This window comes from Panthera tigris, chromosome F3, assembly GCF_018350195.1.
Source record: "Panthera tigris isolate Pti1 chromosome F3, P.tigris_Pti1_mat1.1, whole genome shotgun sequence".
Classification (NCBI taxonomy): domain Eukaryota; kingdom Metazoa; phylum Chordata; class Mammalia; order Carnivora; family Felidae; genus Panthera; species Panthera tigris.
In genome coordinates, this window is record NC_056678.1 from 10,276,068 (window position 1) to 10,420,246 (window position 144,179).

General features: G+C 47.2%; 2 protein-coding genes across 4 annotated transcripts; one reads left to right on the forward strand and one right to left on the reverse strand.

Moving 5' to 3' along the window:
- Nucleotides 1–31,871: 31,871 nt before the first annotated feature.
- Nucleotides 31,872–69,899, reverse strand: GPA33 (glycoprotein A33). The gene is made up of 7 exons (XM_007076999.3): nt 69,261–69,899; nt 54,836–54,990; nt 48,894–49,110; nt 39,947–40,099; nt 34,543–34,662; nt 33,713–33,836; nt 31,872–33,277 (listed from the first exon to the last, which is right to left on the reverse strand). The coding sequence occupies exons 1-7, from the start codon at nt 69,301–69,303 to the stop codon at nt 33,145–33,147; spliced, it is 945 nt and encodes a 314-aa protein (XP_007077061.2). The 5' UTR covers nt 69,304–69,899; the 3' UTR covers nt 31,872–33,144.
- On the forward strand, nt 63,123–104,247 carry STYXL2 (serine/threonine/tyrosine interacting like 2). 3 transcript variants are annotated; one of them, XM_042976456.1, is made up of 6 exons: nt 63,123–63,332; nt 74,281–74,406; nt 88,296–88,390; nt 91,689–91,920; nt 94,725–94,942; nt 100,910–104,247. In XM_042976456.1, the coding sequence occupies exons 1-6, from the start codon at nt 63,319–63,321 to the stop codon at nt 103,726–103,728; spliced, it is 3,504 nt and encodes a 1,167-aa protein (XP_042832390.1). In that variant the 5' UTR covers nt 63,123–63,318; the 3' UTR covers nt 103,729–104,247. The 3 variants fall into 3 exon arrangements, with proteins under 3 accessions (XP_042832390.1, XP_042832392.1, XP_042832391.1); XM_042976458.1 differs by lacking the exon at nt 63,123–63,332 and adding an exon at nt 73,521–73,598; XM_042976457.1 differs by lacking the exon at nt 63,123–63,332 and adding an exon at nt 74,030–74,128.
- The last annotated feature ends 39,932 nt before the right edge of the window (nt 104,248–144,179 follow it).

Sequence of the window (144,179 nt, forward strand, 5' to 3'; positions counted from 1 at the left end):
GCTGCACTTTTATTTTTCAAGGTTACTTTGGCTATTTGGGGTCTTGTGGTTCCAAAATGTATAAATAACTTAAAACTCAACACCCAAAAAAGCAATCCAGTTAAAAAATGGGCCGAAGACATGAACAGATATTTTCCAAAGACCAACAGATGGCCAACAGGCACATGAAGAGATGCTCAGCATCACTCATCATCAGGAAAATACAAATCAAAACCACAATGAGATATCACCTCATACCTGTCAGAATGGCTAAAATTGACACAAGAAACCACAGGTTTGTGACCATGTGAAGAAAGGGGAACCCTCTTACACAGTTGGTGGGAATGCAAACTGATGCAGCCACTCTGGAGAACAATATGGAAGTTCCTCAAAAAAGCTAAAAATAGAACTACCCTATAATCCAGCAATTGCACTGCTAGGTATTTACCCAAAGGATACAAAAAGATAGATTGAAAGGGATACATGCATCCCGATGTTTACAGATAGCATTGTCAACAATAGCCAAATTCTCAAAAGAGCCCAAATGTTCATCAACTGATGATTGGATAAAGATGTGTGTGTGTGTGTACATACATACAATGGAATATTACTCAGCCATAAAAAGAATGAAATCTTGCCATTTGCAATGACGTGGATGGAGCTAGAGAGTATTATGCTAAGTGAAATAAGAGAATGACAGATCCCATATGATTTTACTCGTGTGGAATTTAAGAAACAAGCGATCGTGGGAAAGAGACAGAGAAACAACTATATAAAGAACAAAGTAATGGTGACCGGAGGGGCGGGGCAGGGGGAGATGGATTAAATAGATGATGGGGATTAAGGAGCTCACCTGTTGTGATGAGCACCAGGTGGTGTATGTAAATGTTGTGTCAGTAAATTGTATACCTGAAGTTCAAAAAAAAAAAATTACCATTGCAGATAGTGGAGAAGGAATGCCAGAATTCCAAATCCACATCAAACAGTAAAGTTCTCCATGAGGAAAGGAGCCCATCTTTCTTGTGGAATCCATTCCCATTCCTTTCCTCAAAAGTAAATGATTAATTTCATTTATGAGGGTCTGCTGAATGCTGGGTAGAAAATACCAAGGTGAATAAGTTGTTTCCCCTGTCTTCAAGGAATGTCATTTCATGGGTGTAATGAAGGATTACTGTATTACTAAAAGTGCTTAGCGTCACGTGGGTGACTCAGTCGTTTAAGCGTCCAACTTTGGGTCAGGTCATGATCTCACGGTTCGTGGGTTTGAGCCCCGAGTCGGGCTCTGTGCTGACAGCTCAGGGCCTGGAGCCTGCTTCGGATTCTGTGTCTCCCTCTCTCTCTCTGCCCTTCCCCCGCTCACACTCTGTCTCTCTCCTTCAAAAATAAATAAACCTTAAAAAAAAGTGCTTACGTACATAGATCAACTAATAGAATTGAGAATCCAGAAATAAACTATGGTCATTTGGTTTGACATTTGTGCCAAGACCATTCAATGAGGGAAATAATAATAGTCTTTCTACAAACGGTGCTGGGACAACTGGATACCCACATTCAAAAGAATGAATTTGGGCTCTACCATTTACAAAAATTAGCTCAAAATGGATGAAAAACTTAAATATAAGAGCTAAAATTGTACAACTCTTAGAAGAAAACATAAGAGTAAATCCTGACCTTAGATGAGACATTGGTTAATAGGACAGCAAATGTAAAAGCAACAAAAGAAAAAATAAATTGGACTTCATCAACATTAAGTCCAGTAAAAGTGTTCTTGTGCATCAAAAGACACTGTCAAAGTCAATAAAAACAACCGCAGAATGGATGAAAATATTTGGAGATCATTTTATCTGATAAAGGTCTAGTATCCAGAATTTATAAATAACTCTTAAAACAGCAATACAAGACAACCTAATTAAAAACCGGGTGTGTTTGGGCAGCTGGGTGGCTCAGTTGGTTGAGCGTCTGACTTCGGCTCAGGTCATGATCCCACAGCTCTGTGAGTTCAAGCCCCACATTGGGCTCTGTGCTGACAGCTCAGAGCCTAGAGCCTGCTTTGGATTCTGTGTCTCCCTCTCTCTGCCCCTAACCCACTGGCATTCTGTCTCTGTCTCTCTCAAAAATAAATAAACATTAAAAAATAAAAATAAAAACCGGGTGTGGTATCCTTTAAGTTCTTTTGCCCATTGAAAAAAAATTTTTTTAACATTTATTTTTGAGAGACAGAGCGTGAGCAGCGGCGGGTCAGAGAGAGAGGGAGACACAGAATCCAAAGCAGGCTCTAGGCTCCGAGCTGTCAGCACTGAGCCTGAAACGGGGCTCAAACTCGCTAACCGTGAGATCATGACCTGAGCTGAAGTCGGACGCTCAACCGACTGAGCCACCCTGGTGCCCCTCTTTTGCCCATTTTTTAATTGGGTGGTTCATTTTCTTATTAAGTTTTAAGAGTTTTTTATACAACTTGGATAACTGTATTACATGTATCTTTTGCAAATAGTTTTTCCTCTGTGGTTTTTCATTTTCTTTGTATTGTTTTTTGCAGAACAGAATTTTTCATTTGAATGAAGCCCAGTTTATCATTGATTTCTTTCATGGATTGTGCCTATAATGTTATATCTGAAAAGTCATTTCCATATTCAAGGTCATCTTAGATTTTCTTCTTTGTTATCTTCTAGGAGTTTTATATTTTTGTGTTTTCTTTCTTTTTTTTTTAACGTTTACTTATTTTTGAGACAGAGAGAGAGCATGAACGGGGGAGGGTCAGAGAGGGAGACACAGAATCCGAAACAGGCTCCAGGCTCTGAGCTGTCAGCACAGAGCCTGACGCGGGGCTCGAACTCACAGACCGGGAGATCATGACGTGAGCCGAAGTCGGACGCTCAACCGACTGAGACACCCAGGCACCCCAGTTCTAAAAATATAATTTAAAAAACTCCATACATTTGGAAGTCATAGTGGAATCCAAAAACTTCTTTGTAGCTAAATGATAGTAATGATAGTAAAATAAATGATAGTAACTAATGTTATGATTCTGGATAGAATTAAACAATAATATAAATTCTACATATTACATTAGGATACTGAGTGAGAGAAAATATGGCTTTAAATACACTAAGAAAAGAAGGGCTGAAAATTAAGCAACTAAATACCCAACTTAAGAAATTAGAAAATGAACAATAAACCCATGAAAAGTAGGAGAAAATGACTCAACCTCAATGAAATAGAAAGCAAAGATACAGTAGTAAGGTTCAACATAGTCCTACGTGGCTCTTTGAAAAGACTATTGAAATAGATAAAAAACTGATGAGATGAACCATTCCAAAAAGAAAGAAGGCACAAACAATGTTAGGAATGTAAAAAAGGACATGAATCCAGGCCAGCAGAGGCCAAAGAGAAGGACTAATACTATGAACATTTCAAACCAATAAATTTGAAAACTCAGGTGAACTGGAAACAAATTCCTAGAAAAATATAATTCCCTAGAAGTGCCTTAAGGCAGAGAAAGCCTACACCGTATACATATGTCTGTGTCCAAGCTGGGTTTATTCAGGAGAACAAAAGTGATTTAGCATTAGAAAATCCATAAATGTCATTTATTACATTAATAGATTCAAGGGAGAAAAGCATGTTATTATTAGAATAGATGGAGAAAGAAGCATTTGACAAAATTCAACACCTATTCATGGTAAAAATTCCAAACTAGAAATAGGATTGGAGCTTCCTTAGCCTGATGAAAAGCAACTACAAAAATTCTACAGCAAATATTCTTAGTGGGGAAGCTTTAAAAGCATCTCCTTTCAAACCAGGATTAAGACAAAATGCCCTTTGTTACTGCCTGTGTTCAACATTGTACTGGAGTTTCTAGCAAGTACAGTATAAAAAGGAAAATAAAATTTGGAAAGGAGTAAATTGTCATGCACAGATATGGTTGTCTACATAAAAGTTCAAAAGATCTGTAGATAATGGGCAGAAATAGTAAGTTTGGCTGGCTAATGATCAGTATAAAAAGTCAAATACATTTCTACACATCAGCAACCGATAGTTTGGAAAAAAAGTTTTAAAAAGAAAAGACAGCACTTATAATAGCAAATACACACACACACACACACACACACACGACTACACATTAGTGAAAAACATTAATAAAGACCTACACAGAAATTTATTTAATATCGAGTCTTTCTATAGATAGGTTTTCTCTTTACAGATGGTTTTCTAACTATAGAAAGAATATCATAAAGATTTCAATTCTCCCTGGACTCATCTGTAGATTGAACGCAATTTTAGTTAAAATCCTTACCTTGTTTTTATGGGACTTAGTAAGTGAATTCTGGAAAGAATAGAGGCAAAGAAAAAGCCAGGACACCCCTGTAGAGGAATAACGTGAATCTTCAGATCCACGGTTTCTTCAGTTTATTTCAAAGATTATTGTAATTATAATTAAGATTGTGAATTCTGCAGTATGAGATATTGCGGTAAGGATAGACAAATTAACAAATGCAACAGAGTCAAAGACCGTGCCTTCATGGAACTGATATAGGACAGAAGTGACATTTCAGACCAATGGGACTATTTAGAAAATAGACTATTTAAAAAATTGTCCACTTAGAAATTGTCTATTTAGAGAAATTGATAAATGCAAAAATAAAAAACAAAAACAAAAACAAAAAAACCCCTGAAATTAGACCCCTTCCCTACCTTATTCAAAAAAGTCCTTTTACTTGGCCTAAGGATTTAAATATGAAAAGAAATTGAAAATTTTAGAAGATGTATAAGGTCCTAAGGATTGAGGTCATAAGGATTTTTGGAACACATAATACAGAAAGAGTTCACTATAAAAACCATTGATACGTGTGGGCTACTTTAATGAACTTGTGCTCGTTAAAACAAAAACAAAACTACAGAGATTATGCGAAGACAAGCCACAGGCGGGAAATTAGAAACACAGAGTCAGGATAGTGGCTGCCTCTGGGGAATGAAAGTGAAAAAGGCAGAGGAATATATGTGTCAAATATTACACTGAAAGGGATAATACAGAGCAAATTTTAATAGAAGTTTTTGGTGACTCGGGCAATAAACAGTGAAATAAAGAGCTTCCTTCTCTCGAGTAACAATATCTTAATCTTTAAGACGGTTTCTGCTAGTTGAGATGGAAAGGGCTAGAGTTAATGAGTCACCTGGAACTTTAGAAAATAAAGGCAGGGGCGCCTGGGTGGCTCAGTCAGTCAGCGCCCGACTTCGGCTCAGGTCATGATCTCACGGTTGGTGAGTTCGAGCCCCGCGTCGGGCTCTGTGCTGACAGCTCAGAGCCTGGAGCCTGCTTCGGATTCTGTGTCTCCCTCTCTCTCTGCCCCTCCCCAACTTGTGTTCTGTCTCTCTATGTCTCTCAAAAAATAAATATATGTAAAAAAAAAACAACTTTTTTTTTTTTTTTTTTAAGAAAATACAGGCAGAGGTGCTCTGAGTGGTACATCTGTAAATTAGGTGTCTGCATCAGCTGCTGAGCTGAGACTTTGTGTCTTTCCTTGGCTTTAAGAAGAAAAACTGAAACTTTTTGCCAGCCCCAGTTGGAGGCCACCTTGGGAATTGATTCACCCACCACATCACAGTTGGAGGAATCTAAAAAGTCCATTTCTCCATTTGAGATGACAGGCAAGGATGGCAATTTAAATAAATTTGGCTTCCCAGGAGCTGAGAGGCAAATCTGCCAGCAGAGTCCAAAGAGCATCTACCCTTTTCACTAGAATTTGCTAAAAATAACATACATTTTCTGTCTCCCACTGGCACACAATGGTGTTAAGTACAATTACTTTACCACCAGGACAGGTGAGAAAGGAGCTTGGTGAGTGTTTAAAAAGCCTTTAACTAGTGACATCAGACCCTTAACTTAAAAAAAAAATTTTTTTTTAATGTTTATTTTTGAGAGAGAGGGAGAGACAGAGTATGAGCAGGGGAGGGGCAGGGAGAGAGGGAGACACAGAATCCAAAGCAGGCTCCAGGCTCTGAGCTGTCAGCATAGAGCCCGATGCGGGGCTCGAACCCACGAGCTGTGAGATCATGACCTGAGCTGAAGGGGCAGCTCAACCGACTGAGCCACCCCAGGCGCCCCTCTCAGACCCTTGACTTTTACCACATGCTATCCGTGCCCTTGTGGAATTCTTCAACTTTTCAGGCACCTGCTTTCGACTGGAAAAAAAAAAAATTGTTGGGGGCTAAAGTGCTGCTGAACATGACCTGAACTTAGACATCAAGTATACTCATTCCAGGGCATTTGGGTATATTTAAATAAAATATAAGCACACTCCCGCTAAATTTCCACCAGCCCTGTCTTTCTAGCCAGGCCAGAACATGATTTCATCTCTGCCTCTCTCAGGACACCTAACATTTTTCATCTTGTAGTAAAGCAGGGTCTCTCCAACTTGAGGACAAAAAGACATTCTTTTTATATTACTACAATTATTCGGAATAGGTACCTTACACACAAATTCAAAAGACACAAAGGGTAAGCATGAGTGTCTATGTGTGACATGTATAAGACCACTCACTGTGTCCCCCATATTGCCGGTTTCCTGGCTATCCTTCAACATCCTTCAACATGTGCTATTCTATCGAACCACACCAAACACGTATACATTCATAGGTTCTTTTTCCTCTCTCTCGGGAAAACAAAAAAAAAATAGAAATGGTAGCATCCTGTTCTGCCCCCTGTTTTGTTTTTCTACTCGATGAATCTTGGAGCCCATTCCACATCCTTCTATAGAATTTCCTTCCGCTTTTTAGCAGGTGCTTGTACTTACCTGTATGTGTAGCAACACACCCCTGCATGGGTATCGTATATGCCTCATATCCTTAATGGATTCTTATCTTTTGCTGTTACAACAGCTGCCTCGAATATCCTTGTTCGTGTGTAATTTTGCACGTGCGTGAGTCCACAAGGGTGCCCGTTTCCCCACACTCTCACCACAGAGTATGTTATCAAAACTTGGAGTTTTGGGGCGCCTGAGTGGCGCAGTCAGTTAAGCGTCCGACTTCAGCCAGGTCACGATCTCGCGGTCCGTGAGTTCGAGCCCCGCGTCGGGCTCTGGGCTGATGGCTCGGAGCCTGGAGCCCGTTTCCGATTCTGTGTCTCCCTCTCTCTCTGCCCCTCCCCCGTTCATGCTCTGTCTCTCTCTGTCCCAAAAATAAATAAAAAACGTTGAAAAAAATATTAAAAAAAAAAAAACAAAAACTTGGATTTTTGCCGGCGTGATAGCAACGTGGTAATGCCATATCATCTGAATCCCATTCCTCTTCTTATGAGTGAGGCTGAGGATATTTACGTGCTTGATAGCAATTTATATTTCCGTTCTTTTTAACTACGCATTCCTGTTCTTTGTCCACTATGTTATTGAATTGTTTTGAACCTTGATTTTTAGAAGCCCTTTATGACAGGAGTTGCAAATATTTTAGCCCATCTTGTTGCGTATCTATTATCTTGATTAATTGTGGCTTTTGCCAGGCTGAAATTTTTATTTTTATGTTGATCAGATTTAACAACCTTTTACGTTTTGGGGCTTTTTATTACATTTATCAATGCCTTCCACACATTGAGATAAAAAATGCATGTAGTGTGTACATCCTTGTCCCTCAGACTTCTAGAATTTCATTGTTTTATATTTTAATTTTTGATCCATCTATATTGTATCCTGGTGACAATGTGAAATGGATCCAGATTGCATTTTTTTCTAGATGCAATCTGGACATACATTTTTCTCTAGATGCAATCTAGATATACATTTTCCCCGGGATAAACCGTTTCCCTGGATCCCTTATTAAATCCATGTTTCCACAATGATTTCAAAATGCTGATTTTTCATTTAATAAATTCCTTTGCATATTTAGGTCTAATGCCTGACTTCTGTTCTATTCATGTGTTCATGCCCTGTTTTCCTTATCGCTTTACAACGAGTACCTGGTTGTTTATCTGTAAGATCCGGTATGGCAAAGGGACAATTTCATTCATTTAAAACCCAACCTCCAGGGGCGCCTGGGTGGCTCAGTCGGTTAAGCGTCCGACTTCGGCTCAGGTCATGATTTCATGGTCCATGAGTTCGAGCCCCACGTTGGTCTCTGTGCTGACAGCTCAGAGCCTGGAGCCTGTTTCAGATTCTGTGTCTCCCTCTCTCTCTGACCCTCCCCCATTCATGCTGTCTCTCTCTCTGTCTCAAAAATAAATAAACATTTAAAAAATTTTAAAAAAATAAAATAAAAAAAAATAAAACCCAACCTCTAGCCTTCTGCAAGGTCAAATTTGTTTATTTCGTTCATCTAGTTACTCATTCAATTCCTACACCCATTTATTTACTATTCAAACATTTATTAAGCACCTTCTAACTACCTGACATTATGCCAGTGCAGGGGAGAAAAAGATGAACAGCAGTCTGTACTCTTAGAAAGCTCACAGAGATCACGTGCCTTAGAAAGGGCACGTAGATATTACCCTGCCGACGTTCAACGAATGTCAAATATTGGTAGAGTTAGTGATCAAGAACATGGCCCCTGAGGCAGACAGTGTCCATTTAAATCTGGGCTTCACCACTCACTGGCTGTATGGCCTTGGGCAAATTATTTAACCTCTCTGTGCTTCTCATCTAACAGTGGGGATAATAACGCCTGCTCTGTTGGGTGGTTACGAGGATTAAGAGATTTAACGCACTCAGAATATTCGTGGCGCCAAGCAAATTCTAGGTAAGACAACCCGGCCCTGACCCCTACCTCCACAAGCCTCCAGGGATCTCTCAATGTCCTCTCCCCTGCCTCCTCATCTCTGGTTGACAGGAACGTTACCATAGCCCAAGACCCTACCGCTCCCTCACACCCAGCATGCAGTGGCTTCACCACCTTCTGTCTTGAGACTACTGAGACCAATCTCTTTGGGCCATTTTTTCTGTTTTTATCATCCATCCCGCCCCCTGCTCCCACACATCAGACTCAGGTCATCCTCTTTCCCCACACGGGAAACCCTCTGCAGCTCTGTACATTTCTTTTCTGGCCCAATCTCCCAGCCCTCCCCATTCATAACACTTCTACTGGGCCCTCCGGAGCTCAAGAGAGTTGTGGGCATACTCCAGCTCTTGTCAGACCATTCCCCTCCCCTTCTTGCGCCTCAGTCCTCTCCACTTCTGGCTGGTTCTCTCCCGCCTTCCTCATACCCTTGGGCCTAGAGGTGAGACGGATGCCCCGCCCCCAGCTCCTCCTTTTCCATCACCTCTCCCTAAGAACTTCCAGGTTGGAGCGTCCTTTGGATAGATTGTCACCTACGGCTCCTTGCCGTTGTCCTCTACTCTGCCAGCACGCTTGCCCTCATTCTTCGACAACTTCAGCTCTGGGCTCACTGTCACACTCTCCAGGGCTACTTCTGCCATGGTTCTTGGACATCCCAGTCTCCGTGGAGACGATCTTTTCAATCCTCATGCCTCAGTTCTTTGACATCCTCTCAGTGCACTTGTCCTGCATCCCACCTCAATTACCCACCCCCTCCTCGTATCCTGGCCCTGCTAATTACCAGTAACACCACCCCAGAATCCGTCCCACTTCAAATTCTCCGCTCTACTCGCCACCTCAGTTTTTTAGCTCCTATCTCCCGATACCCAAGTTCAATAGTTCTTGTGTTGCACACGGGACCTACAACCTGTTGATTCAATCACCATTTCCCCCTTGTACCACACCGTCTTCACTTTGCTTTTTCCCATGTTAAAAGTCCACATCAAGTGTTATCATCCCTCCCTTGCATACATTCTCACCGCCTTTGCTTATCTTCTTTCTTCGCTTGGCATAATGCAGCCCCTTGCTAAACCCAGCTCTCTGCCTACTCTGTGTCAACACCTGCACATCTGACAGGAGCTGGCGAAAGGCACGCTGCCAGGCTGCTCCGTCTCGCTAAGTGTTTGAGCACCACCTCAAGGACACCCTTAATGCTGCTATGTTGCCCTAGTCGCTCACTCTCCCACTCTTCTGGATAGCTCTCTCGTACCTACCCTTCTTTCCTCAAAACTCCAACACCTCCTACCCCTTCCTCACTCCTAGCTTCACACTTTACTAAGAAAGAAGCAGCATTCAGAAGAGAACTTGTACGAGCTCCCACCATGACATATACCCAGCTGCTGGCGTCTGTCCTATGTCTGTGTCCTCTCCACCCCAGCCTGTAGAAGGGATGATCTGGTCACACTCAGGACAACACCACTCCTTCAATCTAAATCTCATCCCTTTCATCCAGCGCATTTCACGTGCAATTCTTTTTCCTCTGGCACCCTTCATGTTTCCTTCCCTATTTGATCATTCCCATTACTCTATGAACTCAATATTGTGTCTCCCATTAAAAATAAAAACAAGCTTGGGGCGCCTGGGTGGTTCAGTCGGTTGAGTGTCTGCCTTCAGCTCAGGTCATGATTTCGTGGTTCGTGAGTTCGAGCCCCGCATCGGGCTCCGTGCTGACAGCTCAGAGCCTGGATCCTGTTCAGATTTTGTGTCTCTTCTCTCTCTGCCCCTCCCCGCTCGCTGGTGTGCTCTCTCTCTCTCTGTAAAAAAATAAAAAATAAATTAAAAATTAAAAAAAAAAAAACAAGCTATCCTTGTACTTCTCTATATTGCTCCATTATTGGCTCTCTTAAAGCAAAACTTCTCAAAAAGAATGGTCTTTTCTTCTTTTTCTCTGCTCCTATTGTCTCCCGAACCCAATAAGGTATCTGTCCCTGTCATTTAGCTGTAATTGTTTCTGCCAAGGTCACCAGTGCCTTTCGTATTATTCAGTTGAATGGTCAGTCTCAGTCCTCCTCTTAATGAACCTATCAGCAACATTTCTTAGACACAGCTGAAACAGGTTCTTCACTTGGTTTCCAGGACACCACATTCTCTTGGTTCCCTCCTGTCTGATTGTTCATCAGTCTTAGCTATGCTTTCTCCCTTCATCTAAATTTTACAGTTCCTCGGGGCTCAGCCTCCAGAAAGAATAAACCCCACTGACACTCTGATTTTGGACTTGTAGACTCCAGAATGTTGAGAGAATAAATTTCTGTTGGTTTAAGCTATCCAATTTGTAGTAATTTGTATGGCGGTCCTAAGAAATTAATACATACTTCAATGAACTAAAAAAAACACCAATCGGGGACACCTGGCTGACTCAGTCAGTAGAGCATGCAGCTCTTAATCTCAGGGTAGTGAGTTCAAGCCCCACATTGGGTGTGCATGGAGCCTACTTTTATTTATTTATTTATTTATTTATTTATTTTAATCTTTATTTATTTTTGAGAGAGTGAGAGACAGAGTGAGAGCAGGGGAGGAACACAGAGACAGGGAGACACAGAATCCGAAGCAGGTTCCAGGCTCTGAACTGTCAACACAGAGCCCAATGCGGGGCTCGAACCCATGAACTGTGAGATCATGACCTGGGCGGAAGTCGGACACTTAACCGACTGAGCCACCCAGGCACCCCGGAGCCTACTTTTAAATCAATCAATCAATCAATAAATCAATACAGACGAATCAACCTCTGAAATGGCTTTCCATTTCAATTCATGTCACAGAGTCCTGTCTGTAGCTACCAAGACCCTGCACTACGTCTTCGACTTGGCTTCCTACCCTCGCCTTTGCTCACTCTCCTGCAGCCACACTAGTCTCCTTGCTGTTCTATTAACACTCTCAGTGCCCTCTTGCCTCAGTGCCTGTGTGCTAGGTCCATCTGCCTGGAATGCTCTTCCCACAGATACCTATGCACCTCTCCCCTTACCTTCTTTACATGTTTTCTCAAATGGATAAATTCCTAGATAAACCACCAAAGCCTGAAACAGGAGGAAATAGAAAATTTGAAGAGACCAATAACCAGGAAAGAAATTATATCAGGAAACAAACAAACAAGCAAAACCTCCCAAGAGACAAAAGTCCAGGACCAGATGGCTCCACAGGCTAATCCTTCCAAACATTTAAAGACGAGGTAACACCTATTCTTCCCAAATCATCCCAAAAAATAGAAAAGGAAGGAAAACTTCCAAATTCATCCTATGAGGCCAGAATTATCCTGATACCAAAACCAGATGAAGACACCACTAAATAAGAAAACTACAGGCCAATATCCCCGATGAATATAGATCTTCATAGATTGAGGGAAAGTCCCCAATAAAATACTAGCAAACCAAATCCAACGATACATTTAAAAAATCATTTACCACAATCAAGCGAGATTTATTCCCACGTTGCTAGAGTGGTTCAATATTCACAAATCAATCAATGTGATACATCACATCAATAAGAAAGGTTAAGGACTATATGATCATTTCAACTGACACAGAAAAAGCATTTGACAAAGTACAACATCCATTCACAAAAAACCCCTCAACAAAGTAGGTTTAGAGGGAGCATATAAACATAATAGAGGCCGTGTATGAAAAACCCACAGCTAACATCATCTTTAATGGGAAAAACAGAGAGCTTTTTCCCCCAAGGTCAGGAACAAGACAAGGATGTCCACTCTCACCACTTTTATTCAACATAGTATTGGAAGTCCTAGCCATAGCAATCAGACAACAAAAATAAATAAAAGGCATCATATCAGTAAGGAAAAAGTAAAACTTTCACTATCTGCAGATGACATGATACTATTAAAAGATTCCACCAAAAAAAACCCTGCTAGGACTGATAAATGAATTAAGTAAAGTCACAGGATACAGAATTAAGGTCCAGAAATCTGTCGCATTTCTATACACCAATAATGAAGCGGCAGAAAGATAAATGATTACAATAATCCCATTTACAATTGCACCAAAAATAACTTAATAAAATAATCCCATTTACAATTGCACCAGGAAAAAAATCTGACCAAAGAGGTGAAAGACCTGCAGCCTGAGAACTATAAAACACTGAAGATGACACAAAGAAATAGAAAGACGTTCCATGTTCATGGATTGGGAGAACAAATATTTTAAAATTTCTATACTACCCAAAGCCATCTACACATTTAATGCATCCCTATCAGAATACCAACAGCATTTTTCACAGAACTAGAATTAACAATCCTAGAATTTGTGTGGAACCAGAAAACATCCCAAATAGTCAAAGCAACCTTGAGAAAGGAAGGCAAAGCTGGACACCTCACAATTCCAAACTTAAAGTTATATTACAAAGCTGTAGTGATCAATACAGTATGGCACTGGCACAAAAATAGACACCTAGATCAATGGAACAGAATAGGAAACCCAGAAATGAATCCACAACTATATGATCAATTAACTTTCAACAAAGCAGGAAAGAACATCCAATGGGAAAAGGACAGTCTCTTCAACAGATGGTGTAGGGAAAATAGCAACATGCAAAAGAAAGAAATTGGACCACTTTCTTACACCATACACAAAAATACACTCAAAATGGATTAAAGACATAAATGTAAGACCTGAAATCATGAAAATCCTAGAAGAGAACACGGGCAGTAACCCCTTTGTCATCAGCCTTCGCAACTTTTTTCTAGATGTGTCTCCTGAAGCAAGGGAAACAAAGGAAAAATAAACTATTGGGACTACATCAAAATGAAAGCAAAAATAAACTATTGGGATTACATCAAAAGAAAGAGCTTCTACATTAAAATAAATAGCAAAAGAAACATTCAACAAAACTAAAAGGCAACCTACTGAATGGGAGAAGACATTTGCAAACGACATTTCTGGTAGAGGCTTAGTATCCCAAATATATAAAGAATTGACTCAACATCCAAAATCCAAATAATCCAACTAAAAATGGACAGAAGACATGAACAGACATTTCTCCAGAGAAGACATCCAGATAGCCAACAGACACACGAAAAGACGTTCAACATCACTCATCATCAGGGAAATGCGTGTCAAAACCACGATGAGATATCACCTCATACCTGTCAGAATGGCTAAAATCAACAAACAAGAAACGACAGGTGTTGGCAGGGATGTGGGGGAAAAGGAACATTCATGCACTGTTGGTGGGAATACAAGCAGGTACAGCCACTATGGCAGACAGTATGGAGGTTCCTCAAGAAGTTAAAAATAGAACTACCTATGATCCAGGAATTGCACTACTTATACTGGGTATTCACCCAAACAATACAAAAGCACTCATTCAAAGAGATACATGCACCTTAATGTTTATAATAGCATTACTTATAACAGCCAAGATATGGAAGCAGCCCAAGTGTCCATCGATTGATGAGTGGATTGATGAATGGATGTATATATGGAATGTTATTAATCCATAAAGAAGAACGAAATTTTGCCATTTGCAATGACATGGATGGAACTAGAGGGTATAATGCTAAGTGAAATAAGTCAGACAGAGGAAGGCAACTACCATATGATTTCATTCATGTGAAACTTAAGAAACAAAATAAATGAGCAAAAGGAAAAAAGAGAGAGAGAGACAAATCAAGAAACAGACTCTTTTTTTAAAAAATTTTTTTAAATGTTTTATTTATTTTTGAGACAGGGAGAGACAGAGCATGAACAGGGGAGGGCCAGAGAGAGGGAGACACAGAATCTGAAACAGGCTCCAGGCTCTGAGCTGTCAGCACAGAGCCCAACACAGGGCTTGAACTCATGGACCGTGAGATCATGACCTGAGCCGAAGTCAGCTGCTTAACCAACTGAGCCACCCAGGTGCCCCAACAGACTCTTAATTATAGAGAACAGACAGTTACCAGAGGGGAGGTGGCGGGGGGGATGGGTTAAATAGGTGATGGGGATTACGGAGTGTGGCTGTCGCGATGAGCACTGGGTGATGCATAAAATTGTTGAATCACTATATGTTACACCTGAAACTATATAACACTGTAGTTAACTGGAATTAAAATAAAAACTTAAAAGAAAGAAATAAATGTCATCGTCTTGTGGACAGCTTCTTCAACATAACCGTTCCCCCCAATTCTCTAGCCCCTTAGGCTAATTGACAATCCACCATGACAGAATCATCTGGCATACTTTGTTTCACTCACTCATTTCATTTACAGTGGCCTTTTCCCATCACTAGAATGTAAGCTCCATGCAGACAAGGAATTTTTCTTTCTCTTCCCTTCACTGTTGTCTGGCACAGAATGGATGATCAATAATTTGTTGAATGAATGAATGAATGAATGAGATTGCCTATTCCTTTTTTCAGTCAAAATAATGGGATCGCCTTACTATTTGCTACAGGACTTTTGTTTTTGTTGTCTTTTGTTATTTTTATTTTTTATTACAGAAATTTTCAAACATGTAAAAGTCGAATATATGCTGGAGCTCTCACCCCAATTGAACAATTATCAATACAAGTATGACCCATTTCGTTTCATCTATATTCCCATCCATTCCCTGTACCTCCCAAAAGATTACTTTGAAGCAAATCCCAAACATCGTATTTTTTTCATTTGTAAGGATTCTATTGTGTATCTTTGAAAGATAAGGAATCCTTTAGAAAGACACAATTTCATCACACCTAAAATCAATTAATTTCTTAATATCATCACATAATGCGTGCTCACCTTTTCCCAGCTGTGTTTTTAGTTTTGCTTTGTTCTTCACTTTGATAGTTTGAATTAGGATACAAATAAGTATTATATATTCCAATTTGATGTTGTGCCTCTTTTATTCTATTTTATTCTTCCTTTATTTTCTGCAAACTTTTGGTAGAAAAAACCAGCTCCATAGCACTAATCCCCCATAAATGTACTGTATTCCCCATAGTCTGGACTCTGCTGACTGCATCGCTGCCTTCCCAAGGGACATTTCACATGTCCCCTTGTCTCCTGTTGCCTATAAATTGGTCAGTAGATTTAGGTGCTTGGTCACATTTTGGTTCCTCTGTTTTTCTCAAACCTCTTTATTCATGGTATTTGTACTTCTAATAGGAGGAACAGTCTCTTGTTTCCTCTCTTTTTTAAGGGGTGATGATCATTGCCCAAATCCAATAGTTCAGTAGTGTTTGAAAAAGAGTGGTATTCTATCATTCCTTCCACCTCTTTTTAGTTGAAATACTTCCACAAAGAGAAGCCCTTGCACATTCACCCCACATCAATGATCTGGTTTCCCTGATCATTTAGGAAAGAAAGGGCAAATGCTTCATTGACGTCTTTTCAAACTAATGATGTGTGTTGCTCTTAGCATCTTCCAAAGGTGACTAATGTTGTGGTTATTTTAATACCATTATGAATAACAGATACAAGTATTTTTTTAAACTTTTTTAATGTTTATTTTTGAGAGAGAGAGAGAGAGAGAGAGAGTGTGAGTGGGGGACAGGCAGAGAGAGAGAGAGGGAGACACGGAATCCGAAGCAGGCTCCAGGTTCTGAGCTGTCAGCACAGAGCCCGATGCAGGGCTCGAACCCATGAACCGTGAGATCATGACCTGAGCTAAAGTCAGAGGCTTAACTGACTGAGCCACCCAGGCGCCCCTAGATATAAATATTTTTTATGTGTTTTAATCTACTGTAGTAATTATCTCTGTCGATGCTCGAATTGTTCTTTTTGGCCAGGGAACGATTGATTCCTGACTCCTACTGACACAATCCCAATGGTCTTTGATATCTGACTCCGGTATGACAATATGTTCTGGGCTTGCCTTGTACATTATTTCCTGCCCTAGGCCCGAATTCAGCCATTTATCCAAAGAGCCCTATTATCTTTTGTGAGCAGTAGTATTTAAAAACCACGATCGGAGTACTAGGGGGGGCCTCACTGGTACTAGGTCAGTATCCTGACGTCAAGACTAGACTAAGATTCTGTGGTTACCACACATCACTGCTGGGAAAATTAAGTACTGTCTGCATGACTCCACTGAGAAGAGACCCACTGGAAGCTTATTCCTGGCCTCTCCTGGTCTCCGCCCTGTGTGCCTTTTTCCATCGCTGATTTCAACGTGTACCCTTTCATTGAATAAACTGTAACGGTGAGTATAACAGCTTTGCTGAGTTCTATAAAGATTTTTAGAGAGTCAGTGAGCCTGAGGTTGGTCTCGGGGACCCCTGAATATAGTCAGGAACTGTGTCTGCATCTCCTCAGTAGGTACAAGTAGAGAATATGCATTTTTAAGATTGAACACATCCTGACTTCCTGCTACGTTACAAAGTACAGGTCCTCAGGCTTTTACTTAACTCACTAATCCTGTGTCTGTATCTCCTTCCAACTGTGCCAGAAATATCTGGTTCTTAACGATAACAAGTAATCACTTTTCTTCACTCTTCCAGTAAAACAATCTCAGAATAGCAGCCCCCCATCTACCAGCAACGCTATGATTACAGAGAACAGTTTAAGGCTTTGTTCTGGTTTTTGCTGTGATTTTGTGCTTACGGTTGATCTCGGTGGGAACATACGGTCAAATTACTATCGTAAAGTCACCTGAAAAAGCTCATCTCTGTGTCATTACGCTATTAACTGGATATGCAGATATAATCACATGTATTTTATTTTTGTTTTGGGGGGGGTCTTATTTAATTTTGTTTTCTAATTTTGTGAAATATTTATGCCTCTAAAGACAAATCTTTATACTATTTGAAGAAGTTCCTCCATCTTGCCCTCTATATAACCATTTTTAATTTTGCACTATTCTTTAGTTTGGTTTTTATTGGTTTTTATTACAGGTGAAGACGCATAAATGTATATCCCCGTGTCTATCTAATATCTATATCAACGTACAGATAAATGCAAATCATCCCTTTCTAATATAAATGGTAGCATACTATACACGTTCTTCTCTGCTATGCCTTTTCTCCTTAACGATACTCCCTGGAGATCCCTGCATTGTCGGGTGTAGACATAACGCCTCATTCCTTTTTACACCGTGCAGCTCAAGCACTTTTCATTTAACTGTTTTCCTCGTGACTCAGGTTATTGCCAGTCTTATTATTACAGATGGTGCACATCATCTGGGCATACATCATCTCATATTTTTGTTCGTGGGTTTTCAGGATAGTGAAATCTAGATGCCTACAATATCAATTTCTGGTGGGATTACTGGACCACACGATACACGTACGTATAACGTGGCCAAATATTGCCAATTTCCCCTCCCTCGGGACTGTGGGGCCATTGTGTGCCTCCCAGCAATGCATACAGATCCCGTTTCACCGCAGCCTCACCCACAGAGTGTATGGGCCAAATTTTGGATTCTTACAGGTCTTACAGGTGGGAAGTTGAGCTCAGTGTGGTTTTAATTTACATTTATCTTTTCTTTTTTTTTCAAAAAACATTTTAAAAAACTTCTAAAAAATATTTATGTTTGAGAGAGAGCGCACGCACTCATGAGCAGGGGGAGGGTCATAGAAAGAGGGGGACACAGAATCCGAAGCAGGCTCCAGGCTCCAAGCTGTCAGCACAGAGTCCGACGCGGGGTTCCAACCCATGAGCTATGAGATCATGACCTGAGCCGAAGTCAGTCGCTGAGCTGACTGAGCCACCCAGGCACCCCTAATTTACATTTATCTTATTGTGAGTGATGTTGAACATCTTTTCACATGGTAAGGGTAATTTTCACTCTTCTTTTGTGCATTGTCCATTCATATCTCTGATAATGGATTCTTCAGGCTTTTCCTTATGTTTCAAGTTATTATCTTTGTGCTAACGCAGTCTCAAATTTTAGCAAGAATAGGATACATCAAAGAAACCTTTCAGTTTGAAGTCGAAGGGTGATATGTACAAATATTTTCAAATATTGATCAGGGTTTTTTGAATTACGAGATTGAAAACCTTCGATTTCTTGGGTGTTTACGTTAATTTCATTTACTCATTAATGTAACTGATATCTACTGGGCACATGCTATATCCAAACACTGTTTTAGGTACTGGACATCCAGCAACAAGCTCGTTCTCCGACCTCAGGAAGCTGATGGAGAAGGAAATGACATTGTTCTTCTGATTCAGGCTGAAAGATTTTCCCTAAAAAAATATACTCTTAGTTCATATGACTTTCCCCATGGTTCCACCTGTGAAACCCAGAAATTTGGGGTCAATCCTACTAGTGGGTCAAAGCAGCGGTAAACTGTTGCCATAGAAATGGCTATTGGTGCTGGAAGAAGACATTTGGACCTCATTTTGTCTCATTGCCTTCTTTTATCAATGAAGGAAAAAAAATTCAGAGATCTTATTACTAAGTCACACCGCCAAGCCCCTGGTTTTCAGGTCTTCCTGAGTTATTTCCACAGCATCAACACTGTAGTTAAGGGAGCAAAATTAACACAAGTGGAACCCCATCTGTTGGTCCCTGTCTGGTCTAGAGAATAACTCCAATTAATGGGGCCTTGGGCAATTTTTGGTGGTGGCATTGTTTCTGCCTGCCTGTTTCCTGGCTCTCCCCTACATGCCAAGCCACAGAGCTCCCCGGAGTCATGGAATGGATTCGAAGGGACTGCAAGGTGTTTTTAATTTCATGAGGGAGATAATAAAAACCAGTTCGAGAAAAGTGGGTGCAGGAAGATAAAAGCAACGTGCTGGAAAAGGAGGAAGGCTGCTCTGAGCTGATAAACCATATAGATTATTCCTGAAGGAAAGGAAGAAGGCTCATGGCATGTAGAGTCATACATAAGCAGCTAACCTATTTGTTTGAGGGTTCTGGCTCTCTCTCTCTGAGTAAAAGTCCTATAATAAAGCCCAGGACTTACGTAGTGAGACCTGAGTTTGGTCTCCTGCTCTATCACTAACCAGCTGCCTGAATCCTTGACAGGTCACTTCAATTCTTCTGAGCCTCGGTTTCTTCTGAGATAGTGTGGCTATCTGGCTGATAGTGTGACTGGAAAGATCAAAATAGGTCATGTCTTTGAATACGCTTTATAAAGTTCAATACTTCTCCCAATCTTGAACTAGCCATTCCTGAACTTCTGATACACGGCTCCCACCCCAACAACCTCAAGCATGCGTATACATACCCCACAATATTTAGAGAGACTAGTTGCCATTCGCTGAGGCTGATTTTTCCAGAAAGTTGCTCAGTTAATGTTTCAGCAGGTTCTTTGAAGCCGCCTGCTGGATGCCGGGTGAGATGAGGCTCTTTAAATCCACCTCTCAAAGCCCCTGCTCCACGGCAGCTGCAGTCTGTACTCTTTCTGGAGCGACATGAAATAATTACCCATTGGCACAGTGAGCCCATCTTCTCTCCTGGCAGCACAAAAGAAAGCTCAAAAGCATCTCCGGTTTTGATTGCCAAGTGGGGGAGGAAGTGACAGTTGCCTAAATTATGAGTCCAGGTGTCTCTGCAGAAATCCACTTCCGCCCCTCTGCGATGCTGACGTCACTTTTCCACCACCGGTGCTTCCCGAGCCCCGCACTTCTGCCCCCGGGAGGTCCGCCTGGAGTCTGGGCAGGCGCTCAGCCTCAAGGTACTGGAAGGCTTCTTAACCTGGCGGGAGATCAGGCTGACAGGTGTCCATCAAGGCCTCCGGGAATGTTGGGGTGGAAACAGAAAGGCTCGTCTCGCCGTGGGTAAAATAAAAAATAAAAATAAATAAAAAATCATAGAAGATTGCTGTGCTGAATAAGCTAGGCTCAATCAACACTTTAAACAGTGAAATACTTCGTGTTGATTTTATGAGGCAAAGGTGAGATAGAGACACAATGGGTTTGTTTAAGATTTCTTTTCTTTCTTTTTTTCTTTCTTTCTTTCTTTTCTTCTTTGTTTTAGAGAGAGAGGGCGCGCGCGCACACGCGCAGAGGGGAGAAGGGCAGAGAAAGAGAGAGAATCTCAAGCGGGGTCCACGCTGAGCAAGGCTCCAGGCCACGCCCCCTGGGATCACGACCTGAGCTGAAATCAAGGGTGGGTTGCCCAACCGATTCGGCCACCCAGGCGCCTCAGTTTAAGATATTTTAAAAGAGGAGAATCTCCATTCTCCTGCTGTTCTCTTGGGCTTTCCTCCAACCTTGCTGCAGGCTTCACTTCCATCTCCTTTGCTGAGTTCTCTTCCTCCATGCGTCGTTAGAGATGTCCCCGGGACTTCTTCTTGGCTTCTCTCTCACCACCCCCTCACCCAGGGCATCTCCTCCATTCCCATGACTTCACCACCTCCTGGATGCTGGTGACCCTTGAAGTGTTGAACCAGCTAAAACTCTCTCCGGAGCTCTGGGCACTCAGACCTCACACCCCATCGCTGTTTCCATTATCCTTATTGCCAATCAAGCCCAACTTATCTTCAAAAGAATTTTAAAGTGGATTCCAAAGACACATAAAAGATGAAAACTCAAGACGATAAATAAAGTCAAGATCAATGTGAAGATAAAAATGAGGGCAAAGGAAAAAAAAGTCAGGTAGTGGAAAACGTTAGTTCACAAATCTATTTAGAAAAGTTCTATATGGTTGTTTGACCTGCATCATGGGTCTGACTTTGAGCTTGCTAGTAACCTTCGCAAAGAGGGAGGGAAACACACGTTCACAATTCATACGTTAAATTAAAACAGTATGGCTGTCGCAAATTCATCGTTCACAAGTCGCAAAAACCTTTCTAGGAAGCAGAAATGAGCGAAAATTCTTTGGTGGCTTCTCGTCAACAAGACATTTGCAGTGTAATGACCAGTGTCCTCGACAGCATCCTAAATACAAAAATGAGAGACCCAACACTGTTTCTAAAAACCTTCTACCATAGTGTCCAACGGAATAACATAGCTGTGTAAAAGAACACGTATAACACAGCTAATGTGAAAGAATTCCAGAAGAAATTAAAATGGTGCAAACCAAGTACGCAAAACGGATGGTGTGGTTTCAGTCAAGGGTAAAGAATATTATATACTCTGTGGAATTTTCTGTGAGTTTCATTTTTTTTTCAACAGACATTTTGAAATTTCTTGACTGACAGTGAGTCTTAAGTTACAGTTGCTTGATGTTTCTGGTGTGCAAATAGTCTCTCTTGGCAGTTAAGCGAGGACACACTTGCTTTAAAAGCCAGCCATCGGGAGTCGGGGTAAAAGTGACATCCTTTTATGAATGTTGCAATGCATAATCTAGACGCTTACCTAGCAGAAGCCATTCCACCTGTCTCTTCAAGGAGACGGACTGAGAGGCTACCAAGGGACAGAAAACAATTCCACGTTCAGTCCACACCAGGGATGTGTCCACGAATGAGGCCCAGATCTCTGTGCCATGGAAGAATGCCAAAATAGCAAGGAGAATGGAGAGGAGGACGACGACACAAGGGAGAAAAGCTAAAGAAAAGGGGGGAATCTTCAGAACTGACCACAGGTTGATTTGAAGAGAAAGAGTGGTCTAGCAGGACCCTCATGTGGGGGAAAGACTTTCACTTGTGCTCTTTTCTCTTCGCCATGTTGCCCTGGGCAAATCACTGCTGATACACGGAAGAGAGGTGCCTACAATGCAACACTGCAGGAATCAGTTGCAAACATCAAGGCACATGCCAGAGCAAATAACAAGAGAAGGACCCTGGCTGGACCCTCCTTCCCTCCACATTTTTGAGGCTGAAGAGGGGCAATGCCTGAGGCTGAAGTATGGGAACAAATAACGTTGGGAAAACTGGATAGCAACATGCAAAAGAATGAAACTGGACCATTTTCTTACAGCATCCGCAACAATACACTCGAAATGGATTAAGGATCTAAATGTGAGACCAGAAACCATAAAAATCTTAGATGAGAACACAGGCAGTAACCTCTTTGACATCAGCCTTAGCAACTTTTTTCAGATACATCTCTAGATGTATTCTAGGGAAACAAAAGCAAAAATAAACTATTGGGACTACATCAAAACAAAGAGCTTCTGCACAGCAAAGGAAACCAACCAACAAAACTAAAAACAGCCTACTGAATGGGAGAAGTTATTTGCAAATGACATATCTGATAAAGTGTTAGTATCCAAAATATATAAAGAACTCATACAATTCAACATCCAAAAAACAAATAATCCAATTAAAATAGGGGCAGGAGAGGGGCGTCTGGGTGGCCCAGTCGGTTAAGCGTCTGACTCTTGGTTCCAGCTTAGGTCATGATCTCACAGTTCATGAGTTCGAGCCCTGCATCGGGCTCCACACTGATGGCACAGAGCCTGCTTGGGATTCTCTCTCTCCCTCGCTCTCTCTCTCTCAAAATAAATAAATAAATAAAAACTTAAAACATATATATAGGCAGAAGACATGAACAGACGTTTCTCCAAATAAGACATGCAGAAGGCCAATAGACACATGAAAAGATGCTCAACATCACTCATCATCAGGGAAATGTAAATCAAAACCACAATGAGATATCACCTCATCCCCGTCAGAATGACTGAAATAAATAACTCAAAAGACAACAAGTGTTGGCGAGGATATGGAGAAAAGGAACCCTCGTGCACTGTTGGTGGAAATGCAAACTGATACAGCCACTCTGGAAAACAGCATGGAGGTTCCTCCAAATACTAAAAGTAGAACTACCCTATGATTCAGGATTCGCACTACTGAGTGTTTACCCAAAACATACAAAAACACTAATTCAAAGGGATATTTGCACCCCTGTGTTTATTGCCACATTGTTTGCAACAGCCAAACTATGGAAGCGGCCCAAGTGTCCACGGACTGATGAATGGATGAAGAGTAACGGAATATTATTCGACCATGAAAAAGAATGAAATCTTGCCGTTTACAACGACATGGATGGACCTAGAGGGTATTATGCTAAGTGAAATAAGCCGGCCAGAGAAAGACAAATACCATATGATTTCACGTGTATGTAATTTAAGAAACAAAATAAACAAACCAAAGGGGAAAAAAAGAGACAAACCCAAACAACAACAACAAAACCTGGACACTCAACTGTAGAGAAGAAACTATATGGTTACCGGAGGGGAGATGGGTGGGAGCAACCTTGAAGACTCTCCACCCTGGCAACTAGGGTTGGGCAGACACTTGTGGTCCCTCACCTCATTCTCTTTGTCACCTGAGTTCAGTGGAGCTACGAGACAGACAGGTCCGTGCATGATGCTTCTGCACCCACTTGGATGCATGCTACAATCTCTTTCCCTTTTTTTTTTGCCTCAGGAGGACATCACATGACCTATGCAGGGGCAGCTAGGAAGGGTGGGAAAGTCAACACCTACAGAAACAACTCTTGACTAGCAGAATCTATAGGGGATGGGAGTTAGTAGATAAATGCCCCCGTAGGTCATCCCTTCAGTGGGAAAATTCCGAGGCATGTTGCAGTTTCTCGGAAGGTGCGCAGTGTGTTTGAGCCCTAGTTGCCCACAGCAGGAACCAGCTCAATCACACAGATTTTACTGACTTTTTCCCTATGTCACTCTCCTTACTGCCTCACGGCTGCTTCCTGATATCACCTTGGAAGACAAGCACCTTGTTCCCAGGCTCTGCTTTCAGGGGAAGCTGTAGGAAGCCAGCCCCAATCCCAGAATTAGAGCTAGAAGACTGGATTAAGGAACACTCCCAGAAGGTATCAGGAAGAAATGAATGATGGAAAATCTAAAAAGGGTTAGATCTGGATGCTAGAAGTGGACGTGTTGTTACTCAAATAATAGGAGTTCCAGGGAGAGACAAGCAGGTTATTGCAGTAGGTGAAGTTAGATGGTCTCTGTGTAACTTTATTGGGTGTATCTATCACCTTCCACAAACCCTTATCTTCAATTTCTCTGCCTTCCAACAAAGGAAATGGAGAGGAAACAAGCTTACCAGGTCATACATCTCGCTCTTGGCCCATTTCCCTTAGCATCTGGTGATCAAAGCCATGCAGACCTCAATGCCAGTTGGTCATGTCTCTGTTCTACAGCTAAGACACCATTGCTTCTGGCTTTCAGTTACCTCAGCCCATCAGCCTCTTTGCCAAGACATTTGTGTAAGACCTGTGCTTGTACCTTACTCTACAGCAGCTTCTGGTTGAAGTGGGGAAGGCCCTTCAGAGAGAATAAGGGTAACCATCTGGATGGGTACTCCCTTCATGAGGGCAAGAGGAACAGATACGGAGCTGCTCCCCCTGCCGTGTGGCCCCTGGCAAGCTCAGAAGACAGTCTTTCCGTCTAGGATTAGAAGGAGCTTCAGGCCATGCATACTGCTCAGAGTCAGAACCACCAAAATATGTCTAGAAATTATGCATTCACTTTGGTGGCTCCTTAGTGCACCCCTCCTCGCCTTCTCTTTTTCTTCTTCTCACTGACCTTATCGTTCCTCTGAAGGTCTGGGTGAATCCCCCACACCATAACAATGACAAGTGGCGTTGGGACCACTACTGAAAACCAAGTGGAGTGTTTTCTCACCATTTTTCTTTTCATGCCTTCTTAAAATTTAACTTAACTGTTATTTTTTTTGGCTAATAGAGGGTTGCTGGTAAGAGGAGATCAGGGACACGCTACTTCCCTTGAGTGGGTTATAGGGAATTGTCTCCAAACTTCTCTCCTATCTGGAAGGAGAAAGATCGCTGATGGTTCCCACTGCTGGAGGAGGAGGAAGCTACAAATACAGAAGAGGAGGAAACTCAAGCCCCCTGGGGTGTTGGCCTGGAACTGGAGGCACTGGTGTGAACTTATGATCTTCAATATAGAGAGATTATTAATATAGAAACAAATATAGAGGTAAAGTAAAGGATAATGTGTATATAGAAAAATTATATAATAATTATATTAAAATTATATATTATATATAACTTCTTATGTCTGAGAGATATAGAATTCACTCACTAGACCTTTACACTGCTGAGAGGGCCTTGAAAACAATAACTATGAGCTCACCTAATTCTCAGATCTTCATTTCTGCACACCATTTTTCACTGAAATGGACAAGTGCTCTCTGGGGAAACAACCGATTTCAGCGCTGAGAAAGAGAAAGTACAAAATGAACCTGAGATACCTTATGTCAGAAAATGGTGAAGTGTACAAAGAAGGATTGTCAAAGGTCACAGAAGCCAAACCTGGGACTATTTGAGCATCAAAATAAATAATGATAGGGGCGCCTGGGTGGCTCAGTCGGTTAAGCGTCTGACTTCAGCCTAGGTCATGATCTCACAGTTCATGGGTTCGAGCCCTGTGTCGGGCTCTGTGCTGACAGCTCAGAGCCTGGAGCCTGCTTCGGATTCTGGGTCTCCCTTTCTCTCTGCCTCTCCCCTGCTCACGCTCTGTCTCTCTCTCTTTCAAAAATAAACGTTAAAAAAAATTTTTTTAAAATAATGATAGCAATGGATTACAACCCAGAAGATAAAATAGAAACACAAGAGCCCGCAGAGATTTAATAAATAGACGGGTAAGTTAAAATTTTGATGAGAAATGGGATGTTTGCATAGTGTCTAAGAAGTTCTCAAAAAAAAGTTGTTGCAGTGGGAAAACAAGTAACATTAGAGTGGAAACAACTTGTAGACACCGCTTTAATTTAGTGATCAAAGTTAACATTATCAGCAATAGGAATACTAAACTCCTGTGCCACCAGATAGGATACAATGAGGACACAGTTTCGTTTCTGTAATACTCTTCTTAAAAACACACGAGTTTAATCATGAAGAAATACCAGACAAACCCAAATCGAGAGACTTCCTCAAAATACCTAGCTTACCATCGTCAGAAGTGTCGGAGTCATGAAAATCAAGGGAAGACTGAGGAATTGCTTCAGTCTCAACATATATGAGATGATAGATAGATGATAGATAGATAGATAGATAGATACAACAGATAGGTAGAGATATAAACATATAACTAGATGCAATGAGTAATTCTGAGCTAGACTCTTTTACTCTAATGGATATTACTGGGAAGATTGGGAAAACAGGGGGGTCTGAGGATATTGATGCTGATTTCCTGATATTGATGGCTGTATTGTGGTTACACAGGAGACTATCCTTACAGGGAGGAAATGCACATGAAATGTTATACATAAATAATACACATGTAGGGGGAGGGAGCATTGTGTTGGCATCCTCAGATGGTTCGGGGAAGAGGTCTTTCATGTTGTACGTTTTCTGTAAGTTTGAGGTTGTTTCAAGAAAAATAGTGTAAGAAGAAAATAATCCAGTGGAGAGATAGTATAGCACCTTCCTGTATATGTTTGGCATCCCTTCTGCACCTCTCCTACAGCCTCTCCCAGTCACCTGTGATGCCGTTGCAGGACCAGCCATCTGAAGAATCAATCCCCCATTTTCTGGTACTAGGAAGACACTGGAAGACATTTGTTCTTTGGGCCCCCAAAATAGGATATAAGTGTTTCTAAATTCCTTTTTTTGGAACTTAGACTGAGTCATCTCTGAATGAGCTTTTACTCTTTTAGAAGGTAGAACGGGGGCGCCTGGGTGGCTCACTCGATGAAGCGTCTGACTCTTGGTTTCAGCTCAGGTCATGATCTCATGGTTTGTGAGTTTAAGTTCATGTTGGGCTCTGTGCTGAGTGCAGAGGCTGCTTGGAATTCTCTCTCTCCCTCTCTTTCTCTGCCCCTCCCCTGCTCGTGCTCTCTCTCTCTTTCTCTCCCTCTCTCTCAAAATAAATTAAAAAAAGAAAAAACGATGGAAGGTAGAATGAATCCCTCTTCACCCCTTAAGAAGGTGCAGGGGGTGCCGAAGAGTGGGAATGAAGAGATTTAGTGCCCGCTCAAAATAGAATATGCACCATTGGTTGTAGGGGAAGGCAGGTGTGTTGGTTACTCTTCATTTGCACCTCCCCCGCACCTTCATTCTCTTGCCCTTTCTTCCTCCATTTTTACTCCAAGAGGCTGATCCCCACAGTATGAGTGACCTAATGTCTTGTCACCTGGCTTCTGCTTGGGTTCTGCCAGGGGAGGCGGGCAGGGTGGGAGAGTGGTGGTTCCTCCCCTGCCCACTCCCTGCGTTGGTGCTGCCATTTTGGCTTTGGAGTCTCTCCATGACTCCACTTCCTGTTAGAAACCCCTTCTCCTGTGTCTCTAGCTCCCACGGGGTTCTGGAAGGGTTCACCCCCTTCTCTCCCCTTGTCTTTTGGGCCTTGGCGAGGTGATGGCTTTCCCAGACATGACAAAGCCTACGCAATACATGGCGGCCTTAATAAAAAAAAAAAAAAAGCTAAATGCAACTGCGCAAGTGCCTTCCTTTCATTCAGGAAGTGGCTTCAGGGTAAGTGATTTCAAGAATCGATTCACTTTGCTTTGGGTTAAACCGTACGGGGAAGTCGTGAGCGCCCAGGAGGAGACAGTGAAGGTGGAGTAGATGGTGTGATCGTTGAGTTCACCGCTGAACGGTATTCACCGCTTCTCCCTGAGAGGGATGGTGGGCCCGTGTCCCGGAGCCACGTGATTCGCTCCGTGCGACGAAATCGGAGCCGGGGGGAGTGGCGGCCCCTGCCGAGCAGAAGTCGTATGAGTCTTCTCAGTGTCGGTCATTTTCTTCTCCCTCTGCCTTTGAGACCAGCAAGGTCCCGAGAGCTGGGTTGGTCTTCAGCCTGCATCCCGTGATCAGGAAGGGCGGCATCCCTGAGCTAACCTGGGATCCCACACAATGTGAGCAAGAAATAACCCTTTGTAGTTGTGAGCCGCTGAGATCGTAGGTGGTTACCATCCCATAACTTGCCTCAAGCTGATTAATACAAAAGACACTTACCTTGTGCTATTTAAAAAAAAAAAAAAAAAAAAAAAGGAAGGATTGGTTTTATAAAAGATGAGCTAATGGTAAGCCACCTTGCAATATATCCTGACCCCTTCCCACAACTGGCAAAGGCAGGATATACCCATATGCCAACAGGAGGACTCAAGTACAAAGATAGGCACATAGCCAGAAATCAACACGCAGGATAAAAGCCAAAAAATTTTAAAGGGAGACTCCCCTTCCCCAATTCTACAGCCAGATGAATTGCCTGGGTCATTTAAAAAAAATTTTTTTTTAATGTTTATTTTATTTTTGAGAGAGAGACAGCCTGAGTAGGGAAGGGACACAGAGAGAGACAGAGACACAGAATCCGAAGCAGGCTCCAGGCTCTGCGCTGTCAGCACAGAGCCTGACGCGAGGCTCGAACCCATGAACTGTAAGATCATGACCTGAGCTGAAGTCTGACGCTTAACTGACAGAGCCACCCAGGCGCCCCGCCTGGGTCATTTTTAAAATTTTGATAAGTTGGTTGCTATAGAAATGAACATCAAAAGGGTTTGAGGGTGGAGGTTTGATGAGCTACTTGCTGTTAACAGCATAAATTCAGCCCCACTGTATTTTTTTCTGGGATTGTTGTCTTAAAAGTGATTCAGTTACGAAATTCCACTGGTTTTCTGTGGCCTGCCTCTTACCCTAATTTTCTTATAAGCCCTATTATTTTTAGTGTGCGATTTGGCAGAATGCAAAGGTCTTCAGAAATGCACATATCGTGTTATATCTGAAATGTCTGTATAATAGTAGATAACAATTCCCATATACAAATTTAAAACAAGCAAAAAGCCCATAACTCTTTCTTCATCCCTGCTTTTTTCCCCATTCAGTCATCCTGTACACATGCATGGGGTCAGGAGGAAATGTAGTCAAGGAGAAAGGACATGGTCTTCAGAATCAGACAGAACTGAGTCTAATCCTACTACCTATGTTAGCTCAGATGAGCTTATCTCCCTGAGCCTCGGTCTCCTCATATGTGACAGAAAGGGTAGAAAGACCTTTCCGGAAATTGGCCAGAAGAAAGCCAGTCTCCACGAACAAACTCAAGAGCCAATAGCTGAGTGTCTCCGAGGAGGTCCTTCCCACAGGACAGCACTTTCCAGTAGGGACTAGGCACCACCCCTGCCTACTCTCAGGGTCCCGAGCCAGAACCCCAGGGATGGGGAAAGGCCAGCGAATCTGTCACCATCCCACCAGATAACACGATGCCTGGTGACGCACGTGGCTCTTTGAACGTAACTTGCTTCCCTCGTTCTGAGTCCATGTTCAATAAGCAACCGAGAGCATGGGACTCATGGGGTGAGAATGCCTGGGGTAGGTAGACAGAAAGTCTGGTGTGCCTAACACTGCAAATAGCACAGTGACATTCTGTGTTTATTCAAATTGCTAAAACTCACTGTGCTTCAGCTTCCTCGACTGTAACATGGGGATAATAATAGCACCTAGCTCTCCAAGTTGCCGTGAGGATTATGAGAGCTATATAGAAAGTGTTTGGAACAGTGGCTGGCCCAGAGCAAGTGCTACCTGAGTGTTTGCTATTAATATTGTCCATCAAGCTCTGTGCGGTTGGTTAGTGTCACTCTGCCTTTGCAAGCCAGTGCTACGTGGGTGTGCACAAAAGCAACTTAAGAACAAGACCCCGAAGAGTGGCCGATTTACCGAGGTTCATGCTACTTTGAAGGGACGTCTCTGGGCAGCCAGAGTCCTTCCTTAGGTGATAATACGCATGCCTCATCTTGCCACGTGCCTTCGTGTTTGAAGCCGTGAATAAGGATTGTACGAAAAACTGTCTCAAATGTGTTGTTGAGACACCAGGTCACTGGTGGCCTTTGTCTCTCTTCTCAAGCACCACAAGTCTTTGAACTGTCGGCCAGAAACCACAAATTGGGAAGGGAGTGCCTGACAGCCTGAGGAGACCTGTATCAGCTGGTTCTGACCATAAGAGAACCTGCAACGATCTAATTCCCGTTGAGTTTCTGGATTGAAATAAATTCAGCAGGAGGCGGTAGCCTTGCCAGCTGGTAATGTGATTGGAGACTCAAGTAATAGAGCCCCACACTGGAGTATGGACGTGTCAGCACCACCCCTCTCCCCCTTACAAAACCACTCATCTTCCTTCAAGATGCAACCCAAACGTCACCTCCTCTTTGGAGCTTTCTTGAACTCCCTGAGGGTCCCCACTGTGTTCCTATGGCATCTTCTCCGTCTCATGTACGTGTGTTCCTGTCTGTCACTCCTCCTAAGTAAGAGTGTCTTAGTGACCTTAACATACCCTTCATCCAGCAGAGTGCGTGGTCCATAGTACGTGCTCACAAAAGGCTTGTTATGGAATTCATACATTAGGTCCTGATTTAAGGTCATTGAATTAATGCAGTGGGCCCTGATTTCCCCTATTTTCTTACTCAAGCCTGGGGCTAAGGCACATGAACCTTCAGAGCCTTTCCAGAGGCAGAGAGACAAGCCAGCCCAAATCAGAGGAGGTGGACACCTGCCCTTCCACAGCTGCCTCAAGAACATGCTGGTAGAGCCTTGCATCGTGAGGACTGGAAGACACCTCCAAGTATCTAGAAGACCAGGAGATGACCTTGGGCAAGACACATTGATACCAAACATCATTTATTCTGCAAACACTGACCAAGTGTCAACATGTGCCAGGCCATGAATGAGATTCGGTTCCTGTCCTCATAAATCGTAAGGCCTAGGTAGAAACAGACCATATGGTAACAGATGCTGGGACAGGAGGGAGCACAGGTCGCCATGGGAAGGGACACGGAAGAGAGAACTTTGAACACGTAGCAGAAGAGACCATGTCAGAGGCGAGAAGCAACCGTGGATCATGCTGCTTTGAGGAGGGAGAGCCACCTGTTCTCTCTGACGGCTAGAACAGGAGAACCGTTTTCTCCTCTCTCCCGGGAGGGGCGCCATTTTGGGTATAACCATTTCCACCATCTTCCCTGAAGCCTGGAAACTGACTGACGAGGCCCGCCATGGCCTGTCCAACACTTTACCTGGAGTGTCTCTCGGCTGCCAGGTATGATGCTGTCCTGTCCCTAGCAACCACTAGAGACAGCCTGACCCTCCCATGGCCATGGGCAATGGGACCCACAGGATCTGACCCTCTAGTCTCAGGCATCACGTCGCCTTCCTCTCCTCGGAAGCAGATGACGTATACGGTAAGTAGACACAAACCCATGAGACACAAGATTTACCTTGGTGGGAACAAGCCCCACGTTAAAAAAGAAATAAGAATTTCCACTAACAAGTTTATTATTACTGATAGCACTTTGAATGAAGCAACGAATTTAACAACAACTATATATATATATATATATATATATATATAAATTTTTTTAATCACAAATAGATGACAGATTTACAGAATTGGTTTTCTGATCACCCAGAAAAGACAGGGATGTTTACTTAGTAGGAAACTGCATTTGGGTGAGACTAGCCAGGGGCCCGCGAGCTCTAAGCCGGGACATGTCTCGTGAGCTCCCAGCCAGCAGAGGAGTTGTGGCACGATGACCACCCACCAGCAGAGCGGAGCCAGGGCCAGGCAGGGCCAGGGTTAGGTGTCAGGAAGCAGGGGTGGCCATGCCTGTTATTCCGGCCTTGAGAGGAGTGATCGTGATGTGAGAATGTGGGACCTACTGCGAACAAGCTGCCCCGTGTGCATAATATGCGTTCACTTAAAGCAGTGCGTACTTCCTTCCCTAAACTAGCAAAGGGGGTTTGGGTGGGAGTTGTGAGTCTACAAACATATCGCAGAGACCACAGAGGGGGAGACTCAACCTACCAAAGCAGGGACCCGACTTCAGCTGGGGTAAGCACCTGCCAGGAGGATCATGCGGCTGGGGTAGCTCAGACGTCAGCGTAGGGAGGGACTAATGCCCAGGTAACGGCCGTGTGGCCCATGATGAGTGTGGGACAGGGTGACAAGATTGTTCCCATGTGTGGGACGATCCGGAGTCCCTGGGATTTGAGATGGGCCTGCTGGGACGGGCGGAGAGGGAGAGAAACTGCATGGGCATCCCAGGCAGAGAGAGAAAGCCAGGAATCCCTGAGGAAGCATGCAGTGGGTTGGAGGTTGCAGTTTCTGGAGTGCATGGGAAATCTGGGGCGGGGGGGCGGGGGAGCGGGGAGGAGGAACTGGAAAGGGAGCCGGAGGCCAAAGTGGGTCCCGAAGCAGGAGTTTTCACTTAGGGTGGATAAATCACAGGGAGTCCTTCCCGGACTCATTCTCTCTTTTATTCAACAAATACGCACACAGGCAGGCGCTCCCGAGGCGCCCCCCTGGGTTGGCAGCCACTGCCCTCCTGAGGCCAATCGAGGGAGCGCCCGGCTCCATGCTGTGCCTTGGGAGCCCCCCACTCCCGGCTCCAGAGGAAGGGGGGGCTGTGGCCTGGTCCAGGGTGAGGTCCAGGGCCCTGAGCTAGGCGGGCGGCAGGGAGAGGTCACTTCCTGGGTGAGGGCACTTGGCAGGGTCAGTCACGAGCGAGATCCCCTTAGCCAGGTCCTCCAGCTGATGATATGGGGAAGAGGCATCCCATCCATGACGGGGACGGAGGGCCAGAAAAATGGGTGAGGAGACGGGAGGCAGGAGCAGAGGCATGAACCGCAATCTTCCCCCGACCCCAGCCTGCAGTGTGCTCCAGTCACCGGTCAGCGTGGCCCGGGGACTCCCGCCCGTAGCTCCTCTCGTCTTCTTGCCTGTAGTCGTCCTCCTCTTCCCTCCCCGTCTGAAGCTCTCTCAGCTGCTCTGGAGGCTTCTGGTAGGCCACCCGATTCCTGCGGGCACGAGGACAGAGGGGAAGGGTTTGCCCTCGTTCTGGCGTCGGGGAGGTGGGCCTAGTGCCCTGCGTGGGAAGAGAGCCACGGGACCTGCCATCCCTACTCCTCCAGATGCAAAGGGACACTGGGCTGCAGGACGGGCAGGGGGCACAGATTTGCTCTGCTCATGAGCTCAGGGTGTCACGGGAACAGGCCGGCTCCACTAGACAAGGAGGGGCCAGACGGTGGCAGGGGCTCAACCCCAAGCTTGTCCCTGCACAGGCCACAGGAAGCCTGGGGAACCAGGGGCCTTGGAGTCAGGTACCAGGCCTGTAACGCCACCTGGGGGCAGCTGTGCCCAGTGCTGGCATGACTAGAAGGGGCCATGAGGAGCTGTGACACTTCCTCCCACACTGCTCAGACCCTCGCCAACGGGTGTCCCCAGACACTCACTGCCTTGTGTCCTTGGCCTCGTCCTTCCCCCGGCAACAGCAGCAGTAGACGACAATGCCGATGACAATGATGGCTGCAGCCAGGCCCCCCGCAATGCCCGCATACAAGGCCACGTTCATGGAGGCTGCAAGACACAGAGCAGGGCAGGTGCACCTCCCAGGCCAGAAGCCCAGGCTCTGGGGGCGTGAGCGGAGCTGACGACGACGAACCGTGCTGAGGGATTCCTCTGGAAAGGCCCAGTCCCCCTCCCAGCCCAGGGGCCAGTGCAGCCAGCTTCTAGTAACACTCCATGAGGCATGGCCTTGTAGAAGGTGACCGGGTGGGGCTGGGGAACACTCTTCAGGATGGACGTGTATACAAAGATACACAAGCCAATCGACTTGGGTCCCAACACTCCCTGGGCTACCCAGGCTCCTGAAACGTCCTCAGTTGTCAGCTCTGCCAGGTCCTCTCTAGCTTGTCCTTGAGCTGGTCAGGGTGACCAGGTAAGGTCCAGACTCTGTGGCAGCTGACTCTGGGCACCTCCCCATAGCCACCGAGCAGCCCTAAGGGCGGGCGGGACTGAGCAGGTCTCCAGAAGTCAGTCTGAGGCTCTTCTTCCAAAGAACCAAGGGAACAGGACTGGCCTCTAGACAAGGGAGCCTGGGACAGGAGCGTCTGGCTGAGGTCACCCCAGCTACCCTGCCAGCCGGTGACCCTAAAGAGGCTGCCCCAACTCACCTCCACAGGGTCTCTCTCAGCTGCCTCTTTGCACCCCAAGCCAGTGATCTCCTGGGCTTTCTCCACCCCCCTTACCCTTCTCCCTCCCCCCACGCCCAAACTGCTCTTACGAGGTCTGACAGCCACAGTGATGTTACAGGACTTCTCCCCCACCTCATTTCTGGAGGTGCAGATGTAATAACCCGACATGTCTGTGGAGATGTTCTTCAGAGACAAAGTCTGGCCTGTGACTGGGAAGGAAGGACAGTCAGGGTGAGGAGACCGGTCAACGCAGTTCAGTGGAAACAGCTGGGAATTCAGAAGCCTGAATTCCTAGGTGGATACAAGCACTGCCACTGAACTTGTCTGAGCCTCGTCCGTAAGGTGGACAAAATGTCCACCTCCGGGCCTTCTAGAACAAACGCAGGCAGGAAGCGCAACTCTGAAGTGCTTAGAATTCAAACCCCCTGGGTTCGCAGCCTGGTTCCGCCACTGATTAATTTTGTGGCTTTGGCCCAGGAATTTAGGTGCACTGAACCTTAGCTTCTTTATTTACAAATGGAAATAGTCATAATCCGCGGCGCACACGGTAATTGTGAACGTAAAATGAGGTACTAATCGATACAAGCCCACAGCAGAATGCCTGGTGTATCGCAAGTGCTCAGGAAACATAAAATACGTTAGGCATGACATGAAAATGCTTTATAAGTAGAAAATGTGGCTGTAACCACTTTTATGATCTTCCGAAACCGAATCCCTTAGCTTGGACTCATGGGAGACGTCTCTAAGAAATCAAGAATGGGGGCGCCTGGGTGGCTCAGTCGGTTAAGCGTCCGGCTTCGGCTCAGGTCACGATCTCATGGTTCGTGGGTTCAAGCCCCGCATCGGGCTCTGTGCTGACAGCTCAGAGTCTGGAGCCTGTTTCGGATTCTGTGTCTCCCTCTCTCTATGCCCCTCCTCACTCGCACTCTGTCTCCCTCTGTCTCAAAAATAAATAAACATTAAAAAAAAAAATTTGTTTTAAAAAAGAAATCAAGAATGGTCCAGTTGTCCTCATGAGACACCGTCCTGCTGAATCTGTGATCCTGTGGGTTTCTTCACCTGGAAAGGGAGAGCTTTATGCTTACACGTACTTCCTGTCCTCAAAGACGCTTCATCATAACTGCTGTTTGGAGCGGAGAGTGAGAGACCTTTCCGTCTAATTTGCTGCAGAGTCAACCTCATAAGATTCTGCTGCCACCAGGTGGTTCCGTTTCATCCAGAGGAGACATCTGACACGGCAAGCAGGATCTAGTCACGGCACTGCTCAGAGGTGGCCTACCAGCTCCAGTAACAGGTCCTGGCTTTCTCTGACTTATTTCACTTGGCATTACACTCTGTAGGTCCATCCATTGCAAATGGCAAGATGTCATTCATTTTATGGCCGAATTTTATATATATATATATATATATATATATATATATATATTCCAATATATATAATCCATTATCCATTATATATATATATATATATATATATATATGTGTGTGTGTGTGTGTATACATATATATATATATTTATGTATCACTTCTTCTTATCCATTCAACAATCAATGGACACTTGGGCTGCTTCAATATCTTGGCTATTGTCAACAATGCTGTTATAAACGTAGGGGTGCGCGTATCCCTTTGAATTCGTGTTTTTGTATTCTTTGGGTAAATACTTTAACTTTCTGACGAAACGCCATCCTGTTTTCCACATACTTGAAATTTAAGAAACAAAATGAATGAGGGGCGCCTGGGTGGCTCAGTCGGTTAAGCGCCCGACTTCGGCTCAGGTCACGATCTCGTGGTCCGTGAGCTCGAGCCCCGCATCGGGCTCTGGGCTGACAGCTCAGAGCCTGGAGCCTGCTTTGGATTCTGTGTCTTCCTCTCTGTCTCTGCCCTCCCCTCACTCACACTCTGTATGTCTCTCTTTCTCTCTATCAAAAATAAAGAAACACTAACAAAAAGAAACAAAATAAATGAGCGAAAAGAGAGAGCGAGAAATCAAGAAACAGGCTATTATTAATAGAGAACAAATTGATGGTCAACAGAAGGGAAGAGGGTGTGGGGTGGGTTAAAGAGGTGATGGGGATTAAGAAGTGTACTTGTGGTGATGCGCATTGGATGTTGTACAGAATTGTTGAATCACTATAGTTTATACTTGAAACTAATATAACATTGTATGTTAACTAACTGGAATTGAAATTAAAACTTAAAAGAAAAATTGCAAGTCCGGGCTTCCTAATATGATCACAGGGTCACAGATCTGGTCCTGCATTCACACCAGCTTTTATCTCTTGCCAATTCTCCTGGTGTCCAGACCAGCCCCTGCCCCACCTCCACGCTCTGGCAAGATAGTCGCTTGGTGTGGATTTTCCGGGTCTGGATGTGCTACCCGCTAGATTTCCTCAAGGACGACTTCCTACGATTTTTTTTAACAATCGTGTCTGGACGGCAGACCAAATATTTCCATCTCCAATGTCACAGAGGTAACTGGAGGCTCAGAGACGCTAAGGAACTTGCCCAAGGTAGCAAAATTAAGAAATGACCGAGCGTCACCAAAGTCCTGTTTTAGGTCTAGAACTCCCTGGAGCAACTGACAGTTGTCTTCAAAAATACATATACATTCTAGAAACAACGTATGTTCGTTATAAGACTTTGTACATGACATTAAGCTATTATTTCAATTCAGTCCAGTCCAGAAAATCTTCAGAGGCTGCTCGCATCAGCTCGAAACAAGATGAGGAGGGTCTGTGTCCTCCTGGTAGGAAAATGGTAGATATGAAACCAGGGTGACCACAGGGTGATTAGAGTTCAAAGCGGAAATGCTATTTGGGTTTACAGTAAGGGAGTTTAAACTCATCCGAAGGGGCAGGGAAAGCCGGTATAAAGAGCAGAGAATAAAATAAAATCATCTATAATCTTACCAGCTAGAAATAACAGCTGGTGATTTGGGTTATTTTCTTCCAATCTTTCCCCATGCACTTTCTTTAGATTCTTCCCTTGAAACCCACAGCAGTATTTCTGGATGCTCACTCTCTATAAAATGCTACCTCTTCTCTCCTATAGTCTCATATACCTCTGAGTGTTTTCTGGAAGATTGCTTACATGTGACATTAACATACGGTGCTAAGAAAGGGGTCCATGACCTACCAATTTTAGACATCATCAAGAGAGGGTTAAATCAGTTTTTGAAGAACACAACTCTTAGAGCTTCTAATATGCTAATGAGCACCGCGTATCCATAAAATGGGCGTTACGCCCATAAAAAGGGATACGGGAGTGCTGATGCGTAGGGGCACTTGGACCCCAATGTTTATAGCAGCACTTTCAACAATAGCCAATTTATAGAAAGAGCCTAAATGTCCATCAGCTGACAAATGGATAAAGAAGTTATGGCTTCTATATACAATGGAATGCTCCTTGGCAATGAGAAAGAATGAAATCCGGCCATTTGCAGCAACGTGGATGGAACTGGAGGGTATTATGCTGAGTGAAATAAGTCAGTCAGAGAAGGACAGATATCATATGTTTTCACTCATATGTGGATCTTGAGAAACTTAAAAGAAGACCATGGGGGAAAGGAAGGGGAAAAAATAGTCACAGAGAGGGAGGGAGGCAAACCCTAAGAGACTCTTAAATACAGAGAACAAACTGAGGGTGGATGGGAGGTGGGGGAGAGGGGAAAGTGGGTGATGGGCAGGGAGGAGGGCACCTGTTGGGATGAGTACTGGGTATTGTATGGAAGCCAATTTGACAATAAATTACATTTACAAAATAAAAAATAAAAAATAATGGGGGTTATAGTATTAATGGTCTTATTTTGTAAACTAACCCGATTTTTTTTTTTTTTTTTAAGAGACATCTAGAAGGAACACACTTTGGGAAATGCTCTATGACCCCGGGAATACTTAGGGGGTCTATAGCCCTTATCAGAATCCCACGCTTCAGAGTGAGAGTTGCGGTCTACGTGTAAGGTATACACAGCACGTTGCAGACAGATCAGGACAGAAGACTTCAGAGTGTCTCCTAGGACCTTGCCGTTATCAGAGGCCAGCTTTGGGCTCCGGGCCTTGTTCCTCAAAGGGAACGGTGGACATTAGAAACTGCCCTGGGATTAACCAGTGCATATCCAGTGCCACAAGACCTGTTCTTATCCTGACTTGGGGCTCCCAAGCCCCTTTTCCTCTTGGAAAGGACCTAGCACAGTTTTCTGAAAGTCCGCTAAAGCTAACGTTTCCGCTGCAGTGGCGGCACCTTGTGGTCAACAAGGGGGACGCAATGGGAAGTCAGCCTCCCACTTCCCAGGGCTCCTGCTGGAGAGAGATTTCCCCACCGAGGAACCCTGGTCTCCCAGGGGCACTGACGTCGAATTGGCAAGATTTAGCTTTCCCGTTCCCGGCCGCTCTCCACTCGTCCCCCCCAACCCCGATCCTATGGCTTCTCCGCAAGCTCGGGCCGCCACCTCTCACCCAGGACCCTCAAGATCCTCCCTGGCTGCAGGGCCTGTGCCCACCCCTCAACCTTCCAAGAACCTCCTCCCCTAAAGTGCTCTAGCCCCCAGAATTACCCTTCCCTCCTTCACTGATACCCCAATGCCTACTCCATCAGTTCTTGACGCTCAGCGGACTGGGGTGGGGTTTACCAAGGATGTTCAGAACTATCACACATGGGATCTCCTCTTCTCCTCCTTACAGCCCTCAGGGAAGGTGGTATAATGATCATCCTGGTTTTCCAGATGAGGACAAGTGTCAGAGGGGCTGTAAGTGACTTACAGCTACAAAGTGTCGAGGTCAGGACTGAAGTTCCTGTTTGGAACGGGCTGCATGTTGAGCCCAGGGACGGGGGACTTTTTTTTTTTTTTTTTTTTTTTTCAGTTTGTGTCCTGACCAAAGGTCAAATACCAAGCTTCCCAGTACAAAGCTGGTCTCCAGGCAACCACAGCTGAACCTACCGTCTCCTTTTCTGAGAATGTGGGACCCTTACAGCGGACCTGGTCTTGTGGGTGGGCACGCCCATAAACGGGGGCCAGGTCTGGGAAGCTGGGGTTCAGTGGAATCTAGGACGGACCAGCCTGGATCTGGAATGGGTATGAGAAATTCCCACCCTTGAGCGGAGCCATAGAGTTAGACCGGGGGCCTCAAATGTATACTTCAGGACATGACCGTAGTCAAGATTAAAATCCTCCTCTCCTCGGTGCTTTTGCACAGAGTGGTTATCCAGACACGCTCATTCAAGAGAATTGAGTTGCGGGGAATGAAGATAACAAATGGACATTTACTATGTGCTTCCACTGAGTGCTTTACACGAGTCACTTTTATTTCCCACAACAACTTATAAGATGGGTATTATCACGAGTTAACTTAGAGATGCTGCAAGATATCAAAGGCTGACTGCAGGGTGGGGGAAAGGGACGGCCTTCAGGGGGGCCTGATTGGTCAGCCTCAGCCAATCACCTGCATTTTGGGGTGGGCGGGGGCACCTGTCTTCCCCCGCTGTCTTCCCTGTTACCTGGTGGGGCTGGCCGCTCCTGGTTCAGGATGTCGTAGGTCCTCCAGCTGTACTGAGGGGCAGGAGAGCCCTCCTTTGATTGGCAGGTCAGCTGGATGTTGTTCCCAATGATGGTCTCTCCCTCGATGCCGCACTCTGGTTTGGAGGGTGTGACTGTGTAGGCGAAGGACCAAAGAGAAGGCATGAATCAGGCGGGACTTGGGGACAGCCACCTCCTGCCCCAGAAATACACACATACTGCTTTGTTCTCAGGTGGAGAAGTTCATAGCCTGGTGGTGACAAATACTGCTGGAAGGTCAGTGCAGCCCGAAATATCTCCTCCGTGGCCTGTCACCATCACAGAGAGGCAGTACCACCGGAAGCATCCTGAGTGCAAGATTAGAGTCACCACTGTTATAAAGGTGGGTGACACTGAGGCCCAGAGAGAAGACTAGGCAAGAGCCTGGTGGGACCAGAACCCAGGTCATCTGACTTCCACTTCCAGTGCTCTCTCCACCAGCCCATTCAAGTTCCCCCCAATGTTGGCTCATCTGTGCCATTTTAGGGAAATCTTGCAATCCCTCAGTGTTCCCATCTGTAAGACAAGGGGACAATAGACTTTTTCTGTAAAGGGTCAAAGGTAATATTTTGGACTCTGTGAGCCACATTGCGCTCCGTCACTGCTTCGACTTTTTAAATAAAGCTTTATACACACAAAAACCATTCTTAGCTTGCAGGCCATGTATGAACAGGCCCAGGCTGGATTTGGCCACGCCTGCCCACCCCTGGATTAGGGGAAAACCCTTCTCTCTGGAGCCCTTCAATTCAAACTTCTTAGGAATATTCCCTTTGTGTTAAGCATGACCCTTGTCCCGTGTTTTGCTGATAAAACGCAACTACTCGGAGTAACTCGGTGATTGGAAAAACCCCAGGGGGCAGCAGAGTTGCATTCTGGGTGGAAAATGAGGACAGAAGCAGGGGGGCTGGACAGAGAGGCAGAGACAGAGAAAGGGAAGCCTACAGAAAGGAGGCTCCAAAAACCAACAGCCCCCCTGAACTCAATCCTAACCTGATCTCCCATAATTCCTGAAGACCTTAAGCCGGTGTTTTTCACTTGGCACTAACTACCACTGTGTAGGGTGGTTCATTCTACAAACTATATTGGGCACCTATTATGTCTGATACCGCTGGGCACTGGGATGACATAGTGAGCGACTTCCTGTGTTCAAGGAATCCAGTGGAGACAAGAGACAAGTAATTGGACAATGACCAGGCAGGAGGCAAGGCTGCTAGGGTAGGGAAGGGACTCTGGCCCCATCGCACCCTGGGCTGGGACCTGAAGGAAGAATGAGACTAAACAAGGCCACTAATGGAGGTGGTGGTGGTCAGAGAGGTGAGGGCACGCCACACAGAGGGAACAGCATGTGCAAAGGCTCTGAGGCGGGAAGAAGCATCAAGTATGCGTGAGGTTTCAGGTAGTGTCCTTGGGGCAGGGAAGGGGAGGACACGCAGTGCAGAGGGCTATTACTGAACTGCTGTGTGGCAGCCCTGTCCCCTCCACCTCTTTCTTTAGACCCTTGCCCAGGAAATAGTGCTGCCCTGAGTGGTCACGGAGCGTGGAGACTGCCTTCCGGTCTTGCGTAGCCCCACCAGGAGTTGCTGGGGGAAGCTACCCAGAATGCACCTCTCCCTGCCAACCAGAACCAGTTTTTCTCTGAAACAGGCAGGGGGTTTGTAGGTGTGATCCACATCTCCTGCTGCTTTAGGGAGGGCCAGCCAGGTGTGGGACAAGCATGGAACACATTACAGGTGCTCCCCTATGCCAGCCCGGTTGGACAGCCCCTAAACCTAAGAGGCCCGAAGTTCAAGAACAGGCTTCTTACATCCTGGTCCAGGCGCCAGGAATGAAGCAGCCTGGGAAGGAAGAGGCTGCTGTCTTCACCGCCCTGACAAGGAGCCCTCCTCTCTGCTGGCCCAGCAAGCAGGTACCCGGGGGGGGGGGGAGGGCGGGGGGGACACGGCTTCCCAAGAGACTGGCTCTAGGTCAGGGCTATGGAGCCAAGCTTTGCCTCTGCACTCTCCAGGGGTACAGGAACATCCCTCTCCACTCATCAAAAGCATCGCCCTGTTGCCCAGTATGCCTTTACCAGGGGACTAAAACTTTATTTCACAGAGAGCTGGCCGAAAATACAGTATCCCCTGAGAAGTGTCACAACAACCAGCGTCATACGAAGTGCGCATAAATGTAGCCAGGCCCCTCTGTGTCCAGGTTTCTCTCTGGGATCCAAGACAAAAAGGGGAGACAAGGGTCCGAGGCAAAGGAGCATAGAAAAGCAATCTGAACAAACCGGAGGCTAGCTTTGCTAGGGGAAATTATCAAGGCAAATCCTTAAGTCACTTGGGAGGCAGAAGAGATGACAAGAGACCAACCAGCGCCTAGGAGGCCAGCCTTCCGGAGGAATGTGTCAGTATTTGTCACCCAGGGGCCACCAACCTCAGCCCCCAAGCTGCCCTCCCGCCTCAACCCAGCCTAGGATCACCCGCCCTCACTCTGTCCAGACCCTTCTCTAAGGGTTCCCTCCCCAGCCCCCAGCCCATCCGAACTAGCTAGGGCCCGGAGTCTGCTCTAGTTCAAATAGTCCCTCCGCCCGCTGCGCGGCTGTGAGGCCTGCGGGGCTCCCGGAGATCTCGGGTTCTGGGTGGGCTCGTCCTTCCCCCTCCCCCCCCCCAATTTGTAGCTGGAAGGATTTCAGGAGCTGGAGCGCTGGGGGGGCCGGCCCGGGGCGCTAGGGCACCGCGTCGCTCCACAGCCTGCACCTCCCGCTGATGACGCCAGGGGGCGCCAGAGGCCGGGGAGACGGGCTGTCCCGCCCCCGGGCCAGGTGGCTTCCCCCGCTCGGTGACCAGCTCCGTGGGCTCCGCCTCCGTCCGGAAGCTCTCGGCTCGGTGTTTACGGTGAGGTCACCCGGCCCGAGGGGGCGGCCCCGTATAATTAAAGCCCTTCTGCCTAAAAATAACCCAGTGGCAAAGGCATTTGGAAACTTTTTTTTTTTTTTTAAGATTTTTATTGGATTCCTTAACATTTGGTACAAAACGATTTCTCGCTGTCTTTCGCGCTCTCTTCCTCTGTTTGAAAGCAAAACGTTGGTTTCGCCGAGTTCCACCTTCCCAGATTAAACTGTATCTTTTGCCCTTCCAGCTAGCCAGTCCCCGTCTTACAATGAAGCTGGCCCTGAGAGGGGACGGAGGAGGCGGACGTTCACACTAAGGTGACGTCCGGATGCCCAGCCCCGAACCAGCGCGTGCTGGCCGCTGAACACGGGAGCTCCTTAAGGGAAGCCGGAAGGAGACAGAATTAGCCAGAAAAGGACCAGGGGAAGCGAGGGATTCAGCCGGGGGCTAACAGGCAATAAGCAGTGCAGAATAGAAACCAGCGAAAAATGCGCGTTTTCTTGGCTCGGGGCTCTCTCTCTCCCGGGAGCCGATGCAGATAAAAAATGAAGAGCTACGCGCACGGAACGGTTTCTTGCAACATTATTTATAAAGCCTTAATTGGAACGGGCTGCATGTTCCGTCCAGGGACGGGGGACTCTGCACCCACTTGCTGGAACCGCGGGGGGCTTCGAGGGCGCTCAGGGCTAGGGCAGCAATACCTGTTAGGCTACAAATTCGGTCAGTCGGGGACCGAGCTGGAAGTAAACGCGCACAAGCCTAAAACCTAGGGACGCCACTGAATTTCTTTTTTAGTTTCTCTCCCTCTTTTTTTTTCTTATTAGTATTTTCAAGAGGGGAGGGATCACCAGACGCCCTCATATGTGTTTGGATCAAGGTCGCTACACTGGGAGAGAGCGGGCGAGCAGAGCTCCATTTTAACGACTTGCAACCTTCTGTGTACTTGAGTCTCTTACGCGAGGAGCCCTCCAGACAGCAGGCCCCCTGCTCGAACGGAGCCAGCTAGCACGACACATCGGGGCACCCCACCTAGATTGGGACCAGCTAAAACACAGCTGTCAAAATGCTATAGAGGATAGAGTGTGATGATGACAGCCTGGCCCCTGAGATGAGAGGGGGTGGGGATGTTTCCAAGGGACTAAGACCCTCTAGAGCTCCCACTGAAGACGCAGAAACCACGGCTCGTGCGCTCACGGGGCCGTCTCCCAGACCCTAAGCAAAGACCTTGCCGGAGAAGAGCAGTTACAGACTCTCGCTTATCAATGAGCGTTGTGTCCAAGATGTGGGTGTTCTATGGGCAAACGAGGGCGAGGGGCACATCCAGGGCTGACACGGCTTTGCCCCCTCCAACCTTCTTTTGTTGGCCCCGGGGCAGAGCACAAGTTACTGCCTGGGGCGAGATCAAACATCAGCCTCAAGCTTACGTCTGCTATCCACTCAAAGAGACGGTACTTTGAAAAGGAAAATAAATCTAGAAGGATTCGGGAATCATCCTGAACTGCACCCATTGCTGGCTGGGAGTGGCAGGCTTACGAGGTGGAGCAGTGAAGGGCTTTGCATTTGGGCTGTCCTGTTTCCATGGAAGCTTGGAGAATTTTCTACAGGACATTCAACCTCTCGAGCCTCAGTGTTCTCTTCATCAAGCATGAGTGTTAATGTCCGCTTCCACCGATAGATTGCAAAGATTAGAAGCCCTAATATCTGTAAAGCTCTCAGATGCCTGGTGCATACCTGGTCCTCAGTAAATGGGAGCCGTTAGCATGAATTTCTGGCAACTTTCACACAGACAAAGGTCATTGCAAGTTGATGGTAGTTTTCTCTCTATTTAAGATAAATCCCCTCTGTTTGCAGAGCAGGAGGACACAAAGAATTTGGCTTTGGGGATGGGTGCAGGGTTGTGAAAGGGTTCCTTGCCTGTCTCCTGCACACAAAGAAAGGCTCCGCATCTGTCCGCAGGAGGCCTGGAATATTCTACAGAGATGCCTTGTTATTGAAGGTCATTGGATCTGATATACATCTTCCTAGATGAGAGGACTCAATATTTTTAACATGTCATTCCTTTGCAAATTAGGGTGTAAATTGACCATACTTCCAGTAAACTTTTATTTTTTTAATTTATTTTTTAATGTTTATTTATTTGAGAGAGAGAGAGAATAAGCAGGGGGTGGGCAGAGAGAGAGGGAGGCACAGAATCCAAAGCAGGCTCCAGCCTCTGAGCTGTCAGCACAGAGCCTGACACAGGACTGAAACCCACAAATTGTGAGATCATGACCAGAGCTGAAGTCAGCCGCTTAACCGACTGAGCCACCCAGGCGCCCCCAATCAACTTTTATTTTAAACTAAGCAACATGTGAAAAGTTAACATGGAAGAGTAAATGTGTAAAACCTGACAAAATTGGGAAAAGTTTAGCAAGAAAAGATATTACACGGCACCAGATATTAAAAGCCCGATCGCTCCAACTAAAATATACATACCAATACTGGTTATAAACATGCTGTAATCAAAACCATGTCATATCAGCAGAGGAATAATCAAAAGGAAAATGAACAAAATGAAGAGTAAAAAAACAGCCACGTCTGTGTAAGAACTTAATATGTGACAAAGCTGGAAGTCCAGTGAAATAATAAGTGTTTCTTTGTTGCAGCAAATGATGCCGATGTCATTGACTGTCCATTTGGAAGAAAACAAAGTTAAACTCCCAGCATCCTATTTACACAAGTAGATTCCAGATATAATAAAGGTCTAAGTGTAAAAAATAAGACTTAAAGACATAAGGAAAGAATATTAACTTCATTTTTATAGTCCCAAAGGCAGTGGAGAGAGACGTTCATGACAAGGGGCCCCAAATGCATGACAGAAATCATCAACAAGACAAAGATCGGGACTTCTGTGTCTCAGAATTTCCACCACAACTTCCAGGCCGGCAAGTGTCCTCAGAATTAAGGAGAAGCATGAGAAAGGTCCCAGCGGCCTCTCCAGGAGCAAACCCTTGGGTTATCCGTCACACTCCTCCCACCCACGGAAGAGAAGCCTGGAGGTTCATTAAGGAGGAGATAGATTCCTTTGAGGAGGTGCTCAGGAATAGAGATCCAGAAGCATTTCCCCTCCTTTTTTTTTTTTTTTTTTTAAGTTTTTATTTTGTTTCTTTTGAGAGAGAGACACAGAGAGAGAGAGTGGTGGGGGGGGAGGGCAGAGAGAGAGAGAGAGAGAGAGAATCCCAAGCAGGCTCCACACTGTCAGTACAGAGCCCAGGAGGGGGCTCGAACTCACGGACCATGAGATCATGACCTGAGCGGAAATCAAGAGTCAGACGCTTAACTGACTGAGTGACCCAGGCACCCCTCCTCCCCACCTCCTTCTTTTAGAAGTGAAGGAGCCATGTCCCCCATCTCAAGTCAGGGAGGCACCCAGAGAATCCCACGTGGAGACTGGGGTGCTCTGCCATTAGAGCGGGCATCTCTCATTCCCTGGCTGAAGCTCCCTGAGTGACAGAAACCTGTAAGCTCCTGGGTGCTGATCCTGCAACCCGATGATGGAAGGACTTTATAGTCACTCCTGCGTTTCTGGGGACCCATCTGAAGACTGTGGGGCCTGCCTGTTGCCGAGAGAAGCTGGCTGGAGCAGGCTGCGAAGGCAGGGTAAGGGCGGGGGCCGATTCGTGTCAAAAGGAAGGACTCTGCTTGCTGGGCTGCAGGGAGCCCAGAGTGGGTGCGCAGAGAGCAGGAGTGAGTGCCACAAGCAGGGGCTGGGTAGAGAAAAGGAGGGGGGCACACACACTACCTGTGTCAGGTGGTGGAACCCACCATGGCACCCCTAAAAAGGCTGTGGTGGGGAGGTCCGCTATGACTGGAATTGTATGAGAGCCAGGACGGAGATATACCTGGTCCAGCCAGGTGAGCAGGCCTTTGCCTTTTCCCCTTTATCCCTGCCTCCCTTGGCCATGGCCTCAGAGGAGCCACATGGCCTCGCGGGGTGGAAGGAGTTGGACTAAGGAGGGGAAGGAGACAGACCCAAGCCCTCACTCCCCGCCGCTGGTCCCTAAGCTTTAGGGGGTTGGGCCCGATTGGGGGATGGTGAGGCCTATTAGTGGCTAGATTAAGATTTTGATTTAGGCTCAACTGATTTTTTTTTTTTTCACCTAACAAATGAACAATATTTACGAAAATTTAAAAGATAGGTAACATTCGGTGCTGGTAAGGATATGGGGACACAGTTATGCTCAGATAATGCTCCCAGCAATGTAAGTTGCTCTGGGGAAAACACTTTGCCGGGACGGATTGCCATTTAACGAGAGCATAGTCTTTGACCCAGAAATCCTACTTTTAAGAATCTACCCAGGGGCGCCTGGGTGGCTCAGTCGGTTAAGCGGCCGACTTCGGCCCAGGTCATGATCTCACGGTCCGTGAGTTCGAGCCCCGCGTCGGGCTCTCTGCTGACAGCTCAGAGCCTGGAGCCTGTTTCAGATTCTGTGTCTCCCTCTCTTTCTCTGACCCTCCCCTGTTCATGCTTTGTCTCTCTCTGTCTCAAAAATAAATAAACGTTAATAAAAAAAATTAAAAAAAAAAAAGAATCTATCCAATAAAAATAAAAACAACGGAGTGGAAGAATATCTATGTATCTATTGATATCAGTATTGTGCATACAAAAAACAATGGGAACAGCCTGAGAATATCCATCAGTATGGAACACTGGAACAAACCGTAGTACATCCATGCGACCGAACGTATGCTAATAGGTAGATCTATCAATATTGACCTGGAGAAATATGCACGTAACATTACCCAAGATAAGTTGCAGGGTGATCTTTGTAATATGATCTCTTTTTTTTCCCAAAGGAAAGGAAAGAAAGTGTGTGTGTGTGTGTGTGTGTGGGTGTGTGTGTGTGTGTGTACATGCACACACACGTGCGCATGTGCGTGTTTTGAAAGCACATGGTGAAAAGTATGGAAGAATACACATCAGTACCACCAATAGCTACCGTGCTGGTGGCAGACCGGAAGGAAGAGACAGTTAATTATTCTTTATTCAGGGCTATACTGTTTGGCATTATATCAACAACTGCTTCCAGGCAGCCACTTTATTCAATTAAAAAGAAAATCCCACCAAGTAGTGTAAAGGGAGACTACAAAGGAAAATGATCCATCGTTTGGGTTTAAAGGGTTAGCTCGGAGCCCGGAGGCTGCTTCAGATTCTGTGCCTCCTTTTCTCTCTGCCCCTTCCCCACTCATGCTGTCTGTGTCTCAAAAATGAATCAATGTTAGGGCCGTCTGGGTGGCTCAGTCGGTTGAGCGTCCGACTTCGGCTCAGGTCATGATCTCACGGTTCGTGAGTTCGAGCCCCGCGTCGGGCTCTGTGCTGACAGCTCGGAGCCTGGAGCCCGCTTCGGATTCTGGGTCTCCTCTCTCTGCCCCTCCCCTGCTCATGCTCTGTCTCTCTCTGTCTCTCAATAATAAATAAACATTAAAAATATTTTTTTAAATGAATAAATGTTAAAAAAAATAATAAAAAATAAAGCGCTGCTCACCTCCCAGGGTAGAGGCCATTCCTCATATTGGACATAGAATAGACATTGACTAAAATGTTCCCAGTAACAGTTGGACTCTGAGTCAGGTGCCTACTTTCTCTGGGCCTCGTCTACAAAATGCAGATACTAAAGTAGATGTCTGGCCCTCAGCACACAGAAAGGCACAGTGAGAGCCCTCATCTAGGATCTGCGATTTCTCTTTGCTTCTCCCTAATAAGCTCGCCTTGAAAAGGAAGAGAGCTTGGGGCATGGGGAAGGGCACTGGACAGAGCAGGGACAGAATTTCCCAGGCTGACCCCGGGGCCACTCCAAACAGGCCTTCTCCTCTGCCCGGGGAACTGTCCTTGGTGGACACAGCTCAGAATAAAAAGGGAAGCCCTGGGGGAATCTGGCTTTACCTGACCACCAGGGAGCTCCTCCTCCCTGCACCCCTCCCTGCACCACGGCCCTGCTGGCCCAGGAAAGACCAGGAAAGAGATGGAGACACTCACCGAGGACTAAGAGCTGGACACGTGACTTTGGGGTGCCTCCCAGGTCTTCCATCAGTGACACTGAGCACTCGTAGGTGCCATTGTCTTCCATAGTCAGCCGACCGATAGTGATGGAGGCGTCTGAGATCTCAGCGTTGCCGGATACATTGACTCGGTCCTTGTAAAGTTCACCGCTGATGAGGGTTTTGGTCAGAAACTTCCAGATGAGCACCATTTCCTGGGAGGAAGAAGAAACGGCACTCGGTCTTACCCCAAGTCTCAGCACGGAGCTTGCAGCCCGTGCTGACCACCCTCACCCATCGTTCCCAAGCCCGAAGTGCTGACACACCAACCCATCAGAACAAACAGCTCTAATACGTGGTGCCCGTTTGCGGATCCTTTTATTGTGCATGTATATTTTTAACGAAAATTTTGGAAGACCTGGGCAGGTAGGCCATTCATACCGCAGGAGCACATGTGGATAAATGGGGCCTTCTCAGACCCCCACACTGTCGCCTTTCGTACAAGTGGCAGTTCTGGCCTCTCTCTTACCCATTCAATTGCAGTCCATTGTCTGTCCTCATTCATTCAGCCAACCCATATTTATTGAGCACCTATTATGTGCCATACATGGTGTTAGGCAGCCCCCCTCGGCTTCCGAGCCCACTTTATTTACTTGACTCGTGCCTTTGGAATATGTTCATTCGTTGATATACTCGTTGTTTACCAAAACGAACGTGACACTGGCTCAGATCACTACTTTCTAGCCAGACTGCCTCTATTCAAATTCCAGGTCCTCCACTTACCAGTTGTATGACCTTGAGCAAAATGCTGACCTCCCTGTTTCCTCCTCTACGAAATGGAGATCAAAATAATAATGCCTATTTTATATGATTTTTGTGAGGAGGACAGTAGGTAATATAAGCAAAGCAGTTAGGGCTTTGCCCGACATGCTAGGTTTGCTGTGAGCGCTAGACATAATTGTTCCTGAGGACCTACTAGGTGTGCCTGACATTCAAAAACGGATCACTCATGATTTCTGCCCTTAAAGAATAACAAGAGCGATAGGCAACCCAATGTTAACAACGCCCGATAATTAGCTATGGGACCTCAGAAGAGAGGTATTGCTTCTAAACTGGGAAATCAGGGAAGCCTTCCCGGAAGAGTTCCCGGAAGACAGTGCCTTGGACCCCGAAGGACAAAGGAGAACCAGCCAGGCAAAGGGCTGGGGAGTTGGGGCGGTGCCTGTTGGAGGAAGACAGACGTATCTGGCATTTTAGGCAAACGGAGAACAACGGGGAAGGTCCTCGGAGTGGGAAGCTCTGGGTCAACCCCAAGTGGTTCATAGGAAAGGAGGTGAGTGTGTAGTGAAGGGTGGGTGGGAGGTGAGCCACGGGCAGGTAGCAGTGAAGATCAGACTGCTGTCTACTGAGCACGTGTTGCATGCTGGGTACTCTTCTAAGCACTTTGTATGTATTATCTCACTTAATCCTCACAATACCCCCATGATGGAGGTATTGTGATTACACCCATTTCACACATGCGGAAACCAAGGCACCGAGAGGTTAAGGACTTCTCCCAAGTTTACATGGTTAACTGAATGGCAGGGCAGGGATTTGAACCAGACGTTCTGGCTTCAGAGCCTGAACATTGATTCTATGTTACCAGATTGCAGGCTCCGGGTATATGGGACTGAATAGTTTGCATTTTACCCCCAAAGCATGGAGAGCCTGCGTGCTTCAACACAGGGTGGGAAATGAATTAGAAGGAGAAGGAAGGGCGGTTAGGAAATCCGCAGTTAGCAATTCAGATGACAAGTGATGGGTCTTGAGGTAAGGCTGTGCCCATGCAGATGGGAAGAATGAGTGAATTTGAGGAGCGTGAAGGGGGCAGACAATGGGGCTTGGGGCGCATTAAAGGTATAGGGTTGGGGAGTGGCAGACGTCAAGGGTGAGAGTCTTTGGCCCGGATATTTGGGTGTGTGGTGATGTCACTTCCAAGAGAGGAAACACCTAGAGAGAGAATGGGTTTTTTAATGTTTATTTATTTTGAGGGGAGGGGCATAGAGAGAGAGAGAGGGAGAGAATCTGGAGCAGGCTCCGTGCTCAGTGCAGAGTCTGATGTGGGGCCCCTTCCCACCAACCGAGAACACAGAGATCATGACCTGAGCCAAAATTAAGAGTCAGATGCTTAACCGACTGAGCCACCCAGGTGCCCCGAGAGAGAGAATGTTCTAAGACAAACTTCATTCTGTGCTAAACGTGATGTGCCTGACGCGTTGATGGGACACGGGGGCGGGCGGCAGGGGGGCGGGGGGAGTTCGGGAGGAGCTGGGCTCCAAGGGATGGGGGCTTGGGAGTCAGTGACCTAGATGTTGACCGAGCCGTGGGCCACATGAAGCCGCCCCAGGTAAATGAAGAAGGTGCGCCAAGTGCCGGGTTACTTCGTTCTGAAAGGTCAAGGGGAGGTCAGAGAGGTAGGAAGAAAACCCAGGATGAGACTGCCGAAAGGCCAAGGGAGGAAGATTCGAGACGGAGGTTGAAAGAGGTTGACAGTGGGAGCTGCTAGCGCCAGATGAAACCGGAGGCCGGAGGAGCACATTGAAGTCAGCGGAAGAGAAGTTGCTGGCGATGCCAGGGGCTTGGCGGAGGCAGCGGGCAGAGCAGGCTGGGGAGAGACGGGAGCGTGGCCACAGTGTCAGGGGTGCCGCCGCCCGTGTCCTTTGGGGAAATTAGAAAAAGGAGGCCTAGTGTTCGGGCAGACGCAGCCTGTGCCAGGGCACTCGAGCTGGCTAATGGAGTGCCCCCTGCCGGGCAGGGGGTCACTGGGACCGCCCCGGAGGGGACAGATAGAAGGGGCGGAGCATCAGGGCGGGAGACGAGGGACGGGCTCGGCTGTGGACCGGTCCGTGGACGCAGATCCTTCCCAGCTCGGCTCTTTTCGGCCCTGCTGGCTCTGCCCCGGACTCTTCACGCCCCAACCGCCCTTCCAATCACAGCTGTCCTGTGGCTTCTCCCTGATCACCCATCCCCTCGCCCGTGTCACAAGAATCTCCCTGAGAACACAGAGCGAATCCCTTCCTCTGCACCCCTGCTTACTCTCAAGGGGATTGCCTCAGATCCTTTCAGAGGTGAGGGATCCATCCGGAAGAGCTTTAGTGTTTAAGCACTCGGAGAGGTGCCTGGCAGACTTTGCATCTGCTTGGCTGAACCCACGTGGTGGTGAAAGAGACATCCTTCAGTTTCTCAGGCTGAAGGCAGCAGCTTCCCTCTCTAGGTTTTCCCCGCTAGGATTCCGGAAATAGGACGTGTGCCCGTGGCCCATCAGCGTCCCTGGAGCCACAGACAGCAGGTGCAGCAGGCCACGATTTCCTCTCCTTTACCATCCGTCCTTCTGCTGTAGGCCCTGGGTGTCCTGGGTCACCCCTTCTCTCCTGTCAGGGAGAAAGCTAAATGCCTTCACTCTGGGTATTCCAGGGCCCTAATGCTCACCTCTGGCAGGCACGTTTGGGGAGCGGGGGACATTCAAGATACTTTTGTGATTTTTTAACCTCTCCCCCCTTTTTGTATATGTACTGCTAAGCATGAGAAAATGAGGAAATATGGCTCTAATGTTTAACAAAGGAAGGAGAAAGAAAGACCCTAATTTCTGGGAGGGGGTCTCCGTCTATGTGGAAAAGGAGATCAAGACTGTTATCAAAAGTTTGTCTGGGGGCGCCTGGGTGGCTCAGTCGGTCAGGCATCGGACTTTGGCTCGGATCATGATCATGCAGTTCATGAGTTCAAGCCCCTCATCGGGCTCTGTGCTGACAGCTCAGAGCCTGGAGCCCGCTTCAGATTCTGTGTCTCCCTCTCTCTCTCTGCCCCTCACCTGCTTGCACTCTGTCTCTCTCTCAAAAATAAACATTAAAAAAAAAAAAAAAAGTCTGTGTGCATGATTGCCCCTGACTTTAGAATCCAAAAAAAAAAATTTTTTTTTTGCCACGTTGTGCCTTTCCTCCTGGATTGTAAGTGGAACACAATCCTGGTGCCCATTTATACTGTGAAGTGGATATTGTTACAAAGAACACACCAGAGGCTTTCTCACTGGTAAGCAAATAATGCCTTGTGAAGGCAGGAGAGAAACCCCTGCAGTTTTACCAGCTGATGCTGTCTGTCTTCTGGAGAATAAATTTTGGATGTTCTTTTTTCTCCCCCCCCCTCCAAAAATAAAATTAAAAAAATCAAATAGGTGCTCCACCTCTTAAAATTAGAGAAATGTGAATTTGATCAATAACGAGATACCTTTTTCACTTATCAAAATGGCAAATATCAAACAGTCTGGAGAATGCTCTGTGTTGGAGAAGAAGGTGCCCTCGTGTTGGTGAGAGTGGACATTGCCATGACATCGAATGACAGCAATTTGATTTTATTTATCAAAGTTTTAAATTCACATATCCTGTGACTCAAAAGTTCCATTAAAAAATTGTTTTTATTGAGTTATTTTTGGGAGAGAGGGAGGGGCAGAGAGGGACAGGGAGAGAGGGAATCCCAAGCAGGCTCCGGGCTGTCAGTGCAGAGCCCAATGAGGGGCTCGAACTCACGAAATGTGAGCAGAAACCAAGCGTCGGACACTCAACCGACTGAGCCACCTAGGAGCCAGAAGTTTCGTTTTAAATAATTGATCCTATATGTATATAATTTAAATATACCTTCATGCTATTATCTATGTGTATATATATATATCCATAGACACTCATATAGAGATATTTATTGCAGCTTTACTCGTAACAGCAAAATATAGGAAACAAATCAAATGTCTATCGTTGGTACAAATAGCACATTCATAAAATGAAACACAATGCAGATGGTTAAAAAATGAGATAGATATAAAAATAAATGTACTGACGTATGAAAAGATCTTCATGGTACGTATTAACAGAAAAAAGCCAAGTGCAGAACGACGTATGTGTAGTCTATGTAAACATACATATTCATATATGTATATGTGCACATACATAAGTCTACACGTACGTTTGTATTTGTGTATAGCCTGTATTGAAGGCCACCCCCAAATTGTTAAGGGTGGTTCCCTCTGGTGAGGGGAACAGGAGACTGGGAAAGGTAGACAGACTTTCACTCTGGGTACCTTTTTACTGCTTCAACTTCGGTCCTATGCATGTGTTATTTATTTATATATTTACTTTTTTAATGTCACTTAATGACAAATTAGTTTCCCTACCACACCCGGTGCTCATCCCGACAAGTGCCCTCCTCCATGCCCATCACCCCCTTTCCCCTCTCCCCCACGCCCCCTTAACCCTCAGTTTGGCAAACCCAAGCATCTCTTAGGGTTTGCCTTCCTCCCTCTCTGTGACTTTTTTTTCCCCCCCTTCCCCTCGCCCGAGGTCTCCTGTCAAGCATGTGCTATTTAGACACACACATTCACCCAGTTGAGGCTGTGGGGAAACAGGCACTCAGGCCCTGCTGGTGGAACACAAAATGCTGCCCTGTGGAGGGCAGCTTGGTAGCCTCCGTGAAATCGTAAAAGCATTTACCCTCTCTGGGAGCGCATTCTACCTGAGCTCTTAAGGAATGCGGGCGCTCTCTATTAACTGATACAGGAAGCTCTCTGGGAACGATATGAAGTGAAAAATGCAAGGGGCAGAACAGCCTGGAATATGCTGCCTATAAAATCTGGTCTCGGGGAGAGCTCTGTGCTCGTGAAAAGGAATGACGGTCTCGAATGACACAATTTAGGTCATGTGAGACAGTCCAGCAGAAGGATATTTTAGAGAAGGTCACTTTTCATGATAAAGGACCCCTCCCCGGGGCCAACATTCACTGCTTCCTCCCGTCAGCCCAGCCTGGGTGTTAACGTTTATTCTAACATTTATTGAAAGACTCTTTAGTGCTTGTCCCCTAAGAGGTCGTGGTCAGGTAATACGCATTCCCATGACAGGAGTATTTTTTAAGGATCCTTACCGAGTGACTCCTTAGAAGCTTGTCCCATTGCACAAATCCATCTCGGTTGGAGGCAGAAGTGTGGTAGGTGCACGGAAGGGTAACGCTGTCTCCCCGGGCAGCCCGGAGAACATTCCGGGGGGTTTCCACAAAGATGGCATTGGCAGTCACCCAGACTGGAAAGGAAGTGGGAAGCGGGAAGAAGTAAATGGTACGACATAGCCACTCGTCGCCCATAGGGCTTCTGAGGGAATACCCAGGGACATCCTCCCCCTGCACTCGCAGCCGGACAAGATCACACTGTGATCTTGGCCGTGGCGCACCAGCTGTTCTCCTCCAAGACTAAGGCGAAGACAAACGTGCACCTTGGTCCACCCTATACCCATCCCGCAGCACCACAAAGTTAAATGTATTGTGCGGTAGTGTGGTAGCTAAAAGCCCGGCTTTGAGCCTCAGCCCCACCTCTTACCAGCTGCGTGAACTTTTCTCATCCGTCAAGTAGGAACACGGATACTCCCTAGAGCTTCTGGGAGAACTTGATGGGATAAGACGCGTAAATAGATATATATTTTTTAGTCCCCGTCACATAGACGGCTCTTGATAAATAGTCCTCACCATCTTTTTCCTTGTGATGATGATGTAGTCATTCACTGAACACATTTTTACGCAGCGCTTAAAGGTGGTAAGGAGTTTTATAAATAAGATTAGATCAAGGTAAAGAGATAGAAGGTATTCCCCGGGGTTTGTCGGGAAAAGGTGTCCCTGGTGAGTTTATTCTACATAAGTTTATCAGGACAAGGTGAGGAAACCAGTGCGGCCACGTCAGTATGTCCCATCATGTGTGCTCATCTTACCACATGATGGTGACTCTCCTCCGTGTCCCCTCCTCTTGGATCTGGGTGAGGCTGTGACTACAGTGCGAGTGTCGCCATACGGCTCCTCAAGCTAACCTGTAAGAGGCCGTAAGCTTTGCCTGGTTCTCTTGAGCTGCTCACTCTGAGAACCTAAATCAGCATTCCGCGAGGAAGTGAAGCGGCCGCATGGAAAGAGCACGTGCAGGTATTTGGGACACGCCCCCAGCGGAGGTCCCCGGGCAGCCACCCTCACTTCCCAGCCTGTAACTGAGCAAGCCCAGCCATCGAGGGAAGCAGAACCGAACGGACCCTGCAGAACCCGCCCATAGTGAGGATTCCTGAGCAAAATACATGTTGGCATTGTTTCAAGACACTAAGTCTTGGGTGGTTTGGTTTGTAGCAATGGGTGGTTGGAGCAGAAAGCCACGTGGATACGTGTCATGAGAATTTTCTAGGCAGGAGTAAGTGTGGTCCACGCGAGGAACAGCAAGGAAGACACAAGGGTGGGAGGGGAGTGAGGAGGAGAGATGAGACAGAGAAGGGCCTTGTAGCACATATTTGGGGCTTTAGATTTTACTCTGGAGGCGTGGGAAGCCCTTGGGAGGGATTTAAGCAGAGGTTATACATGTGACATACGTTTTGTTAATTTAATTTTAAGTCGACATCCAAATTAGTTAGCATCTAGTGCAACAGTGATTTCAGGAGTAGATTCCTGAGGGCCCCTGACCCATTTAGCCCCTCCCCCCTCCCACAACCCCTCCAGCAACCCTCAGTTTGTTCTCCATATTTTTGAGTCTCTTCTGTTTTGTCCCCCTCCCTGTGTTTATATGATTTTTGTTTCCCTTCCCTTATGTTCATCTGTTTTGTCTCTTCAAGTCCTCATGGGAGTGAAGTCATATGATTTTTGTCTTTCTCTGACTAATTTCACCTAGCATAATCCCCTCCAGTTCCATCCATATAGGTGCATATGGCAAGATTTCATTCTTTTTGATTGCTGAGTAATACTCCATTATATATATATATACATATATACCACATCTTCTTTATCCATTCATCCATCGATGGACATTTGGGCTCTTTCCATACTTTGTCTATTGTTGATAGTGCTGCTATAAACATGGGGGTGCATGTGTCCCTTCGAAACAGCACACCTGTATCCTGTGGATAAATGCCTAGTAGTGCCATTGCTGGTTGGAGGGTGGTTCTATTTTTAGTTTTTTGAGGCACCCCCATACTGTTTTCCAGAGTGGCTGCACCAGCTTGCCTTCCCATATTTGACATACATTTTTAAAGCATCATCCTGGCTGAAGTGAGGTGAAAGGAAGGAGGATACTGGGGAACAGAACGGAAGCAGGGCAAACATTCCAGGGGCTATTTCAACAGTCCAGATGAGTGCAAATGGTGGCTTGGGCGCAGGAGGTCGTGGTGGTGGCGGTGGAGAGAAGTGATCCACTTTCGAATGGATGTAGAAAATAGAGCCAATGGGATTTGGCTGCACATTAGATTTGACATGTTAGAGGAAAAGAGGAGGCAAGGATCTGTACGGGATTTGGCCTGAACAACTGGGAGGGTGGGATCGTCATTTACGGAGAAGACGAAGGCTGAGGGAGGGGCAGGTTTCAGGGGGAAGATCTGGAGTTTGCTTGTGGACATGTGAAGTTTGAGATGCTTATTAGACACCTAGGTGTTGAGGAGACGGTTGTGCAAGTCTGAAGTTCCCCCGGAGAGGTCTTTGAAGGCCAGAGGATGGGGAGGAAAACAGAGAAGTGCACGAAGACAGGGAAGATATCTGGGACGGGGCCCTGGGCCACTCCAGTGCTTAGTGGTGGCAAAAATGAGGGGAAACCGGCAAGGGAGAAAGAGAACTGGCCAGGGGGCTAGGAAGAGAGCCAAGAGAAAGCATGTCCCAGAGGCCGCGCAGGAAGCGTTTCATGAACGCAGAGGGGGCCAACCACTCCGATGCTGCCCATCTGTTGGGCCAGGGAACTGGGAACCGAGAGATGACCACTGGCTGTGGTCACATGGAGGTGACCTTGGTATGAGCAGATTCCACGGAGTGGAGAGGGATGGAGCCTGGGAAATGGGTTCAAGAGCAAATGGGAGGAGAGGAAGAGGACGGCTTTTGCCAAAAGGGAGAGAGAGAGGGGGGCCTGCATGGCTCAGTCGGTTAAGCGGCCGACTTTGGCTCAGGTCATGATCTCACGGTCTGTGAGTTCGAGCCCCGCCTTGGGCTCTGTGCTGACAGCTCAGAGCCTGGAGACAGCTCGGAGCCTGGGGCCTGCTTCGGATTCTGTGTCTCCCCCTCTCTCTGCTCCTCCCCTACTCACGCCTCTGTCTCTCTCTCTTTCTCTCAAAAGTAAATAAACATTAAAAAAAAAAAAGGGAGAGAGAGAAAAGGGGCTGTGGGGGCTAAAGGAGTCTGTAGGGCTGAGAGAGGTCTGTGCCTTTTTAAAAATACATGTTTCATGATTTAAACAATGTTTTTTTAATACTGCAGCCTTTGTTTTCCTCTTCTATGGGATCTTTGCATCCCTACTCAGCGAGTGAGGCAAAAGTGTCGGACGGGACATCTAATCTGTGATGAGAAAAGTAAGAAGTAGAGAAGTTCATCCTAGAGCCTTCCAGTTATCCAATATCTCCTTTCCATCTGCCCAGAACCCACCCTGCCCCGAACAGCTGCTGCCCCCCTTCCTGCTGCCGCCTGAGAGCGGCCTGCCTCATGCTCAAAGGGTTCTCTCTCACCCTCACCCCCCTCAAGGTTCTCCTCAAGGCTGAGCCCTTCTATTCGTGAAGAGTATCCAACTGACTCAGCTAATTCCCCACAAGGGGTTAAAAATGGTCAGTGTTGTGTTAACCTCTCCAAGGACAGACAAAGTGGGAGAGCGAGTGCTTTCACCTCTTGGAAGGAATCAGAATCTCCTGGTGCCATAGTTTGCTGAGGAAGACGTTTAGAGTGGGTCCACTGTCCTAGAGGGAAGGTCCAGGCTATCCCAAGCAGAGTGGATGCCTGTCTCCTTTGTGCCACCTGCTACCCAGGAGTACCTGCCTCTTAGCACTTCTGTCTCCTGAAAGTTTATAACATAATACAGCAGAGTGGCCAAGGGCCCAAATGCGGGAGCCAAACTGCCCAGGCTACCATCATCATTCTTACTTTAAAAAAGTTTTTTTTAAATGTTTATTTATTTTTGAAAGAGAGAGACAGGGCGTGGGGGGGGGGGGGCAGAGAGAGAGAGGGAGACACAGACTCTGAAGCAGGCTCCAGGCTCCGAGCTGTCAGCACAGAGCCCGACGCGGGGCTCGAACCCACAAACCGAAAGATCATGACCTGAGCCAAAGTTGGACACCTAACCGACAGAGCCGCCTCGGCACCCCTCTTTTTCTGTGTGACCTTAACCAACTTAATTAATTTCTCTGTGCCTCCGTTTTCCCAGCTATGAAACGAGGATAACAGTATTACCTAACTCAAGGTTGTTGGGGGGGATTGCATGGCTTACCATAGTCAGCGTGCATGTCCCCTACCCTGGCACAGGGGCAAGAACTATACCAGCATTCTAGATTGTCACGTCTTCCCCCTCTGCTACTCTGTTTTCCTCATCTTTGTGTCCCCAGGGCTCAACAAAGGGCCCCACCGAGGAGGTGCTCAAGCAAGCACTCTTCCACAGCAAATAAACGAGTTGTAGAGAATCCGAGCTTGAAAGATGGGTGGGATTCACACCCAGAGAAACTTGCTGGAGAACCTGTCTTACCGATTGCTAGAAACATGCCAAAAAATCAAATAAAGGACCCAAAGAGCCCCCCGAGAGGGGAAGACGCCCCAGTTGGAAAGGAGAAAGGTCCACTGAACCTCCCTAAAAGGGTGGGGTCGGAGACCCAGCCTGAAGCCCTGATGACTGCTTGTAAATAATTAAGGTTTGTTAAGAAGATAATAAACTGTCTCCTGAGAGCTCACCGGAAAGTAACACATCCAAGGAGGATAATGAAATGTTTGATAGAACTGGCCGCTTGAGGCAAACGCGGCGCATTATTGGAACCCCTGGGGAACTGGCAGTGAGGCTTTCACTTAGGAAAATCCATCCGCTCTGAGAAACCACATGGTTAAGGAGGAGGTGCCCCGAGGCCAGAGGTGACCCCACCCGCCCCAGGGCAAGGCGCTGGCTCTGGCCTTGAGGAAGTGTTAGTCCTCTGGAGGGGGAGGGGCAGCTCACAGGGCCTGGGCGGCAGGGGGGGGGGGGTTGGGGGGGGGGTGGATCTGTGCTGCCTCCACTGGTGGCCGCGGTGGCTAGGAACTTAGCATTTGTCAGCCTGGACCTGCAGGGATCCGTAACTTCTAATCGAGTCAATGAATTTCGCCAGGGTCCTACTTCAGGGCCAGGCGCTGGGGAAGTGAGCAGAAACCACTGGGCCCTCCTCCAGAAACCACCGGGACCGTCCCAGCCCCCGCCTGCTCGCAGGCTTGTCCGGACCTGCTTCAGGCGGCACGCTTCTCTCGTGCACGCACAATCTTCACGTTCTGACGGCTGGTGCGTGCAGGCAGATGGCACGCTCCTGCTGGCAGGGTGTCTCCCGTTTCTCTTGTCGCCACTGCCTGCCAGCTCCCCCCTCAAGGTTTCTACAGAGCTGGGTGCTCATGAGACCTTGTGGACTGGGGCGCCCGGGCGACTCGGTCGGTTTAAGCGTCCTACTTGGGCTTGGGGTCACGGGCCCCTGCGTTAGGCTCGGTGCTGACGGCTCAGAGCCTACTTGGGATTCTCTCTCTCCCTCCCTCTCGCTGCCCTTCCCCACTGACACTCTCTCTCTCGTGCAAAATAAATAAACTTAAAAACAAGTGGCCTGGGGCACAGTCCCTGCACAGGAAGGAGTCAGAGGTCCCTGCCAGCCGGCAGCCTAATGGAGCCTAATTAAGCGTGTCAAGGGAGTCAAGTGTAGGGGGAGGGGCGGGAGGGGCAGTGTTACCACCCCAAGAAGGATTGTAACAGAAAGGCTCATTGAGGAGGCGGGACTTGGAATTGCCCCGCCCCGAAGGAGTCAATTCACTATGCTGAACTCGTATATGTAAGAACGTAGAAGAAGCAGCCAGAAAAAGCAAGACTCTCGCCAGGGCGAGAAGGGTGGGATCAGGTCCTATGGGACTAGCCGTGCTCACGGCGAGTGTCAGCTGCTTCCATGTGGGCGGAGAGACAAGTCCCTACGTGGGAGCCCCTGTCTGTGACTGTGTCCTGCCCGTGCCAGGTGTTTAGGGCATCCCTGACTCACCAGGGCAGAAAATGAGGAAGCAGCCCAAAGGCCACCGGGTGGCACAGGGGAGGGAGGCACCTCAGGAAGGAGGCGGGCTCCAAGTGTGACAGCTGGTGCTGGGGCAGAGAGGGCTGCTCCAGGGACAGGGCTAGCTGGGAACAGAGACAAGCCCAGCGGGGAAGACCCGGGTTCTGCCGACACGGAGGAGTTTGAGGGGCAACACCCTCTCTAAGAGCCTCCGGGTGGAATATGTCTGCCACCAACTTTCTCAATACTGAAATCCCTACCACTGAGGGGCGACACTGAAGCTGCTGAATGCAAGTGCTGTCTGGGAAGGAGGGGGGACACACTGGGCGACTCTCTTCCTCTCACCTGCAGGACCGACCCATCTCCTTAATTAATCCCTCTTATCCATCAGACCCTGGAAAGGCGCTCGGGATGGGTAACTTTTTTTTTTAAGTGCTTTTATTATTTTTTTTTAAGTTTATTTTGTTGCGGGGGGAGGGGAGAAAAATGCTAGCGGGGGAGGGGCAGAGAGAGAAGAGAGAGAATCCCAAGCAGGCTCTGGGTTGTTAGCACAAAGCCCGATGTGGGGCTCAAACTCACGAACCATGAGATCATGACCCGACCCCAAATCAAGAGTCGGACGCTTAACCCACTGAGCCACCCAGGCGTCCCTAGAATGGGTGACTTTTGATAGAAGCAGATGAGATTAGAAAGTGGAGACTTGGAGAGAAGCTGGGACTGCCCAGAGAAAGAGGGAAGGAAAGAAAGGCAGGACAGGAGATAACTATACGCAAACCAGCTTGCTGCCTAGTGAGGCTCCAAAGGGTAGGTTCTCATTCATTAACAGCCTGTTCAGCAAATGGCTGCGGGGCACGCATGTTGCAGGCACTGTGCTAGACTTTGGGGAGAAAATGACAAGCAGGGGCAGACAGGGTCACCGCTCTCACGGCACTCAATCTTCCGGGTGAGTCAAACTGGAATGAAGAATCCCAGAGACAAATGTAAAACCGCCATGGAAAACAAGTATTACACATTCAGCGACAGGATATAACAAAATTTGGGGATGAGAAGAGGTGATCCTAAGGGAGAGCCTCTTGAGCTGACATTAGAGGATGAGCAGGAGGGAACCACAAGAAAATTGGAGAAGAGATGGGGGTGGGGGAAGAGCATTGTACAGAGGTCAGGGCGTGGAGAAGGTGGGGCACATTCCAGAAAGGAAAAGAAGCTGTTTAGGACAAATTCCACTATCTGTCCTCTTTCAGCCAGGTTGCCTCCCCTTGTCCCCTCAAGACTGTCCTACAATGCAATTCTGGGCTGTCCTAGAACGCCTTGTGGCCAGAAATGTGGAACGGGGCCCAAGTCTAAAAGGCCATGACGACAATTTGAGGGGTTTTATTGTGTGTGGGTTCTCTTGCTATCTGCCTTGATGGCTAAATTGATACAGTTCTTTTTTGCATCAAAGAAGTGAAGACTCAAAAGGGGGAGGGAAAAAAGAGCACTAATTAGTTTGAAAACCAGTTTATCTTTCTACAATTAGATAAGGAGAAAAATGAAGAACCCCCTGCTAGTGGGGAAAGGCAAGCATTATCTAGAGTCTAGCACGTGAATAATATACTCGGTTATCGCGCATTGCCATCGGTTTTCCACGGCAGAGCATACAGCAGACTTGGAAAGGGGCATGCTTAAAGCCAGGTTAGTCTTACATTCCGTAACTATGCTGTTTGTGGGGCTGTCGTGGCTAAAGTAGTTGGCTATGCCCAAATGGCTATCGTAAGCTCTGCCACGTCGGAAAAAGAGCCCATCTAAGCGCTCGGTGGAGACAGAGACGCCCTCACCCCACATCTGGGCACCAGCCACAATCACTTCCGGCCCCTGATGCTGGGGGATGAGGCCCCCACTTCCTGTGCCAGGCAGGTGGGTTCTGGCTAGAGCCAGAGGCTGGGAGCTCAGTGGTGAGCCTCGTGGGCCGGCCATATCCGGGGGTCCCCCTCTCCGGCCCTTCCTCCTCCTCAAGCGCCCCCTTCCTCGGGCCCAACCTCCTCTGACCCCCTCCCCCCGCTCCCCACCCGCTCCAGCACGGTGGTGGCCCCGCATGGCCGGGACGCCAGCCGCCTTCCTTGTGCTCCGTGGCGGCCATCTTAGGGAAGAGAACGAGTGCCCGGAAATGGGCGCAAGGAGACTCGGGAGGGGTGAGAGGTCAGCTGCTGGTTGGGAAGAAGCTTTGTTTTGTGGAAGTTGTCGGCCTGGAAGGGTACTTTTGATTTTGAAGGTAGAGGAGGGGAGTACTGAAAAGGAGAGGAGCAGGCAGAAGAGCCTTTATCACCAAGGACAGGACTGCAGTGTGGAATCTCCCAGATCAATAACAGTAGCTAAGAATGCTTGGTAGGGTGGAAGCCCAAGTCAGACCAAATGGAGTCTCAGAGGTGAGGAGAGAGCTCAATGAAAAGAGTTGGAAAGGAAAAGTGGACCAGAAAGTTATAGTGGATTGTGGAAAACCAGGCATACTTTGTGAGCCTTTGTTCTGGTAACTGTGATAGGAAAGGAAGGAAGGAGGGAAGGCAAGGGAGGGAGGGAGGGAGGGAGGAAGGAAGGAAGGAAGGAAGGAAGGAAGGAGAAAAATTTGAACAGTTCTTACCCCCAGGTTGTTTAGGAAAACTAAGCCCCAAAGTGAGTGTAAGATTGAATGGCAACATAACAAATGGCAAAGTGGTCAGACGATAAATTCCTATTAGGAAGACATCGGTGGGGCCCAAAGTGACCTGAGAAGGCTTTAATGGAGGAAAGGGACTTGTGGCCTTTGAAGATTAGACAGGAAAAAAAAAAAAAAAAAAAAAAAAAAAAAAAAAAAAAGGAAGGTGTGGATACTACAGGTAAAGCCAGTGATTAATAAGTTTCCAAACCGAGGAGTAAACACGTGATATGACAGAACTATTTGGACTGTCCAAGGTATAGGAGGCAGTCTCGGGGATCAGTCAGAGTGCTGACATGCTGGGGTTCGGTGAACATTCCAGGGGTCAATAGAACTTAAATCTAACCTAATTAGGAGAACCTACCCTCACGATTTGAGTCTGGCAGTAGGTGGGAAACCACTGCAGAGCTTTAAGTAAGGGGTAGTTGACATGGTCATCATTTTACTTTAAAAGATCGTTCTGGCTCCAGTGTAGAGGACAGACAGAAGGGGCAAAACAGGCACACCGGGCCAGTTAGAGGCTGTGCCTCCCTGCAGAGGGGCCCAGAGAGAGAGGAGCCAGAGTTAGCATCAGCTGGCCAGCCAGTGGACCATCCTGGCAGTGGGCCTTCCAACCCCGGGAAGTCATCCCGGGTGATGCCGCCCAGAGCAAGGACAAGCGTCCCTGCCCAGCCCCATCCAAACGGCAGAGTGGTGAGCAAAACAAATGCCTACTTTCTCATTTTCAGTCCGGGGCTGGTTTCTCACACCGCAATAGGAAGCTGTTAGCAGACGACTGCTAGGTTTCTGGCTTTCATTCCTGGACGGATGGGCGTCATTTACGAGGCAGAGTCTGCTGAGAAAGGCCAGGTTAGGGGAAAAGATTACGAGCTTGCTTTTCAGCTGGTGAGTCTGGAAGTGCTTCTGAGACATCTAAGTTGAGAGGTCATGCGGGCTGTTGGATCTGCGGGTGTAGGTAGCTCAAGAGAGAGGTCGGGTTTGAAGGCACAAATCGTGAGCCCCTTGGAAACGAGTGATGCCCGAAGATGTGGATGCGACTGTAGACTGAAAATAGAGTGGGTCTAGGCGTGAGGAGCTCTGACATTTCCTGGTGGGCAGAGGAGAATGAAGCCCCAAAACACACCTGAGAGGAGGAGGCCAGCACGGAGGAGGAGAACCGGGAGAGGGGGTATCATGGGGGCAGACGGAATAGTTTCCGGAAGGAGGGATGAGCAGGGTCAAGGGCTGCCAGGAATACAAGCACATCCTGAGCCAGACGCGTTCTCCCCAGGCCTCCCAGGGACCGACCTCACAGTCAGCAGTGTGGCTGCGTTACCCAGAAGCCCGGGGATGGGACTGGGGGACAAGGGCAAGATGAGGGTCACACCTGTGCCCACCAACCCGTTCCGCCCTGGAGTCTTGCTTCTTAAACCGTTTCTCAGCATCACCATCCCTTGGGAGCTTGTTAGGAATGCGAAATCTCAGGCCCTGCCCTGCCGAATCAGTCTGCATTTTACCAAGATCCCCAGGGGATGTTTATGCGCGCGAAAGTACGAGAATGCACGCACTTGGGCCCCTGAGTCGAGACACCAAATCAGAGGCCGGACGGTAACTCAGGACAGTCTCCAGATGGCGCACAACTGAGCCGAGTCACTTGCAGAGTATCCGTGGCAACAGCGGTGACCCTTGATTACCTACTTTCTTGCAAGTTTCAGTATATGACATAAACATAGATGGCACGTGAGAATCACCTGGGTAACTGTGTCGACCTCAGGGAGACACGCAGATTCTGCCTCCCCATGATTCTGATTCAGAAGGTCTGGGGGGCCGGGGCATCTCTGTTTTTTACTCCCCGGGTGATTGTGATGGGCAGCTCGGGTTGATAGCCACTGCCCTAAACCATCACTCCTCCCCCTTTGCACGCGTCCTCCCCTTGGGCTGACCATTCATGACACCCTTCCCCTTTGAGGCTGCGGCTGGGACTGGGGCATTTTAATCCTGATCGAATCTCTGGCAGGTTGACTGTGTAATTCCCCGGGCACATGAGCCCTCCCTGGGAGTGCTGGCTTCTGACCTGTGCTCAGATACCAGGAGCAGGTGGTACCCAGGCCCCTGGTGGGAGCCGGGCCCGGGGGATGGGCGTGACAACAGGGCTCATACCCACGGAGCAGGTGAAAGGCTGGGCTGCCCATCTCACAGCGCGCCGCGCTGACACCATGCTGGCCCTGGCCTGAGTACTGGTCCTCTCAGAGTCAAGATTCCCTGGGCGCAAGGCCACCCTCTTATCTGATTCTACTCAGGTGTGCACGTCTAAGGCCGAAATCCACAAACCTCACAGCCTGGGCCGGGTCCCTGCTTAGGAGCTTGGACATACAGCTTGACACTGAGCTCAGATCTGCTGCACTGTGACAGGGCAGAGCACAGGGACCTCCCCGAGCCTGTGTGACCTTCCGAGCGGACAAGTGTAAGTCTTTTAGGGAAAATTATCCTGCTGGGAATTGTGGCTCTAGCAGAGACCCCAGGGAAGGGATCTAAAAGGGCATGTCAGCCTCAGTTCAGGAACCTGGACGCCTAGATCCCAGGAAAGACACCCCCCCCACCCCCCCCATGGATCAAGCATCCATGGATTTGTTGAAATATTTTCGGATGGGGGAGAAAAAATGTATTTCCTCCTCTACTGTATTTTGGGATGATAGATTCCTTTGTTTCTCTGTGTAATGCGGTACTTTCCAAAGTTTTTCTAATATAAGCTTCAAAGGGGTTTCCTCTAGTTCTGGGAAGGTGGGGCTTTTTTTGTGTCTTTTATCAAGTGTTCAAAGAGTTTAGTGACTCCAGGCGGAGCTGCTTAGAGACTTTATTTTCCCTCGGGCGGCTTCCTCTTTACACATCTCTTTTCCTGCAACTGTACCGCCGTCACTTCAGGTCTCACGGAGTCTGGTGGCTGGAAAAACTTCCCCGGAGGGGAAGAGCCTTAGTTCTGTGTACGAGTTGGGCCGTTTTCTCCAGAAGCCTTTGGGAGGGGCGATAACTCAGGACTCGTCCACGGTGACCCTGCCTCTTTCTTGGCACACGTCTAACCAGATCCCAGCGCTCAGGCGACTGATTACCAAAGTCTACTAATTCTCTGTAACTTACACTTGCCCGCACTAATAATATCCGTAATAATCATAACTGGCATTTATTGAATGCTTATTATGCGCCAGGCACTGTTCCAAGACCTTTACGTTTACAAACTCATTTACTATCCATAATAACCCTGTGGGAGGCACACTGCATTTGTACACATGATAGATTACCCTCCCCCATTGCACAGAGCAGGAAACGGAGGTTTACGGAGGTTAACTAATTTGCCCTCCCCACCGCCGCCGTGTAAAGTCAGCACAGGAAGGGAGAGGCCCCTCCCAGTGCCTGTGACGGGGTAGAGCTCCGTGATAGGAGGAGGTGGGAACATTTGCTCTGGAAGGGCGAACTAGTCTTGTCAGGCTGATTTCCCGTGGGCTTTCATATTGTTTTTAAAATTTTTAATATGCCACCTTCCATTTGGGTCCCTACCGTATGTCATAATTTCTGTCTCCCCAAAGTCTGATGAGTCCTGGGGCCTACTGGCTCATTCAGAGGGGGTGTTGCTCTGCCCAGCACATCAGCAAAATCTAGGTCATTCCTGTGCAGGTTCAGGTGGCGAAAGGAAGCGGGAGGGAAGGCTAATAGGTCTTCTGGAACGCAGCTCAAGCTCCGCTTCCTCCAGGAGCCCCTCCCTGACTTCCCTGCTCCTTCCTCTGGGGTCCTCTCCTGACACATGGTGGGAAGGGCCACCCAGATGCTCTTAGGCTTGACCTTTGAACACCTTCATTGCTCACTTGTGCATGGCAGTGGGCATTTTGTCCCCAGATGTTTCCACTTGGCGAAGCGTCCCTACGCCCCGAGCTGGCCACCGACCGGGGCTTGTCCTGCCCACTGCTCCAGCTCCTCCCCCTTCGTGTAAGGTATGGAGGCAAAGGTGGTAGACCCATGGAGCTGGACCGGGCAGGCCGGGCGGGTAGAGGGAAGGGGATGACGGCAGAAGGCACGCTTCATCATCCGGTCTGAGCACAGGCCCAAGAGCTGGTTCCACTGGGGGAGTTTCCCCAGGGGTCACATGCCTCCTCAAAGGAAGGGGCAAAATGGACCCCTCCGGGCAATTCAGAGTTAAGGCCACTTTTCATTCTAAGCCGGGTGAGCATTTTGTTTTAGAGTTGTTTGCTAGGCCAAAAATGCACTGGCGGTAGCCAGACTGCAAATTCAAGGATGTGTACAGGGGGGTGGGGGAGGGGGAAACGTCCCTGGCAAGACCTCGGGCTCAGAGCCTAGTCCGGGGAGGATGGTCATTTCCTTTCAGCCTCCCTCCCTCAGGGTTTGAAGCATCCTTACTGTCTGCAGCTGATGGCTGAGACAGTTTCCCTCATGGCTGCGATCATTCCAGACCCCTCACTCCTGAGAGCCCTGCAGAAACCATGTGTTCAGTAAAGAGGTTTCCATGAAGGAATGAACCACCGAGGCCCTCTAACCTGCTCACGAGGGCCTCTCCACCCCCAGTCATTTGGGCCTCTTGCGGTGCTTGAGCCAACATCCAGGCCTTGACCTCCACCTAAGGGCTTGAAGGCCAGGTTTTGAGCGATGGGAAGCGTGGGGCCCGCTGGGCCGACAGGCCAGCTGGTCCTGGGGCTCGCTCTAACAGCTGAATACCTTGGCCCCACTTCCCAGGCCTTGGGGTTTCCTAAGTTTCCTGGTATAACTCTTCACCTCCTCCCCATTTTTACCAGATCCCTGAAGCCTGGAACAGTTTCTAGATGGCAGGCCGATGGGATTTCTCAGCATAGCCAAATACACTAAATTAGAGATACTCCTCCAATTCCCTCTGCCCCAGTCTCTCCATTTCCATTCTCCATTCTACTTCCTCCCTGTGCCCAGTACCCCAACACCAAGGCCTCTGCCCTAACCCTTAAACACTCCATGGGCCCCACGCGATGACTTTGCTCTTTGGCAGCAGTGGATTTGGATTTGAACATTATATCGACAAATGTCTGATTTCTATTTTGCAGGGTGTTCCCATCTGCCAAGTTTTCAGCGACCAGAGTATCGGAAGGGCTGAAGGGCTTCGACCTTTGGAGAGGGCCTTTGTAGTTTGGTTTTTGAAGGGTTTGAGTCTTCTCTTGCTCTGGGGATGATATTGAGCAAGTTGCAGTGTCTCTCTGCCTCGGTTTCCCTACGTGGGATGGAGATATTATCACTTTTACCATTGCCTTTTCCTCTAGTTTTAAGGCGACGGGTAAAACCCCAGGTAGTGAACATGTCGATATCCACACATTCTGGATTCTCTGGGACTTGATTTCAAATACTTAGTCCCTATTGTCAGATCGTGTGTCTGATCTCGTGATCTGATTTGGGATCAGAATTTACAGGCTTGAGAATTTATGATTTATTCATTCCAGAAATGGACCGGGGTTTTATTTACTGATACGCATATACAGACCATTCCGATGCTGATTCTGGCCTGGAACCTGCCGCCTGCACAGCAGAACCTGTACTTCTGCCCAGCAGGAACTCAACTATGTCACTGGAGGGCCTCCCTGAGGAGACACTGTCAGCACTCAGGCCCCTTGTCTCACCCGCCCCTGGGCCCTGGACAGGGGAAGAGCCTACTCACCTGCACAGAGCATCCCCAGCACGGGCCTCATCTTCCTCGCCATGGTCTTGCTTCCTCTGTGCCCCAAGCCCAGCCTGGCTTGAGCCCCAGACAGGTCTGGGCTGACTAGCTGAATTTACAGCAGCCTCTGGCCTGGCCCAGCCCTCTGTCGCTGTGGTTTCCCTTTTCCTGCACACCTCTGCCCAGCCTGGCCCCCCGGTTGTGCTCGTCAGCTGGTCTGGCAGAGGAGCTACCCTATTGGACTGGACTTGAACCAATCGCCGCCCCCTCACCCCCCTGCCTTTTCTCCATTTGGCAGGTGTACAAAGTCCTGGACTTCTCCCCAAGGCGTGGGCTGCTGTAACAGATAGGAAGTTAACATCTTGTAATAAAAAGGGGAATGATCTCAGAGGCAGGTTCTCTAAGCCCATAAAAGAAGGGCGTTGCCTACAATTGCTGACACACCCCAGAGCACAACAGGATCCCCTTCTTCCTTCCCTTCTCCTCAACCCCCACCTGACCCACACTGCAGCCACGGTCATGAAGAAGACAGGAAGGCTCTATGCTCAGAGAACTGACCATTTGGTTGGGAAGATGAGAGTTACACGAGTAAAGAAAGAAGACCATCTTAGAAACACTATGGCCAACTTGTCTCGGTTTGCTTGGAACTGTCCTTAAAAAAAAAAAAAAATCGAGGTAGAGTTGAACCAGACACAATGTGACATTCGTTTCCGGCGTACAACATAGCGATTCAACAAGTTTGTACCTTATGCTGTGCTCGCCACAAGTTAGCTACCATCCACCATGCTGCAATGCTATTGTGATACCTTTCACTGTAATTCTCTTGGCTGTGCCTTATTCGTTCCTTAACTGGAGCCTGGATCTCCTACTCCCCTCACCGATTTTTCCGCCTTCCTTCTGGCCACCATCGGTTCGTTCTCTGTATCTATGGGCCTGCTTCTGCTTTTCGTTTGTCTGTTTGTTTTGTTTTCTAGATTCCACACGTAAGTGGAATGATAACGGCATTTGCCTTTCTCTGTCGGACTTATTTCACTTCGCATAATGCCCCCTGGGTCCAACCACGTTGTTGCAAATGGCGGGAATGCTTTTTTGTGGCTGAGTAATGTTCTTCATCTGTTTACCCATCAGAGGGCACGTGGGCTGCTTCTTGGCGACTGTAAATAACGCTGCAGTAAACAGGGGTGCATATGTCTTTTCCAGTTAGTGTTTTCATCTTCTTTGAGTTTGTGTCCGTAGAATTACCGGATCATATGGTATTTCTAGTTTTAATTTTTTGAGGAACCTCCATACTATTTCCCACCGTGGCTGTACCACCAGTTCCTGAGGGTTCCTTTTTCTCCACATCCTTGTGAACACCTGTTATTTGTTGTCTCTTCTTTGTTAGCTATTCTAACATGTGTGAGGTGACGTCTTCATTGTGTTTCCGATTTGCATTTCCGTGATGATTAGTGATGTTGAGCGTCTTTTCATTTGTCTGTTGGCCATCCATCTGTCTTCTTCGGGAAAATGTCTATTCAGGGTCTCTGTGCATTCTTTAATCAGATTGTTGTTCTGGTGTTGAGTAATACTTTCTATATTTTGGATAATAACCCCTAATAGGGCATATCTTTTGCAAACACCTTCTCCCAATCAGTAGGTTGCCGTTTTCATTTTGTTGATGTTTTTTTTTTGTTTTTTTTTTTCTTTTCATGGTACAGAAGCTCTTTATTTCGGTGTAGTCCCAATAGTTTATTTTTGCTTTTGTTTCCCCTGCCTGAGGAAATATATCTAGAAAAATGTTGCTGTGGCTGCTGTCAAAGAAATTACTGCCTGTGTTTTCTTCTAGGAGTTTTATGGTTTCATGTCTCACATTTAGGTCCTTAATCCATTCTGAGTTTATTTTTGTGTATGATGTAAGAAGTGGTCCAGTTTCATTTTTTTGCACGTAGCCGTCCAGTTGTCCCAGCACCATTTATTAAAGGGATTGTCTCCACCCCCGCCGCCCCCGCCCACGGAACTACCCTGGTTTTAAAAGAGAAAATCCCTTGTCCCTGGAATCTCTTAGTCCAGACAAAGTGGAAATGACCGGTCACCCTACTTCAAGGGTGATGGTGCTATGGGGAACATAACCCAGAAAATGTTACAGGAAATGAAATTGAGCGAAGGAAAGGGGCCCCACTTTAGGCTGAGTGGTCAGAACAAAATGGGGAGATGAGTATGACCGTTCTCTATTTTACAAACAGGGATCTGATTCTCAGAGAAGTGAAATGAGCTCTCAAAGGTCATACAGCTAGTGAGTGTTTTTCTGATTTCACTCCAGTGGTCTGATGTCACCCTCTGCAGGTGACTGAGGGTATACAGAAGACAGAAGCCATGCCTCCTCCTGAGTGGTCCCCTCCTTATCTGTTGCCTCTCTTAGGTGTGTTGTTGGCTCTCCATCTTTCCCTCCCTCCCTTACTTCCCTGCCACCCTTTCGTTCTCTGTGCTGTGGTCCTATCATCTTGAGCCTTACCCTGACTGAGGCAGCCCTTCTCTCCTTCCCTGCCCCTTCCCTCCCTTATCTCACCTCTCTCCCAAACCACATTTCATCTTTATGGAACCTTGAAGTGGGTGGGCATGAAATGAATCCCCAGCGTTTCTCAGTTATGGCCATTCCTTGGCAGTCAATTCCTGAGTCCCTATTTTGACCCTCAGGGTGGAGGTTTGGTGACTGGCCCGGGGTGGTGCCATGTTCCTCCTCAGATATGTGTTCCTTGACCACTCTTTCCAAAGGAGCCCCTAACTCCAGCCCTGCCCAGTCTCTGCCACACAACCTGTTTGCTTTCTTCCCAGCTCTAACCACTGGCATCCCCCAGTTTCGTTCATGCTCTCCCCTCTGGCATTTCTTCCCCCATCATATCTGCTCTTATGATCCAACTTGTTTTTTTAAAAGGCCAGTGTGTGTATCGTTACCTCTTCCATGGAGCCTTTCCTGACTTCTTCAGCCAGAAGGGCTCTTCCCTCCTGCGAACTCACACAGCATTCTGGATCTCTCTTAGGATACTAACTACATTCTGCCTTATGCTGGAGTTATTTTTGATCTGTGTCTCATTCCTCCTAATAAAGCGTGAGCTCATTCATTTATTTAGCCAATTTTTGATGGTACTATGTGTAGGACACTGTTCCATTTGGCCAAGGAGAAGGACCATTTTGAGCATATAATTATGTGACGCATAGTAGATAACCATTTGTGAATGGGTAGACCAATGGGATGGGATGCACGGATGGATGGATGGAGGTGTAATTATAGAATGTGTGAGATGAGGGGCTGAACTATTGGGTTTCTGGGCTTTGCTTTGGTCATGGCGATGGTGGGAGGTTACAAAGAGCAGTAACCTGGGCTATGAGCTCATTTGAAGTTTATGAAGCTTGTGGAATCTTTTTAATGTTTATTATTTTTGAGAGAGAGAGCCGGAGTGGGGGAGGAGCACTGAGGGAGCGGGGACAGAGGATTGGAAGCAGGCTCTGTGCTGACAGCAGCGAGCCCTGAGGTAGGATTCGAACTCACAGAACTGTACCGTGAGATCACGACCTGAGCCGAAGTCGAACGCTCAATCGATTGAGCCAGCCAGGAGCCCCGAAGCTCGTGGGATTTTTACACCACCCAGGCTTGCCACTTGACCATCCCCACGAATGTGAGTGTCGTCGGGGAGGGACTGTAGAGGGTGAACACAACTACTCGTTTACTATTCAGAGTCATCGCTGTTCGAAGACACGTAACCCTGGTCACAAGCCGTCGGCCATACCCTTCAGTTGCACCACGGTCCTCTCCCGACATCCATCAGAGCCCCTGCCCCAGTCTATACATTGGGTATTTTTCCCCAGCACCCTCTAGACTGACATGGGGCTGGGATACAATTTGTTCCGTTCTTCTAGATTTGTGGCACTAGACCACCCTCTGGAAAGACTTTGAATAGGTAGCTGCAGGCAAGAGAGAGAGTCCAAAGGAAACCTTTTCTTCAGGCCTCTCCATCTATGAAGCCTGACCTTCTTCTAACTTTGCTGCTCAATGTCAGTGTCCGGTGTCCAGAGAATCAGCCAGGAGCAGGAGGGAAAGAGTTAAACGGGGCCAGCTTTCAGGTCTGGGTCCTGAGACTGCATTCCGTCCCCCCAGAGATCTGCCAGGCTATGGGGCCAGAGGCTAAATTTAGAAGGTAGCTAAGATTTCCCGTTAACAGCTGTCCTGTCCCTCAGAGCAGAAGCACTGAAGAGAGGAGAGAGGTTGGTCCCTCTCGCTGATCAGAACTTTTGGCCCTTTTATCCGGGTCCCTCAGCCCTTGGGTGACTGCCCTTCGGTGTGGAGATCTAGGCAAAGCCGCGGTGAGTGTGCCTCTCCCTTCATTGTGTCCTGCGAGCCCGAGACTTACAAGCAGAGGGGCAGCAACTCTGCCTGGAGTGGCAAGGCCCAGCCGTGTGTGGGACCAGCTCCGGAGGGATTTCATGTTCCTTAATCAGGGTGGTGCCTGAGCCAAAGGCAATGACCCCTGCGGCCTTGGTGAGAGGCACTGAAGAGGGCCAGCCGCCCCTCCCCCGGGAGAGGCGAAGGCGTGCGTCTGTGCACGAGTGGGGCGTGTGCCTACATATATGTACGCACGCGTGCGTGTGTGTGCTCACGTGCCTGTGTGTATGTGAGGGCACACCCAGGAGTTCCAACAGAAAGATCCTTCTGGCCTGAGGAATCCCTTGCTTTCCAACGGCTTTAGCTTAGTCGACGCAGGGCGCTGGGTCGCCTCGCTGCTTCCTTGCCGGGATCTGAGAAGGGGCCAGGTTGTCGCTTCTTAAATATTGTGACTCCAAGGTGGACAGCTGACGCAGCTGGGGCGTGCATCTCGGTGTCCTGCCGAACCCAAGTCAGACCGGGCTTTCCCCATGGGTCGTCTCCCTCCCGGGGGTGGGTGGTACGCGCTGACCTTCCCCCGCTAACGCCGCTGATATACCCCTTCCCCCCACAAAACCTCCAGAAGCGGATTCCCTAACCACCTTTCTCCTGCCAAACCCACAGGGACTGGCAGGCTGTCATGGCGACCAGCGGGGACCCAGAGGAGGAGCAGGTCGTCCCAAGTGAGGAGGATGAAACCAGTGTGAGGGCCGTGCAGGCCCACTACCTCCGGAGCCCCTCCCCCAGCCAGTAAGTGTGCACTTGCCGAGCTCCCTACCCGGGTGGCCCCAGCAGGAGTGCGCCGGGGAGCGCGAGATGTGGGCCCCAGGGAGACCCAGGCACCGCCTTCAGGTCACTCGTTTCTATTACTGAGTACTTTTTATGTGTCATACTTTCTGGAAGAGGCAAACATACCAACAGACGGCATTGGAACGAGGCGTGGGGAGTGCGGGAATTAGGACGCCTCGGGCCTAGTGCGTGGGGCTGGGGCAGGGAAACTTGGATGGGTCATAGGAGGCTTCCTAGAGGAGATGATGTTGGACCTGAACCTCGAAGGACAAGTAGGAGTCCGATCGGCCCACCTGGAGGGTGATGCTTGACTCTCTAGGACTGAGGCTGAATCTGGGCGCTAGACCATAGAGGGAAGGGATCAGGACAAGAAGAGTTCAGGCCCAGGCCCTTGTGCTAAGGATCGTTTTGCGTCTGCGATCCAGCCACGTGTTTCAACCTGGGGTATGTGCATGCCTGGAGGTAAGTGGTAGTGTGTCCAGGGGTAGATAAATATAGTGCGTCTTCCGGGAGAGTCCTCTCTAGTTGATGACGAGTAATTTAAAACTTTCTTTTACATAAAATTATTGAGCGTATGTTATGGTATCGATTGGGGAATTGGCATGAAATCTTCAGGAAAACCACGAGACATCAAAGAAATGTTTAACCGCCGGCTGCAGCAATGGTGTGTGCCTATTTTCTTCTGCCATAGATAATAGCAGGAGACCCGGCTTCTAATCTTAGCCCTGTCACCAAATTTATGCGACGACTCCCTTTAATTCTTGAGCCTGTGTCTCCTTATCTGTAAAAAAGGGAGGAAGGACCCAACGAGGATACCTCAAGGTAACTTTGCCTCAACATTATCCGTGATTCTGCCTGACTCCATTTTTCTTCCGTTCTCCTGGGGTCTTGCTGGCTCCTGCTTCCCAGGGTTCAAAAGCCTTCCCCACTGGAGTGAGATGGGAACAGGGCAGGTGTTACCGCTCGTGGGCCAGGACACTTTGTCCAAATGGAGTTAGGGACTTTTCCTTTAAAATTCGGCGTTCTGTTCCCACTTAGAAACACTATCAGGATGGAGTGTTTAAAGTATATCCCTCCCCTCTCTAAACTACCAGACAAAGCAGAGGGAGTTGTGTGTGTGATTGAGGTAGGTGAAGAAAGGCTTTGTGTGGTAGTTAGGGTAAGGCTAGCTTGCTTTAGCAAATGGGTATTTCTCTCCCACTCACGTAAATTCCCAAACAGGTGCCGGAGCGGTGATTCCAGAACGGAGGCTCCTTCTCGCCTGTAGCTCGTCCCTCTTCAGGCAGGCTGCTAATGTCACCGTGCCCCTTAGCATCAAGACAAAATGGGACGGAATCTCTCAGGAGGTTTTTATGGGCCAGGCCTCAAAATGGCCCTTTCTCTTCCATTCATTTTCCATTGGCTAGAACTCCGCAAAGCCGTGCTTTCTTACAAGGGAGGATGGGGAATGAGGTCCGTGAGCCCCGAAAAAAGAGGAAATGGGTTTAATACAGACCAGTCTCAGCTGCAGTATACCCCTGTAGGCAGTTAATATTCATGGTGTTTTTCTCCCCACTCGTGAAACCCCAGGGGAGACAACCCCCAAAGCAGTTTACCAACCGCTGCATACAGTTCAAAGGCTAGGTTCTCTGACTGTATGTTAACAACTAGAATTTAAATAAAACCTTGAAAAAAAAAAAAAAAAAGGGCGAGGTTCTCCAGAAGGTCTGCATCCGCTGCCCAGGTCTGAGTGCAGCATGTCACGGGCTGGCCAGGGTGTGCAGCATGTCACGGGCTGGCCAGGGTGAAGGAGGACAAGCTCCCATTTGCTAAAAGGAGGAACAGGAGGTACAGTCATCAGTCCATAGAAGTAATGAGCATGTCTGCCCGAGAAACGGGAAGATCTCCCAGATTCGACCTTGATGGGGCTCTCAGGGTAGCCTTCCCTTGTCTGTTGTTCTGTGTGGCCTCTAGCTTCCCCGTTTGGGCCTTTTTCCTTGTCTGTTATCAAACCACATCTGGACGGCCCTTGGAGAGAGTGTGTTTTCATTGAAGGCTGTTGCTTTGGCAGACTGTGTCCTACTTATGGAAATTTGGGGGCCCAAATTTGGCTGAAAACAGCCAAAGGCTTTTTAGGGCTCATGGTTCCTTTGCAAACATGATCCCTTCAGAAACTAAATACGTTTCCGATGGACATAGACCAGACAGCCTCCTGTGTCAGAAACCACGCACCAAGCTCTTTCCTAGATGTAATTTTCGATCTTGATTTCTTTCTTGGCCTCCTTGTCTGCATACTTCACTCTCTGCTTAAGACTGTAATCTTGAGAGGGTGTCTGGGACTTTAAATGTGAGTGGGAAGTCCAGGATGCAGGTTGCCACGTGCAGTGGAATTGTTCAAAGTTTGACAACAGAGTGTGTCACTGACAAGCTAATGAGGGGCCGGTGCAAAACTAAACTAGAGTCAACCCAAAAGAAGGCAAGAGAGAAGAGAAAAGGAATATAGCGAGAGTATAGTGAATAGTAAGAACATAGTAGGATTGTAGATTCAAAGCCCTGGAGAAATAATTATGTTAAACAGAATAGAAACTGAACACTCCAATTAAAAGCCAGTATTATCAGACTCAGTTGTTTTTTTTTTAAAAGCCTACCTACTGTTTACTAGAGACCCACCTTAAACACAGAGAGATATGCAACGATTAACAAAGGATAGAAAACTTACACAACCCCGTTCAGTTACAATTGCTCACACCTTCAAAACCTAGTGGTGTCAGAACCGTTTTTAATGTTCACAATCAGGAACCTGGACGAGACACAGTGGTGTGGCTTCTCTTCACTCCAAGATGTCTAGGGCCTCGGCTGGAAAGACTTGAAGGTCCAAGAGGACCTGAGGCTGAGGGAGACTCGGCCGCTGAGGGCTGGTATCATCGTGGCATCTTCGCACGTCTGACACATCATCCGGGGCCTTAGGGGGGCTGTAGGCTAGAGCACCTGACGTGGTCTTGTCACATGTCTCTCCATGCGAGCCAGTTTGGGCTTCTCATAGCCTGGAGACTGAATTCCAAGGGTTGGCATTCAAGAAAGCAAGACAGAAGTGCACTGATGCTCATGAGCTAGCCTCAGAAATCATACAAAGGACTACAGGGGCTCAAAAGGAGGCAACGTGAATTCTGCTACCACTGCAGGAGTAGAGAGAACGAGCCAGATGGGAAACGCTGGGGCCACCTTTGGAAAACACAAATTGCCACAGTCACCGACACTAACTAAAGCCAGTTACTGATACCAGACAGGGAAGACTAAGGTGGACGTAACCAGAGACAAAGAAGGATGTTTCACAATGACCAAAGGTGTGGTTCACCAGGAAGGTATCATCATTTAAGATTTCGATGATCGAATAATGTAGCCTTAAAACATATACAGCCAAAAATTGACAGAACTAAAGACAAAAATAAAACCCACAATCTTAGTCAAATGGAAACATTTTTTAAAAACAACCTCAGCAACTGTTATAGTATGAGCCCCCCCGTGCCAAATCATTAAGAATATAGGAAGTTTCGGGGCGTCTGGGTGCCTTAGTCGGTTAAACGTCTGACTCTTGATTTTGGCTCAGGTCGTGATCTCATGGTTCATGGGATCAAGCCCCACGTGGGGCTCTGTGCTGACGGTGAGGGGACTGCTTGGGATTCTCTCCCTCCCCCTCTCTCTGCTCCTCCCCTGCTCATGTGCTCTCTTTCTCTCTCTCTCAAAAATAAATATTGAAAAAAAAAAAGAATATAGGAAGTTTAAACAAAATGATAAACAATGTTTGGCATTAACAGAACGTGTACCCAAGAAGTGAAGGATATACATTATCACATGCACATGAAACATTTACCAAAATAGATCATATGCTGGGCCATACGTGTATCAACAAATTTTTAATGCTTGAAATCGTACAAAATATGTTATTTGACCTTGGGAGAATTCAGCTAGAAATCGATAAACACAGAAATATATCATAGAAATTCTGAGTTAAACCGCAACTCAATACTGCTACATATCCACCAGACTATCTAAAATCAAAACCTGGTGATAGCAAATATTAATGAGGATGGGAGGCAATCAGAACTCCATCCGTAACTAGGAAGAGAAGAAACTAGCACAACCACTTGGAAAACTCTTTCATAATATCTACTAAAGCTAAGCATATGTTTAGTCCTGTAACCCAGCAGGCTCACTGCTGATACATACCTAACAGAAATAAGTACATTTGTGCACCGGGAGAGAAGTCCTGGAATGTTTTAGCAGCTAACAGTCATTAAGGGTATAGAATGTGCAAATAACAGGATGAACTGTCCAATTAACCGTAGGCTGGATATACAAAGTCTGGTGTATATATATATTTTTAGATACTGCCCTAGGGAATAAATATTTTTACTACGTGCTTATCACGTTAGTCATTGAGCTTCTCGGATTATTGGTTGGGGCACGCAAACGGTGAGCACTGGCTGTGAAGGTGAAAAGTGGGTCACCATCAGGGGAGGTGGGAGACAGGCAAGGCCAATCGTGTTGCTTGCACAGTTTCACATGAAGTTAGCCTGCCACGCATAGGACAAAAACATCTGTTTATAAGAGAAGAAGTTCCAGTGGTATTCAATCCTTAGTCCTTCCAGCTGCCAGTCCCCGTCCTGGGCAAAAACAGGCTCAGCCTGCAAGTCCCCCTTACACGGAACCGGCTGAGCTTCCTGCAAGCATGGTCCCACATACAGAGCTCATTTTCTCCAGGTTCTCGGTGACTCCTGCCGAATCCTGTCGGTTTTGATGCTTTTCTTGGTTTGTATAGATTCCTTAGCAATTGGTTTTTGAAGCTGACCCCAAATTGGCTATAGCCCTTTTCAGAGATTGTCAAGGGAGGCAAACACAGCGACACTTCGTGGGCCATCTCTTCCTACAATAATCGTCATAAAACCTGAGGTATAAACTATTACAGCTCCACTGGCTTTTGAGTTATCATTCAGTCAATCCCACTGCATTACAAAACCAGGCCTAAACCAGCCCAGATGAATGAGTCTAAGTACCTTTAAAAAAGAAAAGGCAATCCACAGACTAGAAGAAAAATGTGCAAATCACATATCTGATAAAGAACGTGTATCCAGAACATATGTTTATTTTATTTTTTTTTTAATTTTTTTTAACGTTTATTTATTTTTGGGACAGAGAGAGACAGAGCATGAACGGGGGAGGGTCAGAGAGAGAGGAAGACACAGAATCGGAAGCAGGCTCCAGGCTCTGAGCCATCAGCGCAGAGCCTGACGCGGGGCTCGAACTCACGGACCGAGAGATCGTGACCTGAGCTGAAGTCGGACGCTCAACCGACTGAGCCACCCAGGCGCCCCAAGAACATATGTTTAAAAACCTCCCCAAACCCAATAAAAAAGAAACGAACACCCCAATTAAAAAAAAGACAAGAGATGGGAATGCAAGCTGGTGCAGCCACTCTGGAAAACAGTATGGAGGTTCCTCAAAAAGCTAAAAATAGAACTACCCTACAACCCAGGAATTGCACTACCAAGCATTTATCCACGGGATGCAGGTGTGCTGTTTCGAAGGGGCACATGCACCCCCATGTTTACAGCAGCATTATCGACAATAGCCAAAGGATGGAAAGAGCCCGAATGTCCATCGATGGATGAATGGATAAAGAAAATGTGGTATATATATATATACAATGGAGTATTACTCGGCAATCAAAAAGAATGAAACCTTGCCATTTGCAACTATGTGGATGGAACTGGAGGGTATTATGCTAAGTGAAATTAGTCAGTCAGAGAAAGACAAAAATCATATGACTTCATTCATATGAGGACTTGAAGAGACAAAACAGATGAACATGAGGGAAGGGGAACAAAAATAATATAAAAACAGGGAGGGGGACAAAACAGAAGAGACTCATAAATATGGAGAACAAACTGAGGGTTACTGGAGGGGTTGTGGGAGAGGAGATGAGCTAAATGGGTCAGGGGCACTAAGGAATCTACTCCTGAAATCATTGTTGCACTAGATGCTAACTAATTTGGATGTAAATTTTAAAAAATGAAAAATAAAATTTAAAAAAATGGACAAAAGATTTGAACAGATACTTCACCAAAGAAGATACGTGAAATGCAAACGAGCACATGAAAAGATCCTCAAAATCCTTAGTCATTAGGGAAATGCAAATTAAAACCACAAGGAGATACCATTCCATACCTATTAGAATATGTAAAATTAAAAAGATCGACCATACTAAATATTGGTGAGAATGTGGAAGGCCCAGTCCCGCTGCTGGTGGGAACATAAAATGGTACAACCATTTTATAAACTTTTTAAAAAAGTTAAACGTACACCTGCTTAAACATATACCTACACCTGTATGATCTAGTCATTCTCCTCCTGGGTATTTACTCACAAGAAGTAAAAGCCTGTGTCCCTGCAAAGACTTGTACATGAATGTCCAGAGCAACTGTATGCATAAGAGCCTGGAAACAACCCAAATGTCCATCAACCAGTGAATGGGTAAATGCACGGGGGTGGATTTACACACTGGAATACTATTCAGCAGTGAAAAGGAATGAATTATCGATTCATACAACCACATGGATGAATCTCAACATAATTATGCCAAATGAGAGCAGTCAGACAAGAAAGGGTATATACCACGTGATTCAATTTATAGAAAATTCCAGAAAATGCAAATGACTCTCTATAGTGACAGAAAGCAGATCAGCGGTGGCCTGGGGAGTCGGGCAGGGGGAGGGCGGAGGGAGGGCGGAGGGAGGGTGGAGGGAGGGCTTCCAAGGGGCCTAAGGAAACTTGGGGGATGATAGATACGTTCACAGTCCTGATTGTGGTGATGGCTCCACGTATGTCAAATGTTAACCAATCACACATTTTAAGTATGTGCCATTTGTATAACAATTATATACCTCAAAAAGCTGTGCTATGAAAGGGGACATAAAACTCTCTTCCGGGAGGCAGCGTAGTGCTGTGGAAAGAACTTAAATGGTATAACCGAGGCCAAAGTTGAAGTCAGGTCTGCTCTCCCACTTAGTAGCCATGAGAGCGTCCATAAATTACTTACTCATAAAATTGGAATAGCTGGTTTGCCCAGTGGTGGAAATTAAATGATATAACGTATGTTGTTTGTAATATACATGTAATATATGACACACATTGTTGTAACATAGAAAGGCACATTAGGTATTGATAAATGGTGGTTCTTTCCTTTTCCTTCCAGAGAAAGATATCTGACAGTAACTAACGATGTCAAGGAACTTGTATCTAACCAGAGACCCACCCACCTTCGTTAAAATGGCACATGTCTCTCGTGCTGTCAGCAAATACTGTATTCTAAGCAGCTGATCGTCACCGTTGCTTTTGGTCTCCATCCTGAATAGTCCTCCCTGTACTTAATTAGTGACTGAAATTCCATCCTTCTTGCTTTATCTTTTTTTAACATTTATTGATTTTTTATTTAAATGTTTAATGTTTATTTATTTTCGAGAGAGAGAGCGAGCGAGCACGAGTGGGGGAGGGGCAGAGAGCGAGGGAGACCCAGAATGTGAAGCAGGCTTCAGGATCTGAGCTGTCAGCGCAGAGCCTGACACGGGGCTCGAACCCACGAGCCGTAAGATCATGACCTGAGCTGAAGTCGGACGCTTAACCCACTGAGTCACCCAGGCGCCCGCTGCTTTATCTTTTCAGTGAAAGGCTTGAGTCTTTTTAAGACTAAATATGTACGGAGTCAGCAAATACCCCACCAGCCACTCTTGGCCCTGGTTTCCTACGGCTACTGTAACCAATGACCACAAACTGAGTTGCCTAAACACAACACGGATACGTTCTCCTGTAGTTTCAGAGGCCGGAAGTGTGAAATCAAGGTGTTGGCAGGGCCGCTGTCCCTCCGAGGGCTTTAGGGAGGACTCCTTCCTTGCCTCTCCCACCTCCTGGCGGCTCCAGGAGTTTCTTGGCTGTGGCCGTGTCCTCACAACCTCAGCCTCCACCTTCGCATGCTTCCTCTTCTCTCTCTTCTCTGTGTGTCCTTCTTAAGGACATTTGCCATTGGACTTAGGGCTCACCCTAATCCAGGATGATCTCACCTCCAGATCCCTAACTGAATTACATCTGCGGAGATCATTTTTCCAAATAAAACTGTATTCACAGGCTCTGGGGGGCATGTCTTTCTGGGATACCACTATTCAACTCACCGCTGCCCTAGCTCCAGCCCCTGGGAGACGAAACCGTACTGTGCCCTGTGCAACCCGGACAGGAACTTGCGAAGCCTACCCAGTGCTGCAGGCAGCCACTGCCTGTCAACCAGAGCGCGTTCAGGGGTGACGTCTGCTTGCTGTCCCGGCAGGGAGTCTTGACATTTCCAGCCTCGTCAGTAAATTTCATCCCGGGGTGAACTAAGAACCTGAGAAAGATGTGTAGACAGTGGATAGGGCTTGTCAGATCTTCGTTTTTGCCTGACTGGAGGCACTGACCTCAAACGCCTTAAATTCAAACCCGCCTCTGTGAATCATTCTCTCTGGAAGAAAGCCTTCAGCTAGAGATTCAGCCATCTCCCAGTGAGACAAATTTCCCTAGGTAATTTATGAGTTAACACTACAAGTTAAAACCTCCTGTCCAGTGGGGCGACTTGGTGGGGCCTCGCCCGTTTCCATAATCTCCATCAGACCCCCCCACTTACCCAAATGAGCACAGTCTAAGAAGTCAGCGTGCTTCTGCCACAAACCAAGCTGTAGACCGGCCCTCCCCTCCCTAGTAAGGAGACTGCCGCCCCCCAACTCCCTAGGTGGTCTGGAGCCCACGTCTGCCTCTCCTCTTCCTCCTTGGCTACGACCAATTTTCTCTTCCTTTCCAAATGAAGGATCAGACTTCTTTAGCCTTCTCCTGTTCTGATTTGGAGAGCGTTTTTCTGTTTTCCTTCATTTCTTTCCAAGTCAAAATTCATTTCTTGCTTCGGCGTTTTGGACCTGAATTTTTCAAGCCTTTGCGCTTTCTAGAACTCCTTGATGATCTCCTCAGACCGTCTCTCGTGACAGCATTTTCCTCTCCACCTTCAGCTAAGTCCCTTAACGATGCTGTGCCAACCTTCCCTACAGCGAGGTCTCTGTGCCTGGTAGTGACAGGTGGGACAGGAGCTGGGGACATGGAGTGTCAGGTCTGTGTGTCCTTGGGAAATGGCTACTCCTAATTACCCTTTCTCTTTTATATTTCTTTTTCCGTGAAGATTTTTCCAGCTTTCACAAACCTTGCTGGAAGCAGCTGGCCATAAATCCGTTTGCTTAAGATTACTGACTTCTCTCCTTCTCTGGAGCCTGAACTTTGCCTGTGTGGTCACTTTCTCTGAAGTGAATGAACACTGTTCCTTCTTTGCAAAAGCCACATCAAGATAGACACCCCCTCCTGGGCCTCTGCCTCCATTTCATTCCCAAGGGACTCCTTGAGGGGGGGCTTCCTCCCCCCTCCCTTCCTCCCTCCCCCCTTCCTCCCTCCCCCCTTCCTCCCTCTCTTCCTCCCTCCCCCCTTCCTTCCTCCCTCTCTTCCTTCCTTCCCCCTCCCTTCATCTCTTCCTTCCTTCCTCCCTCCCTCTCTCCCTTCCTTTCTTCCTTCCTCCTTTCCTACCTCCTTCTCTTCCTTCCTCCCTTTGTCCCTCCCCCCTTCCTTTCTCCCTTCCTTCCTTCCTTCCTTCCTTCCTTCCTCCCTCTCTTCCTTCCTCCCTCTCTTCCTTCCTCCCTCCCCCCTTCCTTCCTCCCTGTCTTCCTTCCTTCCTTCCTTCCTTCCTTCCTCCCTCTCTTCCCTCCTCCCTCCCCCCTTCCTCCTTATCTTCCTTCCTCCCTACTTCCTCCCTTTCTCCCTTCCCCCTTCTTTCCTCCCCCCTCCCTTCGTCTCTTCTTTCCTTCCTTCCTTCCTTCCTTCCTTCCTTCCTTCCTTCCTTCCTTTTTCAGATGCTGGGCAGGACCCATTGAATTGATTTTATGAAACATAATGGGCACAGTCTGTAATTTTGAAAAACACAGGTCTAAAGAAAACTGCACCAGTCTCCTGCTCTTGGTTAGGAAGTCCGTCAAATTCTGCTTTATTGTTTCTCTTCCAAATCACCCTCAAGGCTTTTTAGCTGCTGCTCTGTGATCCTGTGATGAGGTGTGTATCGATCCTAGATTCTCTCCTTCCCTGCCTGTCTTTTCGAGCAGCCAGCCTTGCTGCTTTCCAATCAGGGTGTAAGTGTCATTTCACTCTGTCTCAGATCTGCGGGCGGAGGCACAGACGTGGTCATAAATCACAGCCTCCCCGGCCACCATCTCACTGACCTTGCAAATATGAACAGGGCCCGTTGTTCAGGTCTCGCTTCTCTTTCTCCTTTGTCCTCCCTGCAGTCCTGCTTCTCCACGGAAAATGAGAGAACTGCTTCTCAATGCCTAAACTTTGTTCTCCACTTAGGTCCTTTGGGGTCCCACTCCTCACTTGACTTAGTAAACCGCGTCTGTGACACAACAGTTTAGGACCGTTAGGTTTACACGTCCTTTTCTCTTAGCAGATGACTCATAATTTACATCCTATCCTCAACACTAGATAATGCTGAGCTCAGTTTACTGTGGTTCACCTGCTTGCCTCAGCAGCCAAGAACAGACACATCATGGGGCTGGGGGAAGAATCTGTTCTTTACCCCCCTCCTTTCTCAACCATGAAGCCGCCAACTCCTGAAAAGTGTACTGGGTAGAGTCTCCCAGAGTCTCAGACTCACTGACCCGTTAGCTGCCTCTCAATCTTGACCACCCACAAGAGGGGAGGATGCTCTCACCCATTTCCATTTTCAGATTTGAATTTCAAATTCTCCCCTATCAAACCCACAGCCTCAGAGTTCAGGTCCATTTAGGACAGATGCTCAGTTCCCTGTATTTGTCGTGGAAACCAAATCCACACGACGACCTGGCGTCTGTGTTGTTTAGGGAAAACGGCGTGATCGTGGGCTTCGCGGAGAGTTCCGGGCGGGGATCCTGGGGACACTGCCGGGTGAGTCCCTGGCCAGCCTTTCCACACAGCTGCCAGGTGAGGGTTCCTCCTGTGTCCCTTTTCAGTTTGTGCCCATTGTTTAGAAAACCCATTACAGGAGTGAGAAAACCTCTTCAGAGCGCAGAGCACAGGGAAAACCACCCTGAGGGAGAAAAGAGGTGCGGGGCCAGGAGAAAGCCCCTCGCATCCCGCAGCAACACAAGGGTTCTCTGCTCATTACCTGGTCAGGGTTTTGCTGTGATTTCCCCCCCAAACCTCGTTTGACGTAATACTGACCCTTAATAAACAAAATGGTTATTTTACTAATACTAGTATGACTAATATTGCTTACAAACGAAAGAATAAAACTCCCTTAGTAAATATTGTTTGTTTATTTATGGGGATGTGACTCCCATTTCTATACAAGTTGAGGCTCTGACCCTAGTTTTATGAAGTGTTGCTATTTGAAAACTGAGACTGCCCTGAAACCTGGGCCCACGATGTCCACAGGGAGATGGGCTTCTGCAAAGTCCCATCGCACGAGGAAACTGGGTGAGGAAGGGAGGCCAAAAGATTAGCCTCCCAACAGCCCAAGGGAAACCAGCGCAAGCTGAGGCTGGAAAGGAGAAAGAGGCCAGAGATGGAAGGGCCTGGAGACCACTGGGTTTGCTCCCTAAGGTGGTGTGCGGGCACCTTGCCCAGTACCTGGCAAATTCCGTCCATTCATCCATCCGTCCGTCTGTTCATCCATCTGTCCACCCACCCTTCACTCAGTGTGATCTGTCTGTCTGATCACCTTCACTGGTCTGGAGCTACAGGGGCCGAAGAAAGGACCTAATGTGTGCCTTTACAGACCTCACACCTGCCCCCACCAGGTGTTTTATTCTTTTCTACCTTCACCAAACCACGGGACGTCTCCAGTTCATCCAAGGATCGTATCCCACACACCTCACCTTTAATCCACCCCCACTCTCCAGTCACGCTTACTTAAAAATGCATCTTCTGGAGTGCTGGGAGTGCCAGGGGAGTGTCATTCTTGGTGCAAGAATGGGAATCCCTCAGGAATTACCAACGACAGTGCCCACTGTGCTGTCCCTTATGCTGCATGGGCAGGTCTAGCCCCATCCTGGGTAGAGTCGTAGGCTACTCCTTTGTTTTGGCAAAGCGATTTCCTCCTCCGTAGGCTTTCCAGCCCTGAGCACACCATTCTCCAAGGCGGTGACCCTAATGTGGATTTCTATGAGAAAATTGTCCTGCTAATCGATTCGGCTACACTTACCTTCACTCGAGTTAGCTCCGGTCAGTTCAACTGGACTCACTGCCACTCAGAACAGGGTGGCCCTATGTTTGCATCATAGCCCTGCCTCTTATTGACTGCCGTGGGGGAATTTCATTAGCCTATCTGGGCCCCAGTTTCCTTACTTAAAATAAACAGAAATGATAGTACCTGCTGCGTGGGAGTTTCGCCAGGATGAAACTCATAAAGGAGCCCCAAAATGGTATCCATTCGCAACACAACGAATGAAAATAGACCAAGGAGCATCCCTGGGAAGTTTCTAAATACTGAAAACCAAAAAAAAAAAAAAAAAAAAAAAATCCTATCAGTTTCCATAAAGATAAAATAAGTCAATTTGCAAGGATCGGGAAACACACTGACTTCAGACTTTGTAAAAGCAAAAAGACAGTAGAACAGAGGTTCCAATTCTGGGTAAGTCGGCAAACACACCCGCCACGGTCCCATGGATTGCCTTCATAAAACCTGAACAGAAGGATACAACAACGGTTCAGGGACTCTGGAAAGTAAATAGTAGCAGGCAGGTTGAGGAAGATAGAATTCAAAGTACAACCAAACCAGCAATATGAGTATCATTTTTTCCCTCTGGAATACCCAGTTGTGACTGGAGGCAATGGAAACAGTAGCCTGGGGTGCCTAAAAATGGAATATTACCCGGCAGTAAGAAGGAACAAATTATTGATTATTGCAATAGAATAGATTACTCATAGATGCCTTGTACGAAGTGCAATAAGCCAGATACAAAAGACGATGATATGATTCAACTTATATAACATTCTGGGAAAAAGCCACACCGTAGGGACAGAAAACAGATCATCGATTTTACAGGGGATGAGGTTCAGGGAGGGGCTGAACATAAAGGGGCAGCATAAGGGATACTGCATCCTACCCTTGTTTCTGCCCGTAATTCGCCGCGTTCCTCAGATCCTTTTTGACATCTCTGCTGAATTATTTCTGGAAAAATTGCCTTGACATTTACCTAAGTTACTTTATTGCATCCCTGGTCTCAGGCTGAACCTTGATTGCTTATACTGAGAATCAGGACTGTGCATTTGAGCACACCTTCGGATTTCCCCATGCCAGCCCTTTATTGTGAGCCCGTTCTCTTTCAAACAGGGGAAAGATGTGGGGCATGGAGGGAACGGTGGCCGTCTGCCCAGCCCGCCAAGCCAGCAGCACCTTGGTTAGGGCCATGCTATGGTATTGACAACAGAGGAACGGGGGCGAGAGGGAAAAAATGAGCGCACTACAGCCAAGGATGGGAACCCAGTAGAGAAGGTGAGGCCACATCAGGCCCAACCACAGACACTATTCTGTCCACAGCCTGGACTACCTCGTCGTTAAACGCCAGCTCACACAGGTGTCAGCTCTGGTCTGAACACAGGTGGCGACAGCGTCACGGTGTTCTAGATTCTCGGGCTCCCTACACTGAGGAAGGCATTCCCTTCATCTCTCGTTGCTTTGCACTATGCCTGAAGTCAGATCCAGGGGTCTTGTCTAGTCAGAGCGGCTCCCGTTCAGATGCCGCCCAGAACCTTCTCACACAGATGTCCTCTTCTCTCAGGTACTCAATGGTCTCAGATGCAGAAACAGAAAGCATTTTCATGGAACCCATTCACCTGTCTTCAGCTGTTGCAGCTAAACAGATCATCAATGAAGGTAATGCCATCAGAAGGCGGTTGGGAGCAGGGAGAGCCCGCGACTCATCTGGGGACCCTCGGAAGGGGCCCCATGGAAGATGTCAGTGTGCTTCCCAGGTGCTGCCCGTCACATTAAGAGGAACAGATCTGAGGAGGCATTTCTGCCAACACAAGTCACTATCCACCTTCATGAGACGGAGGTGGAAATTATTATGTATCAGGGTGAATGGATAACTCTGTCGAGTCAACAGCCGGGGAGGCATTTCCAGTCTGCTCCTATGGCCTCCCATTCAGTTCTTTCAGTTAATCTCAGGGGTCCTGGGGTGGCTTATGCTAGAGACACAGACCTGAAAGCCCAAGAAATGACCAGTAGCACCCAGAGAGTTCTGTTCAAAGGGATATCCAGATTTAGATCTGCATTTCCACTAGTGCCTGGAAATGGTTTTCAATCTGAAATATATATAAGGAGGAGGTAGGGAAAGGTGGGGAGGGGAGAAATGTTAATATGCACACAACAGAAAATATACTCATCCTGATTGGATGGATTTTTTTTTCCTAATCAATTTTAAAAAAATGTTTTTAACGTTTATTTATTTTTGAGAGACAGCATGAGCAGGGGAGGTCAGAGAGAGAGGAGGACACGGAATCCGAAACAGGCTCCGGGCCCCGAGCTGTCAACACAGAGCCTGACGCGGGGCTCAAACCCACAAACCTTGAGATCACGACCCGAGCCGAAGTCAGACGCTCAACCGACTGAGCCACCCAGGCGCCCCTCTAATCCATTTTGAGCAAATTTCTTTTCTTCTTCCTTTGTCTTGGGTGTCTCTGTCACTGCTGGTGGGATGTCGCTAACGACACAGGGCCCTGCTGGGCTTTGGGCTTAATCCAACATCCACTCGATGGTGGCCACAATCCGGTCCCCGGCCATTGGTCGTGAGAACTGTGCATGCTGCTTGCTCTATATAATCCCGGGTCTTTGTCAGTTCTGGGCTCTTTGGGTCCCCACAGGGTCCCTGAGGACGCCTAGATCTCCTGTTCACCTCGCGAGGAGCCAGAAATTCCATTCGCCTCTGCTTGCGATCTGGGCACCATGGGAGGCCCCATCTTTTTAAGGAACTCTCAAGTTTTTTCTATTTCACCACCCTACCTGGGGTCTCTGTTCCCTTGCTCCAGGCAGACCAAAGTGGCTTCACCCAGTGTCCAGATCTCTCTAAATTGCCACAGGGACCACCCTCAGTCCGGAAGTTTTGTTTTTTGTTTCCTCCTGTGTGTTTGGGAACTTCCCTCACCTTCCAGCCTGCATCATCCCTGCTCTGTGTTTCACTCTCTGGACCCCCCCCCCCCCATGCCTGAGTTCTTGCTAAACGAAAATCCAGCTTTAGGAGTTGTGAGAAAACCATTTCCCCTCTTGAAAACTTCACCGTCAAGCCTATAGAATGCTATAGACACGTCTACAGGACGTTGAACACGTAGGTTGAAATCGAAAGCCTTTCTTCGATTCTAGGGTTTAGCTACTCTCCTCTTGTCTGGGGCAGTAAGCTTACAGTTCCTCGATCTTAGTGGCGGAAGGGCGGTAGGGGAAGAAACAGTATATGACAGAGAAAGGAAAAACGTACCAAGTCATATTCCAAGCCATCGCCCTGCTCACCAGTGATCAGAGGGATAAAAATGATTGTTGAAGAATCCTTCATTCTCATGAAAGTCTGCATATGCGTTCTTCTGAAGAAACCTTAGATTGCAGAAATAAATGGGAAAAATTGATGCAGGACGAGGGGGTGGAGTTGAAACAGGCCGAGGGGTGGACCACAGACCTACTGTAAGCAGAAGCCACCAGCAGGAATGAGGGACTGGGACATTTGTTCCACTGGAAAGGGAACTATCAAGACAGCGACCTGCTATATAAAGAGCTGAGGAAGACAATGCTGTATGTATATTTTCATGAAGCATCGGGGAGTTTTATTTTTTACATGTAGTAAAGGAGAGCCATCTCAGTTAGGGGAGGAAAGGAGAGGGGCTTTTACATTTGCTAAGTAAGATCCCAGGAGAGCCAGGGGAGTCTGAGTGGTAGAGAAAATAGGAATGATTCATCTATTTTTAAACAAAATAAAGCTCTGGGATTGCAGGGGTTTTCTTCTTTCCGCTTTTGAAACGGAGATCAGAGAACATTTAGAGCTGAGATCTGACGCAGGGATATGGGGGCCCATCGGGTGGTGCGGGAAAGGGAAGAGAGAGAGAGAGAAGGGCTTTAGGGAAAGGGAGTGCTAGAACCCAGAACTCCCAGGACCCGCAGACCCTGAGCAGCAAGCCCGGTGTACTGTTTTCCCCGTGAAGGGCTGGGCCTCGTCTATGTGCCACACGTGGCTGTGCTCTCACGTGAAAGCCACACGTGGCTTTCACCCATCAGGGAAAGCGATGGCCAACACAGGCAGCACGCCTTTCTTACTTTTCTTCCATCTCTAGTCAGGATTTTTGGCTCCTAAGTGGCAGGAAAGGATTCCCCCCCCCCACCCCACTATTCTTGCAGACTTTCTCAGAGAAAGAAATATCTGACTCTCCCCCCAGATTTGATCAATTGAGAACAAAAATATTAGGAGCAGGAGAGAGAGGCTCGCTCGAGAGGTGGGTGAATGGATTTTGAACTCATCTAGAATCTGAGTTTTTCTGAGCTGTTGGCAGAAAGGCCCTGAGCGCTGTTTTGGGACTGGCATTGGAGTTCCTGGCAAAACCTTTGCCACCTGTTGGAAAGCTGGGAGGCTGAGACTCACAGGCGCTCGGACGCCAGTGGGAAGAAGCAGACAACGCGTGAAATAAATTAATTAAACGTGTATGGGAAAGTGATCGCACGTGAAGTCTAAAGTTTTACTTTTCCCAAGATTACTTGCCTTACGTATGTAAAGGAGTCAAACTAATAAAGTGACTTACGTTATGAAAGAGTGTCGTTTATTCATTTGGTAAATGATTCCACCCTGTATGGAGCACCGTGGGAACTGTAAGTGTGAATCAGACATATACCAGGTACTTAAGGACCTTGGTCTAAGAAGTTGCCAGCCAGCTTGAGAAAAATACAGGAAGGAGTAAAGAAAACCAGTGTCCCTTCACCTATACCAATCTACCTCTGCTGCTGCTGGCCCTGACCACAAGTGTCCAGGCCAGTGCAGGTCCCCTCCCCACCCCGGGCCTTCATTAAGTCCTTCCTGGCATTTGAGCTCATGTCCAGAGTCCTGGCAGCAGACTGGCCAAGAGTGGATTCTCCTGAGGAACAGGGAGCGTCATGGTGCTCTTGACTCTTTGACGAGAATGCTGCCTGTCCCTTCTAGAATTCAAGCCGCGGGGGATCAGAGCCGAGGCAGAGTGTCCAGGCATGCTGGAGTCGGCCGAGCACCTGCTGGTGGAGGACCTGTACAACCGTGTTAGGGAGAAGATGGACGACAGCAGCCTATACAACACCCCCTGCATCCTGGATCTGCAGCGGGCCTTGGTCCAAGACCGCCAGGAGACCCCCTGGAATGAGGCGGATGAGGTCTGGCCCAATATCTTCATAGCAGAGAAGTGAGTCTGACTGCGGGGAGGTCACGACCCTTTGTCCTACCCTTCTGGACAGTGCCCGAGAGCGATGAAACTCCCCCACGTTTGGCAAAGGCCCCAATAACTCCATCAGCAAGTTGATGTTGCCTGATGGGATATTTGGAGCCAGTGATGATACTGATTTTTGTATGTATTGCCAACCACCGAAACATTTCACAAGAGGACAAAGAGGTTACAAATTACATGTATATATATATGATACACATATCATATATATATCATAGTATGATATATATATAGTATAATATATATATAGTATGATATATATAGTATGATATATATATATAGTATGATACGTATATAGTATGATACGTATATAGTATGATACGTATATAGTATGATATATATAGTATGATACATATATAGTATGATATATATAGTATGATATATAGTGTATATATAGTATGATATATATAATATGATATATATATATAATATGATATATATAGTATGATATACATAGTATGATACATATATAGTATGATACATATATAGTATGATACATATAGTATATATATAGTATGATATATAATATGATATATATATAGTATGATACATATATAGTATGATATATATAGTATGATACATATATAGTATGATACGTATATAGTATGATATATATAGTATGATACATATATAGTACGATATATATAGTATGATATATATAGTGTATATATAGTATGATATATATAATATGATATATATAATATGATATATATAGTATGATATACATAGTATGATACATATATAGTATGATATATATATATAGTATGATATATATAGTATATATATAGTATGATATATAATATATATATATAGTATGATACATATATAGTATGATACATATATAGTATGATATATATAGTATGATACATATATAGTATGATATATATATAGTATGATACATGTATAGTATGATATATATAGTATGATACATGTATAGTATGATATATATATAGTATGATATATATAGTATGATATATATAATATGATACATATATAGTATGATACATATATAGTAAGATACATATATAGTATTATACATATATAGTATGATACATATATAGTATGATATATATAGTATATATATAGTATGATATATAATATGATACATATATAGTATGATACATATATAGTATGATACATATATAGTATTATATATATAGTATGATATATATATAGTATGATATGTATGTAGTATGATATATATATATATATAGTATGTGTATAGTATGATATATATAGTATGATACATATATAGTATGATATATATAGTATGATATATATAGTATATATATAGTATGATGTATATAATATGATATATATAGTATGATACATATATAGTATGATACATATATAGTATGATATATATATAGTATGATATATATAGTATGATATGTATGTAGTATGATATATGTATAGTATGATATATATGTATATATATATATAGTATGATGCTAAATTACAAATTATATATACAGTGTGATGCTACCTGAGCAATATATAGGTGTGTATGTGTATGCGCTTTTGCATAAGTAACAAATTCGAAACAAACGAGATAAAAGCGTAACCATCTAGGCGATGGTTCTACCACTGATGTTTATCTTCTTTAGGTTTCTTTTGAACCGGACGGATTTCCTAAGGAAACACCACTTGTTTTTATAATCAGAAAAAAATGTTATTTTTTTAAGTTTATGAGTGGTTTCCCAAACAAAACCCAAAGCAGTTCCTTCAGGATCTTCTTGCCAGTGCGTAATTGGCACCAACAGGCTAGTTTGTGAAACTAATTCTCCCAGTGTAAATACTCAGATACGCAGAAGCAAAGGAGGCAATTTGGGGCCCCCGTGGCAGGCAGTAGGGAAGATAAGTTTGGACTGTGGGTCTTGAGTACTCCCCCGGAAGTAGTCTGTCGCCTAGAACCTGATTCTCAGAGCTGGACACCAAGTCCTGAGCGATTTCCAGCTAGCTCTGCAGACCCAGAAACATTCACATCGTGCTCACCAGGGACCCAGACACCTCCAGATAGCCCCAGGCTTCTGCTCCTTCTCTGGCAACCCTGTCTTCACTGATTCATTGCAGCAAAAAGAGCTCTGAACTAGAAACCAGAAACACCTGCCCTTGTTTGGTCCTTTTTCATTTCAGTCTTGGGAAGTCAAAAAGCTGTCAGATTCACTTTCCGAATCTTCGAATGGGAATAAAAAGAGTTGCCCTGTCTACCTCTTAAGTTTAGTACTAGGGATACAATAAGATGATGCATGTGAAAGGACTTTGAAAAAGTGAAGCACACCGGGTTTGATTACTACTTTTGTCTGCCACTTTTGTGTCTTTTTTTTTTTTTAAGTTTTATTTATTTAAGTCATCTCTACACCCCACATGGGGCTCGAACCCACGACCCGGAGATCAAGACTTGCCCACCCCTCCGACTGAGCCAGCCAGGCTCCCCTGCCACTTTTGTGTCTTGATGAATGTCCATTCCCAAGGCAGAGGGTTTTTAAACCAGGGATCTGTGGACCAAAGATTTCCTTACACATCAGTCTCGTTCCCTTCATCCTGCCCTCCCCTGCCCGGCTCCCTGTGCCTTCTCTCTCTGGCCCCCTCTTATGACTGTATTTGCAGTGAGCCAGGGACACATCTGGCAGCACAGAGGGCACTCACCGAGCTATGGCCTTCCCGAGCCAGCCGAAGCAGGCTGCGGGTCTCAGTGGCGGTGCACCTTTCGTTTCTAGCTCTGACTCTGGCAAAAATCGTCTCTGCCTCTTTCCCCCCAGGAGTGTAGCTGTGAACAAGGCGAGGCTGAAGAGGCTGGGAATTACTCACATCCTCAACGCCGCTCATGGCACCGGCGTCTACACTGGGCCCGAATTCTACACTGGCCTGGAGATTCAGTACCTGGGTGTGGAGGTGGACGACTTTCCCGAGGTGGACATCTCCCAGCATTTCCGGAAGGCTGCCGAGTTCATCGATGAAGCCCTGCTGACCTATAGAGGTGAGGGGGAAGGGGGGAGTCTGCCTGCTCCAGGCTGCTCGAATTAATTCCGCAAGGGGGAGAAGCAACCAGGAGAGCTCATGGAAACCTCTGGGTTATCTGTCGTGTCTGGAGGCGATCTGTCTTAAGATTTTTGTCTCATTCTAAGAAGAGGGGAAAGGAACGGATGATCATGCACCTTATCGGTAATGACTGAGGGCCTAACAGGTGCCGGGCGCTGTCGTAGGTGCGGTGGTGGAAGATGCAGACAAGGGTCCTGGCCTTTGAATCTCACACAGTGGTGATGGCAGAGAAGATTACAAAGAAAAATGTCCGCGACAAGCGTGAGGCAGAGAGACTAAGCAGGACCATGTGTTGGAGTGACCGGCCAGCTCCTTGGGGAGGCTGGTTGAGAGGTCCTCTCTGAGAAGGGGCCATTTTACCCTGAGTGACAAGAAGGAGCTGGCCACGGAGAAGTCAGAAGAAGAGCATTCCCGGCCAGGGGAAAGTGCTAGCACAAAGCTCCGAAAGTGGGGTAAGCAGGGCGCGTTCAGGATCACAGGCCAGAGCGGATCGGCGTGGCGGGGAAGGGTCAGAGTGGCAGAGTGGCAGGGGCCCCGACACGCAGGCAGCTGACCGCCAAGGTGAGGGAGTGGAAAAGCGCCTTGATCTGATCTGCGTTTTAGAAACCTCGCTCTCTGGGCTTGGGAGACCCCAGCAGTGGGAGCCGGCAGAGTGGATAGGACCCTTCAGTGCGGACGGGCCACAGCCCATGCCGCGGGGGCGGCTGGGAGTGTCACAAACCTGGGCTTGAGGCCAAGCTTTGCTACGCTCTCTATTCCATGGGACCTTGGGCGGTTCCCTTCTCCAGCAGAGCCTCAGTTTCCCTTGTGTATAGCACAGAGACAAAGAGACCTAATCGTCCTAAAATTGCTGTGAGGAGTAAAATTTTATTTATTTATTTGTTTAACGTTTATTTATTTTTGAGACAGAGAGAGACAGAGCATGAATGGGGGAGGGTCACAGAGAGAGGGAGACACAGAATCTGAAACAGGCTCCAGGCTCTGAGCTGTCAGCACAGAGCCCGACGCGGGGCTCGAACTCACGGACCGCGAGATCATGACCTGAGCCGAAGTCGGACGCTTAACCAACTGAGCCACCCAGGCACCCCAGGAGTAAAATTTTAAAACGCACATAAGAGTTGCAAATAAATATGTTATGTATATATGTATATTTATAAATACGTATCTATACATAGAATGTTTTTACATACGTATAAATTTTTATTAAAGTGAAATTTATGAGGGCACCTGGCTGGCCCAGTCAGTTAAGCTCTGACTTCTGCTCAGGTCACAAGCTCCCGGTTCATGAGTTCGAGCCCCACCATCAGCTCTGGGCTGACGGCTCAGAGCCCGGAGCCTGCTTCGGATTCTGTGTCTCCTTCTCTCTCTGCCCCTCCCCGGCTCACGCTCTGTCTCTCAACAGTAAATAAACGTTAAAAAAGTGAAATTTATCAATTTTACATATATATATTACATACGTATGTATATATATGAAACGGTTTTCTCCTTTTTTTCAATGCTTTAAAAAAAAAAACAACTTCTTTTTAAAAATGTATTCCTTCTGACCAATGTGATCTGAGCGTGTGTCCAAATGCCAGCGGGGAGAGGATTTCTTGGGCTGCTTGTCGCGCGCAGCGCCCTGGCGACTCCAGCGGGCGGCGCAGTGGAGATCGTGTAGACGCGGCCTCGGGCGGCGGGCCTGGAGCAGCCCCTAGGGCCGGTGACTATCAGCGGAGCAGACGCACAGCCCCAGAAGTGGGGCGACAGCGAGAGCTAGACGGCGGGAGAAGCTGCCGGGCGCTTGAGGGGGGGCCTGGGCGGACCGGAGCTGCGCCACCCGGGTGTCGTCAGGGCTTCGAGGAAGGCGGCGGCGCTGTGGGCCGCCCTGTGGCCCGAGCGGTGCGCAGGGTGCCTGGCCCAGGCGCTGGGGACACCCGGGGGAGCCCCGCCACCAGCAGGGGCCCGCGCCGGCACACCTGCCCCCCTGCTCTCACATTCAGCCCGCCGCGTCCCTTCCCCTTCCCCTCCCGCACCCCTGCCGGACAGGGAAAGGACCTTATCCTTACCGGGGTTGCCTCTGGGGTGGTTCCTCCTCCCGTCAGGGCCCTGACGGTTGTTACCATCCCTAGAAGTCGCCCCTGAGCCTTAGTTTCTGTGATTGCCTCCAAGATGCTTGGGAAACAGCTCTTAAGGAAGAAAGCGAACACTGGGCTGGGTGCTTCATGTAATAATCACAGTGCCCACAGCCAGAGGATGTTACTTACATTTTACAAATGGGAAATTGAGACCCACGGAAGGTTTAGCGACTTTGCCGCTGTGTAATAATCCAGATTAGTATCTTGGTTGCTGGTATGTAGGACCCGTCTCAAACTACCTAACCATCGCCAAAGGCATTAATTACAATACAAGCACAAATCCAAAGAGGAGAATGTGGCCCCAGGATCATCTGGAACAAGGACTGGACAATCTCAGGACTCTTGGTTTCCATCTTCTCTTTTTCTCCCTACCTCAGACAGCAAGGCCGCCCGCAGGCCTGGGCACAGACTGGCTAACTTCCGGCCTCAGTCCCATTTCCAAAGCTCCCTGAGAGAGAAAATTCGCCTGGCAGACTCTGGTCCTTTGTCCACCCTGAATTCTATCCAAGGTGGCAAAGGTGGGGAGGGTGGTTTCCGGGCAAGTCCTTCTTGGTTTTCTCAGGTATGGAGAGAGGGAAAGTTCTGAGGCGAACGAGAATTATGAATCGGAAGAATACAGCACACAAGCCTGCCATGTAAAGGCATACTGAGAATGGGGAGAGAACTCACTCATGCCCAGTGCTCTCTCCACCCTTCAAACTTTTACAGCAGAGAGAGCACGTCGTGATGCAACCTCCCTCCCTCAGCGGCCCTGCTGCTAATCAAAATGGAGGCTGCAAATTAGAAAAAGACCACCTCCCTCCAGCTGTCTTACAGCTGGAAAGTTTTCATCATAACCAATCTACTTTGACTTCAATGCGAAAGGTGCCCCTCGGAGTTGTGTAGAGCACAGTCTATACAGTGCTAGTGTGACCTTGAACCTAACAGAAAATGGACAATCCTGTCACCCAGGGTCTGACCCTTAGGCTCTCCCTTCTTCCAGAGGCTGCCGCTGAGGCTCCACGGAGGCATCCCAGGGTGCCAGGCACACATTCCACATCATGGGAAAGCATGGCCCACCCAACTTTGTCTCTGCCAGACTGAGTCTAAGAGGCATTTGATGTCCCTATGAGGAAGCCTGGCTGGTTGTGCCTGAAGCGTCCTGATGTGAGCTGGCCTGGTAACTCCTTCAAAGGAAGGAAGGAGGACTTTGGTGCCGGCAGTAGCAAATGGTGGCCTGGGCAGCCAGTTAAAGGGAGGTCGTTGGTGGGGCGCCTGGGTGGCTCAGTGGGTTAAGTGTCCGACTTCGGCTCAGGTCATGATCTCACGGTTCGCGGGTTCGAGCCCCGTGTCAGACTCTGTGCTGACAGCTCAGAGCCTGCTTGGGATTCTGTGTCGCCCTCTCTCTCTGCCACAACCCCACTCACTCTCTCTTTCTCTCTCTCTCTCTCTCAAGAATAAACAAAACGTCAAAAAATTTTTAAAAAATTCTTGAGAGAAAGAGAGACAGAGCGTGAGTGGGGGAGGAACAGAGCAGGAGAGGGACACAGAATCCAAAGCAGGCTCCGGTCTCCGAGCTGTCAGCACAGAGCCCAACGTGGGGCTCGAACTCACAAGCCGTGAGACCATGACCTGAGCCGAAGTCGGATGCTCAACCGACGGCGCCACCCAGGAGCCCCTTAAAAGTTTTTCTTAAATAAAATAAAAAAAATAAAGGGAGGTCCTTGGCGAGAGACAGCTGAGCCTGGAGCTGGGGTGGGAGGAGATGAGAGAGTGAATCTGTAGATGCACCTTAAGCAGCTCTGATTCTGCCCACTTGCCTCCCTCTAGTGACTGCTGGCCTTTGGCAATAATGCCTTTCAGCATCACTGGGCCTCAGGTCCCTTTTAGTCTTGCCTTGGTCTCCCACCTCCTGTGTGACAGATACGGTCTTAACTGATGCAAAGACGTACTAATAAAAGTCATCCCCCCGCCCATCCTATATCGTTAGCTAGTACTCTTCACCGACTGGACAAACATCCCCAAAGACTGCTGGCAAATAGATTGATGACAGCCTGGACTGTCAGTGGCTCCAGGCTGCACTGTAAACAGCCATTAGAATAAAGGCACAGAAGGCGTGTTTGTCACGTTTATGAAGGATACAAAGCAGAAAGCGAGGCTAGGGGATAATTGATCTATTGAATGCTAGGGTCAAGACTTGGTAAAAGTGTTGGTTAGCTTATAAGAACCGGTTATATCTACCAAATACACGAATAGGAATTTGTAAAGTTAGCCTTATGTTTTAAGAATGCTACAAAAAAAGTTTTTTAAAAAAAGCTTTACAGGTTTCAGTTGATATAAAATAATCTGAGTTCATTTGGGGACATAGCCATGCACACTGCAAGCTTAAATGGCATCCGCGAAGGCTCAATGCCCAGAATGAGAGTGGAGAGAGGCCCACTCTGCTCTGTGTGGGCCAGTCCAAACCTGAAATACATGTGCTACATCCTTTTTTCTTTTTTTAATGTTTATTTTTGAGAGAGAGAGAGAGAGAGAGAAACAGAGCACGAGTAGAAGAGGGGCAGAGAGAGGGAGACACAGAATCTGAAGCAGGCTCCAGGCTCGGAGCTGTCAACACAGAGCCCAACGCGGGGCTCGAACCCACGAACTGGGAGATCATGACCTGAGCCGAAGTCGGACTCTTAACCGACTGAGCCACCCAGGTGCCCCTATCTGCTCCATCCTGACACAGACTCTTAAGAAAAAAACTGATAAAGTTTCATTTGCAAGGTTGGTTAGTATAGTAATGGGACACGAAAAGGTGTCTGAATAATGACTGAAAAACCTAGAATCGCCAGGAAAAGAAAAAAATTAATGAAGAATATGATAGTGATCTTCTTAAGTAGTTTTTGTATGAAAGCCCCTGTTCATATAGATGTGTTCCTTATTGACCTGGGTGCCCATTACAGGAAGGTATACTTTGCCCTAACATGTGAAAGAAGTTTCAAAAGAGTAGATTGATCTAAATATGGAGTGAAGGGTGTGTGTGTGTGTGTGTGTGTGTGTGTGTGTGCGCACAGGATACTGAGCTCCCTGTCACAGAAGGATCCAGTCTCCACTGGATGATGAATGACCCAGCCTCAGGGATTCTGTAAAGGGAATTCTCAAGTGTCTGTTATGTCTGTGGTGCTTTCCCACGCTGAGACTCCATGTGTCTGTGATTCTTCACCTTAGCTGCATTTCTTTTCTACTTTCTCCCCACTTCCCCTACCCTTTTTTTTAATGTTACTTATTTATTTTGAGAGACAGAGAGCGCATGCGAGAGCATGCACAGGGGGAGGGGCACAGAGAGAGGGAGAGAGAGAATCCCAAGCTGCTCCCTCGCCATCAGCACAGAGCCCATCATGACCTGAGCCGAAATCAAGAGTCAGACGCTTAACTGACGGAGCCACCCAGGCGCCCCCCCACCCCAACTCTTTTATTTCTCCTCCCTCCGATGCTCGGCTTGGCCAGAAGAAAGTAGTCGTGCACTCCAGTGTTTCAAAAGCGGGGATGCTGGTTAGTTCCCTTTCCCTCCTTCTCTCTGCCCGTGTTCAGACAGTGCAGAAAGCGCTTACACGAGTGCAGGCGGCCTCCCTGCCCTCTCAGACATCTGTGATCTGGGGCAGAGATGCTCGTCCCTCACGGGACTTGAGCGCAGATGAATGCCGGGGGCAAGCAAATGTATTAAATCCAGCACATCTAAACAGTTCTTTTTAACAGTGCTCTAAAAAAAAAAAAACCTATAAGGCAGCCACTGTGGTTACATTAGTATCTCTTGTGGTTTCTTTCAGGGAAAGTCCTGGTCAGTAGCGAGATGGGCATCAGCCGGTCAGCAGTGCTGGTGGTGGCCTACCTGATGATTTTCCACAACATGGCCATCCTGGAGGCCCTGATGACTGTGCGTCAGAAGCGGGCCATCTACCCCAACGACGGCTTCCTGAAGCAGCTCCGGGAGCTCAATGAGAAGCTGATGGAGGAGAGAGAAGAAGACTCCGGCCAGGAAGGGGGGACGGATGAGGCTGAGGAGGGCGAGGACGCGGGGAGCAGCAGCAGGGCCAGGGTGGGCGCCCTCACGGTGGAGGAGGAGGACGACACCCCCAGCCACCTGAGCGGCTCCTCCCTGGGGAAGGCCAGCCAGGCCTCCAAGCCCCTCACCCTCATTGACGACGACGAGGAGGAGAAGCCGTATGAGGAGTGGAGGAAGGCGCGGGGCCTCCCCACAGCCAAGGCCCCCCCGGGGGGACACGGCGGGCGCTCGGCCTCCGGCCAGGATGGCGGGGGGCCTGAAGACGAGGACGTGGACAGGATGATCCGGGAGTGGCAGAGCCGAAATGAGAGGTACCAGGCGGAGGGGCATCAGAGGTGGGGTAGAGAGGAGGCAGAGGTGGAGGCGGGCGACGCCGAAGGCTTCGTGACGAGGCGACGCAGGCACACCCTGAGCGAGAGCAGCACTTCGGCGAGCGTCCGCAGCCGCGACGTTCGGGTCCTGGAGCAGCAGCTGGAGACGAGCGGCCAGAAGCGAGGGGGCAGGCGCCGCTCGGACTCCGTGTCCACCGAGAGCACCTGGGACGTGTGGAACCAGAGGCTGCTGGAGATCGAGAGGGAGGCCTCCCGGGAGTACCACTCCAGGAGCCAGCGGGAGGCGGCGGACGCAGGCTCCGAGGCGGGGGGCAGGGTGCGAGAGGACGACGAGGAGAGCGTGTCCTCCGAGGCCAGCTCGTTCTCCAACTTCTGCAGCAGGAACAAGGACAAGCTCACCGCCCTGGAAAGGTGGAAGATCAAGAGAATCCAGTTCGGATTCCACAAGAAAGAGCTGGGGGCCGGGGACGGCAGCACCGAGCCAGGGGCGGAGGAGGCAGAGGGCGAGAGGCGTCTCTCCGACGTCGACCTGACGGCCTACCAGGCCTGGAAGCTGAAACACCAGAAGAAGGTGGGCGGCGAGAACAGGGAGGAGGTAGTGGAGCTCAGCAAGGGCGAGGACGCTGCCTCGGCCAAGAAGAGGCAGCGGAGGCTGGAGCTGCTGGAGAGGAGCAGGCAGACGTTGGAGGAGAGCCAGTCCCTGGGAAGCTGGGAGGCAGACAGCTCGGCGGCGGGCAGGAGCATCCCCCTGTCCGCCTTCTGGTCGGCGGCCCCTTCGGTCAGCGCCGGGGAGGACGCGGCATCGGTGCTCAGCACCCAGAGCCACGGCTCCCGCCCCTCTCAGGCTGGAAGCAACAGAGGCGGATGCCCGGCCTCTGCCCCCGGCCCCGCACCGCCTGACCTGCCCGTGGGGCCTGGAGACACCATTTCCATCGCCAGCATTCAGAACTGGATTGCCAGCGTGGTCAGCGAAACTCTCGCCCAGAAGCAAAACGAGGTGCTGCTGTTGTCCCGCCCGCCGTCCGTGTTGAGCGCGAAGGCGGCGCCGGAGGCCAGCTGCCTGGGGGATGACCAGGCGTCCCTGCTCAGCGGACACGGCAGCTCCTCCCCGGGCGCCTGCCTGCTGCCCCGGGGCCAGCCGGGACCCGGCCCCGACTCGCAGTCCCTGCCGTCCTCCCGCACGGCGCCGGGCTCGAGGGCCGAAGGTCTTGGGAGCAAAGTCAGGGGGACCAGCAAGCCCGTCTACAGCCTCTTTGCTGACGACGTCGACCTGAAGGAGCTTGGCCGGAAGGAGAGGGAGATACAAATGGGGCTGAGGGAGAAGATGTCCGAGTACAAGCTAGAGAAGCTGGCCTCCGACCACAAACGGAGCTCCCTCTTCAAGAAGAAGAAGGTCAAGGAAGATGAGGAGGAGGATGGGGGTGGCAGGGACGAGGACGCTGACAGCGCCATAGGGAGCTTCCGCTACTCTTCCCGCAGCAATTCCCAAAAACCCGAGACAGACACGTCCTCCTCCCTGGCTGGCCCTGATCGCCGTGGCAGCGCTAGCAGCGTCGGCAAAGACACGGACGGCAGTATCGCTAAGTGGCTCAGTGGCCTCGGGACAGAGGAAAAGTCTCCTCCCCAGAGCGACTGGTCTGGAAGCTCCAGGGGGAAGTACACCAGATCTTCCCTGCTCCGGGAGACGGAGTCGAAGTCCTCCAGCTACAAGTTCTCCAAATCGCAGTCGGAGGAACAGGACACGTCCTCCTACCGTGAGGCCAGCGGCAACTCCGTAAGGAGCACCTCACGGATCTCTTCCTCCTCTACCCGGGAGGGCAGAGAGATGCACAGATTCTCCCGGTCGATGTTCAGCGAGACCTCGAGCTCCCGGGAGGAGAGCCCGGAGCCCTACTTCTTCCGCCGGACCCCTGAGCCCTCGGAAGGGGAAGAGTCCCCGGAACCACGGCGTCGGGACTGGGCCAGGCCCAGGGACTGGGAAGACGTGGAAGAGTCGTCCAACTCAGACTTTTCTGAATTCGGAGCCAAGAGGAAATTCACCCAGAGCTTCATGAGGTCTGAGGAGGAGGGAGAGAAAGAGAGGATGGAAAGCAGAGAAGAAGGGAGGTTTGCTTCGGGGCGGCGGTCCCAGTATCGGAGAAGCACGGACGGAGAGGAAGAGAAAGAAATGGACGACGAAGCCATCATCGCTGCCTGGAGACGTCGGCAGGAAGAAACCAGGACTAAGCTGCAGAGAAGGAGGGAGGATTAAGCTGGGCCGGGCGGACCTGGGAGACTGGGAACATGGCAAGAAGCCGCGCGGCTTAGCACAGGGATCAGGACGCACATTGCCACCACCCGCCAAGGGACAGGGATGTGGAAGGGATCGTCCTGCGGGGCAGAGCCTAAAAGAGAGGTACCAGGCAGCAGGGCCCCAGAGGCGCGATAGAGGGGAGGAGGAGAGCCGTCGGCGTGCGGTCTGCATGCTAGGCCACCGGACACCATTTTCTGTTGCCCGGCGTCCTCTTGAGCTTTGACGCTTCCCTCGTGTATTTGACAGTGTCCGTCACCTACTGGCGAGGTGAGCTCGTGATGGAACCAGAGCTTGCCAGAGACTTCGGCTTACGTCCGCGGGAGGACTGAATGCAGGACGTGGTCCGGTTTGTGGTTCTGTAACGAGACCCGGGAAATGTCTCCTGTGGCAAGTCTCCCCTCTCCTGACAAAGCTGAGTTCTGGTTGTTCCTTTTCAGTGCTTTGGATCTCCATTAAAGTGGTATGTTGTCAAACATTTCCCCTTCGCTCTGGTCACTTTCAGCTCATTTGAACCCACCTTAAAAGACAGAGGCGGGTTATCACGAGCCAGCCTCACCTCCTTCCATAACGCTGTGCCTCCAGACAACAGCACCGTCATCACATTAAAACAGTAATCAAGTATTTCACCTATGATACAACGTAGTGGGAAGACGTGAGGAGGACCCTTGAGAGTAACCGTGAATTAGACCGAGACTGGGTTTTATTGCGGTCAGAGATACAGGTGGAGAGGGGGTCCCTCTGGAACAGCAGGGAAACAAAAGCAAACCACGGGGGCGGGGGGTGGGAAGAAAAGAAGCCCAAGGCAAGGAGATGGAGACAGGGTTTTATGAAATCTCGTGGTCACCCTTGCTTTTCATTCCTTGGAGGATGGTTGGACAATCCAGTGGACAGCCCACTGGATCCTTCCTGCACTTTGAATGAGCTAGGTCGGTGAGAATTCTCTACCCTTTATTCCCGGAGGCACGTCTGCCTTCCCGGACACAGGTTGGGTTCCTGAATCCAGCAGACATGTTTTGAGCCCCTTATGACAAGCATTGGTGGGTTGGTTTCTACGGTTCCTTTCAACTTGCCGTAACTTGCAAGATTTGAAGATGGGCATGTGCCATGCAGGGCTCCAGGATGTCTGGACCAACGCAAAAATCCACTTCAGGAGATGCAGTTGGCAATAGGATGATTAATGAGAAGGAAGAGGGGTGGCAAGGAACCCACCAACGGGATGAATAGTAGGTGATCGCTAATCATGTGACCAGTTTTGTTTTTAACTGAGATTCATGGGATGCGGAGATTATGTAACCTTACTGTGTGGATTATTACTCAAGCATCAAACATGTCAATGGGCACAAAGATAAAAACACTAAGGCAGAAGGGAGCAGATGTGAGCTCAAACTCAGAACTGCACGTAGTTGCCGCCGAAGCAATTGACTTAACTCGCTTGCCTTCCCTTTAATCCTTCAGGCTACAGTTCAGCGGCATCTGATGATGGGCCTTTTCTCTCTGACTGAGAGGAAGAAAGAGGCCTTGGGAAAAAACACTGCTCAGTTTTTGTCCCATTTGGCCCTTTCCTTCTCCCTCTGCTCACTGAATTTCAGTGAGCCTTGGTCCCTGGTTTCCAGAGCCTGATAGAACATTCTCATCATATGAAACGACATCATCTCCATATGCCCCCAGCAAGGCACCCCTGGAAGGCTCAGTTGGCTGAGCAGCCAACTCTTGGTTTTGGCTCAGGTCATGATCTTATGGTTCGTAGGTTCAAGCCCTGACTCACGCTCTCTCTCTCTCTCTCTTCTTATTCCCCACTCTCTCTCTCTCTCTCAAAATAAGTCAACTTTCAAAATGGCCCCCAGCAAGAAGACTAGTTGTGGCCCATTTTAGGGTATGCACATCTCACTCCTATGGGGAAGTTTCTGGCACAAGCACAATAAACTGGGAGGTCAGTCTTCTGGAGGGAGCAATGAGAATGTCCCTGAGACAACAGCTGTGTTTTCCTTTTCTGATCTTCTTACCTTGAATAATCTTGGTTGTTTGTTTGTGGTTTGGTTTTTTTTTTTTTATTTTTGTTTTTTACTTTTTTAAAAAGAGTTTATTTTTGAGAGAGAGAAAGACAGAGTGTGAGCAGGAGAGGGCAGAGAGAGAGGGAGACACAGAATCCGAAGCAGGCTCCAGGCTCTGAGCCATCAGCACAGAGCCCGACGCGGGGCCCGAACCCACGAGCCGTGAGATCATGACCTGAGCTGAAGTCGGACGCTTAACCGACAGCCACCCAGGTACCCCTGACCTTGAATAATCTTGTGATTTGAGGATAAACACTTAGAAAGCCAAGGTCAAGGATGAAGAGACCAAATGAACTGACAGGCCAGCTGAGCAGCTGCCCCCGGCACCCACCCATCCATAGGAGCGAATTAACTCAGGCCTTCACACACGTCTCTCTCTTTTTTAACATAAATGAAAAATATAAATAAGGTGATCTCAATCACCTCAAGGTAGACAATTGTTTTAAAAAATACCTAGTCACTCCCAACTCATACGCCCCTGAATGGATGTTGAACAAACATGGAAAACTCTTGGTTTCGAGAGTCACCCCCAGTCTTTCCCCAGCCTTGAGTGTGAGCCTCGGGGGACACAGACCACCTGGCCTGCTTTTAGCTGCACTCATAGGCTAGAGGGCAACACTGGCCCCTCTGTGGAGGCGCTCAGCTCACTAGAGGATGAAACGAGAGAGGGGTGAGGTCAAGACCTGGAGAAAAGCCTTTGCTTGCTGTGTCTCCAAGGAGAGCTCCTTTAGAATCCTGTAGTCAGAGAGGTGTCTGTCTGAGAATTTAGGATTCTGAATTTAGCTGAGTGCTGGAGTCCAGACTTTATTTGGGGAAATGACACCAATAGAAATTTTATGTGATTTTTGATGAGCTTGAAGGAATAGCTGGGATTTAGAGGGTTAGGATTACAACGGTGACATCTGCTTTAGACCAAACCCAGAATGACAGGTAGCACTCCAGCCGTCCAGTCTCTGAATGACATTAAAAGGTATGTGTTGCCCGTCAAGGTCCCAGTAGATGGCACACCCCCATTGGAAACGGATGAGAGTTTAATGCAGGAACTATGCACAGAGGCATGGACAGGGGTAAGGGGACAGGAAGGAATAGCAAAGCATCCGGGTACTAGCACTACCTGAGAAATGGATGCCACCCTAGGGCTGAAGGGACAATATGTAGGGGCTGTTTGCAGAGCCCAAAGACCCACAACCACGGGAGAAGGGCCACCCGATATCCTGGCAGAGGCGGAGAGGGAACAAATACCCTGACCTCTCTCTCTTCCTAGCATGTGGTGTCATGGTCGTAACTTTCACTGGCCAAACCTGCCTGGAATCCAGCCAGAAGGGGAGCCCAGTGTTGGAGAAGAGCAAAAAAAAAAAATGAATCTGAAGGGGCAAACAGAGGATAACCAGCACAGAGATGCATAGATTTCAGTGGAAAGGCCGTGTCTTTGGAGCCTCCCCAATGATGTTGTTTTAAAGGACCGAGAACACTATGCACTGAACACAGGATCGATCTACTCTTAAGAATTAATTAACAATTGGGACAGGGTTTTAGCTACACAAACCCAACCAAAAGCCAGTAATTTTGTCTTACGGGAAAGAAAAGATAAATCTGAACCGACATCCTTTGTCGAGTCCTGAGTTGGGTAGAGTTCACTAGGAGAAAACTCCCACAATAATGGGAGAATAGTATGCAGAAGGGGACCCTGCAAGAGTGGACATACTGCGCAGAATCCTCGGGTGGGGGGGGGTGAGAAAGAGAGAACAGATTTTTTTTTTTTTTTTTTTTGCCTCAAAGGTGAGGCCTTAGAGGGGAAATGAACACATGGAGGCTGTGAAGAAACAACGTATATCAGAAGCCTGCCGGAAGGAAACAGAAAGCCCAGATGAGGGTAATTCAAAAAGGGAGGTCCATTTACAAAGCGGTGAGCAGAGCGTAGAGGGGTAGCGTGCACCCCAGGCGTCACATCTCTAGGCTGAAGAGGCAAGAGGCTGAGCCTGAGCTGTCACGGGAGCCCTAGAGACAGGGAGGGCCGGCTGCGCGGAGGGGGCTGTCTTACAAGAGCTGATACCTTTGGTCTTGGGACCCAGCCTGGCAGGGCCCCACAGGGAAGGAGCCAGAGGTGTTCAGCCTCCAGTCTCCTGCCGGTCCCCCCACAAACCAAAAGCCAGAGGCAAGAGAGTTGGTGCGTATAGGGCATCCGATCAGCCTCGTGGGCACAGAGGAGGGTGAGGAGGGTGGGGTGGGGAAGATTCCAACAGCAGTGCTGCTGGGCCAGTGCACCAGCTGCCCTGTGACACAGTGGTGACGCTGGATTAGGAAGACTCTGCTGTGGGTGTTAGGAATGTTACAGAAGAGGGATGTGAATTTCTCTGGCTTCTCTGAAACTTTCACCCCTGGGGTGGCGTGGGAGAATTGGTCACCAATGACAAATGAGTCCAGGCTCCGTAGTGTGGCGGGTCTATCAGGAGAGCATCCCCTAAAGCTTGAAACCTCACAGGTTTGACACCTGCGACACCTGGTCTGACACCTGCCTGTCTGCCTCTACCCGGGCCAAGTAACCCCACCCACCACGTTTGCCCTCTTCCTTCTGTTACCGTCTCCGCTCCCCAAACCAGGCCTCCTTTATCCACCACCTGGCTTTGGCAACTGCCAAAGGTCCTAACCAGGTCCAGACTCCTCTCTTTTCTGTCTAGCCCAGAACCAAACTAATCTTCCCAGGGTCCATAATTCTGGTTCTTTGTATTCCTCTGCTTAAAAACGACAGTGCTCCCTACGGCCTGTGTGACGAAACTTAAATTCCTTCACTTGGCCATCACGGGCCACCTCACCCTCCATTTCCAGGTCTGTTAGGATTATTGTGAGGTTATAATTAAATCAGATACTATTTGAACATACCTAGACAGGCGATGGCATGCTGTAGCATTTAGCAGGTTGTACGCTGTTGTGTGTAATTCTATAACGATAATGTGACCACTGTTAGAATTATCATAGACCCGACGTGGTAAAGTGGGTTAAGAACACAGCTTTGGAATCTAATGGGAAAACAGCTGATACTTTACTAAGCGTTTACGGTGCTCCGGGCATGCTAACAGCTTTAGCATGGATTATCTACTCCTTCTCTTCGAAATCGCACCCTTTACTTTTTTACTTCGCTTTGTTGAAGTACATGATGGACTAAACACAATGAGAGGCACTGGCGATTCAGGAGCTATCAAGACACGGGTGAACTTGCCCTCAAGGGGCTAATCATCTTCTTAAGGGAGCCAGGCAGTGAACAAGGAATTTTGAAGATTTAGATTATTACTTGTTTATTTATTATCTGCCCGCCTATTTATCTGTCTCCCTGCTAAAATGCACGTCCCGGGGCACCTGGCTGGCTCGGTTGGAGGAGGACGGGACTCTTGCTCTCAGGGTCATGAGTTCAAGCCCCACATTGGGCGTAGAGCTCACAAAAAAATGAAACAAAACAAAATAAAGTAAAATGGGATAATGCAAGCCCCACGGGGGTACCTGTAGTTCGCCATTGTGTCCCCAGCACCCGGAAGTCAAGCCTAGGCTAAAAGGTGCTCTTAACAAACATGTGTTTTGGCTAAAGACAATAGTGCTCTGAGAGAAGTAAGCTGGGTAACACAGTGGAAACAACGGTGGGTGGGGAGTGGGGCCCCACAACAACGGTGGGTGGGGAGTGATCAGGGGGACAGTTTTTCTAATGATGAGAAGGAGCCAGTCAGGTAAGGACCCCGAGGAAAGACAGCCTCCACAGAGAACCTGATGGGGACACTGGGGTCCGGAGGGGTGAGACCATAAGTGACCCGAGGTCATATGGCAACTCCACGTCAAAGCCAAAATGCCAATGGAGACCATCTGATTTCAGAGCCTACACACTTTACAGAGCAGGGGGCATCCGTCAAGTGCTTAGGACAATGCCTGGTATATCACAAATGCTCAATAAGCATCTTTTACACCCACTACTGGATCGCCAGTTTTTAAATCAGTCTTATTTTAAAGGCATGGCATTATTGATCGGCCTAGTTAATTAATGATTCGGCATGGGTCATTTTTAGTACCCAAAGAAGTCAGGTTGTTTCCGTCTCGTTTCAGAGCGATCTTTTTCCTTTTTTCTCCCCGTGACGAGTGAGCAAGACCGTGAGGGTGTGCTGGGACAGTGATGGGGTATGTGCCGGGATACTCAAGATCCGAGGGAATTCTGGACGTCTACGGGAGGCACAGCAGTTCAGGCACCCGCTTGGGAGAGCAGCCCCCGTTTCGCTGACACTGACGGCTGGACCAGAGCTGCCGAAAGCATTTCTCTCCGAGTCATAGTGGCAGCGCAGGTGCTTCAGGAGAGGCCAGTCTTGACTAAAGTCCACGCTCTCCAAGGGGGAGCTGAGGCTGACGCGGAGGGAAGGGAGGGGCAAGGAAAGCCACTCCAAAAGCTGGTACAGTTATGACTGGTCCCGGCCCTGCTCTGCGCCAGCGATAGCCGGCCTGCTCTGACCTCATTCGCGTGAAGCCGCTGAGAGCGGTTTGGGGAGAAGCCGGTATCCCTCAAAGGAACAGAGGGCAAGAAAGGCCCCCGCAGCCGGCAAAAGGACAGACAGCAGGCACGACTCCCTGCCCTTTGCAGGACGCTGAGAAGACGTGGCTCAGATGGATTGTTGCCTTATTAAAGTTGCTGGAACGCGACGACAAGGCAAACGCGCCCTCAGACAGGAAGACGATTCGGTAGCTTCCCGCTCCTGGCCCTGCTGGCCCCCAAGAGTGGCCTAGCAAGAGAGGCAGGCAGCTGACCACCTCTCGGCCAAGTCCCACGTAGCCCTGCTGACCAATCCAACTCTGTAAAACCACTGGGTGGTTCTTGTTAAAAAAAAAATTTTTTTTAACCTTTATTTCTTTTTGAAAGAGAGACAGAGACAGCGCATGAGTGGGGGAGGGGCAGAGAGCGAGGGAGACACAGAATCGGAAGCAGGCTCCAGGCTGTGAGCTGTCGGCACAGAGCTCGACGCGGGGCTCGAACTCATGAGCCGCGAGACCGTGGCCGGAGCCGAAGTCGGACGTTCAACCGACTGAGCCACCCGGGGGCCCCTGTGAAACCACTGTTTCCACCCCCATTTCACAGGTGTGAAAAGTCAGACTCAAAGGGCTTAAGCGATGTGTCCAGGATGGCAATGTAAGCAGGGGAACGAACATTTGAACCTAGGTACGTCTAATTTTAAATCCACTCTTTCTAGCGTGCCATTTTGCCTTTAAGAAAGATCTATGCCCAGGGAGGATTGAAACCAGAATTGCCGAGAAGTCTGAAATCTGACTGCAGGGCAGCATCCAGAAGACGCAGTCCCCGAACAAAGCCGGTGCTCTAGTTGGCCTCCCTCCGTCGTCTGTGTTAGCCGTCTCACTAATAAACAGCCCAGCGCAAAAGAGCGTCGGGAAGATGACAAGCCCAGAGCCCCCAGGGACTGCTCTTAAATAGGAGCTTTACCTACAGGACGGCTGTTCAAAGAGGTTCAGTGTTCAGCACGCTGTCTCCTCCCTCCTCCTGGGAGAGAAGCTTTCATTCCAGGGAGTCACAATATTTGTGCGTATTTCAGACAGTTTTCTCTTTTTAAGGCTGTTCGGCACAGGTAGTTATGTAGCTCTTGATTTATTACAAAGGCTGCTGGGGGAGATGGCAGAGAGCTGGAGGGTGTGTGTGTGTGTGTGTGTGTGTGTGTGTGTGCGCGCGCGTGTGCGTGTGTGTGTGAGAGAGGCAGAGACAGAGATGGAAACAGAGACAGAGAAAGAGCAAATCACTCATCTTCACAGTCTTTCAAACAGAAGGAAAATGCGCCCTGCCCGATAGTGGTGGGGTCAGGGGGCATGAGGACTTCACATACAGCCAACATTTAGACAAATGGGTCTAATCCTAGACCCGTTCCGTCGACCTGGTTTATAATATATTAATCAACAACAGTTGGGACCCGCCAGAAACGCTCTCCTTCGCTGGTTTCATCCATTCTTTCCTTCTTTCATTCAAGCAGCATTTAGGGAGTACTTTCTAGGGAACAAGAATTGTTCTGGGCGCTGCAAATGCAAAGAAGAATGAAACACAGCGTCTTCCTCTGAAGAGTGCGGATGCTCTGGTGGGTTCTCTGACAAAGAATGGCACTTGGGAGCCCGAGGCAATTTCGGCTTGAAATCCCAGCATTAGACTCATTCCTTTGAATTAAGGCCCAGCTGTACTTACAGTGTCTGTGAATTAGGGGTGACTCAGCGGCATGGATAAGCTGGGGTCCCTGTGAAAGGAGACAGACCCCGAGAAAGTAAGGTTTGTTGAGGAATATCGAAAGCTCTGGGAGCCTGTAAGTTGTGACAGAGGAATAACAAGGGGAACATGGGGCCATTTGCAAATCAAGAAAGATCCCTTCCCTCCTTTCTCCTCTATCATTTTAAGTCTCTTAAGATGTACATCTCAGTGCATGCAGTGGGTCGCAAGACCGCACAGCTCGCTTCCAACATCCTGGCCCTCCACTCCAAATTTTCTTTTCTTCTTAATTTTTTAACACTTATTTATTTTTATGTATTTACCTTTATTTTTTAATACAATGTATCGTCACATTGGCTTACATACAACGCTCATACAGCGCTCATCCCAACAAGTGCCCTCCTCAATGCCCATCACCCATTTTTCCCCACCCCCCCCCTCACATCCACCCTCAGTTTGTTCTCTGTATTTTAGAGTCTCTTGTGGTTTGCCTTCCTCCCTCTTTGTTTGTAACTATTTTTTTCCCCTTCCCTTCCCCTGTGGACTTCTGTTAAGTTTCTCAAGATCCACATATGAGTGAAAACATATGATATCTGTCCTTCTCTGACTGACTTACTTCACTTAGGATAATACCTTCCAGTTCCATCCACGTTGCTGCATATGGCAGGATTTCATTCTTTCTCATTGCCAAGTAGTATTCCATTGTATATATAAACCACATCTTCTTTATCCATTCGTCAGTTGATGGACGTTTAGGGTCTTTCTATAATTTGGCTATTGTTGAAAGCGCTGCTATAAACATTGGGGTACTTGAGGCAGAGAGAGACAGAGCACGAGCTGGGAAGGGGCAGAGAGAGAGAGGGAGACACAGGATCTGAAACAGGCTCCAGGCTCCGAGCTGTCAGCACAGAGCCCGACGTGGGGCTCAAACTCACAGACCTCGAGATCATGACCTGAGCCGAAGTTGGAAGCTCGACGACTGAGCCACCCAGGTGCCCCTAAATTTTCTTTTCTTTTTAAAGTCTGTGTGTCAGCATTTCAGCCAAGCCAATCAAAGCTTTTTATCGCATTATGACAGATGTGGAGTTTTAGGCGATAATGTTTACTTGATACAAAAATATCATGTCTGCTATGATTGTATACTGGATGATTTTTAAAAATTGCATTTACGATCATAAAATATTTTCACCACCACCACACTAGTGAACAAGATGAACTAGGCCCTCTAAACTCTGGCCTTGCAGGCCTGACCCTCAATGAAGTCTCAGTGGTAGGACTGAGTTCTGTCCAGATGAATACTACATGCCTGTGCATGGACAGCCATCAGCCCTCCATGGCACCTTCAATGTCTTCACTGGCCTGGCCAAGCCGAGAGTACTTACTACAGAAGGCAAGTGAGCAGAACAATTTAATTGCATGGACAACCTTCAAAATTTCCTTCCTTCCCTTTAGCCGATAAAATGTCATTTCATTAACTTGTGCACCTCTCTATGTAAGATGCCTATCATGCTGTGTTTATTTCATTATGATAAAGCTAAGAAATGATCAAGAAAATTATAGGCTACAATGGCGTCAGGCATTATTCTCCCATCTTTTTTGTTGTTAAATAAAATTATGTTTCTTCAAGTCTGAAGCTTTAAGTCAACTTTCAGCTGCACGGTTGTAGCCCACGCTACCCCCCCCCCCGCCCCCCGCCTCTGATTTCTCCACAAAATCTCTCAACTTGGCTTTCAGAGCCTGTATTCCACCCAAGTTTCCAGGACTCACCAAGACCTTACGGTAAGCCACGGTTGGCACATCCCAGCTTTTGTGACTCTACGTCATCTAGGTGACCTAACAACAACCAAAAGAAGGCATTTAATCACCGTTTTGCACTGGAAAAATAGGTTCAGGAGTTAAAGAAGTTACGCAAGGGCAATCGACTGGGAAAGACAGAGAAGGGAATCCACCTTGTAACTTTGAGCCTGGACCCGACAATTTCTTCACTGTGCCACTTTAATTGATTTTCGTTCTAGATCCAAAGCAATATGTGATGGCATTTTGATTATTTTACTTAAAAATAATTAGTTAATAATTCAAATGTGACTACTACATAGTAGATTTTTTTTTTAGTGTTATGGATCAGCAAGACGATTTTTCACATTTTTTTTTTTTTTTACTTCAATGCCCATCCTCTAGCCATTAGGAACTTCCTAGAAATTTATCAATTTCCTTAAGGTGATTTTTAAAACTTTCTCTTTAAATGAAATCCTGGGGGGCGCCTGGGTGGCTCGGTCGGTTAAGCGTCCGACTTCGGCTCAGGTCACGATCTTGCGGTCCGTGAGTTCGAGCCCCGCGTCGGGCTCTGGGCTGATGGCTCAGAGCCTGGAGCCTGCTTCCGATTCTGTGTCTCCCTCTCTCTCTGCCCCTCCCCCGTTCATGCTCTGTCTCTCTCTGTCTCAAAAATAATAAAATAAACATTAAAAAAAATTAAAAAAAAAAAAAATAAATGAAATCCTGGTTTTTCTCAAGAATATTCTAGACAACACTCCCTCCCACCAAGCCTTTTCTGGAACAGTGATATCTTTTTGCCACACTTTGAGTGTGGAAGAGTTCAACTCAACATTGATTGGTTTAACCCCATGATTAGTTTTAAACGAAAGCATTCTGTTATTTTCTCCGGTAAGGAACTGGATGACTAGGCACCCCATTTGGGTTTGTTTGCTTGTTTGTCAAAGTCTGTTTTGCTTCTCTGTGTGATCCTGTGCACTGGTCCCTTAATGTTCCTAATAATGTTCGGCGCCACCGTGGGTGAAATGTCCACAGGCACTATGCCAGATATTTTCATGCATTCTCTTGTTTCATACTCATAACAATCCTACAAGATAGGCATTTCTATGCCCATTTTACAGTTAAGAAAACAGATTCAGAGAAGTTTGATTACTTGCGCAAGGTCACACACCTAGACTGGCAGGACTGACCTTAAAACACATTCCTGCTTGACTCTGGAGCCGACACCCTCTCTCACACCCTACTTGGCCTCCCAACCGCAAAATGCTCTTGCAGGTATGGCTTGGGATTTTGAAAGTCTTGGGAGTTTGAAACGTCTCATGCTCCTAATTCATTTTACCATTCCCCGACCCCTCAATCAAGGACTAATACCATAAATCAACCCTGAGCACGTAGTTTTTTAATTGGTCTCTCATACTGATATTTCCCCAACTGGACGCCCTGATCATGTCTGGGATCATCTCCAATGTTTGTTTCTTTTTCCTTTGGGAAGAGATATGTGATCTGAGAGCATCTGCTATTTTCTGGAACAACTTTCTCATTGGGCTTTCAGCTTTGCTGTAGGTATCAGACGTGCTTTGTCAGATTTGTTGGTGCACGCCACAAACATCATTACTACCTGTCGCTTGAGAATGTTTGAGTAAAGTGAGACTGGCCTCTGTTGGTAATGCCACTATCAGCTTACTTAATTACATTGCTACTGCTCGATGTTCTAGGTATTTCGAAGGAGAGAAGGCAAATTCGCCCCAGAGCCAGTAAAAGAGATCTGTGCCTGTTGCGGACAGTGATTCCATCCCGGAATTACAGAAGCTTCAGCCAAAGAAAGGCTTGGTGAGATTAGTAACTTCTGCAGACTTCTGCTGTCATTGGGAGTACAGCTGCTGTTTAAAGGGGGGGGTTGTGGCTCTGGTCTGACAGAAACATTGAGGATAAGAAACGCGTCCATGCCAAAGCAATTTCCCATCAGAATACAATTTCCAGACAAGACAAACCCCATGCCCATTGACGAATTAGAGAATCAATTTGAGAATACTTAAAAAGTAGATAATGAAATGTGAACTTGGATGGTGTGAATCATTACACTTTTCCCAATAACATTCTGGAGGGTTTTTTTTCCTCCATTACCAAAAATAATAATCATGATAAAATAAAAAGGAAAATTTCACCGAAGCAAATCTGGAACACACATGCACACAAACACAAAAAGGAAAGAAATCTACCTGTAATCATAGTTCACTGTTGATATTTTTTATGTGTATATATAAATACATACTTTTTGTATATTTGAGGTCATATTATATACATTTTTAAACTTAATCTCCACTTGATATTTTCCCACTGAAGGTATTTCCCTACCACGCAAATTTTTTTTTAACGTTTATTTATTTTTGAGACAGAGAGAGACAGAGCATGAACGGGGGAGGGGCAGAGAGAGAGGGAGACACAGAATCGGAAGCAGGCTCCAGGCTCTGAGCCATCAGCCCAGAGCCCGACGCGGGGCTCGAACTCACAGACCGTGAGATCGTGACCTGAGCTGAAGTCGGACGCTTAACTGACTGAGCCACCCAGGCGCCCCCCTACCATGCAATTTTTAACAACTTCATAGTATTCTATCTTGGGGCTGCCTCATTCATTTTACAGTTATGTTTTCTAGTTTTCCCTATTGCAATCAACGAGATGAATCACCTTATACACACATGGCTGTCCAGCTATTTCTTCAAAATAAACTCCCGTAAGTTCTTACCTCAGTGCCTACATACTTAGAATCCGAAAAAAAACCCTCTTTGTAACATACGGTCAACTCCCTTCTATGAAGTTTGTATAAATTCAGTATCAGCAGAAGTACGAGTTCTCCACACTGCCACCTGGGCTGGATATTAGCAAACACACTTATCTTTGCAAAAATAGTGTGATGCTAATGATGGCTGAGGTTATCGAATGCTTGCTATGTGCTAAGCACTGTGCCAGTGTTTTCCCAGAGCTGGTGGGAGTCTGTCATTTTTTAGGTCCTCCATCAGGCCAAGTGAAACTAACCTTCTAGTCCCAGCCCACTGTTTAGCTCTCAAAGAGACTGGGAACCAAAACCGCACTATCCCCAGTCCCCTCTTTCATCTGATGATGCTCAAGTGTCAGCCACCCTGGCCCCACCTTCTCTACACCATCATTCCCAGGATGCCCTGTACCTCCTGGCCCATGCCCGCGCACCCACTACTCCCCACCTCCAAACCCTCCTGCAAAGGCTGCCTTACAGCTGGTACTCCCTGAGGACCCGCGTCCTTCTCCGATTGCCCTCATCCTCTCCTAGCCTTAAAAGAAATCTGGCGTTTCATTCAGGACCCAGCTTCAGCTGCAGCCTTCCCAGGCAATGACTATTTATACCTTTACTCATCACACACCTCAGGGCCGCCTGTCCTATTTGCTAGAAGAAACAGGTGAAGGTGGTTGCCCACAGAAGGCAGAAATCAGCAGGGAAGAGAGCTGACGCGGGTGTCTCCTGATTTTTGTTATTAACTTTGTAATTGTATTTAACTTTAGAAATGATGTACATGTAAAGCAACACATATGTATTACTTTGATAAAAATTACAAATAAATTTTAAAGAAGAAAAGTATAGAAAGTATCAGCAGCTTGCCCCAAATCACATAATAAAATGCCATCTCATTGTTTCATACTTTTTAAAATATTACTGCTGAATCTGGCTTTTTCCCATATGTTTACTGACTGTTGGTATTTCATAATTTATAAGTTGCACCCTCTGCAGTTGCTATGCCCTTTTCACTTCGGGGTATTTATCTTTTGACTAATTTACATAGAGTCTGTAGCTATAATGCACTTGGACTTTGTCATATATCTTGCAAATAAATTATTTCCTCAGTTTATTTTCTTGTAGTTTTATTAATGCTAATTTTTCAGATATACAGAAATTTTGTTTTGAGATAAGTCAAAAAAATTTCGTCTTTTTCCTTATGGTTTTTCCTATTCAGTAATTCACACAAATAGAAGGCTTATGTATATAATTAGTTATTTATATATACAGTTGTTCATATTCTTCCCTTGCAATCCTTTACATATATATTTTTTAAATGTTTTATTTATTTTTGAGACAGAGAGAGACAGGGCACGAGCAGGGGAGGGGCAGAGAGAGAGGGAGACACAGAATCCGAGGCAGGCTCCAGGCTCTGAGCCATCAGCACAGAGCCCGACGCGGGGCTTGAACCCACAAACTGTGAGATCATGACCTGAGCCGAAGTTGGACGCTTAACCAACTGAGCCACCCAGGCGCCCCAATCCTTTATATTTTTGTAAGGTTAGAAATGCCATCTCCTTCTTCATTCTTGCTTTTAGGAAGTTCTGTCTTCTCTTTCTTTCTTCTTGCTTAGTCCAGCTTAAGATTTGTTACTCCAGTCAACCTTTTCAAATAACCAAACTTTTATTGATTCTTTATTATTTTTCTATTCTATTTCGATTATTTCTGCTCTGATAATACTTACTTTTTCTACTCGCTTTGGGTTTACTTTGCTCTTCTTTTTTTCCAGTTTCTTATGGTGGAAGATAACGATTATTGCCTTGAAGTCATTCTTTTAAAAATATAGGTGTTAACAGTTATAAGTTTTCCTCTAAGCACTGCTTTAGCTGCATCCCATACATTTTGGTATGTTCCACTTTCATTTTCATTCATCTCAAAGAATTTTCTAATTTCCCTTGTGATTTCGTCTTTGACCCATGGATTATTTACTTAGGAGTATGTTGTCTAATTTCTTCCTATGTTCATCTGTTACTGATGTCTAATTTTTTTTTTGAATGTTTATTTATGTATTTTGAGAGAGAGCCAGCGAGCACATGAGTGCATGAGCGAGGAGGGGGCAGATGGAGAGGGAGAGGGAGAATCTTAAGCAGGCTCCACACCCAGTGTGGAGACTGACTCCGGGCTCAATCTCATGACCCTGAGGTCATGACCTGAGCTGAAATCAAGAGTTGAACGGTCAACTGACTGAGCCACCCAGGCACCCCACTGATGTCTAATTTAAGTCCATTTAGTCAGAGAGCATACCTTATGTGATTTCGACCTTTTTAAATTTACTGACTCTTGTTTTATGACGTACCATATGATCTAACTAGGTGAAGTGCTCTTGAGAAGAATGTGTATCCTGCTTTTGTTGGATATAGCGTTCTGTAGATGGCTGTTAGTTCTGTGGGCTTATAGTGTTGTTCAAGTTTTCTAGTTCTTTGCTGATCTTCCGTCTAGTTATTCTATACAGCATTTAAAGTGGTTCTTCCATGGCCTGTGGTTTATTATTTTTTACATCTTTTTGAGGAAATTGTAACTGCTTATACTTTTCTAGAAATTGTTTAATGCAAATTGTCAAATGTACTATATGAAGCATACTTACAAATCTTAAACGTTCCTGCTGTATTTATGACTATAGTCTCCTTCTCATTCCTAATGTTTTATATGTATTTATTCATTTTTGTTTTAGATTAGATAGTAGATCATCTACTTTGTTGTGTTTTGTCAAAAGGAACTCTATTTTACTATTTGTTTCCTAATTATTAAATGTCTGCTTTTACCTTTGTTAATTCCTTATTACCACTTTCCTTGGGTTTGTTCTACTATTCTTTTGCTAACATCTTGAATAGAACACAGTGCATTCATTTTTTATTTACATGTATTTTTCAATAAATATATGGTGTATTTAATATAAATATATATTTAATATAAATATATAAATATAAATATATATTTATTATTATATATTAAATATACGAGTATATTTACTATATAAATTAATATATAATATATATTTAATATAAATATATATTTATATTAAATTTAAATAAATATTTATTTATATTAAATTTCTTAAAGACCACAAAGTTGACTCTGAGTATAGCTTTGGCTAGTCTTCAAAAGTTTGGCTATTTGCTCTTTTTATTACCATGATTTTCTAAATATTTTGTGATTACAATTTTGATTGTTTTCTTTGATGCAGGAATTACTTAAGAGAGTATTTAAGAATTTCCAGTTGTAAAAAAATAAAAATAAAATATAAAATAAAAATGTCCAGTTGTTTGGTGTTTGTATTTGTTAGGTTCTTGTGGCTGAAATATGTGAGCCAATTTTTGTCAATATTCAATTTCTATAGGGTATAGAGTAGGAATTAATAAATTGGTCCAAATCTCACCTACTGCCGGTTTTTGCAAATAAAATATTATTGAAACATATCCGTACCCAGCCCATTTATTCATTGTCTATGGCTGCTTTCACACTACAACTGCAGAGCTGAGTAGTTTTGGTATAGACCGTAAGGCCCACAAAGCCAAAAGGTTTGCTATTTGGCCCTTCGCAGAAAAAATTTGCCAGTCATTCCCCAGGAATAAAGTCCATAGGATATAAAAATGGACAAGACAGTCTTTAAATAGAGCATCTGTTTTTGTAAATAAATATAAATCACCACTATACAATATCATTTAATTAGTTGACTAACTAACTTAATAAATTAATAAATAGATATGATAAATAATAAACAAACAGTGAAAGGATTTGCCATCACCAGAAGTGACCACGTTTCTGCAAAAAATATTGGCAAGTGTCCCAATACCAGTCAAGGTGATCCTAACTCAATACCAAAAGGTAGCCAAAGAAAGCTCAAAATGGATCATGCATCCCCTGGAGGTACACAAATAATATGAAAAGTCATTCTTTCCAACTTCCTGGAATAGAGATATTACAAGATGGTTATTGAGTTAGAAACATTGATGTAAACATAGCAACGTCAAGTAGTAAAATGCAGAATTTGTATCCATTTTTAAGATAAAACAAATTACTGAAGGACATTATCCTTGATTGCAGTAGGTTAATTAAATTGCACTCCAGTCCCCAGAAGGATGCCTTTATTCACTCTGCCGTGGCAAGTTGCTGTGGAATTGCTGTAGAAGAGTAAGATGTTCTTTGTAATAATTATCAGTGTGTGTTTATGTGGGTGTGCCAAGTTTCCAATTCACCTCGTTCGATACCTGAGGGGCTGGCCCAGAAAGCATTAAGCTTAAAGCATTCTGAAGTTGAAGCAGAAATTGGCAATGTGGACCGCAGCCAAAGAAAATTTGATGTAATTCTAAGTAACAACTGTTTGTCAAGGCAAAGCTCAGAGTACTGAAAAGGCAGGTAGAGCGCCCCCACAGGACAACCAGGAATGACAGGATCCCCATCCTGGGTGCAAACTTCTGGGACCAACAGCCTGGGCTTCTAGCTACCAGCTATGTCACACCTCCCTCACGGAATGAACAAAAGCTTTGAGCAGCTTCCCAATTTCCCTCTAAAGGACCTTAAGGAGTGTTCCTCCTGTCAGCATATCTCAGGAAGCCAGAATTCTCTAGCACCTTCTCCTCCCAGGACCCCCGCTATGTCCTCTTGGTCTCCTTTCCTTCCCTACCTTCTGGCCTCTGAGTTAATAAAAGGGCATAGGGGAAGAGTCCCTCTCTCTGAGGAAGAGTCATAAGCCGCTGGTTATTTTCTCCCCTTTCCTAGAGTGAAACTACCGGTCAGAGAGGAAACTTCAGGCGCTTGATCGGTAATCAACATTCTATTCATAACCGATACGGGTGTCTCAGTGGATACACAAGCAGCACCAGTGTAAGCCGACCAGTCCCTCTGCAGTGCGGTCTGCATGGTCTGCATGGGGGAAGAATGTTATGAACACTTAATCCGTGTTTATTCCATCCCGCCACGAGGAAATGGACACTGCAGTCCAGGAGCGAATACCCCTGAGTACCCCTGGGTGTGGCTGGGGTGCTCATCCATCTTTTCCATAGCCCAAATGAGATCTCACTCAAGAAAGAGTACCTAACTGGCTGATCTCTGATTCTACAGCTGCTTTGAAATAGTCTGATCCTGGGTGCCCGGGTGGCTCAGTCAGCGGAGCATCTGACTCTTGATTTCGGCTCAGGTCATGATCCCAGGGTCTTGGGATCAAGCCCTGCATCAGGCTCCATGCTGAGTGTGGAGTCTGTTTGGGATTTTCTCTCTTTCCCTCTTCCCTCTCCCCTGCTTGTGCTCTCTCTCTCTCTAAAATAATAATAATAATAATAATAATAAAATAGTCTGATCCTATTTCCCCAATAATGGCAGAGCTTGCTAGTTGTCTACCCGATATTCATTCTGTCCCTTTCTTCTTTTATAACATAATTAAGATGTTGGGAAGAGGGTGAGTGATGAAATTCCCAGATGAAAACTGAATTTCCAGCTCCTCTTAAAGAGAGTAGGTAATTCTGTGACTACGTTCTGGCTTCTAATATGTTGGACCTTTGGGGAAAGCCCCTAAGAAAGGATCGTTTAATCTGTTGGGAGTCCCCATTGGCCGTCCCCTTCCTTCTCTTCCTGCTAGAACTGTGGATTCAGTGATTGGAGAGGCAACGTCCAACTTGAGTGACCTTGTGAATGGAAGCTATCCAATGAGGATGGCTTATTGAAGGAGGCAGGAACATTGAGGACGCGACAGAGTCAGCACATCAGCCCTTAATTGCCAACATCTAACCTTCATTTCCATGGTAGAAAAATAAACTTCTATCTTTGTAAAACCACCGTTATCCCAGAGCTCTGTTGCTAACAGTGAAACACAATTCTGAACAATCTGTATGCCAAGGAGAATGCCTAGGGCTTGCTGGTTGGATGTATCTCCCTTTGCAAAGGAAAAATGGGTAGTATAGATTTATACACCAGAATCCTGTAAATTGGTTAATAAGAAACAAGCTCCTAAAGACTCCTATACTCCCAGTGAACTACACATTTGAATTTCTGGGTCCTGCAATGTCAAGACTATGAGATAAGAAGAAGATTCTACTTAGGAAAACAGTAAAGGAAACAACGTCCTTTAATTGGGATGAGCTTTGAGTTAAGCAAAAGGGGTAGAGAGAAGGTTCTGTGGGAAGTTTGAAGATAAAACAGAATTAACTCAGAAAGGTAGGAGGGTTCTCGAGGACTACGGCAGGAGGCACACCAGCATTCGTGATGCAAATCCGAACTGCCATCCACCCATGGCACCACTTCCATATTCTCAGAGTCCTGGGAGCCCACAACTCACTCAGGGCCCTAAACATCAGGAGTCAGTAGTACAGACATGCTGACCCTCCCAATGGGAAGCAAGTTTCCCTTCATGCCGCCCCAAATCGACATCTGGTGTGCTTGCAATAACTCTACGAGCCCATGCTGGCTAGTCATAGGGCTTGACTGCCGTCCAGTATGTAACCCACGCTCAGCAAATACTGGTTGATTAACGGAAAACAAAAAAACTACCAAAGTTAAAGGGGCTGGAATTTCCAAAGATGGGTGAGAAAGTTGAGGCGAATGGTATTTTAAAAGTAATGCGGGCAGGGCACCTGGGTGGCTCGGTCGGTTGAACATTCGACTTCGACCCGGGTCATGATCTCACAGTTTGTGGGTTCGAGCCCCGTGTCGGGCTCTGTGCTGGCAGCTGGGAGCCTGGAACCTGCCGCAGATTCTGTGTCTCCCTCACTCTCTGCCCCTCCCCTGCTCGCACCCTCTCTCTCTCTCTTTCTCTCTCTCAGAAATAGATAAACATTAAAAAAAAATAAAAAAAATAAAATGATTTGTGTTGGCAGCTAATGAAAAGTAAGGGGAAAGTCCCATGTAAGAATACTCTGGCTCTAGCCCACAATATCATTACTTTCAAAGAACCAAGGTTGGTGATGGTAGGGGGTGCTGAAGGGGAAGAGGGAGGGCACCGATGACCCACTTCCGTGGGCAAGGCCTGCCCTGGTCACCATGATGATCGTTTCTCTCCTAGATGACCCCTCTCTGGGCCAGCTGCCCACTTATTCCTCTGTCCTTCTGCCACCACCTCCTGGGCTCTCTGGGCTGGGCTGGTCCATTTATTTGTCCATTCAGAGCAGGGGAGGATCTGACCAGGATGCCTGTGTGTCCCTAACGTGGGAGAGTCAGGCCCCCGGTGACACAGGCAGTGACTACCTCTCGCGAGGCGTGGCTAGTCCAGATCAACCCCAGAGGAACCCACTCTTCCAAAGTGACGGTCGCTGGAGTGACTCTAGGTACTGAGCGCCACAGCACTCTGTGTACCAGCTCACTGAGTACTTGGACCTGCTCTGGGAAGTCCGTTCTAGCACCTGCCCATTTTGCATTTGAGGCAACAAACTGAGGCAGGGTGAGTCATCTGTCTCAGATCACGGTTCCTAAGTGGCAGCCTGGGGATTCACACCCCAGCGGTGTGACCACAGAGCCAGACTCCGGCCAGGACGCTATGTATTCGCCCACCGTTTTCTATGAAATACAGAAAAGGAAAGGGGAGAAAGTGAAAGTCACCTCTGATTCCACCAACAGAGATAACTAATTGGTTTTACTTCCTACCTGCTATCCTTACTGCAAAACCCACCTTTATGTGGCAATAATGTCAGCTTTTTAGGCCCGTTCCTGTGGGAAATTGTCTCTCCTCTTCTCCGTCAGTGGCATTGAGACGACGAGTCTTTGACAAACCCCTGGTAAAGTCTGTGCCCCCCCCCCACCCCTCCAGGTGACCCCTGCAGGACCCATAGCAGCTGGGTTTCTTGGCCAGACCCAAGGCCTGACCACACCAGGGCCCTGTTTCCTCAGAGGCCAGCCCTCTCGGACACAGCGCTCCCTTTTTAGAGGAGATCTTTCATAATATCCCTTTTACTCTCTGCAGATGAAATTCTTAGACACTTTAACCTACCTACACATATGGTTTTTAAAAAATCAATACAACGTCCTGCCTATAACATAAAGAAAAAAATAAAGGGAAAGTAGTCGGTAATAAAGCACACTTAAATATGTGACGTTAGCACACAACTACACCAGGAGACAGCAAAGAGCCAGATGCTGGCAGCTTGCACCTTTGCATAAATTCCTTGTGAGCGCAACAGCTACAAAGACCAACTGGTATCGTTGCGGTTAAATTGGTGGTTCAGTATCGCGAGAGGTATTACCGTCAGAAACACGCATTTCGTACATCGCGGACAACTCTTGGTGAAGTTCTAAACAAAACGCAACATCATCTTCCCTCGATTCACAGTTCTATGCTAGGTTCAGATAATCATCTGCAGGATTTTCAACGACACAAATGTGTAACGTGACTTCCCAGAGTCATGTGAGACCCAGAACAGCTGCCGTTATGGAGGATTTACCTGGTGCGTCTTACGAAGTGCAACATCTTTGGTCCTTTCCCTGAAATGTCAGTGGTGCCTCCAGTCATTGTGCCAAACAAAAACGCCCGCATAAATTTCCCAAATACTCCCAGGGGCGTGACCTTCCTTGAGAACCAATGTCTGGGGAGACCCCAGGAAACCATTCACAAGAAAATCGCATGCCCTAACTCTGTGTATGGCGTGAATAATTCGGCAGCATAATGGAAGCTGAGACCAAAATACTGACGAACAGTATAGGCAAGTGTTAGTGACACGGTTCCCGAGAAATTAAAAATATGCTTGCCCTCAGACTAAACTATACACTCAACATAGGAGGAGTCAGTCAGGGATTTGTTAAATCATCTTAAAGAGCTAGAGATGCCTAACACTAGAGATTTAACACTAACCTAATGATGGTGGGAATGAATCCAAAGAACTTTAGGTAAATTTGGGGAAGATCAATGGATCAAACGTCAATTCACCGAAAGATAAGTCACTCAATGGCCAATTCATCGAAATCCAATGCGTTGAAAATTAATTTGCTGGACGATTAACTTACCCCAAACTGCCAAATCTGGGACCTTAAAACTTAGACCTCTGCAATAGATCACTGTTTGCTAGAGTTGTGTCACTGAGGCTGGCCAGTTGGTAGTGTAGTTGGCACTCTGGGTCTACGTCATTAAGCAATGAGACGATCTGGTATACTTCAAATTTCATGCAGTGCGCACATCTCCAATGTCAAGGATTTGATAAATAATAAGGTAGGTTTCTCTCTGCAACTACATTTAGCCCATTGCTTTTCCTATTATTGTTAATCACGGCCTTGTGAATAAGCTCAAATATTTTGTGCATGTTTCAAATTTCAGACTCCCTTCACTTTTTTTTTTTTATTTTTTTTAACGTTTATTTATTTTTGAGACAGAGAGAGACAGAGCATGAACGGGGGAGGGGCAGAGAGAGAGGGAGACACAGAATCCGAAGCAGGCTCCAGGCTCTGAGTCAGCCCAGAGCCCGACACGGGGCTCGAACTCACGGACCGCGAGATCATGACCTGAGCGGAAGTCGGACGCTTAACCGACTGAGCCACCCAGGTGCCCCCAGACTCCCTTCACTTTTGATGTCATATACGTGAGAGAATATGGTTAAAGGTTTGCCCTTTGAACCCAGTTTTATAACAATGTGTCCTTCCCTATTTTTGCCGACTTTATCGGTCTTTGGAAAAAGATTTTTGTCTCCTCGTTAATTTTGCTTATCCGCAACCGATGCGGAAACGAGCAAAATTCTTTTCAGAAAATGAGTCGTCTGTATAAATTTAGGCACGTGGCCTATAAAATCTAAGTTATCTAGTTGAGGCATAAGGGCCTCAAAACTAGAGAAAGGCAATAGACTGTGCTGAAGAGTGGGCTCACCCGTTAACATAGAAACTGCTGTGCACTAAAGATCTGAAAAGTAAAAAACATAAAACCAAACTCAACTGGGCCAGCCTGACAAATTGCTAGTAGAAGAGTTGGACGAATGTCTGTCCACACAGACACCGCAAATGATGCCTCAAATCCAAACAACGTCATACAATCTCCGTATGGCAAGCTCCGTAAGCAGTTAGCAGAATCAAGGTTTTGGCGAATCTAATGTGGTAAGTTGGTCACTCAGCAAATTGCAGTAATTGGTCATCCAGCACATGGCTTTTAGCAAACTGGTCTAGTGGCTTTTGGAAAGTTGCTTTACTTCCCTTAAGAACTGATGTGATAGGGGCTCCTGGGTGGTTCAGTCTGTTAAGCGTCCGACTCTTAATTTAGGCTCAGGTCATGATCTCACGGTTGGTGGGTTCATGGGTTCGAGCCCCATGTAGGCCTCTCTGGTGACTATGGAGCCTGCTTGGGATTTTCTCCCTCTCTCTGCCCCTACCCCTGCTCCCTCTCTCTCTCTCTCTCTCTCTCTCTCTCTCTCTCTCAAAAATAAACTTAAGGGGCGCCTGGGTGGCTCAGTTGGTCGAGCGTCCAACTTTGACTCAGGTCATGATCTCGCGGTCCATGAGTTCGAGCCCCACGTCGGGCTCTGTGCTGACAGCTCCGAGCCTGGAGCCTGCTTCGGATTCTGTGTCTCCCTGTCTCTCTGCCCCTGCCCCACTCGTGCTCTCTCTCTCTCTCTCTCTCAAAAATAAATAAACATTAAAAATAAATACATAAATAAACTTAAAAAAAAAGAAGTGATGTGATAAGCAGAAGGGGGTTGGAAATAAGAGTGACAAAAGGGAGCATGGGGAGAACCCCTCTCAGCACCGCTCAGTCATGCTGACGTCTCATTCTCAGTCTGGCCTGCACATCATCCCCACTGTGGAGAAGGCCGCCGCCTCAGGCAGGACAGGTGAGTCTCGGCCCATCCTTCTCCGACTCTGCGCTCACCTGGAATGCTTCTGGTTATAAACCGAGCTTCTCCAGTCGTTTTCCCTCAGGGAGAGAATTTGTAGGTCAAGGGTCAGGAGTACCTTACTCACCTTGGTGGACATAAATCGAAATGTGCATTAGTAACAGGGCATCTTTGTTCCGCCATCTGTATTTTATGAGCTTTGTAAAGTGTGGGTCAAAGCCGCTGCGTCTGATCACCCCTGGGACCTTGGTGAGATTAATTTTTCAGTGTCTGTGCATAATGGCTAGACCCAGGTCTGCTCTGGATTCATCCAGTTGGTTCCGAAGCCTTATTTTACATGTCTATATTCTATACAAACAGTTGAGGAAGGCTCTACACTTACAAAGGGGAACCAAAATAGCTGCAGGCAGAGGGAATAAAATGCTTTTCTTATATATTTTGTCCTACCAATCTGGAGAGAGGTGGAAGCGAGGACTAGCCCCAAAACCACACGGAAGAACATAGGCCACTTATATAATCCTGAAAAAGAGAGAGAGAGAGAGAGAGCATTTCAAACTATCACTGTAACAAAAGGATACGTTCATTTGTTTAGCTTGATGCTCACGGTCAGGTATGCCCACTGCCACCAGCAGTCCCACAGCAGTGTGGGCACAGTCATCGTCGATGAGCCCTTCTGCTGTCTCCATAAAGTCACAAACCCTTTAGGCAGTGTCGGGAGACACCAGATGTGACTGGACCCAACTAACAGTTGCATCCAAGATTCCACGACCCCGAGGGGTCAGGCCAGGGAAAGATCTCCGCGTTTGCACCTTCAGAATGGGACCTCGGTAGGGTTTGGTCCTGCCGTTTTATTAACGCACATTTAGATTTATGTCCACCAGGGTGAGTAGGGTTCCATTTCTGGGATCAAGGACTTTTCAACCCCTCTCTCCCTCGTCACGTATCTATGCATGGTCCCGTGCGCCCCCACCCCCTCACGTGTTCACCCACGAACACACGTTTTGCTCTTGACCCCGGTGATTTCCAAGGCTGCTGGTCAACCCCATTACTGGCTTCCTGATTGATAGTTGCTGGCCGCAGGCTTCACCTTGCAAACGGAAACATTTTCCCTGGTTCTGCTCTGTTGCTCTGAGAAGCAGAGAGCCTCTGATCAGCCTGGAATCCCACCTTCCCAACATCATTTCCAGACAGGATTCATGGAGGACATCTGTGTCCTCGGGGAGGTCTAAATTCTCATTCTGCAGGTACCTTTAATTAATTTCAGCGTTCCCTTTCTTGTGGAATCTTTTAGTCTCGGCCTCACTCTTCTTTCAAACCAAGTTAGGAGAGGGACTCTGCTATTTGTGATTGACCTTATCCTGCGTTTTGTAAGGTATGCTAAAGGATTTTCTCCCCGCCCCTGCCATGGGGTTTTAAAATTAATTTTGAAAGAGAATGCAATTTCTGAGGCTGTCCTTCCTTGAAGGACATTTTTTATTCCCTCTGCAGAATGTGTACTGGTGATTGGTCTATAGAAAAAAAAAATTCTTTCTAGACCTGTCTTTCGTTTTATTCTTGGGGTGGTTTGGGGGAATGCTGTAACCTGGTGGCACTACTAAGGGAAGGGAGTGCCCTCACGCTGGTCGAGCTTAGTTTACAACACGATCGGGGTTAGCAGGGGATATCCTTAAATGCCAGCAAGGCTCTCTGCAAAGAACGTCATTCCCCTCAGGCCAAACCCATTCACCTGTAAGGTGACTCTCTGTCAGTGTCCAGCATCTCACTCTCAGCTGCCATACTGGGTCCCCCAGTGATTAAAGAGATCACACAGGGGCTTGTTCTACACACACACACACACACACACACACACAGACTCTGGGAGAAATGTGCCTCCCAGAAGTGTTCCTATTCCTTGAGAAGGATTAAAGGAGGGAGGGGGTACAGGGAGGTGTGAGTTTGGGCCCGTGTGTCCCCCAGCCCCATGGTGGTCTGCAGGCAGAGTGAGAGAGGGAATGGTCAGGAAAGAGGAGACAACTAAGTTGGAACGTGGCTGCCTCAAGAGAGGCGCTTTCCTTCCTCTCTGTTCCACGACCCAGGCTAAACCCCCCAGTGCACATAGCGGGGACTGGAAACGGACAGTGCTGCTGTTTCCACATTTCTGCTGGGGACCTTTTCATACCCCAGACTATAGCAGGTGGCCTCTCTGGGTTCATTCGAAATAATTTTCTTTTATTTTTTTAAGTTTATTTATTTTTATTTTGAGAGAGAGCGAGTGGGGGTGGGGCAGAGAGAGAGGGAGAGAGAGAATCCCAAGCAGGCTCCACACTTTCAGTACAGACCCTGACTCGAGGCTCGAACACGCAAACCATGAGATCACAACCTGAGCTGAAATCAAGAGCCCCACGCTTAACCGACTGAGCCCCCCAGGTGCCCCTGGCTTCATTCTAAAGAAGCGACAGGACCATCTGTTCATGGAAATCCTCCCAGGGTTAACGGCAAATCACGTCAATACTGGTTTAAGGTGAACACAGTGGAGACGGGGGTGTGCCCCCCACATTGTTTATCTTCTACTTAATGTCACATCTGTCAGGCCGGGTGGGGGTGGGCCATTATTCCCAATTACTGCCAACCATAAAGCACATAAGGCAGACCACTCCTTAGTCACTGACCACTGGTGCCACCCAACAGCATACAGCCATTCCAGGATGGGGGGGGGGGGTCAAGATATTTACCATGCAGAGTGACCCCAAAGGCTAGCACTGTAAATACACGGGAGAGTCTGACGGTATTTTTAGAAGAAAACAAACCTAAAAAGACCACTTCGATTGGCTGGAATCCAACTAACTAGAGTTCTTACTTAATGAGGATTGTAAACTACAAAGGCAAGAAAGAAGCAAAATGTTAACAAAACAGATGAAAATAACAGCCATTTCTTGAGTCGCTTCTCTGTTCCAGGAAGTTGCTTTAAGTAACATTTGCACCGACCTGAGGGAAACCCTAAGGTCCAAGAGGTTAAGAAACCTAGACACGATCCTATCACTATGTGCAAGTGGGAGACTCAGAAGTCAACCCCAGGTTCCATGCTCTAAACAGCTATGCTATGTTTATCTTGTTTTTTGTTTTTTTTTATGTTATGTTGTTTAGTTTTTGTATTTATGCCCTAAACCAAATAGTGGGTGAGAATTTTACACCCACAGGGGTAGTGGTGCTCACCAAATATTTCAGATCTCCACGTTTTGGGCGCAGACTTCTTGACCCCCCCCCCTCCCCGCCCCAGGGTTGAGTGAGGCCCTATGACCCATTCAGGCCCAGGAGTTGAGAGTGGAAACAATGGAAATGGTGTGCGTCCCCACTGCCCTGGGGCCTCCCAGAGCCTTCTCCCCTTCTGTGAACGGCCCCCCGACCAGCTCTGTCGGCTCCTGAAGTGAGAACAGCATGAACCAAGTACCCATCTACCAGCGGACCTACGGTAGATGTGTTGTGGACATTTAGGGGTCGATATTGCAGCACAGTCTAGCCTACCCTGGCTGAAACGACCTGGAGAGTATGAGAACGGACCTTTATTTCCTCTTGACTGAGCTTGACGGTCAAGGCCTCACTTCTACCAATGTAGAGATCTGGTCTTTCCCCACTCTGCTCACTTTCGACGGGATGGTCAGCCATTTTTTGAGGGAGGAATACTGGGTAAACTCAAGGTTCTGCTCCCCTCCTTGTCCAGTGGGGAAGGGGGACAGTATATCTAAGGCTGTGGTCGGTTTGCTTTCGGTTTACATCTCAGTTGGCGGGGGGTGGAGGGAGTAGGAAGAGTAGGTAAGTGCCCCCATGGAAGAGGGGCCCAGGGGGATACCTTTGCCCGCCACTGCCTTCTCATCTGCGGGCCCGCAGGGCCATGCGACTGTCCTCCCACCCTTTGTAGCGGATGTCCAGCACCAGCCGAGACCTCCCAACACCAGATGCACCGCTCTGGCCCCTCCTCATCCCAACCCAAGGCCTCTGGCATCCGTTTGCCCTCGCACAACAGTTCTCCTCCCCTCCTGCCAGGGCTGTGGATCTCGAGGCCTTTAAGAGGCCGGGAGGCCGTCCTCAAGTACTTTATTCCTTGGCCGTGACCACCGCTCTGGCACCATGCCACGCTGCGGGTGGTGGCGAGAACTATCTCTAGAGCCTCACCACCTCCCTAAGCCACCCCTTGGGGAGCAAGGCACAAATGCCTGCCCCGCTCCGGCCCCACCTCCCTGAACCTTATCAGAGGGGCCCGGCCATCTTGTTCCACACTCAGTCGCGGGGATTAAGCCTAAGGAGAGGGGAGCAGGGGTGGTGATCAGGCCTCCGAACGTTCTCGCGGGGAAGCGGCACCATCGCCTCTTCTCCGATTCTCCTTGCCCAGGTCTCTCTCTTCCCTCCCCGCTGTGGGATCGCAAGCTCTCTCTTTGCACTCAAGCTGCTCAAAGCGCTGGTTAACGACAAGAGACGGAGGCTATGCTGGCCCATGAATCACCACACTGTTTCCCGCATCAAAGAAGTCTGGCTACCAAAAGCAAAAAAAAAAGAGCGCCCACTGAACACAACCGTGTTCACGGCGATAAAGGTGATTTACGTTCTCTTCTGAGCTCTTTCTCTCAGTCACAAACAGTTCTCAGGAGGCAGCCTATGGGGTCCCGCATTCCTACCTATGCTGTGGCTTGTGGATGAACGGTCTGCCCAGCCTCCTTCCGGTTTGGCTTTTGATGTTCAAAGCCAGCTCTTGGAATTTAAAAACCCTTTCCCCTCTCTGGTACCTTGCCTTTCCAGACTATTGTTTCAGCTGTGACTTTAAAACAACCTCATTCGACCATCCAATTGACTCCTTTGTCCCATTCCGTATCTGCCGGCATCCTAAGAATAGTTTTTTTAAAAAATCATTGCCCGAGAGGCCGGTGAAGCAAAGCTAATATTGATACCTTTGTGCTGTTGCTCTTCTCGATTGTATTTGCCGTTTCCCTGGTTAGAACACTGCATGATTTTTAAGGCAGAGACTTATTTTATAAATGAGAATTAATTCTGTAAGTAGTCAGACTAATCAAAGTTCGTCTAGCTCTTTGTGGAGACGATTTTTTTTATTACCCGTCATTTTGAATCTGTTCCCTTCTCACAATACGCATAATCAGAAAGTTGCCCGATTAATGGGATATTTAGTAAGAATTTGCAATAACGTGGATAAGGATCCTTCTTATAACCTGAACCGAAAAGTGTGTGTTATAATATGGGTTGCACTGTGAGAATAACTTTAAAAATAACCCAGGGGTGCCTGGGTGGCTTAGTCAGTTAAGCTTTCGACTTCGGCTCAGGTCATGATCTCACGGTTCATGAGTTCGAGCCCTGCATTTGGGGTCTGTGCTGACAGCACAGAGCCTGGAGCCTGCTTCGGATTCTGTGTCTCCCTCTCTCCCCACCCCTCCCTCCCTCGTGGTCTGTCTCTCTCTTTCTCTCCCAAAAATGAATAAACATTAAAAAATTAAAAAATAAATAAATAAAAATAAAAACAACCCCAAAACGGCTTGGAAAAAACAACAGAAATATTCATTTATTCATACTTTTAATTCATACAATACTCTTCAATAGAGAAAATAATTTCAATTTTTGTAAAAAGTGACTGGATTTCCCTGTTGAATTATAACCTGAGAAACACATGACTCTTGGTTACATTTTGCTTTATTTTGTTCTTTTTTAAAATTTTTTAATATTTATTTAATTATGAGAAAGAGAGAGAGACACATTGCGAGCAGAGGAGGGGCCGAGAGAGAGGGAGACACAGAATCCGAAGCAGGCTCCGGGCTCTGAGCTGTCAGCACAGAGCCCGACGTGGGGCTCAGACTCACGAACGGTGAGATCATGACCTGAGCTGAAGTCTGACGCTTAACCGACTAAGCCACCCAGGCGTCCCGTTATTTTGTTCTTTACAGGGTTTATCACCCCAGTTTCTTTCCTAAGAATCTTTTTGGCAATATTTTAATAACCTTCGAAGGTAATCAAACCCCACAGTTCTGATATATTATCATCTTTAATACATTTAAGACCCCCTCCCCTCATCCCTGACCATCATTCCAACCCAGTCCCAGGTACCCAAGATGTGTACCCCCACAGCATGCATATGTGTTCTATGACCTTGCTCATCCAACGCAGTGTTTGGAAGAATTGATCCCGTCGTTAAATTAAACCCTTCTTGTTTCCTAACTTGGACAGTTAACGTGATGTCATTTGTGACCGGCATCTTTCAATCAGCATAGTGTTTTCAAGTGGCATCCACGAGAAAGCATGGATGTTACTCCTTTTCCCGGCCAAACAGTATTTCACTGCAGGGACATCCAGTATTTCGTGGATCCCATTTGACCTCTGAAGCAAAAGCACATCACTTCCAGTGCCTAAACTACAGTCAACTTGGAAATCGCTGTCCTATATAGTTTCTGTCGAGTAGTTAGAATAAATGATGTCTATTTTTTTTTTTTCAACGTTTTTTATTTATTTTTGGGACAGAGAGAGACAGAGCATGAACGGGGGAGGGGCAGAGAGAGAGGGAGACACAGAATCGGAAACAGGCTCCAGGCTCCGAGCCATCAGCCCAGAGCCTGACGCGGGGCTCGAACTCACAGACCGCGAGATCGTGACCTGGCTGAAGTCGGACGCTTAACCGACTGCGCCACCCAGGCGCCCCAATGATGTCTATTTTTTTAAACAATTCGGGCATTTCCGCGATTTATAGGGGAGGAGAGCGAGAAAAGGCTTGGGGGCCAATAGGAAATTTCTGTATTTTTCTATTGTTTCAGAAAGGTGGAATTCTCTGCCAACCAGAAACGCGTTCCCACTGGTTCCCTGCGACCACACATCGCCACGTACCTTGCGAAGCCCTGAGAAGGCATCTCCTCTACAAACACGGGATCGGCTTTTATTGTTGCCGCTGTTAATAAAACAGATGTTCTCAAAGCATTCCTCCAACCGCTGACAGGACTTGGAAAATTGCTGTCCCTTTATTGGTTGCTGAAACCAAATAAAAATCAAATTAAAGTTTAATTCACCTCATAATTTTCTTCATGGCAGTTCTGCCTGGCCAGCCGCGAGGCACAGCCCGCTCCCTCCTCCTCCGTGGCCGCGGGTCGCCTGCAGCCCGAAGCCCCCAGAGGTCAAGAGCTCCTCTTTCCTCCGCCAGGGGCCCAGTGTGGGTGGCATTGGCAGCTGGGCGAAGGGCCACAGCTTAGACCAAGAGGAAAGAACCTTAGAAGCTGCTGGATGATACCAGAGAGGACCTCCCTCCTCTTCTCCCTGGGGTCTCCATGGTAACCGGGGAAAGCTGCTAGGTATTCCAGCCATGGGACCTGGGCCAGGCATAGTCCCCAGCCTCCTGAGGGGCGCTAGCCCACAAACACCGAGGCCTACAGCCACCTAAGCCACGTCCACTCCTACGTGCCTTATATCCAGGACAACGGGGGCTCAGCGAATACGTTTTCTATTCAACTAGTACACGAACGAGTGAATGAAGAAATGGGACTCATTTTCCAGCTGTTTCCTTTGTAAAGAGTCCCCATTCTTCCTTCCTTTTTTCCCTCTGGGACCTCGAGGGCACCGTTCCAACTCCGGCAGAGGGTTCCACACCTACTGGGGGTTAAGCCCTTGCCCCTGACTGTGTAAACTCAGACTTGGGCCCTGCCATTTGAAACGCATCAAGCGCCGTACCAAGGCGGAACGCGGACTCCTTCGAGTAAATCAGACAAAACACAAAGATGAGGGGAGGATCGTGAGGGAGGGAGGGGTGGTGGACACTAGTAACTTCAAGGGCAAGAAGTGCCTCAGGAAAAGCTATTGCAGTGACATGAGAACTTCAGAGGTAAGACCCAACAGGGCTACAAATTCCCCCTCAGAAGCGAGGCCTGCTCAACCCCTCAGCCGTTCACGTACCATCTCCGGGCCCGCACAGGGGACGGGGACCCCCGGGGATGACAGACACCCGAAGGCTGACAGACAGGGGCCTGCAGGCAGGTAGGGGAGGCCACGTGGAAAGGGGCTGTCGTGCCACAGTGTGAGGAGGGCGTCAGCAGAGACACAAAGTGCGGCCAGTACAGACGGGGGTGCGTGTGGGATTCTCAGCGGGAGAGACACGAGACTGGGTGGGTTTGGTGGCCTGAAGATGAGATCAGGAGGGGCCAGGAACAGGAGAATGGAGAAGAGGAAATAAACGACACAGGGCGGTCGTCCGTTCGTCTTCTGTCCCCATCTGAGGCAGGAACCACCTCCACCAGGGGTTCCCCCCGCCAAAGTCTTCAAAGACACTCCGAATGTATTCGTGGCTGCGATGATCTTTGCACATATGAATGGGACTTTTTCTTTTTTTTCTTATTTTTTTTACATTTACTATCATCATCATCATTATTATTATTATTTTGAGAGACAGAGCACTAGTCAGGGAGGGATAGAGAGAGAGGGAGATGCAGAATCTGAATCAGGCTCCAGGCTCCCAGCTGTTAGCACAGAGCCCGACTCGGGGCTTGAACTCACAAACCGTGCGATCGCCAGACGCTTAACTGGCTGAGCCACCCAGGCACCCCTGAATGGGGCTTGCTCTTAGAGAGACTCTGATCATGGCGTATCTTTCAGCATAAGGTTAAGGAGAACGGGATGGGGAAATTACGCCATTGTTAAAGATGTTTTTCTCTGTTTTATAACATGTAATGCATTTTCTCAAACTGTATACAAACTAAACAACTTAGGTTTTCCTCTCATGGAAGTGGCTGAGCAGTTAAGCATTCTGACTTTAATTCACGAACCAGGAAGTCTGTCACGGCAGATCGTCGTGAGTTTTCAGTTGGGCGGCTGACAGAGAAATGTATTTTCTGCGGTCTCTTCCTCTCCATACCCTGTCCTGCTTCCCATATTCTTCAGAGCTGGCAGTAGACATTGACAGTTGGCAGAATGTAGCCCCATTTGAAGAGCTGAAGTTTGCTCTGCAGGTGGTCCTGAGCCAGGGAAGGGCTTTCTCAGCGAGTTATGGTCACATGGCGGCTACGTGCGGACTGAGTGTCACTCACTGAGACAGGTTTTTCTCCTTCTGTTCTTTTCCCCTACTTTTTAAAAAGTTTAGCTTTTCTGGACAAGACCGGGCTTACTCCAAGGTAAGTGAAGAAGGAGAAAATCAGGGAAGGAAAGGAAGGAGGAAAAGTTGTGGGAGAGGTGGGAGAAAAAACGATGGGCGGGGGGGCGGGTGGGAAGATAACAATAGTACTATCACCAGCATTCTTCACGGAGCTAGAACAAACCATCCTAAATTTTGCATGGAACCACAAAAGACCCTGAATAGCCAAAGCAACCCTGAAAAAGGAAAACAAAACTGGAGGCATCTCAATTGTAGACTTCAAGCTGTACTACAAAGCTGTAGGCATCAAGACAGTACGGTAATGGCACAAACACAGACACATATACATCAATAGAACAGAGCAGAGAACCCAGAAATGGAACCACAAATGTCTGGCCAACTAATATTCCACAAAGCAGGAAAGAGTATCCAATGGAAAAAAGACGGTCTCTTCAGCAAATGGTGCTGGGAAAATTGGACAGCGACACGCGAAAGAATGAACTCGGACCGCTTACACCATGCACAAAAATAAATTCAAAATGGATGAAAGACCTTTATGTGAGACAGGAAATCATCAAAATCCTACAGGAGAACATGGGCAGAAACCTCGTTGACTTTAGCCAGAGCAAGTTCTTACTAGACACGTGGCTAAAAGCAAGGGAAACAAAAGCAAAAATGAACTACTGGGACCTCATCAAAATAAAAAGCTTCTGCACAGCAAAGTAAACAATCAGCAAAACGAAAAGGCAACCGGTGGAATGGGAGAAGATATTTGCAAATGACATATCAGATAAAGGGTCAGTGTCCAAAATCTATAAAGAACTTATCAAACTCAACACCCAAAAAACAAATAGCCAGGTGAAGAAATGGGCAAAAGACATGAACAGACACTTCTCCAAAGAAGACATCCAGATGGCTAACAGACACATGAAAAAATGCTCAACATCACTCATCATCAGGGAAGTAAAAATCAAAACCACAATGAAATATGACTTGACACCTATCAGAATGGCTATAATTAACAACACAAGAAACAACAGGTGTTGGTGAGGATTCAGAGAAAAGGGAATACTTTTGCACTGTTGGTGGGAATACAAACTGGTGCAGCCGCTCTGGAGAACAGGATGGAGATTTTTCAAGAAACTGAAAATAGAACGACCCTATGATCCAGCAATTGCACTATTAGGTATTTACCCAAAGGATACAAAAACACAGATTTGAAAGGGCACCTGCACCCCGATGTTTATAGCAGCATCATCAACAATAGCCAAACTATGGAGAGAGCCCAAATGTCCATCGACTGATGAATGGATAAAGAAGACATGGTGTATACACACACACACACACACACACACACACACACACACACTGGAATATTACTCAAGCACCACAAAGAATGAAATCTTGCCATTTGCCATGATGTGGATGGAGCTAGAATGTATTATGCTAAGTGAAATAAGTCAATTAGGGAAAGACAAATACCATATGATTCCACTCATATGTGGAATTTAAGAAACAAACAGATTAACATATGGGAAGGGGGGAAAGAGAAGAGAGGGAGACAAACCACAACAGACTCTTAACAATAGAGAACAAACTAAGGGTTGATAAAGGGAGGTGGGTGGGAGATGGGCTAGACGGGTGATGGGCACTAAGGAGGGCACTTCTTGTGATGAGCACTGGGTGTCGTATGTAAGTGATGAATCACTAAATTCTATTCCTGAAACCAGTATTGCACTGTATGTAACTAAAAAAAAAACCCTTAAATTAAAGAAAAAAAGATAGTACTGACTTTCTAGGATTGTGTTAGGTCCTACCTCAGGGCCTTTGCATTGGTCACCTCCACTAAGAACTTGCTCTCCTCAATGTTGTTACTGTCCAACTCACTTCAAATGTCACCTCACAGTGAGGCTGTTTTGATCTCCCTATATAAAATTCACACCTTTTCATCATTCTCTAATCCCTTAACCGGTCTATTTTTCCCCATAGCCATTATCACCACCTGCCATATCATGGTTTTTAGTTTGTTTTTCTTCCCTCCAAGGCATGTAAACTTCACCAGCACAGGGGTTTTCCTTTTTTTTTTTTTTTATTACTATAAATTTCTATTTCAACTTTAAAAATACATGGAGCCTAAGTATTTGCAAAACTAACTACTACAGAAATAAAAGCAATATCCTAGGAGATAGGATATATAGGATTATTTCACTTTACTAATATAGACATCTGAAACTCTTTGTGTTTTCTTTTTAATTTGTCAGTGATTAACTCAGCTCTGCCTAAGGAATCTGTGTAACATCTTGGAAATTATTAAAGTGTATTATCTGACATTTTCTTTCTTTTTTCTCTTTTTAAAACTTTTTTGTAGTGTTATATTTCATTTTTGAGAGAGACAGAGACAGAGACAGAGTGCAAGCAGAGGAGGGGCAGAGTGAGAGAGAGAAGGAGACACAGAATCCAAAGCAGGCTCCAGGCTCTGAGCTGTCAGCACAGAGCCCGATGCGGAGGGGCTCGAACCCATGAACCGTGAGATCATGACCTGAGCTGAAGTCGGACACTCAACCGACTGAGCCACCCAGGCGCCCCTCTTTTTTCTCTTCTTTTCTTAAATTGAGGTATAATTGGCAGCTAACGTTATATTAATTTCAGGTGTACAACATAATGATTATTTGTGAACATCATAGAATGATCCCCACAATAGGTCTAGTTAATATCCATCACCATACACAGTTATAGAAAATTTTTTTTATGGTGATGAAAACTTTTAAGATCTATCGGGCTGACAACTTTCAAATATGCAAGATAGCATTAACATCGTGCTGTACATTAGATTATTACCTACTTACTTTATAACTGGAAATTTGTACCTTCTGACCCCTTCCCCCAATTCACCCTACTCCCCCCTCCAACCTCTGGCAACCACCAATCTATCTGTGAGTTCAGGTTTTTTAATTTGTTTGTTTTTAGATTCCGCATACAAGTATATACATATATATAGATACATACAAGTATATACATATATATAGATACATATAAATATACATATATATATTTACATACTTCTTTATCTATTTATCTTTATCCTCTTTTTCACAACTTCTTTATCTATTCACCCATCACTTGGGTTGTTTCTTTGGTTGTTTCCATCATCTGGCTATTGTAAATAACGCGGCAATAAACATGGGGGTGCACATATCTTCTCAAGTTACTGTTCTTGTTTTCTTCAGAGGAATACCCGGAAGGGGAAATGATAGATCATATGGTAGGTCTATTTTTAACTTTTTGAGGAACCTCTGCACGGTCTTCCACAGCAGCTGCACCAGTTTGCATCCCCACCGACGCCGCACAACGGTTCCCTTTTCTGCACACCCTCGCCAACACTTGCTGTTTCTTGTCTCTTTGATACTTGCCATTTCCTAACGGATGTGAGGTGATATCTCACTGTGGTTTTGACTTGCATTTCTCCGCGAATTAGTGATGCTGAGCACCTTTTCATGTACCCGTGAGCTATATGTATGTCTTCTTTGGAAAAACGTCCGTTCAGACCTTCTGCCCATTTTTTTAATCAGGTTGTTTGCTTTTTTGCTGTTGAATTGTATGGGTTCTCTATGTTTTGGGGGTAGTAAGCCCTTAATGGATATTTGATTTGTAAATACCTTCTCAGTAGTGTGCCTTGTAATCTTGTTGATGGTTTCCATCTTTGTGCAGAAGCTTTGAAGTCTGACGTAGTCCCACTTGTTTCGTTTTGCTTTTGTTGCCTTTATTTTGGGTGTCGGATTCAAAAAATGAAAATCGGCTGATGTTAAGGAGCTCACTGCCTGTTTTCCTCTAGGAGTTTTATGGCTTTGAGTCTTGCATTCAGGTCTTTAATCCATTTTGAGTTAATTTTGTGTATGGTGTAAGAAGTGGTCCTGTTTCTTTCTTTTGCATGTGGCTGTCCAGTTTTTCCAGCATCGTTTATTGAAGAGACTGTCCCCAGAGGGACTTTTTCGATTACATTTCTTGCTGCATTCCAAGCATCTAGAATACTGTGTTGCACGTAGTTGGTGCTCAGTAAGTATTTGTCGAATGGATGGGTGAGAGGTCTAGGACTCCTTAAGAAAATAAAACAGGGGCGCCTGGGTGGCTCAGTTGGTTAGGCGACCGACTTCAGCTCAGGTCTTGATCTCACGGTTGGTGACTTCGAGCCCCATATCGGGCTCTGTGTTGACAGCTCAGAGCCTGGAGCCTGCTTCGGATTCTTAGTTGGTATAAAGAATTTGTGGGGCGCCTGGGTGGCTCAATCGGTTAAGCGTCCGACTTCGGCTCAGGTCACGATCTCACGGTTTGTGGGTTCGAGCCCTGCATGGGGCTCTGTGCTGACAGTTCAGAGCCTGGAGCCTGCTTCGGATTCTGTGTCTCCCCCTCTCTCTGCCCCTCCCCTGCTCACGCTCTGTGTCTCTTTGTCTCTCAATAATAAATAAACATTAAAAAAAAAAAAAGAAAACAGAACAAAACCTTCCTCCTCCCCTACCCAATCTCATAATGCCTCTGGGAAGAATGAGAATTTTGATGTAAAATCTTTATCTCCTGGAGGGAAATTATTTTATTTGCTTATAGTTCGAACCTTACCCCCCTTTTCATAATTTTTCCGTAACAGCACCGCAACCCCCCAGAGAGAGAGAATTCACGGATGCGTGTGCACTATCACAGGAATCCTTCTTTCTTTCAGAGCCATCCTTTGGGACAAATCTTATATCTGCAAGGCAAGGACAGTGATGATTCCTTACCACCTCCCAGAAGAGGACAGGGAGAATCCAGTGACAGAGGAAAGAGTGCGAGGAGAGACAGAGCTCACGTCACAGAGATCCTGGGGGGATGTCATTTTCTACCTTCTTTCTAAGGTTTCTGTAAAAAGCTCCAGATTTTTCTTTCTGAGTTGTGGCCACTTTCAAGAGTGTAAAATCCGAGCCACGGTGACTGCCACACGATTTCACCTCCGGCTGCTGGTGTGAGATGCAGGAATGGGGCTCCGGGGGTTGACATCTAAGTCGCAGCCCTGGGGAAGAGTGCAGTTAGAAATGAGGGCTCTCTGATGTAATGCTGATACCAGTGGAGTTTGGGGCTTTGTGCCATGACCTTAAGCAATTCAGGCAGGGAAGGTTGAAGGAGCTGATGGAAAGGAACAGCAGCAGAAGGAGGGGGAGATCAAGACTGAAGAGGAGGGAGAGAACAAACAGAGACGACTCGTGCTATCTTTAATCCACGTTAAGTTCACCTGCTACCTGGTACAGGGACCAAGGGAAATCTTCAACTTAGTTTTTGGTCAGTGTAGGCCGGTGACCCTCAAATCTACATTTGGAGCAACTCTCCATCATTCGATAACATTTTCTGCCCAGCCTACCTTAGTTGGTATAAAGAATTTGTGGGGCGCCTGGGTGGCTCAATCGGTTAAGCGTCCGACTTCGGCTCAGGTCACGATCTCAGGGTTTGTGGGTTCGAGCCCTGCATGGGGCTCTGTGCTGACAGCTCAGAGCCTGGAGCCTGCTTCGGATTCTGTGTCTCCCTCTCTCTCTGCCCCTTCCCCAGCTCACATTCTGTCTCTGTCTCAAAAAGAAATAAACGTTAAAAGTTTTTTTTAAATAAAAAAATATAAATAAATAAATAAATAAACATTAAAAAAAAAGAATTTGTAGGGGTGGCTCAGTCGGTTAAGCATCTGACTTCGGCTCAGGTCATGATCTCATGGTTCGTGGGTTCAAGCACCACATCAGCTGTGCAGACAGCTCAGAGCTTGGAGCCTGTTTTGGATTCTGTGTCTCCCTTTCTCTGCCCCTCCCCTGCTCATGCTCTGTCTCTCTGTCTCTCTCTCTTTCAAAAATAAACAAATAAGAAAGAAAGAAAGAAAGAAAGAAAGAAAGAAAGAAAGAAAGAAAAAGAAAGAAAGAAAAGAAAAAGATAGATAGATAGATGGGGAGTCTGGGTGGCTCAGTCGGTTAAGTGTCTGACTTCGGCTCAGGTCATGATCTCACTGTTCATGAGTTCGAGCCCCACGTCAGGCTCTGTGCTGACAGCTAGGAGCCTGGAACCTGCTTCGGATTCTGCGTCTCCCCCTCTCTCTCTGTCCTTTCCCCACTCATGATCTGTCTCTCTCTGCCTCTCAAAAAATGAATAAATGCTACAAAAAAAAGAAAGAATTTGTTATGTCATGAACAATTTGTGTGATTTTTGCCCCCAGGTTCCTGGCATGGAGCTTCTAACATCCTTGGGATTTCCCGAGTGATACAAGTGCCTTTGTTACTCATGAGCCCTGTGGGTCACTACACTATCATTAAGTTAAAGAGATGACTCACTAGATAGCTTCAGAATGGGAGCTGGTCACCAGGAAGACCGAAACCTATGATTAGAGGGCCTTTAGTTGGGTCTTTGAGCTGGCCGAGGCTCCAGGAAGGGAAGGAAGGCTGGCGATTGAGTTTAGTCACGGGGCCAGCGATACACTCAATTATGCCCATGTAATCATACTCTGGACAACAAAGCTCAGTTGTTGATGAACAAAGTTCCTGGTTGATGAACACTTTGATGTGCTGGGAGCATAATGCACCCTCACTCCATGAGAAGAGGGCACAGGATCTTCCCAGACCTCTCCCTGTGTGTCTCTTCATTTGGCTGTTCCTGATCTGTAGGTATTTTTCCGCAATCAAGCTGTACTTGTAATACAGCTCTTTCCCGAGTTCTGTCTGTTGTTCTAGCAAATTATCAAACCTAATGTGGTCAAGAGGGCCCCTAAATTAATAGCCAATCAGCCAGAAGGGCAGGTGGCCTGGGGACCCCCTGAATTTGTGGCTAGGGTATGAAGTGGGGGGCAGTCTTGCGGGGATGTGCTGACTCCGAGAAGTGACCACCGGAATTGCACTGCGACAGGCCAGCGGGTGTCAAAATACCCTACTTACTCAGCATAAATGTCAACTCCCTGGTGAAACCTTCCTTCCTTGACTACCCCAACTTGGGTGCTCCCTGTCTGTCCTTTCATAGCAATCTGGTGCTTCCTCTGTTACAGCACACATCCTATTTTCGCACACACAGAATTTTTCTGGTAAGGAGTCTGCTTCTCCACCCATCTAGGCTCCTCCGGGGCAGGGCTGTGTCCCGCTCCCTGTACTCCCCCCCTCCCCCCCGCACCTAGAATCATGCCTGGCGCACAAGAAGTTCTCAGCAAATGTTGGAAGAGCAACTGGGTCGTGAAAATAATTTTTTTTATGAAAATAAATCTTTGAGAGCCATCAGCCCAGAATGGATGCCAGATGACAGAGAGTACATTTCTTATAACGTCATTAAAAAAAAAAAAAATGTATCTATCTGTATTTAAAAAACAAAGTTACAGGCGCGCCTGGATGGCTCAGTCGGTTAAGGGGCTGACTTCAGCTCAGGTCATGATCTCACCGTTCGTGAGTTCAAGCCCCACGTCGGGCTCTGTGCTGACAGCTCGGAGCCTGGAGCCCGTTTGAGATTCTGTGTCTCCCTCTCTTTCTGCTCATGCTCTGTCTCTCTCTGTCTCAAAAACAAAAACATTAAAACTTTTTTAAAACAGTTACACAGCAAGTAAATTTCTCATTTCTGACCCCAAGCCCCACAGCAGAAACATACCCCTCCTTGAACAGGGTTGTGAACTTCGGGGTCCACCGGTGGGCGAATGAGTGGAGGTTCAAATGTGTTTATTTAATGAGCTAGATGCCCCCCCACCCCCCCACCCCCCCCCACCCCCCCA

Bases quoted from the DNA above. Each gene is read 5' to 3' on its own strand.
- STYXL2 (XM_042976456.1), top strand. The intron at 74,407-88,295 runs GTAAGTGTGCAC...CTCTTCTCTCAG, and splicing joins CGGAGCCCCTCCCCCAGCCA to GTACTCAATGGTCTCAGATG. The intron at 91,921-94,724 runs GTGAGTCTGACT...CTTTCCCCCCAG, and splicing joins AATATCTTCATAGCAGAGAA to GAGTGTAGCTGTGAACAAGG.
- GPA33 (XM_007076999.3), bottom strand. From the start codon at position 69,303: ATGGCGAGGAAGATGAGGCCCGTGCTGGGGATGCTCTGTGCAG. The intron at 49,111-54,835 runs GTAAGGATCCTT...TCTTCCTCCCAG, and splicing joins AGCTTCTAAGGAGTCACTCG to GAAATGGTGCTCATCTGGAA. The intron at 34,663-39,946 runs GTAACAGGGAAG...CTTCCTTCCCAG, and splicing joins GGAGCGGCCAGCCCCACCAG to TCACAGGCCAGACTTTGTCT.